The 124773-nt window shown below is 45.9% G+C and overlaps 3 protein-coding genes and 3 pseudogenes across 10 annotated transcripts; 3 read left to right on the forward strand and 3 right to left on the reverse strand.

Moving 5' to 3' along the window:
* Positions 1–1299: 1299 nt before the first annotated feature.
* ANAPC5 (anaphase promoting complex subunit 5) lies at positions 1300–34743 on the forward strand. Of its 2 annotated transcripts, XM_055405059.2 has the most exons (17): positions 1300–1601; positions 5364–5443; positions 5841–5950; positions 6808–7000; positions 16451–16517; positions 19026–19127; positions 20108–20298; positions 23564–23645; positions 24365–24454; positions 25606–25787; positions 27338–27473; positions 29722–29796; positions 31575–31696; positions 32160–32267; positions 32349–32496; positions 33797–33959; positions 34308–34743. In XM_055405059.2, exons 1-17 carry the CDS (start codon positions 1395–1397, stop codon positions 34517–34519), a joined length of 2268 nt encoding a protein of 755 aa, XP_055261034.1. In that variant the 5' UTR covers positions 1300–1394; the 3' UTR covers positions 34520–34743. The 2 variants fall into 2 exon arrangements, with proteins under 2 accessions (XP_055261034.1, XP_088684289.1); XM_088828163.1 differs by lacking the exon at positions 33797–33959.
* Positions 11207–13612, reverse strand: LOC148774879 (tetraspanin-33 pseudogene; annotated as a pseudogene).
* On the forward strand, positions 29183–29260 carry LOC148774880 (small nucleolar RNA SNORD36; annotated as a pseudogene).
* Positions 34744–42567: 7824 nt separating the features above from the next.
* Positions 42568–96016, forward strand: CAMKK2 (calcium/calmodulin dependent protein kinase kinase 2). 4 transcript variants are annotated; one of them, XM_055404437.2, is made up of 17 exons: positions 42572–42790; positions 60077–60594; positions 64549–64596; positions 65257–65310; positions 66022–66073; positions 68273–68406; positions 70233–70269; positions 77140–77161; positions 77290–77378; positions 78462–78661; positions 79325–79378; positions 81967–82040; positions 82127–82214; positions 83302–83430; positions 88033–88133; positions 88648–88690; positions 91462–96015. In XM_055404437.2, exons 2-17 carry the CDS (start codon positions 60142–60144, stop codon positions 91624–91626), a joined length of 1743 nt encoding a protein of 580 aa, XP_055260412.2. In that variant the 5' UTR covers positions 42572–42790; positions 60077–60141; the 3' UTR covers positions 91627–96015. The 4 variants fall into 4 exon arrangements, with proteins under 4 accessions (XP_055260413.2, XP_055260415.1, XP_055260412.2 ...); XM_055404438.2 differs by lacking the exon at positions 83302–83430 and having other exon boundaries at positions 42568–42790; positions 91462–96016; XM_055404439.2 differs by lacking the exon at positions 88648–88690 and having other exon boundaries at positions 42575–42790.
* LOC148774881 (large ribosomal subunit protein eL30 pseudogene) lies at positions 57069–57442 on the reverse strand (annotated as a pseudogene).
* A 71-nt stretch (positions 96017–96087) lies between the features above and the next one.
* On the reverse strand, positions 96088–112979 carry P2RX4 (purinergic receptor P2X 4). 4 transcript variants are annotated; one of them, XR_008683024.2, is made up of 13 exons: positions 112715–112976; positions 109870–110017; positions 106459–106530; positions 106270–106342; positions 105724–105820; positions 102484–102564; positions 102238–102379; positions 101614–101750; positions 98736–98829; positions 98548–98613; positions 98089–98184; positions 97258–97398; positions 96088–96461 (listed from the first exon to the last, which is right to left on the reverse strand). XR_008683024.2 is itself a non-coding variant. In XM_055404441.2 (12 exons), exons 1-12 carry the CDS (start codon positions 112846–112848, stop codon positions 97372–97374), a joined length of 1167 nt encoding a protein of 388 aa, XP_055260416.2. In that variant the 5' UTR covers positions 112849–112974; the 3' UTR covers positions 96812–97371. The 4 variants fall into 4 exon arrangements, 3 of the variants coding, with proteins under 3 accessions (XP_055260416.2, XP_088684291.1, XP_088684292.1); XM_055404441.2 differs by lacking the exon at positions 96088–96461 and having other exon boundaries at positions 96812–97398; positions 112715–112974; XM_088828165.1 differs by lacking the exons at positions 96088–96461; positions 112715–112976 and adding an exon at positions 112579–112711 and having other exon boundaries at positions 96812–97398.
* Positions 112980–124773: the final 11794 nt, after the last annotated feature.

Genomic DNA, 124773 nt, shown 5'->3' on the forward strand with positions numbered 1-124773 from the left:
AAGAGCCTCTTGATGAAAGTGAAAGAGTAGAGTGAAAAAGTTGGCTTAAAGCTCAACATTCAGAAAACTAAGATCATGGCATCTGGTCCCATCACTTCATGGGAAATAGATGGGGAAACAGTGTCAGACTTTATTTTTCTGGGCTCCAAAATCACTGCAGATGCTGATTGCAGCGATGAAATTAAAAGACGCTAACTCCTTGGAAGGAATGTTATGACCAACCTAGATAGCATATTAAAAAGTAGAGACATTACTTTGTCAACCAAGGTCCGTCTAGTCAAGGCTATGGTTTTTCCAGTGGTCATGTATGGATGTGAGAGTTGGACTGTGAAGAAAGCTGATCGCCGAAGAATTGATGCTTTTGAACTGTGGTGTTGGAGAAGACTCTTGAGAGTCCCTTGGACTGCAAGGAGATCCAACCAGTCCATTCTAAAGGAGATCAATCCTGGGTGTTCATTGGAAGGACTGATGCTAAAACTGAAACTCCAATACTTTGGCCACCTCTTGCGAAGAGTTGACTCACTGGAAAAGACTCTGATGCTGGGAGGGATTGGGGGCAGGAAGAGAATGGGACGACAGAGAATGAGATGGCTGGATGGCATCACTGACTCGATGGACATGAGTTTGAGTGAACTCCGGGAGTTGGTGATGGACAGGGAGGCCTGGCGTGCTGTGGTTCATGGGGTCGCAGAGAGTCGGACACGACTGAGCGACTGAACCGAACTGAACTGAACTGAAGGGGGGAAAAAGTTTTTTCACGCATTAAAACAGAGCTAAATGAAACTTCCGAACTTTGAATTTAAAAATTAACCTGATCAGTTAAATACAAATTTTAAGGGTGCACGTTTAATTTCGTTGCTTTTTCTTGGTTTTTTGGGTTTTTGTTCGCAGCCCGCCACATGAGGGATCTTAGCTCCCGGACGCGGGCCCCCTGCAGTGGAAGCTTCCACTCTTAACCAGTGGACCGCCGGGAAGTCCCTAACTTCGTTGCCTTAATCTCAATCACATTAAAATTTAATTTTAATTATTTTCAAATTAAATGAACAAATGGTCAGCCTCCTGGCCGTTCAGACCTTGACCGAAACCGTCGCCTCTTTCACTCAGTGCCTGTCCATGCCGATCCGGAACCTGCCCTCCTGCAAAAGTTTCTGTAGGGACTCAGTCTTTAGGTGCGCCGCCTTTGCCCCACCCATCACAGTATTGTTGGGCATTTTTATTGGCTATAGAGCTCTGGTTTCGTTGCTCTGATTGGTCATCGGCTTGCTGTCGCGAAGACGCCAGTTTCCTGGGATACGCCTCGAGCCAGCGGAGGCCTAGGGGAGGTTGTGAGGTACCCTGAGCAGGAACCCGGCCGGGGCGCGCACCGGGGCTCCTGGGCTTAGTTCGTGGACGCCATGGCCAGCGTCCACGAGAGCCTCTACTTCAACCCCATGATGACCAATGGGGTGGTGCACGCCAACGTATTTGGTATCAAGGACTGGGTGACGCCGTATAAAATCGCGGTGCTAGTGTTGCTGAACGAGATGGGCCGCACGGGCGAGGGCGCCGTTAGCCTCATGGAGCGGAGAAGGCTCAACCAGCTGCTCCTGCCGCTGCTGCAGGTGAGGGTCTCCGGTTCATCCAGCAAACCCTTACTGTGCACCTGCTCTGTGACGGGACAGCTCCCTGGGGGCACGGGGGTTTATCGATACTCTGTCTGCCCTTTTGGACCGCGAGAAATATAGATATTACCAGCTAACAGTACTTACGATGGACCAGGCACTTTACATGCATTTTTTTGGGGCAGGTTTACATATGACTCCAGCATTTATTATCTGAGTGACTGGGGAAAGAGTTATTTTCGCAGATTCTCCGTCTTATGTAGAATGAGGCTACATGTAGGCTTGAGCGTTGGAGACACAGGTACAGTCGCTGTACCCTCAGTTCAGTTCAGTTCAGTCGCTCAGTCGTGTCCGACTCTCCGCGACCCCATGAATCACAGCACGCCAGGCCTCCCTGTCTATCACCAACTCCCGGAGTACACTCAAACTCATGTCCAAGGAGTCGGTGATGCCATCCAGCCATCTCATTCTCTGTCGTCCCCTTCTCCTTCCGCCCCCAACCTTTCCCAGCATCAGAGTCTTTTCCAGTGAGTCAACTCGCCGCATGAGGTGGCCAAAGTATTGCAGTTTCAGCTTTAGCATCAGTCCCTCCAATGAACATCCAGGATTGATCTCCTTTAGAATGGACTGGTTGGATCTCCTTGCAGTATAAGGGACTCTCAAGAGTCTTCTCCAACACCACAGTTCAAAAGCATCGATTCTTCGGCGATCAGCTTTCTTCACAGAGGACCGTAATAAGTGGTAACAGTGACATAAAAGTAACAGCCAACATTCATCACTTACTGTGTACTAAGCACTTGATGGGCTTCCCTGGTGGCTCAGACTGTAAATTAATCTGCCCACAATGCGGGAGACCCGGGTTCAATCTCTGAGTTAGGAAGATCCCCCCTGTGAAGGGAATGGCAAGAACCCACTCCAGTATATTTGCCTGGAGAATTCCAAGGACAGAGGAACCTGGTGGCCTACAGTCCATGGGTTTGCAAAGAGTCGGACACGACTGAGCAACTAACACAAACAAGCACTTTACATGTTTTATTTCCCTTTGCAGACTCAGATTGTAACTCTACTGCTTACCTGCTGTGCAACTTGGGCAAGTTCCATAACAAGTTTGGGTCTTTGCTTTTTCTCTGTAAAATGGAAAACAATGATAGAAACTGTCATGTGTTGACTGTGTTAAGTTAGAAAATCCATGAGAACATTTTACAGTGTTTGGCACATAATAAATGCTCAATCACTTTTAGCTATTTTCATTTTAATCTCATGCACTTTCCCTTAGATCAGTTGTGGTTTTTCCATGTATTCAGGTGATTATATGAGTGACGTCTCTCTCCCCTACTAGACTGTAACATCCATGAGGGCATTACTTTGTCCTGTTCTTGCTCACCTTGTATCCCCAAAGACTAGTACACTATAGTTTATAACAGGCTTTTTTTTATATTAAGAATTTTTTTTTAAATGTGGACTGTTTTTTAGAGTCTTTATTGAATTCATTAAAATACTGCTTCTGTTTTATGTTTTGATTTTTTTGGCTGCAAGGCATATGGGACTGACCAGGGATCAAACCCACACCCCCTGCTTTGGAAGGCAGTCTTAACCACTGGCCCACCAGGGAAGTCCTTATAAAGGGCTTTTTTTTTAATCCATCACCTTCTTTGGGGCAGGGGGAGGAGTACTGAGGACACTGATTAAGTGACTTGCCCAATTAGTTAAATAAAAGTAGTAGGGTCTCTAGAACTTGCAGCTCCCAGTCCTGTCTCCATTACTGTTGTAAGTGTAGAGCCCCCCCAAATAAAGTCTGTCACTGTTTCCATTGTTTCCCCATCTATTTGCCATGAAGTGATGGGACCGGATGCCATGATCTTAGTTTTCTGAATGTTGAGTTTTAAGCCAACTTTTTCACTCTCCTCTTTCACTTTCATCAAGAGGCTCTTTAGTTCTTCTTCATTTTCTGCCATATTGGTGGTGTCATCTGTGTATCTGAGGTTATTGATATTTCTCCCAGCAGTCTTGATTCCAGCTTGTGCTTCATCCAGCCTGGCATTTTAATTAACATAAATATAGAATTCATCTAGCTAAGTTCCAGCCTTTACTTACTTGCTTATTGTTTGACTTTAAAAATTAGCTGATTTTTAACTACTCAACTAATACACAAAGAGTCATTGTAAAACTTTAAATGATACTAAAGTTGATAGAGTGGAAGTTTATGGTTCTTTTGTAGACCCTCTAATCCTGTTTCCTCTCAGAGATTATCAGGGTTCATATTCCTTCATTCATCTATGAATATTTACTGAGTAACAGTTTAGAATGGATCTTTCTAGACCTTTTGCTATGTATATGTGTATATAGATAGGTTGATGCATATGATTATAAATATGAATACTTGTATCCTTTTTGTTTAATTCTGTATTTTGTTTGTTTGTTCATTTTACATAAATTCTACTTCTATTCTATAGCTTGTTCCTTTCACTTAATAAGTCTTGGAGATCATTCCATGTCAGCATATTTGAGTAGATTTACCTCATCCTTTGTAATGGCTGCATTGTATTCCACACTGAGAAAATAAACATAATTTAACTCATACTTTAAAAAAATTAAGCAGTTTTTTTTTTTTTTTTTTGCCATACTTTAAGGCATCTAGGATCTTAGTTCTCACATCAGGGATTGAACCCATGCCCCCTGCAGTGGAAGCCAGAGTCTTAACCATTGGAGTGCCAGGGAAGTCCTTAACTCATACTTTTAATTAATGTTAAAATTTATAGATTATAAATGAGCTCTTTATTGATGGCCTTATAGATTCTTTAGTTTTTCTTCATTTCAAAAGCATGGGGAACATACCTTCCCCGGAAGTGGGCTTTCTGGGTTATCCACATCTAAAAGTGACATATATACTGTCAACTTACTCTCCAAAAGTATTCGGTGTTTAGTTGTAAACCTCAGCTAGGTTGAAATCTTCCTGATAGCTAAGGTCACATACTCTCTGTCTCTAATGGTACCTTTTATGGACTTGGGTAGATAATATGACTCCCTACCATCCAGTGTTTTGGAGGATCAGGTGAGATTATGTTTATGAAAAATAGGACCCCTGTGTTAGTGTATGTTCTCCAGGTTACAAAACAATTTGAATTATTTTACTTAATCGTTGCCACAAACATGGGACAGTATTATTATCTCCATCTTACTGATGAAGGGCCCAGGGAGGCAACACCTTTGCTACAGTTACCAAACTGAGAATGAAAGAACCTCAGACTACAGAGTCTGTGCCTTTTTTTTTTTCCATTTTAAGTCATTCCTCCAACTAAGAGAATGCCGTGCAAATGTGAAATATTGCTGTAGTGTTTTATGCAGATAGTTTTTTTTTTTTTTTCTGCTTCCTGGTTTGAGATTTCATGTTTGGAATAACTTTAAAACAGGTTGGATAGGGGAGGGAGAGGGATAAATTGGGAGATTAAGATTGATGTATACATATTATTGTACATAAAATAGATAATAAGGACCTACTGTATAGCACGGGAAACTACTCAGTACTCAGTACTCTCTATATGGGAAAAGAATCTAAAAGAGTGGATATTTGTACATATGTATATATATACATATGATTCCCATTGCTGTACACCTGAAACTAACACAACATTGTAAATCAGCTACATTCCAGTTTAAAAAAGAAAGCAGAGAGGTTGATAAATGAATTCATGTATGCAGCTGTTTATCAATCTCCAGCTCTTTAAAATTTTTCTGTAACCCTTCAATCTCTCCTTTACCCAGGGCCCAGATATTACACTGTCTAAACTTTACAAATTAATTGAAGAATCTTGTCCTCAGCTGGCAAACTCAGTGCAGATCAGGTAAGCTCCATTTTCTTCTGTATATATGAAAAGTGGCACATGGTGATTATTTCCTTAAAAAAAAGATATCTTTGTTATTCTAGCTTGTTTTCCTAAGTACCTTAATTTGATTTTTTTTTTTAATGGATAACATTAAACATACTGCTTCAAAATTTATTATTCTGTATGGATCTACTTTGTTCCTTTTAGTTGTTGCAGAGAATTTCATTTTTACTGGCTGATATGCTACTTTGAGAAATTTTATAATCAAGAAAACATCAGCAATGATACTTTTCAGAATATGGGGGTGACATTTTGGATTTTCAGATAGATTCATTTTAGGCGATTGTGGAATATGAAATGTGGGAAGATATTCAAAGGGCCTTCCTAAAATCCTTACCTCATTTTTCTTGTTCAGAATCAAACTGATGGCTGAAGGCGAATTGAAGGATATGGAACAGTTTTTTGATGACCTTTCAGATTCTTTTTCTGGAACCGAGCCAGAGGTTCACAAAACGAGTGTAGTAGGTATGAAATTCTTCTAAGGAGAGCAGAGAATATTTTCACTGAAGTGAACGGCTCTCTGAGTCACATCTGTTGTTAACTCTGCTGTAATCTGAGCATAGGCAGTGGGGATGTTGGACATGTTTTAGTTTGTATCCGTTGCCTTGCATTTTGATCTGTGTTTAAGTAACTGTCTTGTGGGAAAGCATCTTCTGTTTTGTCTACTGTCTAACTGTATTAGACTGGTTATGGAGCCTTTCAGGGTTTCTCAGCTCTTTCCCACGGTCCTCTGCTCCCTTGAACACATTGCACAGCTAAGTCAGGGTCACCAGCTAAGGTTTTATGAAGAGAGGTAAGAGTAGATTACTGTTATAGTTTGTAAGTCTTGGGTGTCCATGAAGTTTCCTGATGCTTTTCTGTTAGCTTTGTAGCCATGCTCCATCCACCTGACTTTTCTTTCCTGGTAGTTTTGATGTTATTCACCATAAGTTATTTATTGATCTTCCATGTGCCAGGCTCTGGACTTGAAGAGAGACTGGAACCTTTCTCTTAACGCAGATTACATTCTTGTGGTTGTGGGGAGAAGGGCGGGCAGATAGTAGAAAGGAAACAAATACGATAACTTCTGATAGTTATAACAGTCACGAGAGGATACACTGGCTGGATAAAAAGTGGCGTGTGGGTGGGAGGACTGAGCTTTTAATATAAAGAGAAAATCAGCTTCAAAGGTGATGAAAGAACATTCTCAGTGGAGGAAACAGCAACTGCAAGTGTCTTTTTTTCAATTATTTTGAAGGAAGAATTGCAGCAAATAGTCATTGACTTGGTGTCACCCGGTTTTCGAGTTAATGCCTTCGGCTAGTCTGTGTCTTATTTTGTAGGCTTATTTCTGCGTCACATGATCTTGGCCTACAGTAAGCTGTCTTTCAGTCAAGTGTTTAAACTGTACACTGCCCTTCAGCAGTACTTCCAGAATGGTGAGAAAAAGACCGTGGAAGATGCTGATATGGAACTGGCCAGCAGAGAGGAGGGCGAAAGGAAAATGGAAAAAGAAGAACTTGACGTATCTATAAGGTAACTTGGGTTTCTCCAGTGTGAATCCCTTTCCTGTGAAATAGTGTCATTACAGGGATAGTAAATCCTCATTCATCCAGAGTTTCTGCATTGGCTGTCATCTTTCTGTCCCTCCAGATCCAGGAAGTGGACCTTTACAGGCTGCATCAGTTAGTTCTTCCCCCTCTAACTTCTGATTGGGAGGCACTGGTGGGAAATCCAGAGGATCAAGGAGAGAGTAAGGTCAGGGTGTTGATTCACTGGTTCCCTTCCTTCAAGGTCATGGTGGACTGAGTATAGGGTCACTGCCTCCATCAGGTGGCCTCTTTGCAGACCTCAAGGGTCTGGTTACTGGGAAGGTTTCCCAGGCCTGGTGCGAAAGGTGCCCCACTGTTCCCAGCCCTGGGTACTGTATTACTCACTATGGCTTCTCCATCCCCTGCCACTGTTTCTGAAAGTGGTCCTTTATTAAACTTACCTCATGTTACCCCATTTGAATTTGCCGTTTGTTTTCTGCTGGGACCCTGAGCGGTAGTGTAGTGTTCATTATATCACAGTGAATTAACAGTTGATTAATTCCGTGAAAACTTATTGAATGCCTCCTAAAGTTTAAGCCCTGGGGATGTGGTGGCACTGTTCAGCTAGGTGTTCAAGCTCAAAGCCTAGGTGTGTCCCTGGGTCCTTCCCCTCCTTCATCCCAACAGCCAGTCCTTCTGCAGAGTCAGCCAGAACTTCCTCCACAGTGTGTTTGGAATCAGTTCACCTCTCTCCATCACCACTGCTTCCCCGAAGGTCTCAGTACCTGGTCTCTTTCCTGGATGACTGCTCCAGCCTCCTGGCTGCTTTCCCTGCCTCCTCTCTTGACTCCTTACTCTCAGTTTTTCCTGCAATATCCAAGGGAACCATCACGGATGTAAACCACACCACATGTTCTTATGCCCCAAACCCTCCTTGACTGTCCATGGAATTTAGACCGAAATCGGAGCTACTGTGGCCCTGGTACCTGTCTGATCTGGCCCCTGTCATCTTCCTTACTTCTTTTTCCTGCCTTTCCCTTCACTGTCAGAGTCTATCGGCTCTGGCTTGATTTCAGTTTCTTGAATACGCCCAGCCAAGCTCTGCCTCAGGGTGCCTGGTGTACTCTCCCTGGCTTCTCACCTCCCTCCCTTCCTTTCACCATTCGGCTCCCATGGCCTCACACAGGCCTTCCCTGACTACGTGTGTGAAGTAACCTCCAACCTCAGTACTTCCATCTTCTTTATTTCCTTCATAGCTCTCCTCAGTAAGCAACCTTTTGCATTTATTTACTTACTCATTTATATTTCCCTTTGTACTCCATCAAGAGTTAAGACCCTCCTTCTCTGTTATATGTCACCTCCTTTTCCTCAGTGCTTGGCTTGCAGTGTCTGAATATGTGTTGGACAAATGAGAATCAGAACATGTCGTCCAATGAGACATGTCCAATGAGAGAATCAGAACATGTCATCCAATGCCCAGACTGATAACTGGCCCCATAAAACACTTTGTGTTGACTCCCTTCCCTTTGCTGTTTCATGTCCCCTCTCCCCAGCTGTTACCTGGGATCACCTCCCAAATAGACCACTTGTGTTTGGAGAGGAAACGTGTGTGTGTGTGATCTCAGGGAGCCCACGGTCTGGGGAGGAAGACTGACATGAAAACAGATAACGACACGTAACAGTATGTTCAGAGCTCTGAGAGAAGCAAGTCCTCACCTGCCCTGGATAGGCTGGCCAACCCCCTTGGGGGCTGGCAGGTATAGCCAGGGAATATTTCCCTGCAGTTCCTAGGAGTGGCCTTTATATGGTTATGTGATTTGTTCAGCACATACTGGGAGCAAGAAGATTATAGTACCAGTGAGTACTTGCGAAAACTCAGACTTGCTCACAATGCTTCTCGTGGGGTGGAAAGGCTGTACCTTGTAGAGTTGAGTCTGTCTCTGGAGTCAGACCCCTGGATTTGAATTCTGGCTCTTTCACTCCCTCCCTTGGGCAGATCACCTTCTCTGTACCTCAGATTTCTCACCTGCAAAATGGGGCTTATGTCACCACCTCAGAGGGTTGTTGTGAGAATTAAATGATAAATCTGTATAAAGTGTTTAGAACTGTGCCTGGTATATAGTAAACATTGGACAAATATGTGCTATTCTTCTTGAAATTTCTCTTTTTTTATTATTTTTTAAATTTTTATTTAATAAATGGTACAAAGCACAATGCCATAAACATTAACAATTAAAATTTCACCAAATGAAAAAAATACTATAGAATACACATTTGCAAAAAGCTACATTAAGTTATTTTACAACTGCCTCAAGCTGCAAAAAGAAAAAAAACCCAATGCCATACCTAAGTTATCCCTCTCTCAAAATAATGCCATTTATATTATAAACCACAAGCTCCCCATCAAAAGATGGGAACTGCTTTTGTTAATTCATAAATATATATATATGACTGTATCACTTTGCTAGATACCTGAAACAAACATAACAAACATAACAGTGTTATGTTTGTTTATATAAAATAAAATATAGTACAATATAAAATAAAAATAAGTAACAGATCTTTGGGGCTTTACACTGAGTTAGAGTTCCTATCAGAGGGATAACAGCACCATAGCCGCACTGAATCCTCATGAAGGAGGCACACGAATGACTGGGTTACAAGAGTTACAGGAATGAGAGCTGCTCATTTCCCAGAAACTACAGCTCATAGAAAACCAACAAAGGCACAAGATACAGACCATTCACTTATGAATGTGTAAAACTCAAGAAAGTCCACATCACTCCTACAGCATGTCGAAAGTGCCTCAGAATTCACACAGTACCAACTTTCTCATGGTTCTGGTTAAATTACATATACCAATTTATAACAAACGGCAAAATCTGTAACTCTGTTCAAAGTTTTAAAAGATTACTTAAGAATAGTTTCTTGTATTGGCCACCTTTATAATTCTGGTTTCTGAAATTTCTCTTTTAAGAAGCTTCCAGGAAACAAGGTGTTCTCTGTCCTAGCTACTTTATATGCTTTTAAAGTAGGAGAATGTCAGTTCTTCAGAAATGTTAGAATTCAGACTTTTCTTAATTAGGTTTGACTTTCTTCCAAATTAATCTGATTTACTTAGGTCTAATTATATTGTTTTGATCCTGTTCTAAGAATTCATTTGTGTGTAATGTAACAGTATGTCTAATGTTAAGGTGTATGGTTTCAGAAAATAGTATGCATTCAGTAAACTGAATTTCATCACTGAAATAGAAGAAATGTATTTAAATGTTATTCTAGGGAGTTCCCTGGTGGTCCAGTTGTTAGTACTTGGCAGAGTCACTGGTTGGGAAACTAAAGATCCCACAAGCTGCACAGTGTGGCCAAAAAATAAAATCCCATTACAGAAGAACATGCAGACTGACATTTAGCTTCAGCTTTTCATTTGCTTCTTGTTGCTACGGGGCAGCATTTGTTTCCTGCAATGAGAGAGGAGGCTTGTAGGGTTACACCATGTGGGTTTGCAGCGGAGACTATTAGTAGCTGGAACTGCATCTTCTCTGTGCTCCAAAAAGGACCTAACAAAAGTCCTTTTTAAAAAAAAAAAAAAATTTATTTATTTTTGGCTGTGCTGGGTCTTCCGTGCTACATGGACTTTCTCTAGTTGCAGAGAGTAGGGTGGGGGGTGGGCAGGGAGGGCTACTCTCTAGTTGCTTTGCATGGGCTTCTCATAGCAGTGGCTTCTTTTGTTGCAGAGCACAGGCTTCAAGGCCCAAAGGCTTGGGTAGTTATGGCTCCCGGGCTCTAGAGCACAGGCTCAGCAGTTGTGATGCACGGGCTTAATTGCTCTGTGGTATGTGGGGTCTTCCTGGACCAGGGATCAAACCCATGTCTCCAGCACTGGCAGGTGGATTTTTTTTTTTTTTCCCAACTGCTGTTGCTCAAGCATCTCTGCTCAGACAAAACAAAAACATAAACCCAAATGATTGAAGTTAGAGAGAATACAAAATAACAATGCTGAGAGCTGGGATGGGAAGAGGAGGCACATCCTTCTCAGATTAGAGCCACCTGTGCACCCTGCCTTCTGCTGTCTGTGGAGTTTGCTTCCTCCCAGTGGGCAGTGGCTTGTGGGTCTGAAATCCATTCTCCACTGGGCGCCGGCAGCTGTAACCACTGCTGTCAGTTGCTGAGGCTCGCCTGTTGCCCTACCTAGGCGGTACAGGATGGATCTTCAGTACCATGGGTCTGCCCGGTGCTGCTGGTTGTAGAATTGTAGTTTGATCTGATCTTTGATCTGACTCACAAGGTTCATGGACAGCAGGATTCCCACCAGCTGCACGATGGCCAGGCCTAGTGCCACAACACCAGGTACGAAGAGATTGCTGTGTTGACCAATCTGTCAGTACGGCCATGGATGTAGATGACTTGACTAGCTTCCAAGTAGTCAAAGGCCCACATACCTTGGCCACACATGGTGTTGATCACTGCCTGGTTGGGGGAAGGCAAGCAACAGGAGTAAGGCACAGAACAGCGCTCAAGGCTGGGGTTGTCTTCTGAACAGTTGAAGTACATGTTCAGGGACCAGTCCTTGTAGGAAATCCCTCCACAGTAGCTGAGCGCCTTCTGGCCAAAGATCTATGAGGTTCTGAAGGTCCAAGTCATTTTGGTAGTGCACAGTGGCATTATTGATAATCTCACTCACTTTGCCCCGCACCTTGTCTGAGAAGATGAAGCCCAGGGCCCCAGCTGGTAGCTATAGCAGGAACATGATGTGAGGACAAAGGGAGAACGTCTGCAGGAGCAGACGTTTTCACAGAGAGATCCTCTGATGCAGCCGCAGAAGGTGAGCAGGAACATGAGGATGCCCATCGTGATTAGCAGGATAGCTGGGTCCACGGTCAGGCAGGCCAGCGCTGCCTCTGGGGGAGCGGCTGTCTCTCTGTCTGCTCTGGTGCCAACTGAATGGGGTACCCGGGGTGGGGGGCACTCCCAGAACTGTCCTCCTCCCCTGGTGGGGGACTCACCAGTGTGGCTAGGTAAAGGTTACAGGGAGCAGTACTGCCCTCCCACGGGGAGAACACCAAGGTCCCAGAAGGGTCTGTGGCCTTTAATTTGAGGAGCTAACAACTTTCCCAGGTTTGAGAGAGGAGGAACCATCTTCACTCCAGAAAAGAATTAGAATGGCATTAGGCTCACTGGCTTCCGCCAGTTCTGTTTCCTGGAGACTTCATGTAGAGGAATAGGAATGGAGGTTAAGTTTCTTCAGAACAGAGTGAAGGGAGGGCTGAAGCCTCTGGCTAGTCTTTGCACCCAGAAGCCTACCTTCTTCCCTGCTGCTGCTGCTGCTGCTGCTAAGTCGCTTCAGTCGTGTCCGACTCTGTGTGACCCATAGATGGCAGCCGACCAGGCTCCGCTGTCCCTGGGATTCTCCAGGCAAGAACACTGGAGTGGGTTGCCATTTCCTTCTCCAATGTGTGAAAGTGAAAAGTGAAAGTGAAGTCGCTCAGTTGTGTCCTACTAGTAGCGACCCCATGGACTGCAGCCCACCAGGCTCTTCTGTCCATGCGATTTTCTAGGCAAGAGTACTGGAGTGGCTTGCCATTGCCTTCTCCGTCCTTCTTCCTTAGACACACCCTAAGCCTAAAATGCAGGCGGATCTCAGAAGATTCATGGGAGCTTGGGGAAATCCAGGTGAACTGGCTTGGGTGGCCAGGCAGAGTAAACCTCCAGGATTTGGCTAGAGGATGGCTGCCGCCTTAGCTCCATAACTTCTGTGGGGAGGAGGGCTGAAGGGCCAGGGGTGAAAGAGGCAGAGGAGAAAAGGGCTGGCAGGCTGATTCTTTACCATTGAGCCACCAGGGAAGCCCCAAAAGTCCCTTTTAACAAAAATTTCTAACAAAAGTAGAAAGTGGTGTTTCTTCACTTGTCAATGATTTAATAAAAATCTCCCAGCTTCATTAATTTATTCAACAAATGCTTATTCAGTGCTTCTGGTGCACCTGGTACTATGTTAGGTGCTGCGCTGTCTTCATGGAGGAAAGTCCCCGCCCTCGTGGAGTTTACATGGGGAGGGTGAGGTGGGAGTTGAGAGGTAACTACATTAACAGGTAATGTAACTTCAGAGTATGCCAGGCCGGAAAGGAATACCTAGGGCTCAAGGATACAGATAGTTGTGGAGTGCTGTCAGGAAAGGGCCCTTTAAGACTGGGAGCTTGCTAACAGAGGAACCAGCCCTGAGAAGAATTGTCAGAGCACATGCAGACTCAGAGCTCCCAAGACAGGACAGGCTGACATACCGGAGGGACAGAAGGAGGACAGTGTGGCCTGAGCATGTGAGATCAGGAGGAGGGGCTTGGTTCAGGTCCTCATGGCTTCCTTGGGTGTTTTGAAACTGTTCCCTGTCTCAGTTCTTCCCCTCCCCTGCTTTTTTCTTGTCGCTACCCTGCTCAGGAATCTCCAGAGACAGAGTCTCCCAGCCTGGTGTCTGAGGTGTTCCCCAGTTGACCTTTCTGACCTCAACTTCTGTTCCTCAACTTGGGTCCTTTACCCCAGCCGTCCAACTCTGCTCGTATCCCTCCAACAGGCCCAGCATTTTCCCATTCTGCGAGGTGTACTTTCCTAGAATGCCTTCTTCCATCCTCATCATTTCTCCACTCCTTCCCCACTTGTAAAGTCCTCACCACTCCAAGTGGAATGGTTTCTCCCGTTTCTAATGCAGAGATGATATTCATTCATTCATATTGTTTACTGCCATCACGTCACATTGGCTGGACTTAGCCTTCACCGAGACCGTGAGCCCATAAAGACACTGTGTTTTCAGGGACCTTAGACTTGTGTTTTATGTGTGCCCTTGGCCCCATTTGTTGATTGTTTAATCCTGTTGTATTTTTAAAATTTCAGTTATAGTGGGTGATTTAAGCACTTTAGAGGAGTTTCCAGAGTCCTTTTGAAAATCAGATGAATGCCATGTACTATCTTTACATTAAAAATGTGTATTTTGCATGCAGTTTTACAAGGTTCATGGGCTCCTAAAGCCCTTCATAGGCCCAGGTTAAATGCCTTTGATATACAGCCACTTGTAAGTCTTAAATTCTGTCTCAGCTGGATTCATAAACAAATTTATTTGAGTCCTTTTCCTAAATGAATAACACCCTTCCTAAACTGAATACCTTTGTGGCCTGTTAAGAGTTACTTTCTCTGGCATGTATTTGAGGCCCTGAGGAAGCACAGGAGGAGTCAGTAGAAGGGTGGTTTGGGCAGTGGTATTCTCACTTGCTTTTCCCAACCTTGTTCACGTTGGCCACTGTTACCACCATGGAAAAAAGTGAAAAGTGAAAGTGAAGTCGCTCAGTCATGTCCAAGGCCAAACTTGATCTTTATTTATAGTAAATCTGTTTGCCTTTATTTGTAGCTTTTTGCTTTGTGTGATTTTGGTTCTATTTTATTAACGTTTATTGTTCTTGTGTCCTTTATTATAAGCTACCTCAAATCTGTTTTTGGGGAAAGGGTTAAGTAAATAAAGCACCTGGTGATGGTGAGTATCATGGACCTTAGCGGAGGGTGGGCCGGGAGCAGTGTATCCCATTTCATCCAGATCCTCATTGGCCTCTAGCCTTTTTGTGTACTGCCATATTTATTTCAAGACTTGGGCTTGCTTTTTTTGAGGGATATGTTAAGAGAAAAGGGCATCTTATTGCCCAGACACTTCACTCTTTTCTGTTTGAGATCTTGGCCTGTGAATTTTCTTTCCACTTCCCTCTAGGTCACTGTTGTTTCAGTGATCTTTGTTGTACCGGGTCGGGGCTGTTCCTGGGCATCTGATACCTGCAGAATCTGATATACTTGCTGCCTTGTGAAACCAAGCGAATATTAGAGCAGCTTTTCCCAGAGTATTTTCTATGGGACGCTAGCCCTTCTTGATAGATGTCAGGAAAGAATTCCTCGTTTAGATGAGTTTGGTAAACGGTGCATTAAATAAAAGTGAATAAAGTGTCTCTCTGTTGGATTTATTTAATGTGTGACTTGAATCTCCAAGGAGGAAAGGGTATACAGCTGTTCCCAAGTGATTTAAGCTCAGCAGCATTTTTTTTCTTTTAGAATACCTATTTCCATATTGTTTGCATGAAACAGTTTGAGAACTGCTGTATTAGAGTGCTTATAGGAATATTGATGAGTAAACATTAATTTTTATATCTATTATAATCCTGTATAGAGAAGGCATTTCTTCAGAGTCATGTGGCAAAAGGTCAAAAAGTCATACCCTATTCTCAAAAATAAGACTGTGCATGCATAGATTTCTCAAGTTTAGATTTTTATCAGTATAAATCTTGTTTATTCTGTGTAATCTCAGCTTCTAGGCGAATGGTTGTTTCTTAGATGAATCCTCTTTTTCTTGTTCTTGAGTACAGCACCATCTTATATCTGTAGTGAGGTGTGAGAAACTATTCATTTATCTCCCAAACTCTGAGTGCCCGTTGTGCGCCTGGGCACCGACTGGGTGTTCGTATACGAATATAAGAACAACCAGTGTGACGGTGCTAGAGGCTGTGACCCTTGTTTCTGGGAGACATTGGGAGCTCAAATGAGAGATGTCTGGAGAGATTCTTGGAGGATATGGCACTTCAGGTATTCTTGAATGATGGATGGTGCAACAGTCCAACAGTAGATAGAAAAATAGGCCTTGCAGGTCAAAGAAATGGCGGGTGTGCATCTTGGCATGATAGGAAATTGTAAGGAGTTCATCAGGGCTGGGGTGTAGATGAGAAGGCAGAAGAGAGAGGTAGGACCACTCAGGAAGCATTGCACATGCCCTGCTAAGCAATGTGGGCTTTATTCTGGAAGGTAACGGGATTCCCCAGAGGGGCTTTAAGCGAGGGATGATATACTTGTGGCATGTGGGATCCTAGTTCCCTGACCAGGCATCCAACTAGCATCCCTTGTATTGGAAGCAGAGTCTTAACCACTGGACTAGTCTTAACCACTAGGGAAGTCCCTGCTGCTAAGTCGCTTCAGTCGTGTCCGACTCTGTGCCACCCCATAGACGGAAGCCCACCAGGCTCCCCCGTCCCTGGGATTCTCCAGGCAAGAACACTGGAGTGGGTTGCCATTTCCTTCTCCAATGTGTGAAAGTGAGAAGTGAAAGTGCAGTCGCTCAGTCGTGTCTGACCCTTAGCGACCCCACGGACTGCAGCCCACCAGGCTCCTCCATCCATGGGATTTTCTAGGCAAGAGAACTGGAGTGGCTTGCCATCCTAGACTTGCATTTTAGAAAGATCATGCTGGAGGCTGTATAGAGTTGAGATCTGCTTATTAAATTGTGTAAACTTTATCAGGACATTCAGCATCATTCCTAAGAAGAGAGAATTAATTTTAAAAGTTTTTATGCTTTTCTGAAGAAGAATCTATTTGACTTTGTAAGCATTACCATTTTCACTATTGTGTAATTCTTTATTGTTTTTACTTAATTTTTTTCCAGAGAAGAAGAGGTATCTTGCAGTGGGCCTCTGTCCCAAAAACAAGCGGAATTTTTTCTTTCTCAACAGGTAAGTTGGTTCTGTGATTTGTCATAATTTTTTTTTTTAATTTTGTGACATTATTTGTTGTTGCTGTTCCATTGTTCAGTCATGTCCGATTCTTTGTGACCCCATGGACTGCAGCACACCAGGCTTCCCTGTCCTTCACCATCTCCTGTCATGACATATGTTTGTTATGTGAGTAGGTTTATTAGTAAAGTGGCATTATTCTTACTTTTGGTCCTTTTTTCTTCACTAACAATGCAACTGTAGCTATAAGTCCCTCCCTATTTTGTATGTGATTTTATTTCTCTATTAGAGTCATAATGCGTGTTCATTTAGTAATTGTGTGTGACTAACACAGCCCCAAAATGTGATTTGGAAGACTTACTACCCTTTTCCCAACTTTTCATCAAGGACATTTTCAAACAGAAATAAAATTGAAAAGCATTGTACAGCGAATACCCACATACCCATCATCTGGGTCCTATGATTAATATTTCGCTCTGTTTATCATATATCCACCCATCTAGTCACCATTTCATCTTAGTTTTTGGATACATTTCGAGTTGCAAACACCAGTACACTTTCACCCAGACATTTCTTACTGGTGTTTTCGAACCTACTTTAGAATTTTTTCTTTTTTTGGTAATACAAGCTGAACGTTTTTCTTCCATGTTGTTTCAGCAAAGAATTTTGATTTTTGCTCTATTTTTAAGTTTCTTCTAATTTTATTATTAATTTTCTTTCTGCTGAAAGATGTAATGTTTTAGATCTAGATGCAGATAATAGAGTCACCCCTGCAAATGAACTTTAGACAGATTGGAAAAGCCCATCTAGACAATTGGTTACCTGTAGAGGAGAAAATAAAGCTGGACCCTCACCTCATCTTTGCATCTCAGTACTTTACAGGTGGATTAAAGGCTTCACTGTAAACATTTAAAGTTATAATTAGACTAGAAGGAACTCCATATTAACTTTTAACTGATCTCTGGGTGGGGAACTTTCTAAACATAAAAACTGTGGAAGAAAACATGTAGGAGATCATTTGAATTTTTTCAGCATAAAAATGAAAAATGTCTGCATGTTAGTACATGTTCTGACAAAATTAAAAGTCAAACAACAAAATGGGAAAAGGATTTGCAATACAAGTGACAAAGGATTGATACTTTTGCTTTAAAAATGGTATTTTCAAAGACCAGTTGATGATGAGACAAATGGTATAATGTATGATTAAATGAAAAGGGCAGATAGTAAAATGATATATTCTAACTTTGTTTAAAAAGTGTGCATGCTGCTGCTGCTGCTAAGTCACTTCAGTCGTGTCCGACTCTGCGACCCCATAGACGGCAGCCCACCAGTGTATATTTATAAGCGCGCGCACACACACACACATACACACACATACACACACATAGAAAAAAGACTGAAATAAGATACACTGACATAAAAATGGTGTGATTTCTGGATGGAGGAGTAACAGATGATTTTCTGTGTGCTTTTCTGTTTTCTTCTGTATGCTTTTTCATATTTTTGGAATCTTCTATAATGCTACAATGAATTAAAATGGAGTTAGAAAGTATTGTTACTCAAAGAAAAATTTGTCTAGGTAAAATTGAAGCATCTATAACCCAGTTAAGTACTAATCATTAATTTAGAAGTAGTTTTCTACGTATTTTATATAATCGTTGCTGGTAACATCCATATGAAATAGATAACCAAGAGAAGGGCAAGTATGTGCCATAAGGCTCTTTGCCAAACTATGAATACATACTGCCTTGAAGGCACTTACAGTATGGGGGTGGGGTCAGCTAGCACTTTTAATATAATTTAATAAGTACTGCAGGAAGGGTTGGTGCGGGGGGCTTAAAGGAGAATGTAGGTGCTTATGGGAGAAGCAGGTGCCTGAAATCTAAACTGGATCCTGAAGGCTGAGCAGGCGTTTGCAAGGAAGAGTATGTGGGTGGGGTTAGTGGTTGTGAGACATAATTCCAGGAAGAGGAAACAGTGTTCTGCAAGGTCAAAAGGAGAGTGTAGGAGCTTTCTTGGTGGCTCAGTGGTAAAGAATCCGCCTGCCAATGCAGGAGACACAGGTTTGATCCCTAGTCCAGGAAGATCCCACATGGTGGGGAGCAACTCGGCCCATGTGCCATAACCATTAAGCCTGTGCTTTAGAGACTGGGAGCCATAACTACGGAGCTCATGTGCTGCAACAACTGAAGCCCAAGTGCTCTAGAACCTGTGCTCTGTGACAAGAGAGGCCATTGGAATGAGAAGCCTGCGGACCGCAACTAGGGAGTAGCTCCCACTTGCTGCAACTTGAGAAAAGCCCGCACAGAAATGAAGACCCAGCACAGCCAAAAATAAATAAATGAATAAAATTGAATAAATGAATGAATAAAATAAATGAATAAATGAAAAACAAGAGGAAGGTGTAGGTGCAGAAAAGAAAGTAATCAGATGATGCTATTCAGTATATGTGTCCATATGTTTATTGGCCATTTCTTTTTACTGAGAGTTGTCATTTTTAACTTTCAGGCTTCTTTGTTGAAGAATGATGAGACCAAAGCCCTCACTCCAGCTTCTTTGCAGAAAGAGTTGAACAACTTGTTGAAATTTAATCCAGATTTTGCTGAAGCGGTGAGCCTCTTCCAGAATCTGTTCCTAAATTAGAAAGCAGGGACAAGACTGTTGAATAGTCAAGTAAATGTGGATTGGCCCGCTGACCTGGGTTCTTGAAAAGAAATCCTGTGGTTGGCACGTAATTGACTTAGCCTAGGCTCCTCCGGGGCCCAGGAGGGATTTCTTCAGTCTATTGAAGTTCTCTTTCATTCATCATCTGTCTGATGTTGTGAATTATGGACAGGAGATGAAGGAGATGACAGACTGACTGACTTAAGTTTGAGGCCCAAAAATTCTTTTCTCCTCTTTTGTAAATGTTTTTGTTGTTGTTGTATATATATATATATATATTTAAGTTAAAATAATTCTGTTCCTTATTGAATTGTTATCCTGAGAACTTTTTAATAGCACCTGGGTTTTGCCATCTGACTTTATCCACATATAGAAATACATCTGCTTTGCTCCTTAGTAACTGGGATCTGCCTGCTGGAGGGAGTTTTAATTCAGTGAACCAAACAAAATGAAAATTGTGTCAAAATAGAAGATAATTAACTTCTAAAACTAATAAACTAATAAAAATCTCACTGGGTTTTAACTTGGACATTTAGAAAAATTGGTTTTATATTTGTATGAATTCGGGTTTTAAGACCTTTTTTTTTTTATACTGACACAATTCCTTAATACCCAAGCTAGGTGATGCCCCCTCCATCCTCATTTATAATCCATAGATCCTAATATAACCGGTGGATGAATATTTAGGACAAAACTCTGACACCCATGCTGATGGAATTCCCTTTTTTTTTGTCTGGGGACACATTCTGGGGGAGAAACCAGCTAATGTACCTTAAGTCTATTTTATTCTGCCTGTGGGAAAAAGATTAAGCTAAACTGTGACTTAGGAGGGTAGGGTTTACGTGGATATCCACTGGACCTCTCTGAATTAATCTAACACAAGAGGAACAGAACATTTAAAATATGTTGAATGTTCCTCCTTTTAGCACTACCTCAGCTACTTAAACAACCTCCGAGTTCAAGACGTTTTCAGTTCAACACACAGCCTCCTTCATTATTTTGATCGCCTGATTCTTACTGGAGCCGAAAGCAAAAGTAATGGGGAAGAGGGCTATGGCCGGAGCTTGAGATACGCGGCTCTAAACCTGGCTGCCCTGCACTGCCGCTTTGGTCACTAGTAAGTGTATAAACTTTTGTCCATGTAGAAATTGAAGAAATTATCTCTCATATGTTAATTGAGATGTGTTTTTTAAAATAGGCTGTATTTGACTTAGAGAATGAAATTAATGATTACCAGAGGGGAAGGGTGGTGGGTGGGGATAGTTAGGGGGTCTGGGATTGACATGCACATACCGTTTTTATATTTAAAATAGATAACCAGCAAGGACCTATTGTGTAGCAAAGGAACTCTGCTCAATATTACATAATAATCTAAATGGGAAAATAATTTGAAAAAGAATAGATACATGTATTTAATAGATGTATAACCAAATCACTTTGCTGTACACCTAACACAACATTGTTAATCAACTATACTCCAATATAAAATAAAAAGTTTAAAAATATGCTGCATATTTTTAAAAAAGGAGGAGGAGGGGAAAGAAAGGAGAAAAACAGATTGTTCAACCTGACCTTGTCAATAACTTGCAAAGGAAGCTTTTTCCACTGAACAGAAGATAATGAAAGAGTCTGCCCCCTGGAGTCACTATTTAGCATTACCGTCTAAGTGCTTGGCCTCTTGCATTACTTCTAAGAACAATGGGCACTGAATTAAAAGGAAATTAGGTCATTAGGCCAGAGATTCCCAACAGGATTTTTCAGAGGAAATAATGGATATGTAAAAGTAATTTTCAGTATTTCAAAAAGCCAAAAGGAAGCTGTGCCTTTATTTGACAAAAGACTATGTGGCTTGCCGAAAGTCACATGTTTGTGCTTTTGGTTGGAATTCAGGGGGCTCAGTGAGGTGACACTGACTTATGCCATTATTAAGGTATGCCTATGATTTTAATAAATAAAAATAGGAAGTTGATCAGTTATTTTATTAATATTTAGTAAATAGAGTTAACAGGATAAAGTCTTTCAAAATATGGAATCTATTTTGAAAATAATGAAATAACATGAATAATGGTGAAAAGGTAGGAAATTACTAACTGATCGAGTCTCTCTGCCTCCTTGTGGCTTTCTCCCATTTAAGAAAAATTGGTTTCTGTCACAGGCATCTTTGAGTAGAGACTAGAGTGTATTTCTAGAAGTGTAGTGTCCAAAGTTCAAGAACTGAGACTTCTACACCTTGCTCTATGGCCCAGGCAACAATAAGGAAATTCTATTAACTTCTGATTGTCACATTTTCAAAGGGACATAGACAAACTGGAGCTTGCCTGGGGAACAGTCTCACTGGAGGCATTCAAAGCCATGCCATATAAATAGTGTGGGAAGGATGTGAGAATGTTTAGCCTGGAAAAGAAACAGTTTAGCCAAGCGTGTATTTGACATCTTTCTGTAGTGAAGGTCGTGTGAAAAGGACTTAAAATTGATTGAGGGTATGACTACTAGAGGAGCTTGAGAACTGGTAAGTGCCAGTTAAAGGGCAAAACATTTTTGCTATTTATGAGGAGGAGATTTCTTTGTATAGAACCTTCTGAGAAAGGTGTCAGCAGAGTGCTCAGGTGTGCAGCGGGGGTGACATTCAGAGAATTCAAGCCTCAGATTGATACTTGAACCAAAAAATGTTTAAGGCTACTCTGAACTCCATGATTTTGTGAGATTCCATATTCTAAGGGTCAACTTCTTTTTTTCTGCCCAGCTTTAGTAACCTCTTTGATCACAGCCTTTCATGTTTTATGTACTCAAAATAAATAGCAACACCATTTGAATATTTGCCAATAACCAGTTTCTGAGTTACACACAGCTTGCCCTTGCATTGGGAAGTTTGTATGTAGTCTGGTAGATACAAATAATTCGTCTGTTGATGTATAGAATTCCTCTGTGTTTGCAATATTATCAATGGATAGGCAGCTAACTGTATGGAATTAATTACTAGTTAATTTCTGATTTACTCAACTCCAGGCTTCTTTATTTTTAGTCCTGGAGCTATGAGACTGTATAATTGTCCCTGAGCTAATACGATTGTGGTAATTTCTTAAAAATCTATGTAGTAGGCATTGTTCTAGGTGCTAAGGATACAACAGTGAAAAAAAGAGAAAAAAAAATACTCTGTTCTCATGGAGCTTCCAGTGGGAGAAATACATAATAAATAACACTAAACATAATATATCAGGTAGTGATAGATCAGGATAAGGGATTAAAGAGAGATGATGAGTGTTATTGTTTTCATAAGTAACACTTCTTCCAGATAATTACACTTGTCTTAATCTTCAATTTGTAAAATTTCTGTTTAAATATTAAGGCCCTCCCTAACCTTTGTTTTTATTTGAACAGAGATTTAAAGGATTTGAGGGAGTGAGTTATCTGTGTGTGTATCTGGAGAAAGAGTATTCATATCACCTAGGACAGCAAGTACAAAGGCCCTGAGGCAGGATTTACGTGGCATGTTTGAGGAGGAACAAGAGATGTGGTCAGAGTGACATAAGTAAGGGGAGGATAGAGGAGAATGAGGTCATAGAAGTGGCAGGGGTCAGAGCATTTAGGGTCCTGTAGGCCGGTAAGGACATTGGCTTTTATTCTGAATAACATAGGAAGCTGTTGTTAGAGGCTACAGATCTTTCTGCTCTAGCATTTTGCAAACAGTGTGACAGCCAGCATGTTTCAAATATTTCAACCAGTTTGCTTCTTGCTCTTTAATGAAAATTTTTATCAGAGGCTTTTCTGATTAGCAGCAATGGAAAACCATTGGTTCTTCAAGGATTTGCCAGAAACTTTGAAGTTTCTATGTTGGTAATCTACTTTTTCTTCCTGTCTGGGAAAAATAATCTTTCTTAAGTCCTGTTTTAGCATCCTATCAGTACAATTCTCCCAGAAGACTTTTTCTAAACATAACATAATTTATTTGGTCATCAGATGTTCAACAAAGTTAAATTGACTGGTGTTTTCATAGGATCTTCCCAACTCAGGGATTGAACCTGCGTCTCTTCCATCTCCTGCATTGGCAGGATTCTTTTAACGCTAAGCCACCTAGGAAGCCCTCAGCATTAGACAACTTAAAAAAAAAACACAAAAAACTTAGGAGCTGAGATAGGGAAAAACCAGAACTTCAGGTCCCTTTTAGTAGAACTCTACCTTAGCAGGGACATGTTCTGTATCTCTGTTGTTACTGTTTCTTTTGCTGCTGAGATGGGGGTGTCTCTGAGGAGTAAGCCCAGGGTTTCAACTTCCAACCCAGAGGCCTGCAGGCTGGTGAATTACCATACAGATGACTTCCTGTTACCATTGCTTACACATGTTTGCGGTTGTTAATGAGTTATTAATGTTCAGTCTGTCGTTAGTCAACAGGCAGAGCTTGCCCTGCAGGAGGCGATTAGGATTGCCCAGGAGTCCAACGATCACGTGTGTCTCCAGCATTGCTTGGTGAGGCCACCCTCCTGTCTTGGAAGTTCTGCCGGTGGGTTGGGTTGTTGGCCTCTGAAAGGCTCCATATGAATTACGTTGTTTTGCAGTTGGAAGGTCCTCAGGGTGTTGGGAAACTAGTTAGATGGTCAGGGGGATTCAGGAAAGGCAACCCAGCTGTATTTATCTTTCTTAATTCTTGATGTCCATTTCATTTGGGGGCATTTCTTGTCTACAAATTTAAATGCAACTTGCCATGCAAAACTGTTGCACCAAACAGTGGCACAAATTTAAATGCAGCTTGCCATGCAAAACTGTCGCACCAGACAGACACTGGCATGAAGGAAATGTGTTTGCAGCACCTGGTAACTGGATAAGAGCTTGTGCTGTCAAAGCATCATCGCCAAGCACATCATCAAACAAGTAGAACCCAGTTCAGCAACCACCTGAGAATTTCACTTTCTCACTTCCAAGCCTTCCGGGGGCCTCATGTCTTTTTTTTCTGGAATATTTGCCACTCGCGGCTCTCAGAGGTGAAGAAGATAAATGGCTTGTTTATTTCAGTCTGATGGTTTTAATGTGTTAGATGGATTTCATTTCAGTTCATAATTTGTAAAAGTGTGTTTTAGAGGGCTTATTTTGTCCCTTGTTAATATGTTTCTTACAACCATGCTGATGCTTTCAGTAGAACATTAGCCATTATCGTTGTTTTGATACATTTTGATGACTTCTCTTGCCAGAGCTGGCTTTACGTGCTGGGACAGAAGAGATCTGATAGCTATGTTCTGCTGGAACATTCTGTGAAGAAAGCTGTACATTTTGGGTTACCAGTAAGGCTCATCTTTCTATGAGATTGTTTAAACAATTGGGTTGGTTTTATTCTTGGTAGTTTCATGTGACCTTAATTATTAATCAAACCACTAAGTTCTTTGAATAGGTTTCTCTCTCCTCCTCTTATCCTAATGACATCTGTGAAAGTTCTATTTATCAATTTGATGAGATCTTTGTTTAGCATATTGATCAGCACTAAACTTCCACATCTTTATTTAGAAAATTTTTAAGAAAGACTTATTTTTAAACCAGTGACTGGCAAACTCTATAGCCTACGGGCCAAACCTGGCTCACTGCCTGCTTCTGTATGGCCCTCAAGCTAAGAATGGGTTTTACATTTTTAAATAGTTGGGGGAAAAAAACAAAGAAGAATATGTGGCATAGATCAAATGTGGCCTGCAAACCCTAAATTATTTACTCTCTGGCCCTTTATAGAACAAATTTGCTGATCCTTGTTTTAAGTAATAAACAAAACCACAAACCAGTAAACCTGTATTCCCCAATGATAGATACTGAGGGGCATGGCATTGAAAGGGCACAAGTCCTACACATGAAGTAGTAATGACTGTAGAGTCTAGATTACTATTGCTCAAAGAACCTTATTCTGTGTCAAAAAAAAAAAATGATAGACTTTGTAAGCACAATTTTTGTTATGGATTTAAGTGGACTTGTTTTTAGTTGAGCTTTCATCCTTGAAAATTATACCAGAAGTTAATGAAGAGATAGTTATGCTCCTAATAGGCATTTTTCCCTTAATCTCCTACTACATAATGTACCCAGCACTGTTTGACATATACTGTGTCATTTTAATCCTTAAAATAAGTCTGCATGATAGGTTTGATGCCCATTTTACAGATAGGTTTGTCTAAGAAGCTAAGTGACTAGGTCACACAGTCAGCATCTGAGGCAGTGTTTAAGTCCAGATCCAGTTAACTTCAGAGCTGGCCCTTCTCATGTACCATTAACTTCTCTTCCATACTCTAGTGTTTCAGGAACATTTGTCATATGGGTCAGGGTCAGGCTGCAGGTACTTTCTTTATAAATAGTGATGTCATTGTGCACGTGTTGAAATAGCCCAGCTTTCTGAAGAGCAGAACAAATTCTGTCTTGTCATCTCTATCTTGAGTTGTCCATTTGTCTGTCTTCTTAGTACCTCGCCTCCCTAGGAATACAGTCCCTGGTTCAGCAGAGAGCTTTTGCTGGGAAGACGGCAAACAAACTTATGGATGCCCTAAAGGACTCGGACCTCCTACACTGGAAGCACAGCCTGTCAGAGCTCATCGATATCAGCATCGCCCAGAAGACAGCCATCTGGAGACTCTACGGCCGTAGGTGCGTCTTCAAGCCCGCCATCAAGGCTGCAAGGACACAAGTCCTCTTACAGATGAGCGGAAGCCAGCAGACTGGTGCTGTGAGGGCCAAGTGGATGGAAGTTGTTCGTGCAGGGGGTTAAAGAAAGTGCTTTAAAATTTTAAAATATTTTCTACTTTGCACACAGACTTTGCCAAGGTTTTTCCTATGCTCGTTTTTTTTTTTAAATCTACTTCTTTTTAAAATTAATTAACTATTTATTTTTGGCTTCACTGGGTCTTCGTTGCTGTGTGCAGGCTTTCTCTAGTTGCAGCAGGCAGGCCTACTCTCTAGTTGCGGTGCAGAGGTTTCTCATTGCAGTGGCTTCTCTTGTGCAGCACTCATTCTCAGACACGTGGGCTTCAGTAGTTGTGGCTCAAGGGCTCTAGAATTCATGCTCTGTAGTTGTGGTCCACAGGATTAGTTGCCCTGAGGCATGTGAGATCTTCCATGACCAGGGATTGAACCGGTGTCCCCTGCATTTTAAGGCAGACTCCTAACCACTAGATAGATCACCAGGGAAGCTCCTTCTCTGCCTGTTTCTATTTACTTGTCCCAACTGCTCTGGGAGGTAACTGGGGGGTGATCTCTATTCTCAGATGCATAGGACAAGGTTCACACATCTGATCTGCCCCAGATAACAAACGAGTTAACAAGTTAACAAGTATGTACCCCCACACTCAAACTGAGGTCCTCGGGCTCCAAACACCATGCCCCTGTGCTCTGAGATGCCATGGGCCATGGTCACTCAAGTCGAGCACCCTCTTAACCCCAAAGCTGTTATGTAATGAAAGCTGCTTCCCTGTTAACCAGGGTGTGTTATCTGGACCATCTCCGGCCTGGTATGTAATTCTCATTTAGCCTCCTTTGTTGCTCTTCAGTTGCTAAGTCATGTCTGACTCTTTATGACCCTCTGGACTACAGCCCACCAGGCTCCTCTGTCCTCCACTGTCTCCTAGAGTTTGCTCAAATTCAAGTCCAAGCCTGGAATTAAATTCTGAACCAGATTTTTAATCCTGGAGCCTGTCGCTACCTCACCTCTCACCTAGACAATCTGCTGTTTCTAGGAATTCAGTGAGGAAAGGAAGTGCCTCTTGTATCAGTCTTGTTTTTGTACTTGAAATAATTTTTGGCACAGTGTGGTATGAAACAGATGCAGACACTGGCCACTGCTTCCACTGTCAGAGCAGCCGGTGCCAAGATGGCATCAGGTCTGAATTTACCGTGAAAGCTAATTAACATAGTGTGGCCCCAGGGAAGATTAGAGGCGGGGGGTGGGGGGAGGTCTGGAACTTGGATCTCCCAGTTGTGTCATAACCACTGCGTGTTTCCTTTGAGGCCACAGATTGCTTTCTTGCTCTCCTTGTCCTGAGGACAGGAGGCCCAGCATTGGGAGACAGCTGCTGTCATGGAACCAGAACCTGCAGAGAGGTGTCACCTCCTCCCATTTCCTCTCGGAGTAACTGTAGGGTGTAGCTGAGGGGCACCTGGGTCTCTCGACTGACGGGAGTGCCTTTTTATCCCCTCCCCAGCACTATGGCCCTGCAGCAAGCCCAGATGTTGCTGAGCATGAACAGCCTGGAGTCGGTGAACGCGGGTGTGCAGCAGAACAACACGGAGTCATTTGCTGTGGCGCTCTGTCACCTCGCTGAGCTGCACGCGGAGCAGGTAGGCAGGTGACTGGGCTAGCGTGATTCCGGAGCAGTGCAGGCTCTGCCATTTCTTTCCTCTAGTGCTTGAGAAAGCACTGGACAGCTCTGGTTGGATGGAGGTGGCGGAAAGGGTGAAATCCCATGAGTAGAAATGGACTGGGTACAGAGTCTACAGGGTTTGTGGAGCTGAGGACCTCTTCCGGCATCAGGGAAGGGACTAAGAGATCAGCTATTTCTAGGTAACAGATGGAATAAAAAGGAGTCTTTGAAATTTAGGGTGGAAGAGCTGTGTGTTTGTGGGAAAGGGAAGAACATAATAAGAACCCAGCTAAAATGATAACAGCTAAAGTGTGTCGTACATTTGTTCTGTGCTGGGCTCTGTGGTCAGTGATTTCCATGTGTGATCATCCAGATTCCTCACAGTAGCCCCATCAGGTCAGCTTTGGTATCATCCCATTTCACAGAAGAGAAACCGAGTTCCCAGAAGCGAAGTCCCAGACCCACGACCAGTGAATGTCAGTGTCAGATCTTCAACCCAAGGCTTATTGATATCAAAGAAAGACATTGGGGGTAGGGCATAACCTTGACTTGCAGCCCAAGTAATTTTACATAAATCTCTTTATAGGGGATTGATACAGGGTCGCTCATGTTGCTCTCGGCTTTCTTTTCCCTTTGCTCAAAAACATCTTTCATGAGAAAAGGTCCGGGAACGCTCTTATCTAGAGCTAACTCACTAACTGCTACCTCGCTGTAAGTGCATTTCCTTGATCATATTATTTTCTCCACCTCTTTGTGGTATAATAATGATTGCTAGGTTGCATCATAGCACTCAATATTCTTTAATCTGAAGCCTGAAGATCCTTGAGTGGTTTCCGCCCCTTTCAGAAGTCTGTAAATACGTCTCTCTACCGGACGTATTTTAGCATTTTACAATTCTCTAACTAGCTGTGGAAACAGAGGGCGTGAGTGGGCTCTGGCCGATGGCATCTGCCTGTACCTCCGTCAGCTGTTTTCTTCTTGTACCTGGGAAGCATCACCCATGCTTCCTGACATCAAAACAGGCCAGCGGCTCTTGCCATTTGCTCTCCTTCAGGAATGCTGCACGTTAATCACTTTCTCCTTCTTGTAATGGCACTGGAACCTCTTTAACATTGATTCTTTTCCTCTGCTGGTGCCTTGGTTAAGTGGAGCATTTGTAACAAATTGGTATAAGCTTCATGTTGACTTTTTTCCCCCAACAACTTTATTGAGATGTAATTCACATGCCCCACAATCCACCCATTTAAAGTGTCCCCTGGTGACTTTCTCATAGTATTCTCCCGACTGTTTTTGTTATTTAGTCGCTCAGTCGTGTCTGCCTCTTTGAGACCCCATGGACTGTAGCCCGCCAGGCTTCTCTGACCATGGAGTTTTCCAGGCAAGGATACTAGAATGGGTTGCTGTTCTCGTCTCCAGGGAATCTTCCTGACCCAGGGGTTGAACCCAGGTCTCCTGCATTACTGACAGTTTCTTTAATGTCTGAGCTACCAGGGAAGCCCAATTTAGTAATACATGTGTCAAAAAGCGTAAATGTGCCTACCACTTAGCCCAGCAATTCTACTTCTAAGGTATTATCCTAAGGAAATAATTGGACAAGTATGAAAAGATATATGCAGTAAGAGAATCATTCTAGCACTTTTAAAATGGAAGAAATTGGAAGCAATCAGAATATTCCAAGCAAGGAGATTATTTTGATGGACTATAATTTATTCACCTAATAAAATACTATGGTGTATAGATTTGAGCTTGTTCACACTGAAAAGATTCATTCATTGAAAAAATATTTATTGAGTGCCTGCTGTGTGGTAAAAAGTACTATAGGCAACGTATAAAAATGGTACATATACCTATTTTTGGAATACTTACCTGTTTTATATTCATGTGCATATGAGAAGTTCAGAAGGGAATGTGCCAAGAAGTTACTATGATTATCTTCTGTGAGATTAAAAGTAATTTGTGTTTTTTCTCATTGTTCGCGTGTATTTTGTAAGTTTTTTCCCTAGACTGAACATGTGTTACATGTGTAATTAAAAAAAATGATTTTAAGTATACGTGAAATATGCTAGAGCCTAAAAAAAAAGGCCCTTTGATATTTGCCAGCCTCTGCCTAGGGGCATCCAGGTTGCTGCACAAGAACAGGTGAGTCACAGCAACATCCTGTGAGTGGGGCAGCAGGTAGGGCATCAGCACAGGTGTGCTAAACAAACCGTGACTTTCTCTTTCAGGGCTGTTTCGCCGCCGCTTCAGAAGTGTTAAAGCACTTGAAGGAGAGATTCCCACCTAATAGTCAGCATGCCCAGGTAACCTGCCTTTTGTGTGTCATTAATTTATTTTTGAAAAGACCATTTATTTGTACTGTATTATTGTCAAAATAGAATACTGTAGCGTCTCCCCTTGCTTCCTTTCCATGACGTCTGGTCAGCATAGGAGACTCTGTAAGATATGTTCAAGGTTGAGAAATAAACTCTGAAAAGAGATTAAAGTAGGATATTTTTTTCATTCCTGTCTTCATGGTTTTAAATGAATATTCCTTATATCTGTAATCGATTATCCTTTGGTAGATCAAGAATTAGGTCTCCATTTTGTTACTCTGTCTTCTACTTGGCAGCTCCAGGTGCCAGCCTTTTGGGCAGATGTTGTATCCAGAGGGAATGAGCTTTATAAAGCAGTCCTAGGCTCTCTGTTCCTTGTTGCACTGATATCCATCTCTGATGGAGCCAAGAAAATCTATTACAAGGGTCCTCTTTCTATTCCTTCCCTTATCCAGTTTAGCCTTCAGATGATTAGGGAATTTGAAATTATAAGAGACCATGGACTGAGGATCTCCTACTGTTGGTCCCTAGAAGAAGGCTGCCATTCACGTGGGTTGTTGGCCCCACCTCACTAAGTATGGTGTGGATGCCCATCTGCTTATAAGCTGTGCTTAGATGTCATTGCTGCTTTCAGCAGACTGTGAGGTAAATTCAAAGTACCCAGACAGAAAGGCGGTGAGCAAACTAAATAGAAGTTTAGCACCCAAGGGTGCTGTAGGGGAAAAGGAATTAAGCGTGGTTCTGTGGTAGCGCTCATGGTTACTATTCTAGCCACTTTTAAAGAAGGTGCACAGTAAAGAAAAAGACAATTTAACTCACATTCTACAAAATACATCTATATAGGGCTGATAAATAGATGAAAATACTCAACCTGGCTATTGACCAAGGGAAATACAAATGAAAAAACAGTGAGATATTTCATACCCATCAGATTGGCCAGAAGTAAAATATCTGACACCACTGATTGTTGGTGAGTGTGTGAAGCAATAAGATATCATACAGTGCCAGTGGGGAGTGTAAACCGGTGTGACCCATTTAAAGAACAAATGGGCGCTGTGTTAAGGAGAAGGTGCATATATCCTACAGCCCAGCCTTTCTGCTGCTTGCTGTGCACCCAGGATAAGTATCGCGCCCAGGTGATGTAGGAGACTGTCTGCTGCACTGTTCAGAAAAGTAAGACATTGGAACTACCACCGACACAAGAATAGATGAGTTGTCACGTTTCCATACAACTGGAAACTATTCACCAGTGAAAAGAAATCAATTAGAACTACTTGTATTAACATGCATAAGCACCCCCCGAATAATGTTGAGCTCAAAAGCAAGTTGTCAAAGAATGCATACAGTATGATTCTGTTTATTTATACAAAGTTTAAAAAAATGTAAGATCATACTATATATTGTTTCAGGATAAGCAGATATTTTGTAAAAGTATAAAAACATGAATGGGAATGATAACAAATCAAATGTTTCCTTTGAAAAGAGAGAGGAGAATGGAATTTTCAAAGGACCTCAACGTGTAACAGTATCTCAAGCAAATAAAGCAAAATGTTGTGATTTGACAAAGTTGATGGTTCCCACACATGTGTTTATTTAGTGCTTTTCTTTAAATACTTGAAATTAAAAAAAATTTTTTTTAAGTCTAAAAAAAATGTGTGTGAATTGCAAGGATATTTGCTAAGCGAGCCAAAATACTTTTGTTTCTATTGAATAATGAGGTGAACATCTCATTCTGTTTTTAATTGTTGTTTTTTTTTTCTCATTAGTTATGGATGCTGTGTGATCAAAAAATACAGTTTGACAGAGCAATGAATGATGGCAAATATCATTTAGCTGATTCGCTTGTTACGGGAATCACAGCTCTTAATAGCATAGAGGGTGTATATAGGTAAGAAATTTTGAAAACTCCTCAACCCCAGAATGAAATAATTCTCAAATGGCTTTATTCTTATTAGTTTTGTCCATGAATTAATTTATTAACTTTGGCCTAGGAAAAAAAAATTTTTTTCTGTTTATTGCCTATTTATTGCAGGCCATTAGAAAATCCAAATAAGCAAAATGGAGAAAGTTAAGTTATTCAGAGATAATCACTAACATGCTATCTCTAATTCCAGATTTTTTTCTTGTGTGCGTGTATATATGTGTGTGTGTGTTCACATATGTGCTCACAGAGACACACATACAATTTTTTGTTTCTCTTTTAACACAAATTATATCAGTTGCAATTATTCCCCTTGAGAGGTTTACATTCTAACTGAGGAAACAGCAATTCTAACCCTGAAGCTGACTCTACTTACAACCCTCACAAAACAGTGACATAACCGTTCACGTCCATTTTCTTTCTGTGTCAGAAAAGCAGTTGTCCTGCAGGCTCAGAACCAAATGTCAGAGGCACACAAGCTTCTACAGAAATTGTTGATTCATTGTCAGAGAACCAGGAATACGGAAATGGTGATCAGGTAAGGGAGGGCTTTGGTTCGTGTCCCCCAGGAGGTACTTGTGCTGGTTATCCTCACACGTGCCTTCCTCTTTGTGGGCAGTGTCCTGCTGTCTGTGGCGGAGCTGTACTGGCGATCTTCCTCCCCGACCATCGCACTGCCCGTGCTCCTGCAGGCCCTGGCTCTCTCCAAGGAGTACCGGTTGCAGCATTTGGCCTCCGAAACGGTGCTGAACTTGGCTTTTGCCCAGGTAAACCGATTGCTGTTCGTATAGCACATGTTAGTACTCGAGAACTGGTGAGTCTGTTACTACTCTTTGGTTTTGAAAAGGATTCTGGTGAGCTTTTTTGCTTCTCATTATTGAAATCTGGGTATGGAGTCTCACTGTGCAAGCCTTCCATGGAAGTCTGGAGTTGTGAACTTGGTGACAATCTGACGCCTCCCAGTGGCACTGGCTTTACAGAGCTGTGTGTTTACAAAGGAGGATGAGCCTCTTCACTGAGGATATTGCATGGTATTAATGACTTAGCTGGCCCAGAGCTGTGCTCGATTTAACAAGAGAACAGATAAGGAAATAAGGAAGTCATGTGTTCAGTGAAATGGTTTGAAAATTAAATTGCATTTTGCGTTTGTTTTCCGTCTCCCCCTGTAGAATGTAAAGACCATGAGAGAAGGGACTGTTTCTTCCCTGGTATATCAACCTGGTAGCATCCACATATTGTTGTTGCTTAGTCGCTAAGTCGTGTCAGACTCTTTTGTGACCCCATGGACTATAGCGCACCAGGCTTCTCTGTCCATAGAATTTCCCAGGCAAGAATACTAGAGTAGGTTGCCGTTTCCTTCTGTAGGGGATCTTCCCGACCCAGGGATTAAACCTGCATCTCCTGCATTGGCAAGTGGATTCTTACCCACTCCGCCACCAGGGAAAGTGAAAGTGAAAGCTGCTCAATCGTGTCCGACTCTTTGCAACCGCATGGACTATATAGTCCATGGAATCCTCCAGGCCAGAATACTGGAGTGAGTAGCCTTCCCCTTCTCCAGGGAAATCTTCCCAGCCCAGGGATTGAACCCAGGTCTCCCACACTGCAGGTGGATTCTTTACCAGCTGAGCCACAAGGGAAGCCCAAGAACACTGGAGTAGGTAGCCTTTCCCTTCTCCAGAGGATCTTCCCAACCCAGGAATTGAACCACGGTCTCTTGCATTGCAGGAAGATTCTTTCCCAACTGAGCTATGAGGGAATCCCGGCCACCGGGGAAGTCCTCCCTTATACAGCTACTTCAGCCTTTTTGAATCATCAATTAAAAGATTTTTGTAAAGACAGAAACCTTTCTATAGTATAAATAACTACTCCCGCCTTTATCTATTGTAGTCTTAAATCAGATGGTCATGCATTCTGTTCTCTAAGAGTGTGGTACACATTAAAGATAGTACATGTTAGGGAGAAAGTAAGCCAGACATTGCAGTTCAGGAGAGAAGAGCCAGAAATGAAGCCCTTCCTGTAGTGGGTGTGGGTGTGGGTGTGTATAGCACCATGATGTTTCTTTTTCAGCTCATCCTTGGAATCCCAGAACAGGCCTTAAGTCTTCTCCATATGGCCATCGAGCCCATCTTGGCTGATGGGGCTGTTCTGGACAAAGGCCGGGCCTTGTTCTTGGTGGCCAAGTGCCAGGTGGCTTCAGCAGCTTCTTGTGAGCCACTGAAGAAAGCAGAAGGTAGGAAACCATACAAAGATTTTTAGGCAATACTGTTATAGAAAACTTGTAAAGTTTTGAGTGTTCACAAATACACGTGAAAATTTCATGCAGCATTTAAAGTCCCTTCCCTTGCGTGCTTGCATGAAGGTTGAAGGCAAGTGAATTGCTATTCTAACCCTGCAGAACTAGATGCCAGGCTGGAAAGCAGGACTAAAGACCTAGTTTTGTTTTTTTTTTTTTCCTTAAAGAGTAGAATGTAAAAGTTTCCGGTACATGTTAAATCAATAAAAATAGATATGAAGTTCTGAAAACTACATGTGAAGCATTGAGTTAAAAATGTGTGGTATTCTCCCCATTTTCCAACAGCTCTGGAGGCCGCCATTGAGAACCTCAACGAAGCCAAGAACTATTTTGCAAAGGTCGACTGCAAAGAGCAAATCAGAGACGTCGTCTACTTCCAGGCCAGACTCTACCACACCCTGGGGAAGACTCAGGAGAGGAACCGCTGTGCGATGCTCTTCCGGCAGCTGCATCAGGACCTGCCCTTTCACGGGGTGCCCTTGATAAATCTTCTCTAGTGAGAACACCCCCGCTGGATGCCTGTGCAGAGTATAAGATTTTGGACTCATTCATACTCCCTCCCTCCACATAAATGATGTCTGTCTTACCAGTAAACTGCATTCTGATTAGTCTTGTCTTATTTTGTTGCTAAAATAAACACATTTGTTTTCCCTCTTCTTTATTTTGAAAAGATAGAAAGGATACTGACTTTTTCTTAATAAATGCCTGGTTTATTGCTAAATTAGTGCCAAGTGTTAAAGATTATATTCTCTCCGGGCAAAACTGCCAATATCTTATTAGAAATCATGCACACTCTCCACCACTGTGTAAAATTCATCTCGCATCTGTGCTCAGACAAGAGCTCTTGTGGGTATTGGTAGACCTCTCAAGGGGGTTGAGGCCGGCTTTTCAGAGACTTGAGTTTTCCTTCGAAGCTGCCCTGCTTTGTTCTGCTGGACTGCTGCTCGTGGTGGGCCTGTGTGTGGTGGGCAAGCACACGTCAGTCCCTGACTGGAGATTAGGACAGAAGAGGTCTTTTTATGGGTGTTTGGACCCATGGCAAGAAGCATATTTCAGTCACTTTCTGGGTGTTGACTGTCTCATCTCTTCTGCATGAGTATGTTTTTTCTTTTACTTAACTAAGTAAATGAGGGGTGAGATAAGGAATTCATCATGAATAAGGTGATTATAAGTTGAGAAAGGATCTGAAGCTCAGAGGTGTGTGGGTGCTATCACTCAAATATGCACTGTATCTTATTTACATATCTCAACCCTGCAATTAAGCAGAAGCCGGTTGTCCTGTTTGAATTTGTCCTCAGCAATTCACAGAAAAATCCCTGTGTTTCAAATCCAAAACAGCAACAGGAACCAACCGAATCCTGCAACTTCTATCATTGGCTCTTTCTCTGTTAAATTTAAACCTTCCGATGGGAAACAATTTACCCCCGGAGCTCTTTGAAACAGTGTAAAACAACTCCCACTCATGAGGGTGCGATTGTTCACCAGCCAAAGACAGCTGCTGTGAAAATAAAAGACTCAGTGTGGATAGACACACTAATTGGTATGTTTATGTTTAAAAATATTAAAATTATTTGAAAGGTTATATATGTAGACAGTAAAACTTAAATATTGTTGGAGGCTGTGTAGTAAAATGTAATTCTTCCTCCCAGGAAGTAACCACTATTATCAGTTTCTATTCTTCCCATGTATTCTCTCATCCAATATCATTTTTGGTCATTGTACTTAAGCTCCTTCCAATCTAAGAAGGGATCTTTCTGCCCTTAGTGTACGAAAGTCCAAGAGGTGGGGTGACAAAAACCAGACATCATTACACCTGACCAGGACCAGCTACGTAAACTGTGAGGCCCAGAATAAAAAATATCAGGCCTATATTTTAAGCAGAGCATTAAACCAGTTACGGGCCCTTCTAAACACAGAGCCCTGTTTGACTGCACAGTTGGCACCCCTGTGAAGTCTCCTGCCTGACCCTGTTCTCAGCTTGCTGCATGTTCACCCTGCCAGGCCTGCATCCAAAGCTAATAAAAAGAGTCTGCGGCTCCCGGCCGTCTATGACAGATTGGCTGACTGGAGCCAGGCTTCTTCAGGAAGGAATAGTAGGTTAAATGGAAATTTGGAAACATCAGAGTGACCCCCAAACTCATAACTGTCTGGGTTACAGCTAATTAGTTTTTTTTTTTTTTCACGGTGAAGCATTTGGGAATGAAGAATCAGAACAGTATAATTGCAGGAGGTTTAATGTAGAGGTATAAGACTCAGTGATTTGCATGGATGGACCTGGAGATTGTCATGCTGAATGAAGTAAATCAGAGAAGAAATATTGTATGACATCCCTTATATGCCAATCTAAAAAGAAATGATGCAAATGAAATTTACAAAACAGAAACAGACTCACAGTCTTAAAGAATGAACTTCTGGTTGTCCAGGGGAAGAATGGGGAAAAGGGATAGTGAGTATGGGATTGATGTGTACACACTGCTATTTTTAAAATGGATAACAAACAAGGACCTACTGTATAGGGCAGGGAACCCTGCTTAATGTTATGTGGGAGCCTGGATCGGAGGGGAGTTTGGGGGAGAATGGATACATATATATGTATGACTGAGTCCCTGCGTTGCCCACCTGAAACTATCACAATGTTGTTAATCAGCTATAGTCCAATATAAAAGAAAAAGAATCAATGATTTGGTTAAAGGAAGAAGATGTTGAAGAGGAGAAAACTAAAAGTAAATAGCCAATGGGCATTTGGGTTTCTACCAGAGACCTGAGGATAGATCCTCAAAGGGAAAGAGAGGAGTGGGGTCATGACCCATGCCAGGGGCTTGGCACGGTGTGAACTCTCCCTGGCAGGTTTGCTATTGTGTTTTCAGTCCTGGGGCAGGTGAGAACAAACAGTTTGACACTTACAGAGTGTTGTTATTTTCATTGACTAAGAATACAGTCTTCACAACTGTCTTAAGAGGTAGGCAATAATAATAACCCCATTTAACAGATGTAGAAACTGAGGCATGAAGAGGTTAAGTCACTCACCACCCAAACCCATAACAGCTAGTAGGTTGCAGGGCTGGGAACCTTGCTATTGTGTTACCCTACAGCTGTCTGCCCCAGACTTTTGAAAAGTACTTTACTGTTTGGGATAACATTCTGTCTGTTGAATACATAATTGATCAAATCAGTTGTAATTTATCTAGTACCCAGTATAGGCCAGATGCTGAGCTAAGTACTTTCACACATACCATTTCTAATGCCTGTGAGCCAAAAACCATTTTACAGGTGAGGAAACTGAGGCCCAGAGACTTGACCTGACTCAGCCCCCTCACTAGGGAAGGCCAGTAAGGATTCAGTGCCGGTGTGATAAGGTTCTCATTCCTTCTCTTCTCATCAGGATGCCTTTGTGCTCATCTGTGTGTGTGCATGCTAAGTCGCCTCAGTTGTGTCTGACTCTTTGCAATCTACTCGACTGCAGCTGGCCAGGCTCCTTTGTCCACGGGATTTTCCAGGCAAGAATACTGGAGTGAGTTGCCGTGCCCTCCTCCAGGGGATCTTCCCGATCCAGGGATCAAACCTGCATCTCTTGTCTCCTGCGTTGGCAGTTAGGTTCTTTACCGCTAGCGCCACCTGGGGGGCCCTGTGCTCATCTGGGTACCTTGAATACTACTAGTTCAGAGTGTTTCATATTTTGTCATTTTTGGATGGTCAGGCTAATTATCTTCTTTCTCAAAATACATAGAAGGCAAATGAACTTCATCTATGCTCCTACTGATGACTTCCCCTTTTATACTGTTGTTTATGTTTGGGACTAACATTAATTAATCTCACTGCCTGTTGAAGAAAACCAAGAAACTTCTCAGGGTCCTCTTCCTTCCTTCCTTTCTCTCTCTTTTTCTGTCATGCATGTGGGATGTAGGATCTTAATTCCCCCACCAGGATCGAACCTATGCTTTCTGCATTGGAAGCCTGGCGTTTTAACCACTGGACCACCAGGGAAGGCCCCCCACCCCTCACCAGTGTCTTTTCTTGTTGTTGTTAGTCCCAGGATTTTTCTACTGTCTTATTGAATGGGAGAGAATTCAACAAATAAGGTACATTGGTGCGGTTAATTCTGCTGTCTCTATCTGGATGTTCAAGGTTTCGGAGGTGGAACATTCCAGTGGACAACGTGAGTAGAACACAGAACAGTTCAGAAAGGAAAAGACAAAGTCTTGGCTGGAGTTTGATGCCTTCCTAGTGGGCGAGATAATTTTAAAGTCTTGCTTTTCATCCCCTCCCTTGTACTGTCCAAGTTTTCTTAAAAATAAGATTCAGATGCTTTGTTTACTTATTTTCTTGGCAATCTGTGTTGTCAAGACAACAAGAGCTGTTTGCCTAGAAGAGGTTTCTCTGGTGTTCTTGGAGAAGAAAACTCAAAAAGCAAAGCCAATTCTTAATTTCATATCTTTTAAGAAGAAAACGGTTCCCTTGAGTGGGATGACTCCTATCATAAGAGCGGCTGAATGTTAGTGAAAGGCAATTGTGTTTGCTCAGCTCTGTTCTAATTCACTTTAATAAGCATAGCACCTAACTGATGGGGTTTTTAGTTCTGTGCTAAATATACTAATAGTACCTTTGAGCACTTTAGTGCCAGGCACTGAGTTATTATCTTTTATTTTGGAGAAAAAATAGTTATGTAACATTATGTTTCAGGTGTACAACATTATGATTTGACGTCTGTGTGCATTCCACAGTAATCACCACCAAAAGTATAGTCATCAGCATACATGTGATTCCTTTTACTCAGTTCGCCCACCCCCAACCCTCTCCCCCTTGGGTAACCACCAGTGTGTTCTCTGTATCTATGAGTTTTGCTTTGTTTTATTTGTTTTCCTGTTTTTTAGATTTCATATATGAGTGAAATCATATAGTGTCGAAACTTTCACCTTCTGACTTATTTCGCTTAACATAATACCCTCCTAGTATCTTCCAGCTATGTTGTTGAAAATGGCAAGATTTCATTCATTTTATATAAGTAGTATTCTATTGTGTTTAAATATTACATATCTTCTTTATCCATTTATCCATCAATGGACCCTACACACAACATCGTATCTAAACCTCAAGCCAAGCCTCTTGAGTTAGATTTAATATCCCCATTTGACAGCTGATGAACCCAAAGTCACTCATCCAAGGCTCAGTTCAGTTCAGTCACTCAGTCGTGTCTGACTCTTTGTGACCCCATGGACTGCAGCACACCAGACCTCCCTGTCCATCACCAACTCCTGGAGTTTACCCAAACTCATGTCCATTGAGTCGGTGATACCATCCAACCATCTCATCTTCTGTTGTCCCTTTCTCCTCCAGCCTTCAATCTTTCCCAGCATCAGGGTCTTTTCAAATGAGTCAGTTCTTCGCATCAGAAAGCTGATAACTAGTGAAGCTGCGATTTCAGTTAGGTCTGACTGACTCCACAGTCACTGCTTTCAACCACAATATTCACAGTAAGCAAATGTTTCATTGTGGTATCTACCTGTACTCTGGGAATGTATAGGTCTACTGGCAAGTCAGAAGGCAGGAGTGAAAAGTAAAGACTAAAGAAGACACAGTGGGAACTTCCCTGGTGGTTCAGTGGCTAAGACCCTGTGCTCCCAAGGCAGGGGGCCGGAGTTCAATGCCTGGTCAGGGAACTAGATCTCACATGCCACAACTAAATATCCCAAGTGCTGCAAATCAGACCTGGTGCAGCCAAATAACTAAATAAATATATAAAAAAAAAAGAAGACACAGTTGCTGAGCATCAAGTAAGTGGGCCAGTCCTTGCTGTAGGAGCTAAGAAAGGGGAGAAGTCAAGGAGGGCCTGGGTCACAGCATTTCAGGAAATTATTCCAGACAGAAGTGGGTCTTTGGTTTGAATTTAGATTTGAATGGACATACGTTTCTCATATAACTAGCTTCTTACTTTACATAGCTGTCCCTGATGGCTCAGCAGTAAAGAATCCGCCGGCAATGTGGGAGAACTGGGTTCGATGCCTGGGTTGGGAAGATCCCTGGAGGAGGGCATGGCAACCCACTCCAGAATTCTTGCCTGGAGAATTTCCATGGACAGAGGAGCCTGATGGGCTACAGTTCATGGGGTTGCATTGAGTTGAGTTGCAACCTTGGGGTTGCAGAGTCAGACATGACTGAGCGACTACCACACACAGAGATATATCTGTGTTTGCCTGTATTAGCTCCAGTGTTCTACTAAAATACAGACACTTGAGTAACACAATGTAAACACAGAATTGCATATTTTAACAAGCAACAGGGAAAGATCAATATTTATTTTGGTTTCTTCAAAGCAGGAGTTGCTAGACTATTGCCCAGGGGCTGAATCTGCCATGCCACCTATTTTTATATGTTCCTCTAGCTAACAATGGTTTATACATTTTTAAATAGTTGAAGAAAAATCAAAACAATTATATTTTGTGACATTGAGAATTAAATGAGATTCAATTTTCAGTGTTCGTAAATAAAGTTTTATTCAAACACAGCCATGTCCGTTCGCTTACTTTTGTCTATGGCTGCCAGAATGTTAGAGTTGGGTAGTAACAAAAGAGACCATAGAGTCTGCAAAGCCTAAAATATTTACTACATGGTCCTTTACAGAAAAAGTTTGCTGACCCCTGCCATTGAGTCAGACATGTTCAAAATGCTCCCCATCAAACCCCAAAATATATATATTTTTCAGACAATAGAAAAATATAGAAAAATACAGAACCATGCATCTGCCATTCAGAATTGACTGTTAATTAATTTTGCCATATGCTTCAAATTCATTTATAAGTAAAAGGCATGACACCTTACAAGGGCTCTCCTGGTGACTCAGCTGGTAAAGAATATACCTGCAATGCAGGAGACCTGGGTTTGATCCCTGGGTTGGGAGAATCCCCTGGAGAAGTGATAGGCTACCCACTCCAGTATTCTTGGGCTTCCCTGGTGACTCAGCTGGTAAAGAATTCGCCTGCAATGCAGAAGACCTGTGTTGGAACCCTGGGTTGGAAAGATCCCCTGGAAAAGGGAACAGCTACCCACTCCAGTATTCTGGCCTGGGTCGCAAAGTCAGACAGGACTGAGTGACTTTCACTTTCACATGACACTTTACAACATTTCTTATGCTTCCCATGTCTATTCTCTATCCTTGCTTCTTTATCTTAGTGGCAAACTGTCATTTGCACGCATCCCCTCCTTTTTTTTTTTTTTTGCTTTTATTCATTTATTTAATTTATTTTAATTGGAGGATAATTACTTTACAAAAGTGTGAGGGTTTTTGCCATATATCAACATGAATCGGCCATGGGTATACATATGTTCCCTCCCCTTTGCCTTTTAAAACACTTGTATGAAAAAATAAAACAAGGAAAAAACCACTTGTATGTAGGGAACAACAGACTGTGTTCTGCAACCTGCTCTTTTACTCAGCATTTTGTTTTGAGCTCTCCCCCTTCTGTACAAATAGATATGAGGCAGTCAGTCGAACTATTGCATCATATCCCATCAAGTGACTATAACACGTTTCATTGATCCATTCTCCCGATAAACATTTAGGACAGTTGTTCCCAGGTTTTTGTTCTTACCAACGAACGCTGGCATGTTGAATAACACCAGAACGGGCGGTCATCTTAGTAGAACGCTCTGAATTGCTTGTGAGCGCTTCTGCTGCGTGAAAATGCCTAAGGCACTAAACTGAAAGGGACATCGAACCTTTAATTTGGACCTTAACTCAGGACTGAGTTTTGCAACCATCCAAGGACAGGCGGCGTCACCCCCTTGTGAGGTCTTAAGCCCCTCCCCGGAGTGCTGTCACCCAGCGGGGAGACTAAACACTCTCCAAGGGTTCCAGCGAAGTCAGGCGCCAAAGGGGTAAAATGTTTGGGAAGAATAGGATGTATGTCACAAAACGCATCTCAAGTAGTCTTTGGGAAAGCCAGAACTTCATTGGGTTTCCTGTAGTTCGGTACATCCAGGTGGAGTGGCGGTGGGAAAGGAACACACTCCCCAGCCTTTAGGGCGGGCCCCGAGCAGCGGTCTCTGGGGACGCGGGGGCGGAAGGGGGTGCCCCGAACGAGTGGTGACCCGAAATCCAGGCCACATCCACCGCCGGGCGCCTGGGGCAGGGGTAGCAGCCGGGGACGTGAGCCGAGCCTCGAGGCGGGGCCGCGGGTGACTCGCAGGCTCGGGGAAGTTTCCGTGGCTCAGCCGCCGCCCCGCAGTAACCGCGTTTGACTCAATGAAGCGAGCGCAGCCGGCACGTCCGGCCTGCGCGAAGTGCCGCGGTCGCGGCGGGGAGAAGCCGGGCAGGTGACGCCGCAGGCGGAGGCAAAGTTGCAGCGCCGTCTCCCGCGCTCCGGCAGGTCTCTGCCCTCCTCGCGGGTCCGCAACCTTTCCCGACCCCGCTCCAGGCCCTGCCTCACTTCCCTCTCCCCCGCCTCCTCCCCTATCTTCTCCCTGCCCTCAGCCTCGCCGCTACTTTCATCTCAGGCTCCCGCCTCCCTCCCCTCCTCGGCGCGCGGCCGAGCCCTCGGGGGCGCGCGGCGGGCGCGGGTGGCTCAGCGCCGGGGTTTCCAGAGGCCGCAGCCAATCTCCGCGCAGCCCGCGGCCGCGTCGCGCCTGAGCCGGGACCCGCCGGCTCCTCCCTCCCCGCCCCCCGAGCGCCCGTCAGGGCCGCGGAGAGCAGCGCGCGGCCGCGCCGAGCCGAGCGGAGCCGAGCGGGGGACGCAGAGCGCGGGAGGCGGCGGCGGCGGCAGCGTGGAGCCCAGGTGAGCCGGCTGGAGCTGGGCCGCGGGCGGGGGACGCGGCCGCCGCAGCCCCGGCGGGCGCCCTCGCCCTCTCAGGGTGCGGGACCACGGCCCGGATTGCAGACAAAGCCCTGAGGCCGACCCCGGGTTCCCGACGCCGAGGGGACCCCACGTGCGCCGCCCCACGCCCCGCCACGTGGGGACGCGGCCCCCGGCGCCCCTTCCCCCGCGTCTTCGGGGCGCAGGGGGCCTGGGGGTGGCCGCCTCGGCTGGGCCGCGCCCGCCCCGGGGTGGCAGGGGCGGTCCCGGAGTTTGCAACCGTTGTCACCGGAGGTCGGGGCAGTTAAGGATCTCGGAGGCGGCCTAGGCCCACCCCCTCGCGTTTGACAGGTGGCGAAAGCCGGGGCGCGCAGGCGAGGAGAGGGCTGACAGACTTTGAGCGGCCCATCCCCGCGCCCCTCTTGTCTCGGGAGGGTGCACACCGGCGCCGCGGTGGGTTGGACACCTGGCGGCGGGACCCTGGACGGCTGCTGTGGGACCGGGGGCCCCTCAGCCTCCTCTGTGGGCCCTCTCTGCCCCCGCCCCCTTCTCTCAGCCGGAACCTCACGGGCTTGGTCTTTTTTTGACCTAAATTCACCTCGGGGCCGCTGCATTCTGTGAACGCGGGGAGGTGCCTTCGCCGGTACCCTCCACCTGACTCTCGGGGACGCGGGGATGCTGGGCCCGGTCCCCGCTCAGCTTTGGTCTCGGTGCCTGGGCTGCCCGCCGCCCGCCCCCCCGCACCCGGCGCCGGGTTCCAGCCTTGCGCTTTTCCTGGCTTCCCCACCCCCTGTGCTGCCCAGTTTGGGAAGCGGGGTGTTTTCACAGCTCTGCCAGCGGCCCTGCTGCTCTCACTCGGCGCTGAGGAGGTGGCGCCGAAGCCCCTCCTATCTCCTTGCTAAGGTTGGGGCAGAGGGATGATGCTTGCGGGGCTGGGGATCTCGGTGCCCGCAGTTAAGAGGGGCACGCTGGCCCGGGGTGGGTCGTGCAGTGCCCTCCTCCTTAGGGGCAACTTTTACCTTCCTCAGTCTGGAAGTTCCCACAGCCCTAGAGATAGAAACTTTTGTGCGTTAGAGCTTTGCTGTCATTTACCACCCCCCTCAGGTGGCTCTGCCCCCAGGGGAGAGAGAAGTAGATAGCTGTGTCCCCATAGAGTCCCTTGTTCCTAGGGGGAGGCAGCGGCAGCAACACGGGGAGGGTTTTTCGGGAATTACCGCCCCCCCCCCGCTCCCCCCCACCAGAGCGCCTCACAAAAGCATTCAACTTAAGAACAAACTGTGCATGCTATACAAAGTGCAGCTTCCTGGTGGGTCCTAGAACTTCTTTCCGGACCGCGGGTCCTAACCCTTCCTGTATAGAGAGCAGCAGCCTTTTGTAGGGAGAGCGCACAGCCTGTTTGTGTGATAAAAAGTAATGCCCATCATTTGATGGGCCCCTAACTTGGATAATAATAATAGTGTTCATAACCAGCATTTATGGAGTTCTTACTATGTGTTAGATGGGCTTTCCAGTTGGCTCAGTAGTAAAGAATCTGCCTGCCAAAGCAGGTTCGATCCCTGGGTTGGGAGGATCCCCTGGAGGAGGAAATGGCAACCTGCTCCAGTATTCTTGCCTGGAAAATTCCATGGGCTACGGTCCATGGGGTCACAAAGGGTCAGACATGACTGACTGAGAGCATGTGTTACATACTCTACTGTGTGTTGTAGGCATTATCCCCTATTGCCTACCAAAATCTTGTAGGGTGGGGATTTTTATCTCCATTGTAGTAGAGATGAGGAAACTGAGGCTAAAAACAATCCTGCAGTTTTCTAGGAGTTAGCCCGTTTTATAGAAAGGCTCAGGGAGGCTAAGTAACTTGCCCAGGGTCACACAGCCAACCCAGGTTGTGGTCCTAAAGCCTGTGCACTTTACCACCTGTTCCAGAACAGAGGCCTTTGCAAGGCTGCCCTGGGCTTCTTGAGGAGCCCAGAAATGTTTGCTAAAACAGCCTGAGGTGCCACGGTGGTGATGTTGATCGACTTGGGCTTGTGTTTGTTTCTAGGTTGTTAGTGGGCTGGTAGACAAGTATATTCACTAATAACTATGCAGTGAAGTGAAAATGAAAGTTGCTCAGTCGTGTCCGACTCTTTGCGACCCCATGGACTGTACAGTCCATGGAATTCTCCAGGCCAGAATACTGGAGTGGGTAGCCTTTCCCTTCTCCAGGGGATCTTCCCAACTCAAGGATCGAACTCAGGTCTCCTGCATTGCAGGTGGATTCTTTACCAGCTGAGCTACAAGGGAAGTAGTTCTCATCAAAGGTGTTTCCACCTTCCTGGTGAGCATCTGGAGAAGTGTGGGGGTGACTTTTGGTTGTCAAAATGAAGCTGAGCACTCCTGACTTCTGGTAGGCAGAAGCTGGGGATGCCAAATATCCTGCAGGCTGGCCAGATTCACAGCAGGCATGAAGAATTGCCCTGCCCTAAATGGCTAAGAGTGCTCCTGCTGAGAAATACCAGGAGGAATAAGTGCTGTGGGAATGAGGAAGCAGAGGGCAGTGGGGGTTCTGGAGAAATCCCTTCTGGCAGGTGTGAATACAGGAGGCTTCCTGAAGGAGGTGTCATTCATGCTGAACTTTGAAGGATGGGCTGAAAAGTGGAGATTGGATAGGAGGAATGGAGGGGAGTAGGATGGAATGACCTAGCAGAGGGAACTTTCTGGAGTAACCTGGAATCCCCTTCTTGAGAACTGCATCCCAGATGGGCTGGTTGGTGGGGAAGTGCCTCTCTCAGGAGGAAGGGATGGGCGGGTGGGGCAGGCCAAGCCTGTTTTCAAGGCTTTTTGGCTGAGATTTTAACGTGGGCCACAGAGTCACCCTGATAGCATCATGGACCCATTTCATGGATGGGCTTGGAGACGCTGAGTAGCTCGTTCAGGATCATGGTGGTTGTGGGAAGCATATGGTTCTCGTTTCCTGATGCCGGGGATTTCGGGCAAATGCTATTTCAGATTTTCCTTTGGGTCAGAGGGCCTTGTTTTGCTATTTTGCACAGATGTTTTGCTTTTCCCGGTAGCTCCTCCCCTTTGGACTGGGCCAGATAACCCAGATGTGGGCTTCACTGGCTCCATGGTGCTGCAGCGGCCTTCAGCCTCACTTCTGTGCCTTCTTAACTGGAAAGTTGAGGAAATCGCCATTTCCCTTTTGGAACTGAGTTTTCTCCCTTCAGGCTGTGCTTGTTGTATACTGACCTGTTAGGAATATAGGACCTATTGTGTCTGGCTTTCATTGAACATAATATTTTCAAGGTTGACCCTTGTTATAGAATATATCAGTGCTTCCTTTCTATGACTGAATAATCTGTATGGATACACCATATTTTGTTTATCCATTCATCTGTTGACTAACACTTGTATTGTTTCTGCCATAAGAGCTTCTTCTTTTCTTTTTAAAATTTTAATTAATTTACTTATTTTTGGCTGCGCTGGGTCCTCATTGCTGCACTTGGGCTTTCTCTTGTTGTGGTGAGCAGGGGCTACTCTCTAGTTGGGGTGTGTGGGCTTCTCACTGCTGTGGCTTCTCTTATTGTGGAGCTTGGGCTCAAGAGCTCCAGCTCAGTAGTTGTGGCTTAGTTGCCCTGTGGCATGTAGAGTCTTCCTGGATCATTGGTAGGTGGATTCCCATCCACTGGACCACCAGGGAAGCCCCATAAGAGCTTCTTAAAGCCTTTGTACTTTCTTAAGCTTCTTAAACTTCTTTGTACCTTCCTTTGCCTCCACAGCCCCCAACTAATAAACTTCTGGGTACAAGACATTACTTCGTCACTCTATTTGCAGGGAGAAATTGATGGAAGAAAGTTTCTCCAAAATCAACTGGAGATCAGCTTCCTGGAACAAGGAAACTCCCTTACTTTTCAAAACTCTCTCACTTCACCTTCTTATCTCCAGTCTAAGTCCATCACTTCCCAGGTCAGCTCATAGTGTGATTTTCAGGGAGAGCCTGGATTTTATTCAGTTTCATTCATTTCAGTCATGATTTGTTAAATGCAGGTTCCTGTGTGATTTTATTGGTATATATATTGTGAGATCCTTTTCCAGGTAAGGAAATCCACAGAGTAGAGAAAGCCTCACCAGACAGATGGTGCTGGCACCCTGTGGCCAGGCATGGAGTCAGCTCAGGTCCTGATAGCTTTTCCAGGAAAGCCCACCAAGAACATTGAAATGGAGTGGTGTGATCAATGAGGTGGGAGGAAGCCCAGAGAATTCCAGCCCCTCAACCCCTCCTATATGATGGCTGGAAAAAGTGGAGTGCAGAGAAGGGAGAACGCAGTCTTTTTAGAGAGAGCATTGCTTATGGGCCATGTTGTATGCTGGGCACTGTTCTAGAAGATTGACTCTACAGCTACCCTCTAGGTAGGTTGCTGCAGCTCCATTTTACAGATGAGAAAATCAAGGCCCAAGTCCCTGAGATCTGTATAGTTTCCTGACATACCTTCTCATCCTGAGCGCGCGTGTCTCCCTTGGCCTCCTTATGCTGCCAAATGATGCCCATGTTCTCATGGAGTGGATTCCACCTTCCCCAGGAGATTATGGTGTGGAAATGATTTCCAAATGGTTGTGCTCTCAAAAAAAAAAAAAAAGATTTTGAATGGTTACTTTTTCTTCTTTCTTCCCTGATTGGATCCCTTCCTTGATAAAACCAAAATGAAGAGCAAAAAGGAGCACTGTTTGACTTCACAGGAAAGACCTCTGGCATTCCCTGCTGTGGGATGCTCGTGACCAAAACGGGGAAGGAATTATTTTAGCTGCCAGTGTTTTCAGTTTCAGTCATGTGTGTAGTGTTGCTGCTGAATTTTTCTCCTCAATTATGAAACATTTTAAGGATAGAGAAAAAAGTGGATAGAGGAAAAAAAATTTCGTTGTTGACTGGCTCATGGTTTTGGAAGGCTGGAAGGAGGCCCAGGGTCAGAGACGAGGCAGAGCAGAGTGCTGGTCATCTTTCACTGAACCCACACTTTTGGGAGGGGCTGGTGACAAGCTCCATCCTGGGAACCAAGGAACGCTGGGACTTGATCCTTGTCCCTAAGGAGCGTCTGAGTGAGCGGTCTGGAACTGTTGAGAATCAGTTTGGAAAAAATGAACAATTCTAGCATTTTTCCGTTTTGAAAAGGAAAGAAGAAAGAAAATGGGAAGAGTCTGTTGTGCCCCTACCCTCCTCACCCCCAGAGCGCTGCTGAGCAACTATTTTTATGTTGTCCCTTTTTATCCCTGTTGGCTTCTGTAAATAGTTGAGAGATGGCGGTTGCAGAGATAAAAATGCTAATTCGAACCTGGAGAGGAGACATTGATAGTCCCCCAAGGAAATGGGGAGGGAGGCCAAGGTCTTGCCCCTCTGCCGCTCCTGCTTGGGCATGGGGTGGGAAGTGAGCGGGAGGGGCGGTGGGTAAGGCGTACAGTGGGAGGTGCCTGAGATAAGCTTCTGTTGGAGAAGTTTAAATGGGGAACCAGTGGTTTGGTCGGGGGGCAGGGTGTGGAGGAAAGGACACCTCCCTTGTGATTTTTTAAAACCACTTCGGGATTTTGCCATTAAGGCCTCTGGCAGAGATTTTATTTAAATTTTTTTCCCAGACAATTCTACTGCCCTCTGGGTCCAAGTGTAGGGGACAAGATTGGACCCCCAGAGCCAGCTTCCAGCCCTTCTTTGCCCCTGGATGGGTGGGGCTGCTTTGTGTTGGAAGCTGGGAAGGGAGGAAGCTAGATTTAGCATCACCTCCAAACAGCAGGGAAGAGGAAGGGAGAAGGGCTGTGGGTGGGCGAGGCCCGGATGCCTATAGATTCCCAGTCGGCCCCCTCCCTCTGATTTGTCAAGCTGCAGAATGTTGGAGTCAAGTCTTTTTCTTTTCATTACAAATTGAAATTTCAGTTGTTTCCCACTTCTTCCTTGTTGTTGTCGTCTTTTTGGGACCCCGTGAACTGCTGGACTTCTTCCTTAGGTTCAGTGAAAGGACTGGGAGGGATTCAGTGGGAGAAGAGGAAGTAAGAGGATTCCTACCTCACTTTTCTAAATACCCCAACATCCACACCCACACTCACCCATTCATTCATGCTCTTCAAGGCAAGAACCATCTGCACACACCTGGCCTTAGGTACCTGGCATGAGATGGGGGATGCTCTCTGTCTCTGCGATTCTTCATTGTTGACCTAACAGTAGCTGTCTAGGAACTCTTAAGACAGTGGAGGTTCTTACTCTGCCAGCATCCAGGGCAGAAGGGGACACTGCAGGGGTCGGGGTGATACCCTGGCCTATCCTGAGACCTGCTGGGATGCCTTGGAGAGGTCATCTCACCTCCCTGGGTCTCAGCCACTACTTTTGGAGCCCTAGTGTGTTGATTATGAAAGCTGTGAGAGTGTGTGTAAAATTCTTGACACAAGGATGCGAAATTACAGGCACACTCTGCTTTTAATTTTGTAAAAAGTGATGCATATGGATAAGAATTAGAAGGGAAGATGGAAAGAGTTAAATTAGCTTGGTGTGATTAGAAAAAAACTTAATATAAATTAAAGGGGCTTGAACTTGATAGCCACTGAAGTGCTTTCTTGGCAACAGCTTCTATTTAGGGAGCATTTGCTGTGTGCAGGGACCTGTGTGATGGTAGGTGATGTAGGCATTGTTATCCTCAAGGTCACCAACTAAGGGGAAGGGCTGTGCCCTTGATCACAATTGCTCCCCCCTCTCTGGGAGCCTTTGATTTCACACCTGTACTTTCCCAAATCACTGTGTGATTTGGTACAAGTTACTCAGATTCTTTGTTTCAGGTTTCCTTATTGGTGAGATAAGCATGATAATAGTACCTAACTCATAAGGTTGTGATGGTTAAATGAGATGATACATGTACTGTGTATCACAGTGTAGTGCCTGCCACTCAGCCAGCACTAAAGACTAGTTATCACTCTTATTGCATCTACAACTACTATGGCTGCTGCTATAGTGATGTCATTAAAAAAATTTTTTTTAATTGGAAGAAAATTGCTTTACAGTGTTGTGTTGGTATCTGCTAACAACCACATGAATCAGCCCTAATTCTGTATATGTCCCCTCCCTCTTGAGTCTCCCTCCCCTCCCCGCTTCCCACCCCTCTAGGCCATCACAGAGTGGCAGGCTGAGCTCCCTCTGTTATATGTCAGTGCTACTTTCTCAACTTGTTGATTCTTGTGTTAAAAATACTAGTCAGTTTCTTCCCTTCATTCCATCCTGTTGATAAGCCCTTTCCTTCCCTGTTAAAATTAAAAAAAACTTAAAAGCAATTTGAAAATGCTGGTGTCTGCCAAACTGTCAATGTGAAGGCTGTCAGGGGTTTCAGCTGCTTGGCAGTTTGGCCTCGTTGGGATCCTTAAAGTGTGTTGGGATCCTTAAAGTGTAGGGAACTGAACATCTGTCAGAGAGCTTAGTGGAGAAGCTTTTCTGTCAGTCAACTCTGTATCATTTGTCTGTTAGGACTTTTGGTTGTAAATGTCAGAAAACCAACTGCAAACTAGCTTATGCAGTAAATGGGAGTTTATTGGCTCATGTAGTTTAAAAACTCCTGGGGATACATGGGCTTCAGGCAGGGCTGGATCCAGGTGCCCACACAATGTCTCCAACTTTAATTCTTTTCTGTCTCTCTCCTCTCTCTCTCAGCTTCGTTCTACTGAAGGGTTCTCTCAAGCGCCTGGTAATTGTAGAAGTACATCTTCATTGCTCTGTATTCCACAGAAAGAGACATTCTTAATACTTCCACAAAATCCTAAAATAAGACTTTAGTAGACTGACTTGGGTCACACATCCACTCTTGGAAACAATCACTTGAATAGAGCAGTCGATGCCCAGTTGACCAGACTTGAGTCATAGTGGAACCGCTAAAGCTGACAGCACGGCCAGCTCCATGGAGTCCCCTTTGACACAGAAGGATCAGTTCCAGACGTGAATCAGGCTGCTGTTATCATACTAAAGGAACTTGGATGGATTCAAGGCCAGCTAAAGAAAGCGTCTGACCTTCTGAGTGGTCTTGGGATGAATAAAATAAACAGTGACCTCTGGCCAGTATTTATTGAGTGTTGGCAGTGTTCTAGAAAGTTCTAGGTCCTGGAGTCCAATAAACAAGAAAGGGAAAGGCAACGCTCTCACAAGTTAAGTCACACTGACAATCTCTGTGCCCATGCACATCTTCCTGAGCACTGTAAGACACCGCACCTTCACATTCTCGCTTCTCACACAGGTTGGAGTGTCAGGGAGCCAGAGGAATGGGCTTAGATATCCCTCTTTGTTAGAGATTTTGGCTCAGCCTAGACTTCCTTCTAGACACAATATGTGGACATTGCAAGGCTGTACCTGTCATTTTTAGCCCCTTTCTGAAAAACTCAACCAGTTTTAGCCCTGCTTGGAACCACTGCATAACTTTGGACAAATCAATAAATCTGTCTGAGCCTTCCTTTTCTCATTGGTGAAATGAAATTGTTGGAATAGGTGATCACTGATGCGTGCCCAGTACATCTCAGAGTAGGGCCTGTAGGGGTGAGATAGGTGATGAGAGGTGGAAAAGGAGGATGTGTAACATGGCACTCAGCCTGTCTTTGGCGTTGGGAAGCCAAGGGGGAGCGGTGAGGACTGTGGCATGCAAGCCAGTGAGTCTCTTGTCCAAAGCTACAGGGAGTTGTTGCCGGGAAAGAATTCAGGCCCAGTGCTATCAGTGTTCAGTTTTTCAAGAGACTGGACATTTTGATTTTTTATCTGAAATCTCCTGGCTCTGAAATGTTGGCATCTCACTCAGATAGTTTTAAACACAGTGTAGGCCAAGCAAAATACATTGGGTGGCCAACCATTACACGAGAGGGACTTTTGGCTCCAGGGACTGTGATGGGGATGGAGTCTGTTCACTCCAAAGCAAGCACTATGGTCCAGTGGTTAGGACTCTGTGCTCACTAGCCAGGGCCCTGGTTCAATCCCTGGTTATGGAACTAAGGTCCTGCAAGCTGCGCAGCGCAGCCAAAAATAAATAAATTATAGATTAAAGAAAGAAAAAAAAAAAGCCAGCACCATCCCTCATGTCCTCTGTCAAGGAAGGACCCTTGTCTCTGGGGGAAACAATCAGTTTCAATGCGTCCAAACTAAAGACTACACAAGGAGAGACAGTTTTAAGACTCTGTGTCACTGAGTCTGATAAAGACTGCTTGGCTGGGCCAAGGTCCAGAATCTGGAATATTCCAGCCGATGTCAAGTCTCAGCATTGCATCAGCTGCTACAGCCGAGCCTCCCAGGTCTCCCACTTAAGTTTTGGTAGACACCCTCTGCATTGTGGCCTCTGGGGCAGCAGGCTTGTGTGGTTGGGTGGGGCGCTGTGTTAGTTTGCTAGGATTGCCATGCCAGTGTACCACAAACTGGGCAGCTTCAACGACAGAAATGCATTATCTCACAGTCCTGGAGGCTGGAAGTCCAAGAGGCCAGAAGTTCCAGAGGCTGAAAGTCTCAGAGGCCGGAAGTCCCAGATGGAGGTGTTGTAGGGCTGGTTCTTCCCAGGGCCGTGAAGGAGAATCTGTTCCTTGTCTCTCTCTGATGTCTGGTGACTGTTGGCAGTCTTGAGCATTCCTTGACTTGTAGGTGCAGGATCAGTCTCTACCTTCACATTCTCATGATGTTCTCCATGTTGAGTGTGTCTGTCCAGATTTCCCCCTTTTCTTAAGGACACCAGTCATATTGCATTAGGATTCTGGCATATCTTTTTTAGGGGATACAATTCCATTACCCATAACAGGTGCCAAGTGGGGCCTCTGTGGCTTTGCCTGGGCCACCCCTCCTGCTCCCATCAGCTTCTGACAAAGTTCTTGTGCTCTGGCCCCTCCAGCTGCCCACTGTCCCCCGACCCCATTCAGTTCCAGGGATCTTCTTTCTGTTCCCTCCCCTCTGCCACCTCTTTCCTGGTGCAGGGCTTTCTCAGAAGCTCTTTCCTCTTCCTGGAACAAGTTGCTGCCCCCTTAGTACCAATTCACCTTGTTGGTCTCAGCCTAACTGCCCCAAGTGAGTTGACCCAGACCCTCCCACTCAGACTGCCCTCCTCTCTGGGTCCCTGTGTTATTCTCTTTGATATTATCCTGGTTTTCTCCTCCAGTTTGTGCTTATAGAGTCACTTGTGTGCCTGTTTTTCAGAAATTACATTTATTCTGTTTATCTGGCACATAGTAGGTCCCTAGTAGTTACTTGTTGAAGGAAGGAATGGATGAATGAATTTCCTTTTGGACTTCCCTAGGCCTCAGTTTCCCCAGGTGAGAGAGGATGTGGCTGGCCAAGCATGTTATCCCAGGGAGGACATCGTCTCTGGCCTTAGCAGCATCTGCACAGCTATTTTGGGCCCTTCTGTTGTCCCGGGGTGTCTGCTGGGACCTCAGGGGAGCCTGCAGAGGACCCTGTGTCATGGGTCAGGGCATATCCCTGGCTCGCTCGCTGGCTACTTGCTGTGTTGAGGCTCCTGCGGTGGTGGCTTGGCACTTGGTAAGCAGGGCAGGTTGGAAACTGCCCCCAGGAAACAGGAGTGTGTTTCCTGGAGGCCCGTGCACTTGGCTTCCTGGCAGATGAAGGAGCATTCCCTTCATCCTGGCCTGGAGCCTGGTCCATCTGCTCCAGGAAGGTTCTGGTCCTCTGTTTGAGCCACCTGTGACAGGGGAGGGAAGGGAGGGAGTGGTTGCCAGCCAAGGGCGGTAGGGAGGCTTCAGGGCCTGGGGAAGGACCCATGGATTGGGCAGGAGGCTCGAGGAGGGGACTTTTGGAATTTTCTCAAACCTCAGCTCCCCCCCACCCTCAAGATCGAATGCTTAGCTGTCCCTCTCTTACAGAGGGCCTGTGAGGATTAAATGATAACCTAGACAGAGCCTTAACCATGATTGGTAAAGAAGTGCTCAGTTGGATGTAGCTGTTACAATGCAAACCATTGTCTTTTGTGTGATTTCTCCCCCACCCCGCCCCGCCAGTGTTGGTAACTTTTATCAGCTCCTTTAAAGGCTGTGACCTCAGAGGATATGTGACCTTAAAGCCAATCAGACTCCGGCTTAGACTCTATGGGGTCAGTGGTGCTGAATGGCCAAGACCTTGCCTGCCAGGCCTCGCTGCAGACCCAGTGAGTGGCCTTCAGGTGGCCTTGAGGCACTGAGGTTGGTGTCTCTTTCTTGAGACCTGGACACACCTGCCCCTCCAGCACAGAGGTCCCCTCTTCCATCCCAACTGCTGCCCCTGCTCCAGCAGGTGCATTTTTTCCCCTTCCTTTCCCCTCCTCAGGCCTCAAGAGCCAAGGCACAGGCCAGACACTAGCTTGTCATGGAGACTGATTAAAAGCAGCTTTGCCAGGAGTGGATGGCTTGGTGTCCTTGGCCTGGAGTGGCAATCGATAAGCAATTGTTTTCCCGTTGGCAAGAAAAAAAAATTCTCCATTAACTTTCTCAGGTGCTGCCAGACTAGTTTTCTTTTCAGGAACTCTGCAGCCCTGTCAGAAGTGGCCCTGGGAAGGAGGACAGGTCTGTGGTGGGGAGGCAGGCCCTCAATGCCAAGGCTACAGAACACACACAGGAGGAAGAACATTCTGGAACACAGCCTGGCAGGTCATGGACATTCAATAGGTTTTTGTTGAAAGAGGAGGTTTTTGAGCACTTTAAGCATGCACCAGACATGAATATTGAGTTATTAGCTCAGTTAATCCTCATGACTCTTGGGTGAGTACCCATTTTATAGATAAGAAAACCGAGGCTGCAACCCCAGGCAGTCAAACTTCAGGGGCTCTGCTTTTCCACTCCTGGGAAATAAGGATGATAAAAAGGATATGTGAAGTAACAGCAGCTGGGACTGTGGAGAACATTGAACTTAGGTTGTGTTCTTTCACTGAAGAGAAAGCCAAGACAGGGGAACCATTTAATGATTTTTTTCTCAGATACAGCCAGAGTGGGACAGAGGGTTAGGAGACAGGGTCAATTGTTCCCTCCTCCAACTGCTCCTGCAGTCAGGCCTGATCATCCTAATTCCTCTTGTGGTCACAGTTAACTTTCTTTTAAAAATTCATTTCTGAATAGTTACTATTTGCATACTTACTTTTATAGGAGTAAATGTAAATATAGTGAAAATTTAGTCCCTCCCACCCTGCCCCCACCCCGACTTCTGCAAACCAATTGTCTTCTTTTGAGGCCATTGTTATCATTTTCTTGTGTATCTTTTCAGAAATATGCTGTGCATACTCAATTATGTACGGATGTATGGTCCTTTCTCCCTGTGCCAACAGCAGCATGCTGGTGCCTTGGTTTTTTCCCATGTAACAGCATGTCTTGGAGCTAATTCATATTAGGATGTACAGAGTCACTTCTTTTAAAATAAATGCATGATTTTCTCCTGGGCTACATTACCTCATTTTATTTACTCAGTCCACCATGGATGGTCATTCCAAACCACACTACCAACATAATCTGGTGGGAATATCATTTTTTTATGTGTGAGATTGCTTGTAGGCTAAATACTCAGGTACAGAATTGCTAAGTCAAAGGTATGTGCATTTGGAATTTTATTAGATAATGGTGAATTTCCCTTCATAAGGATGCTACTGATTCATTTGTTGTTTTCAGTCGCTCAGTCATATCTGACTCTTTGTGACCCCATGGATTGCAGCACGCCAAGCTTCTCCATCCTTTACCATCTCCCGGAGCTTGCTTAAACTCATGTCCATTGAGTCAGTGATGCCATCCAACCATCTCATCCTCTGCTGCTTCTTTCTCCTTTTGCCTTCAGCCTTTTTTAGCATCAGGGTCTTTTCCAAAGAGTCGATTCTTCACATCAGATGGCCAAAGTATTGAAGCTTCAATTTTAGCATCAGTCCTTCCAATGAATATTCAGGGTTGATTGCCTCTAGGATTGATCATCCTCCCTATGAAAATAGTGCTGTTACTATATTTTTTTGTCTTTGCCAATCTGATAGTTGGAAAAAAGGTATTTTATTGTAGCTTTATTATTTTTTTCTTAATTTTGGTAAAACATATTTAACATAAAATTTACCATTTTAACCACTTTCAGGTGTACAATTCAGTGGCCCTGTTTACGTTCAGAATGTTGTGCAGCCATCACTGCTAATCCATTTCCTGAACGTTTTCTTCACCCCAAACAGAAACTCTGTACCTCTTAAGCAATGACTCCCTGTTTCCCTCTCCCCTAGCCTCTGGTAACCTCTATTCTAAACTTCCTGTCTCTGAAGAAATTTGCCTGGTATCTAAGTGAAGTCATATAGTATTTGGCTTTTTAAATGTTTGGTTTGTATCACTTAGCATGTTTCCAAGGCTCATCCATGTTATAGCATGTGTCAGAATGTTATTCCTTTTTGTAGCTGAATGATATTTTATTGTCTAAACAAACCACATTCTGTTTATCCATTCTTCCACTGATAGACCCTTGAGATGTTCCTAGCTTTTGGCTATGTGAATAATGCTGCCGTGAACATGGGTGTAAAAGTTTCTGTTTGAATCCTTGCTTTCAATTTTTTGGGGTGTGTGTGTGTGTATAAGGAATTGCTGAGTCAAATGATAATCCTACATTTAACTTTTTGATGACCCACCAAACCATTTCCTTGTAGTTTGTTTCTCTTGGGCTGGTCTGGGTCTTCATTGCTGCGTGTGAGCTTCTCTAGTTGTGGTGAGAAGGGGCTACTCTCTAGTTGCATTGCTGAGGCTTCTCATTTTGGTGGCTTCTCTTGTTGCAGAGCATGAGCTCCAGGGCACACAGGCTTCAGTAGTTGTGGCTCGTGGGCTCCAGAGCGTAGGCTCAGTAGTTGCGATGCATGGACTTAGTTGCCCCACAGCATGTGGAATCTTCCTGGACCAGGGATCAAACCAGTGTCCCCTGCATTGCAAGGCAGACTCCTGGACTGCCAGGGAAGCTCTCCTTGTAGTTTGAATTTGCACTTCTCTTACTATAACTGAGGCTGAGCATCTTCTCACATGATTGGGTACTTTGTGGGTTCGTAAGTCATGCCATGTCTGGGCTGGGATGCTGTTTTTATTTCCTTAATGCCTTTCCCAGTGGTCTTTCCCTGCTCCACAAGGGACCCCCATCTGTCCAGTCATGGTCCAGATTGCATACATAGACGCTATTCCATAAATACTTCTCACAGGACTGTCCCAAGAGGGCAGGTAGCATTTCTCTGGCCCTCAACCAGGCCCTCCAGGAAGCACTGGCTTTCTGCTCCCATCTGTACTTTTTTTTTTTTTTAAAAAAACAGCTCTGGCCAGTTTTATTAAAGAAAAATTGTACATGATTTACTTTTCACCAGTCTGTTCTGGCATGCTTCTAATAATATCAGAATCACCTGGATCAATGATAGCCAGTGTGCATACTCTGTAATATTTTCCACATGCTGTGCCCAATTCAATATTATTGCCACTGTAGTGATGGACACCAGTTTTGGCCAACATGGCGTAATACTCTGTTTCAGATTTCCTCAAGGCTGGGCAGTTGTTGGCGAGGATGACCAGTTTCGCTTTGCCTTGTCTGATAATTTTCAGAGTCTGTTTGTACCCCAGCACATACTTTCCACTTTTCATAACCAGCTGGAGCCTAGAGTTGATCAACTCCAGTGACTTTTTTGTCTTCTTTGCGGCCACCATCTTCCTGCCTGAGATGCGGGACGCCCCCAACCAAGAGCAGCCTCCAAGATGGCAGGGGAGCGAGAAAGACCCATCTGTACTTTCTTCTCCATGACCCCCCACCACTGTCACCCAGTGTCTTAAAGAGATATCATTATATTCATTCATAAAATATCTCTCATCAGTCCTCACTGTTTTCCTTGCACCTTCGTGATGTGGGTGATCAGTGTGGAACTACCATCTGTGGATGTACTTCCTGAATTCCAGTGGTACCTGTGACATTTGTCCAGCAGAATTTGTCAAACATACGAACAAAAGGTTAATATTCTGTCCCAGAGACAGTCTGAGGGAGTGTCAATCTTTTTTTTTCCCCTAAATTAATTAACATAAAATTAATTTTTAAAAAATGAACAATTCAGGGACTTCCTTGGTGGTCTAGTGGCTAAGACTCTGCTCTCTCCATGCAGGGGGCCCGGGTTTGATCCCTGGTCAGGGAACTAGATCCCACATGCTGCAACAAAGACCTGCTGCAGCCAAATAAATAAATATTAAAATAAAAATAGTGTTAAAAAATGTACAATTCAGTGGCATTTAGTCCATTCACAGTGTTGGGCAACCATCACCTCTGTCTAGGTCCAAAATATTTTCATCACCCCCAAAGGAGACCCCATATCCACTGGCAGTCACTCCCCATTTCCCTCAACACCTCCCCACTCCTAGGCAACCACTATTACTCCCTGTCTGTCTGGATTTGCCTGTTCTAAAAACTTCATATAAATAGGATCATGTACATGTGATCTTTTGTGTCAGGCATCTTTGCCTTAGCATCATGTTTTTGAGGTTCATGGAGGTTGTAGCCTGTGTCGGTTCCTTTTTAGTCATATTCCATTGTGTAGACAGACCACATTTTGCTTATCCATTCATCTGTCAGTGGATGTGTAGGTTGTTTTTTTCCGTTGTGGCTGTTATGAGTAAAGCTATTTGGGTATATACCTAGGAACAGAATTGTTTGGTCATATGGTAATTCTCTGTTTAATCTTTTGAGGAACCACCAAGCTATTTTATATTAACATTTTTTTTTTAATCTCATGTTGCCTTTCATCTTGCAGGTACTAGTTGGGGGCCGAACTAGGGGAACATTAGATCATAGGTATGTGGAGCCTGACTCCTCTCACAACCAAATCACCCAGGCTCACATACTGTCTGAGTGCCTGTTCTTCCTCTGGTATGACCCCTGACCCCTTACTCCTCAGTTGAGAATTGCTGGCCTTAGATCAGGCCAGGCAACTGGACTCCCATGTGCATGGTCTTCACATTAGAAGACCTGGACAAATCCCTCTCCCTCTCTTGAGCCACAGTCTCCCCATTTACAAAATGAGGTTATAATGGCAAACCAACAACATGAAGTGCCTGTGAAATTATCCTGATGTGTGGAAGATATTTTATAAACTGTAAAGTGCTGTCTGAATCATTGCTGTTGTGAAATGATGCAGCCTAGAGGTCACCATGCAAAAGTGTTTCATTTCACCCGCCCAACATTTTAAAATATTTAAAATAACTGCTGATTTAAAAAAAAATTAAAGAGATCTCATTTAACATCCTAGCTTTAGATCTTTTCTTGAAAAACAAATAAAAAGAGAGGTGAGGAGGTAACCAGACAATTCTGGGCTCCAGTCCTTGCTTAACAACAATTGGCTTGAACTAGAAGTAGCTGCCACCTCTGTAAGGGTTGTGGGTGCTCGATTTTGGGGTTTTCTCATACTTGGTTTCTACAGGAATTGAATCTGGGATTCTTGTTTTGTGTGAGGAGGAGCTTTTAAAATAAGGAAATGTGAAATGACAAGGGCCTACTGTATAGCACAGGGAGCTAGATTCAGTGTTCTGTGATAAGTCATAGGGCTTCCCAGGTGGTAAAGAGACCGCCTGTCAATGGAGGAGACACAGGTTTGATCCCTGGGTCAAGAAGATACCCTTGAGGAGGATATGGCAACCCACTTCAGTATTCTTGCTTGGAAAATTCTCTGGATAGAGGAACCTGACGGGCTGTAGAACATAGGGGTCTCAAAGAGTTGGACGCAACCAAAGTGACTTAGCATGCACGATAGATAATAATGGAAAAGAATATAAAAAAGAATGTATACAATATATAACTGAATCACTTTTGCCTACAGCAGTAACTAATGTAACTGCTGTGTAAATCAGCTGCTACTGCTACTGCTGCTAAGTCACTTCAGTCGTGTCCGACTCTGTGTGACCCCATAGACGGAAGCCCACCAGGCTCCCCCGTCCCTGGGATTCTCCAGGCAAGAACACTGGAGTGGGTTGCCATTTCCTTCTCCAATGTGTGAAAGTGAAAAGTTAAAGTGAAGTAGCTCAGTCGTGTCCGACCCCTAGCGACCCCATGGACTGCAGCCCACCAGGCTCCTCCATCCATGGATTACATTAAAAAGAAAGATACAATTAGGAAAAGTGGCCTAAGCTCTTCTATATAGACTTAAAAGATATATGATCACACAGTTTTTTAAGCATTTTTTTTTTTTAAAGGACGTCAACTTAGAGCAGGAATGAGGTATGGGCCTGGGCCAGCAGGAGAGACCCCTCTTGGCAAGCCCTGCCGCCCAGGGTGGGGGCAGCTGACTCTTCCTCTCCCTGCAGGTGGCGCTGCTGCCGGATGGGAGTGCCCGGGCGCGTCTGTGTCGCATGAGGTCTGCACATGCACCATGTCATCATGCGTCTCTAGCCAGCCCAGCAGCGACCGGGTCGCCCCCCAGAATGAGCTGGGGGGCGGGGGCGGCAGCAGCAGCAGCAGCGAAGGCCAGAAGCCCTGTGAGGCCCTGCGGGGCCTCTCCTCCCTGAGCATTCGCCTGGGCATGGAGTCCTTCATCGTGGTCACTGAGTGCGAGCCAGCCTGCGCTGTGGACCACGGCCTGACCCGGGACCGGCCCCTGGAGGCCCATGGTGGAGAGATCACCCTTGACGCCTCGGGGTCTCAGGCCCGGCCCCACCTCTCCAGTCGCAAGCTCTCTCTGCAGGAGCGGTCCCTGCTGGATGCCAATGGGCGCTGCGTCTACCCGGCGCTGCCCCACTCGCCAGTGGGCTCCCCGCAGTCCTCGCCGCGGCTGCCCCGGCGGCCCACGGTGGAGTCGCACCACGTCTCCATCACTGGGATGCAGGTGCGTGAGTGGCCGCCCCTGGTACCCAACCCGGCACCCGGAATGTCTCTACCTTAGGCTGGGGTCCCCCAGAAGGATCCCGGTGCAACCAGTTGATTGGAAAGGCTACCTTAGGAAACCCAGAGAGATGTCAATAAAACATACATGATGGAGCCAGTTACCACTGTGGGCAACTGGGGCCCCACCTCTGGGCAGCCCTGTGGGACAGTGTAGGACATGAGCCCAGACTTATGCACCTGAGGGCAAGGGAGCTGGGCCTTTTACACCAGCTGCTGGCAGTTCCTGGACCCAGAGCATCTCCTGGCCAGAGAAAGCCTCTAGCAAAGAGACCCTCACGATGGCAGTTAGAAGTTGTGCCAGGGACTCTGAAATGGGGCTGATGGATCAGTGAGAGTCCTTGGCACTGTAAGTGTACTTCTCCCATGATTTTTACCATAAACTTCTGGGAGGTAGGTTGAAACTCAGATCCCCAGATGGTTCACAGGGCCTGATCCACCCCTACCCCACCTCCTGCCCCAACTCTTACCTCTGTACTGCCAACTCAGGGCTCCAACCTTACCCACTTCTTTGTCTTCCTCAGATGTCCAAGCTCATTCACTCACTTAGGGCTTTACCTTCGTGTACTCTCTGTTTGAAACCCCTCCCTCCTGCAAATCTCTTCAAGGCCATCTCCATCTGGCTTCCAAATCTCAACTCAGATGTCACCTCCTTGGAAAGGCCTCTCAGACACCCCTTCTAAGCAGCCTTCAGCCCCTCTCTGTCCTGTTGACTGTCCTTCATAGCACTTGTCACCATCTGATTATCTGTATGTCTGTTGTTTATTGCCTGTCCCCCTGCCACCCCCAGCTAGGATGTTAGGAACAGTCCTGTTCACAGGGTCCCTAGCACCTGGCATAGTGCCTGGTGGCTCAAAAATATTTGTTGAAGGAAGGAATAAATTTAACTGGGAGAAGGCTGGAAATCCAGAATGACATTCTAAAGGAGCTGATATTTAACTACCTTCTGAGGGCTAGGTAGAATTTTCTCAGTTGGAGATGAGTACACACTGAGAGTTCACTGCAAGGGAGTGAGCACAGCATGAGCAAAGACCCCAAGGGAGAAGGCCATTTTTAAATTGTTATTGTTTGTTTCATTTCCTAGTTTATTAACTAGTCACAGGCCGCCTAGGTGACAGAGGTAGTCTCATTTCTCTAATATTTTAGTTTTAAAAGTAAAAGTATGATTACCATAATCCAGCTAAGTATCAGCTATGTACACCAATGTATTTCTTTTCCATAGAATTCAGGATAGGTTGGGGATTCAGTTAGCGAGAGTGTGGGGCCCCAAAGGGGAACACTGTGGCAACAAGGCTGGAGGGAGAATTTCAGTTTATATCAGCTTAGAGAAACAAATCTCCCAACAACAGTGGCTTTAACACAATAAGGCTTATTTATCATATAAAATAAATGCATAGGGTTGGGCATTGGGTATTGGTGAGATGGTTCTGTTGTTGCTTTGGTCCTTAAAACCTCATGATGTCAAGATGGCTGCTGTGGCTCAAGCCTTCACAGCTCCATTCCAGGCAAGAAGAATGAACAGGGAAGGAAAGCAAAAGCTGTCTGCCTCCTGAGTCAGTCCTCTTTCCTGGAAACTGTACCCAGCAATTTCTGCCTATCTCACATTAGCCAGAATGTAGTGACATGGCCATCTTAGGTGTAAGAGAGGCTGGAAAATGCAGTTTTCCAGCCTGGAATGTTGCCACCCAGTGTTCCAGCTATAAGGAAGAAAGGAGAGACTGGTATTCGGTGGGCAACTAGTCATCACTGCCAAGGTCAGAGCTTTCAAGGGTCTGAAGGCCAGACCATGAAGTCAGGACTTGACCCTGGAAGCAGCAGAGAGCTGGGCTGATGTGGTCAGAGTGGATTCTTGAAGATGAATTCAGCAGTATGTGGGGGTTGGATTCGAAGGCAGTGAGACCCCCTAAGACAGCTCTGCAGGGCCCCACCTCTGCCTGTCACATCCCTTCAGGACTCGGGGGAATGAAACAGTACTGGAGAGAAACATGAAACAAACTAAAAAGCCCACCAGTGAGGGGAGAGCTCTGTGGGCCTGACCTGGCCAGGTCAAAGATACGGTCTGACGTGGAACTACCTCCAGTCAAAGGAAGTTGAGAACTGATTTAGTGTGACACTGTTTAGGCCTCCCCTAACCCCATCCCAAAATAGGACTCTGTATTTTCTGCAGGTGCATGTATGCGTGCATGTACACAGAAAAGACCTGGAAGTTTATACATCAAACTGACATCAAGGTTTGGGGAGAGGGATAGAATTGGGGCTTGGGAGGGGGAAAGTTGGGCTTCTCTGTAACACTTGATGGTTTGCTTACTAACATCTTTCTCTTCCCAGTTTCCTATATCACTTAACATTTCCCCCCTAACTCTATTGAGGTATAATTGAAGTGAGAGAAACTGCACGTATTTCAGATGTGCAGTATGGTCAGTTCTGATGTATGTATACATCTGTAAAACCATCACCCCTATCAAGATCCCAGACCTTTCCAGCACACCCAGCAATGCCTCCCTCCCCCACTTCCCCTTTCCCAGGTACCCGCTGACTTGCTTTTGATCATTATAGATTAGCTTTCAAGTTCTGGAAGTTTATATATGAGGACTTGTTTAGTATGTACTCTTTTTTTTTGCTTAGCTTCTTTCATGGTGTAGTGACTTTTGTGATTTATCCATGTTTTTGTACATACCAGTAGTTCATTCCTTTTTATTGCTAAATAGTATTGGACTGTACGGATATACCATGGCTTATCCATTTACCTGTTGATGGGCATTTGGATAGTTTTCAGTTTTTGACTACTACAGATAAAGCTGTTGTGAACATTTGTATACCTGTCTCTACATAGACACGGGTTTTCCTTTCGTTTGAGTCAGCACCTGGATGTAGAGTGACTGGGTCATATGGGAAATGCCTGTTGAGAAGTTTTGCCAAACGGTTTTCCAAAGAGGCTGTACCTTTTAAATTCCCACCAGCAGCCTCTGAAAGTTTCATTTGCCCTACATTCTAACAATAATTGGTTTGGTTAGTCTGTTTTACTTTAGCCAGTTTGGTGAATGTGGTTTTAATTTGCATTTCCTCGATGAGTAATGATGCTGAGCATCTTTTCATGCGCTTATTGACCATTTGTGTATCTTCTTTAGAGAAATATCAAATCTTTAGCAAATTTTTTTTTTACTGGTGAGTTATAGGAGTTCTTTATTTATTCTGATTACCAGTCCTTTGAATATGTATTGCAATTCATTTCTCTCAGTCTGTGGCTTGCCTTTTGTTTCCTTAGTAGTGTTTCAAAGAGCAAAAGTCTTAATTTTGAATGAAATCCAGTTTATCTTTTATTTCCTTTTATATTTTGCACTTTTTGTACCAAAGAGACCCTTTCAGACACTGTTAAGAAAACTTTCTCTGCCCTAAGGCCATTCAGATTTTCTCCTCTTGTATCACTTTGCATTTTTTTTATAGAATAGCACAGTTATGGATTATTATTTAATTTTACCTTAACTTTTAAAAAATAAGTAAATAAAATGAACTTTTGGGAAGAACCTTTAAAATGGGTATTAAAAGAATACGTACTATATGATTACACTCTCACAATGTAAAAAAACCGTGCTGGTAGAGACTTCTCTGGAGGTCCAGTGCTTAAGACTCCATACTTTCAGCGGGCACAAGTTCAATCCCTGGTTGGGGAACTAAGCTCCCACGTGCTTTGTGGCATGGTCAAAACAAAAACAACTGTGGTGCTAGAAGTCAGGATAATGGTCACCCTGGACAGGGGCCAGCATATGGGAGATGCTTCTGTGGAGCTAGGAATGTTCCCTTTCTTGACTTGGATTCTGGTTAAGGCGTTTGTTTGTGAAAAATGCATTTTGCTACAAATTTACAATTCACATTCTGTGCGTTTCTACTTACTTTCCAGGATTGTGTACAGCTGAATCAGTACACACTGAAGGATGAGATTGGAAAGGTAAATATCCCAGGAGACAGGCTGGTTTTCCATACCTAACAAGGATGTCTTGGATACTGTGGCTCTACCCCACTAGAGCTGGGAGTGAGCGAGGAATCTTTGGAGAACAGGCTGGGAGGGGGAGGGCTTTGTCATCAATGGTCTGTCTGTTTTGCTTTATTTTGTTTTGTTTTTATATCAGACTGTGTTTCTACAAAAGCTCACAAAGCTTCCAGAGTAATTCTGTATCACCAACATTGGTGTTGGTTTTTTTTTCCTTCTTAAGCTATTCTCATATCTGTTTTAGCTTTTACATCAGTATTAAAAGTATCAAGTGGACAGTATCAAAATTCAAAAACTCAAATGCCAATAGAGAGCAAGTGAGTAATATAAGTGAAAAAAACATGCTAGGTATAATACAATAGGGAGTGGTAAGGACTTGGCAAACTGTTAACACATGGAAATGATTATGACTCCATATCCACATCAGAATCTGGATTTTTATATCTGAACTGTTTTAAATGTTGGCCATTAATTCAAACATTCTGAAAACCAGAGTTCCAACACAATACAGGGCAGATTTTGCCAGTAGGCTACCAGTTTGTCACCTCTGTATTAGGGTCCTTATTTTGTGGATCATAATTTTTAGATACTGTGTCACAGGCATCTCCCTTTCTCCAGGGCTCGTATGGCGTGGTCAAGTTGGCCTACAATGAAAATGACAATACCTACTACGTGAGTATCCACATCCTCCTCCCTACTCTCCTCCTTGTCCAAAGAAAAGGCCTCCTATCCAGAACTTGGTTTCCTGGAAGGTTTTCTTAGCTGTTGTCTCATTTTATTCTTAGGTCATGTTTATTTTGTGCATTAGGAAGGAAGTGGGGAAGTGGGGAGGTGAAGCGATTGGCTCAGGAAGATTGAGTGAATAAATTCAGCAAATATCTCATATCCTTTCTCTGAGCTGCCCTTTCTACATCCTCCATAGCACCAAGAACTAAGTGATCGTTAGATAAATTGCCCTTGTTTCTGAGGCTTTGGAATCGGTCCAGTATGGGTTCATATACTGACTCTTCCATGTGCCAGGTGCGTGTCCTTGGGCAAATGATCTAAATGCTGAACATCAGTTTCTCCACATGTGAAATATCCCTTGCCCATCATGCCAGCTCACTCATGTCTTGATTCAGTGGTAGCCAATCCCAGGGCTTGTGGTCTCCCAGCCGTGAGAGCCAATCAGGAACCTTAGAAGTACCCTCTAGGCTGGAGGGACCCCAAGAGTCCAGCCTCGACATAACCCGTGGAGTTGACCCATTCCAATGGCAAGGGGCTCACTACATGGTCCCAAGGCTGCTGGTGCGCCAAGAGCTTGGGCAGGCTCAGGAGTGGAAGGAACTCTCCCTCCATCCTCCTCTCCATTTTAATCAGGATGCGGGGTCTTTTCTCCCACAGGCAATGAAGGTGCTGTCCAAAAAGAAACTGATCCGACAGGCGGGCTTTCCACGTGAGTTTGTTGGACCTTTGTTTTTAGATGCAGAGGCTGGGGCAAGACAGGGAAGACTCACTGAATGGTGTCCCCTGCAGAGTGTACCCTGGGTGGATTCCCCAAAGATAGTGCTGGGCCTCCAGCTGAGGTTTTTTAAAACTCATTTTCTTGTAAAAATATTTATGAAAGGAATATAGGTATCAAGTAAAAAAAAAAAATCCGTTTCTGGAAAACATTCTGGCAGTTCCTCAGAAAGTTAAACATACTATTACCATATGACCCAACAATTTTAGTCTTGGGCATATATACCCAAGAGAACTGAAAACACACAATTACACAAGCATACATGAAGGCTCATAGCAGCATGATTCAAAATAGCTGAAATGTAGATGCAATCCCAAATGTCTGTCAGCGGATAAATGAGTAAACAAAAGGTGGTCTGTCTAGCCAGTGGAATATTACTCAGCCATAAAAAGGTAAGAAATTCTGGTATATACCTCAACACAGATAACCTTTAAAACATACTAAATGAAAGAAGCCAGACACAAAAGGCCGTATATTGTATGATTCCACTTACATGAAATGTCCAGAATAGGTAAATCCAGAGACAGAAAGCAGATTCGTGATTTCTAGAACCTGGGGTTAAGAGGGAGTTGGGTATGACTAATGATAGATATGGGTTTTGTTTTTTTTTGAAGGGGGGCCATTGAAAATGTTCAGGAATTAGTGGTGATGGTTGCAGAACCTCGTGAATGTACTAAAAAGCATTGCATTACACATTTTAAAATGCTCAATTTACAAAATTTAATTACCATAAGGTATTTCAGTTATATCTACAACATGCAAAAGAACAGAAGGATGTATAATGGAGGTCACAAATTTCTTGCTTTACTGCTCCCTCTCTCTATAGGCATCCTACCCACCACTTTTAGCTCATTTAGGAGCTGGTAATTACTGCATGTGATCAGGTGTAGGTGAGCATCTCAGAGGCGGCTCCAGCATAAGCTCCCTGCCAGTGGAGCTGAGCAAAATGTCCACTTGAGTCAAAAAGAGAAAGTCAGTCAGTCAGTTCAGTCGCTCCCCCAACCCCACCCTATCACTACCAGGATCCTGCTTACCTGAACTCTGAGCCAGATAATATCCTTATGTCATTATTTCTTGATTTATTAATTTCTGACATGTACTTCTGATTTCCTCTGAGGACAGCTTAAACCAGCCCTTTCTTCCCCCCTTCCCCAAGTGGGCAATGAGGTGATACAAGGATGTTCAGCTCCCTTGCTGTCACTATCATTGTCACTTTTCCTCTTGTTCCAGCGGATGCAGCAGGTTTCCTTCCTTTGAACTTGCCTTTCCTTGGTCCACATCCCACTTCTGATACCTGCACCTCGGCTTTTACTTTCCAAGGCTGACACACCCACATTCAGTTCTGTTAGTCACATTTAGATCCTTACTTACATGTAATAGGGCTTCCCTGGTGGCTCAGCTGGTAAAGGATCCACCTGCAATGTTTGAGACCTGGGTTTGATCCCTGGGTTGGGAAGATCCTCTGAAGAAGGGAAAGGTTACCCACTCTAGTATTCTGGCCTGGAGAATTCCATGGACTGTATAGTCCATGGGGTCGCAAAGAGTCGGACAACTGAGCAACTTTCACTTTTCACTTACATGTAATATGCAGTGTAAGTGTTTTCACTGTGGACCTTTCCATCATTGTGACCTTCTGACTGTCAGTCACTACTGGACCAACCAAGTTCTTTTTTTTCTCTCTCACCAGTTCTTCTTTTCCTATCCCTGACTTTTTAATCTCCCCTGTTTCCACATGAGTTGTGGAGGCAAGGGATAATATTTTTGTTCCTCTTATGGAGTGGGAATACTAAGCCCCAGAGAGGCAATGTTGAGATTTCTCCACTAGATCCCAGGTTTCTTTTCCTTGTACCTCAGTGAACTTTTGATGCTCACTGTGACCTGGAGCATGGGACAGGAAGAAGAGAATTAACAGAAGGCTGGGCAAGGGAACTGGGTCTCCAGCCTCATTAGTTTCCAGCATCAGGGAAGACACATGAAAAGAAGGCTGATTAAAGCCCCTGGTGGCATCAGCCACTCCAGTCTTTTTGAGACCGCCCTCCCCACCCCACCCCTGTAAATTGTCCTGCCTACAGTCCCCCTCTGCAGAGGAGAGTCTCTTTGTCCTGACTCTGGGATGGTTCATGTTTCCTCCAGGTCGCCCCCCTCCCCGAGGTACCCGACCAGCCCCTGGGGGCTGCATCCAGCCCAGGGGCCCGATTGAGCAGGTGTACCAGGAAATTGCCATCCTCAAGAAGCTGGACCACCCCAATGTAGTGAAGCTGGTGGAGGTGAGTTGAGGGGGACATGGAGGAGGGAAGGAGGAATGGGGATGGTCCAGCCTTGGCTCTATGATCACCCAAGTGCAACACCACTGGTTCCCGGGGAGAGCCACATCACATCCAGCAGCCTATCACAGGGCTGAGTGGTGGTTACTTCTCTAGGTTCCTTCACCCTGTCATTGCGTATAATCCTCGCCTCTTGCTTAGACTATTTATTACTCCCATTTTACAGATGAAGGAATTGAGGCTCAGAGGAGTACTGAGGCTTGCCCTTTACCCGTTTGTCTTTTTGGAGCTAGTTCTTTTTCTACTACACAAATGTGTATAGTTGTAGCATAAAAGCAGCCATTTGCCTGTAAACAAATGCGCCTGGCTATGTTTTGATAAAACTTTACTTATAAAACTGCTCTAGATCAGCATTTCTCATGCTTTTTGGCCTCCAGACCCTCTTATGCTCTTTTTTTGAAGCATTTTTTTAAAATTTTATTTTTAATTGGAAGATAGTTGCTTTAGTCCATGCGGTCACAAAGAGTCAAAAATGACTGAGTGACTGAACTGAACTGAATTGCTTTACAATGTTGTATTGGCTTCTGCCAGGCAACAATGTGAATCAGCCATGAATATGCATAAAGTTCCCACCCTCTTGAACCTCCCTCCCACCCCATGCTCTTAAAAATAATTGAAGATTGCAAAAACCTTTTGCTTATGGGGGTTATATTTATTAATATCACATTAGGATTTAAAATTGAGAAGCTACAAATTATCTTTTAATTCATTTAAAATCAACAATAATCTTATACATTAATGTGATTTTTTTAAAAAGAAAAATAACAGAACTATAGATAGGCAAGTGCCTGGGTCTGACTTTTCCTGGAAGGGCAGGGCTTAGGGGTTCCAGGATGGCTGTCCTGGGCCTCTGCCTCGGGTGCATCCCTTTCTCAGGGTTCTTATCCTATGACTCTTGGGTGACTGGGGAAGTTGAGTATGATGTGTCAAGAGGTGGGAGGATCAGTCTAGCCCAGGAGCCTGCCTTTGTTTCTTCCCAAAAGGAGAGATGGCAGTTGCAGACCATCTCCACCTGTCACAGCAAATCTCACTATTTCAACCCATGGATGCTTGAGTTGCCGTCCTAGAGAAAACCCAAGGGCACTTGGTTGGTGTGTGTGTCGGGTCCTGGCGGGATCTCCCTTCTCCTTCATGCCTTGTGGTGTGTGGGCTCCCAACAAGACCCTTTGATAGCTTGCCTGTTCGTTCACTCATCAGACATTCCCTGAGCATCTACTAGGTCCCTAGTTGTGTACAGGGCACCATGGAGGCAGCCGAGGTGGATGCAACCTGGTGCCTGCCCTTTGAAGAGAGGAAGATAGAAATTGTGATAAGGTGAAAACAGGAAGGCTGTGAAAGAGAGAAAGAAGGCACTGCAGCAGTTCCAGGCAAGAGGACATCATTTCCTGCTGGGGCAGGGGGATGGGGACAGAATTTGAATTTTGACAATTCTGACAGCCGATCCATTGTCTCCTAGGAGACAAGTGGGATTCTTATTCAAGCTGAGACATTTTCCAGGGGAGGAATCTGCCCCCTCCCTTATGTAACCTCCTTTCTGGGTGCTTTGGACCCTTGAAGATTGGGCTAGAAAGTGCTTATTTTCCAGATGGCCATTTGGATCACACATTCCTGTGCCCTTCATGTTAACTGGGAAAAACAGTGGAAAGCGCAGCCCTCCCGTTGGCAAGGGCAGTCATGTGGATGCTGCTTCCTCCCTGCTCATGTCTTTTCTCTCTCTTCCTCTCCCCTGCTCTTCATCTCCGGCCTGTTCCGTGCGGCTGTGCCAACAGGTCTTGGATGACCCCAATGAGGACCATCTGTACATGGGTAAGAGAGCCCTTGCCTTCTGCCACCCTTGCTCAGGCAGCTATGCCTGCCCAAAGCCCAGGGGTACTCTCCATCCAACCCCTGCACCTGGTATCTCCCACCCTTTCCTGCTCCAACGGGCCCCACACAGAAGGCTGCACCCTAGGTTTAAAGGAGGAGGTGGAAAGGAGTTCTTGCTGGGACTTTATCTGGGTGTCCTGTTCATCCGTCTTCTGAAACCTGTTGAGTGCCTACTGTGTGCTGGGTACCATTCTAGGCACTAAGGATGCAATGATGAGTAAGGAAGATGAAACTGGTGTTCTGATCAGGGAAGACAGCCAGTCAACAACTATAGTTGGCCTTCTGTGTCTGTAGGTTCTGCATCTGCAGATTCAACCGCCTGTGGATCAAAAATAGTACAAAGAAAAAATTCCAGAATGTTCCCCAAAGTAAAACTTGAATTTGGCATGCACTGGCAACTATTTACATAGCTTTTACATTGTATTAGGTGTTATAAAGTACCAGAGATGATTTAAAGTATAGGGGAGGATGCATGTAGGTTATATGCAACTACTACACCCTTTTACATAAGGGACTTGAGCAGCTGTGGACTTTGGTATCCACAGGGTTCCTGGAACCAATTCCCTGTGAATACCGAGGGATAACTGTAAATAAAGCATATGATCAACTTCAGACTGATGCTTTGAAAATTAAACAGGGTGATGTGAGAGAGAGAGATGGAGGGACTACTGCAGATAGGAGGTGAGCATTTAGCACCTGAATGTCGAGGACTCAGCCCTGTTACATCTGGGGAAGAGCATTCCAGGTAGAGCACAGAGCAGGTGCAAAGGCCCCAAGGCTGGTGACAGCTTAGTGTTTAAAAAATTTGACTGCAGAAGAGAAAACCAGGTAGGGAGGGAAGGTGAGGATGGAGGGCCTGGGGTGGGGATGGGTGGCCATGGTGGGGCATTTGGAGCCTTGAGGGGCTATTGAAGTGTCCTGCACACAGACCTGGAAGGACTCAGGCATGTCCTCAGAGACCTTATTTTTAAAAATGATAGGGACACAGGATAGCACTCAGTTCTCAGTATAAGCACTGATGAGGGAGGGAAGAGCAGGACTAATGCAAAGCTGGGCAGCAGACTGTCAGGCCCAGGAAGGCATGATCACCAGGTCACGTGTCCCGGTGATGTGTGGCTGGGGGAGGCATTCAGACAAGCTTGTGTATTTCGAGTGGGTACAGATGACAGCCAGGAGGGGTATCAAGGAGATGAGTGGTGTGGGCAGGGCCAAACCCAGCCCAGAATCCAGATGTCTGCTGCATGAGCACAGCACGATCCTTTGCTGCACTGGGAGTAATGAATCATAAAGTAATGGGTCTGGTTTGGAACTGGAGCTCAGAGCTCAGTTTCCCCTAAAGTAGTTGCTATGGTTTCATTCCAAGGATGCTGTTGTTGCTTAGGACATTTTATTTCTCTTGCCACAACCCAGGTATTTTTTGTTTGTTTTTTTAATTTGGCTATGCTGGGTCTTAGCTGTGGCATGTGGAATCTAGTTCCCTGACCATAGGGTTGCATCTGGGCCCCCTGCATTGGGAGCTCAGAATCTTAGCCATTGGACTACGAGGGATGTTCCCTCACCCAGGTTTTATTATGAAAAATGTTAAAGTTGAAAGAAGAGTACAGGGAATACCTGTTTACCTATCACCCAGATTCAATAGTTAGTAACTTTTTGTCATATTTGCTTTATCAGTCTAGCCACCCACCCATCCATTTCTCTAGTATTTTTTTTTCTGAACCATCCAAAAGTAAAGTAGCAGACATCCTGACACATTAGTTCCTAAAAACTTTAGCCTGCATCTCCTAGTCACTTCAGTCGTGTCTGACCCTTTGCCACCCTATGGGATGTAGGGGCTTCCCTGGTAGTTTAGTTGGTAAAGAATCTGCCTGCAATGCAGGAGACCTGGATTCAATCCCTGGGTTGGGAAGATCCCCTGGAGAAGGAAATGGCAACCCATTCTAGTATTCTTGCCTGGAAAATCTTAGGGACAGAGGAGCCTTGAGGGCTACATCCATGGCGCATTGCAAGAGTTGGACATGACTTAGTGACTAAACCATCACCACCATGGACTAGTCTGCCAGGCTCCTCTGTCCATGGGGTTCTTCAGGCAAGAATACCTGAGTGGATTGTCATGCCTTCCTCCAGGGGATCTTCCCAACCCAGGGGTTGAACCCACGACTCTTATGTCTCCTGCATTGGCAGGTGGGTTCTTTACCTCTCGCGCCACCTGCGTAGCCCTCACAATACCACAATACCATTATTGCACCTGAAAAGTTAATGCCAATTCCTTAAGGAGCATCTAGTGTGTAGGTCGTCTTCAGATTTTAGAACTTTAAAAACCTTCCTTTAGAAACATTTTAGAAGTACAGAATAAATACCATCAGATATGAAAACTTAAAAAAATTGTGAAACATTCATATAAAAATATGAACATCACAGAGTCACAATTTCTCAATGTGGTACCCGCACCACTTTAAATATATGAGACAGGAACTTCCCTGATGGTCCATTGGTAATGAATCTGCCTGTTGGTGCAGGGGACACAGGTTTGATCCCTGGTTCTGGGAATGTCCACATGCTGCAGGACAACTAAGCCCATGTGCCCCAACTACTGAGCTTGTGCTCTAGAGCCCGTGCTTTGTAACAAAGGAAACCAACACAATGGGAAGCCTAGGCACCGCAACGAGGAGTAGCCCCCGCTTGCTGCAACTAGAGAAAGCCTGCATGCAGCAATGAAGACCCAACACAGACAAAAATAAATAAAATTTTAAAAGAAAGATGATTTGAAAAAAATAAATATATGAGATCACTTTAGGTGGTATATGGACAACCATTTAAAACATTTTTTAGACTTATTTTACCATTTGTATAGGAAAAACTATAACCAGCACATGATTTCATGGATTTTATTACCTGAGATAAGACTAAAAGTTTTCATACTAAATCAATTTAAAAGTGTGAAATAAGTGATAGTTTACATAGTATATAGATATAGCTAGATTATAACCATGGTAGGCAAACGAGTGAAGTTTGGGGGAATACAGAAGAAAGCACAAAATATAAAAGGTCAAGGGCTTCCCTGGTGGCTCAGAGGTTAAAGCATCTGCCTCCAATGTGGGAGACCCGGGTTCGATCCCTGGGTCGGGAAGATCCCCTGGAGAAGGAAACAGTAACCCACTCCAGTATTCTTGCCTAGAGAATCCCATGGACAGAGAAGCCTGGTAGGCTACAGTCCACGGGGTCGCAAAGAGTTGGACACGACTGAGCGATGGAACAGAACGTAACGGGGCCCAGAATGGCATCCCTAGCATTGTTCGCTCATCTGAGGCCCGGGACCTGACTCTGAATGGCTTTGAACTGTTTTTGAGGAGGTGAGTTGTCCATTCAACAAACATCACAGTTTGTCAGGCCCTGATCTAGGCTCTTCAGGGAATGAAACTCAAACCCCAGCCCTACACCCTCAGGGCATTTTAGTGCTCTGATGGGGGCAGATGGATACACTTGACCTAAGTATTACTAGGCATAGGCTTCAGAGGTGACAGCTGTGCTGTGTGTTTAGTTATTTAGTCGTGTCCGACTCTTTGTGACCCCATGGACTATACAGTCCGTGGGATTCCCCAGGCCAGAATACAGGAGTGGGTAGCCATTCCCTTCTCTAGGGGATCTTCCCAACCCAGGGATTGAACCCAGGTCTCCCACATTGCAGGCAGATTCTTTACCAGCTGAGCTACCAGGGAAACTCAAGGGTGACAGCACCATGGACAAAAGCTAACCTGAGCAGGGTCAGGGGAGTCAGGAGTTCCAGGTTGGAGGCTTGGGAAACAGTGGCTCCTAGGATGCCTTATGGAGGTGAGACCTGTGCAGGACCCTGGGAACCAGATGGCAGAGGGCATTTCACATCATTGTAAGACTTTGCCTTTTACTCTGAGAGAGAAGGGGAGCCTTGGAGGACTTTTTTTTTCTTTTTAATATTTATTTATTTGGCTGTGTTGGGTCTTAGTTGCGGCATACAGGCTTCTCTAGTTGTGGCACGTGGGTTTAGTTGCTCCACAGCACGTGGGATCTTAGTTCCCTGACCAGGGATTGAATCTGTATCGCCTGCATTGCAGGGCTGATTCTTAACCACTGGACTGCCAAGCATGTCCCCCTTGGAGGGTACTGAGCTGAGGAGTTGAATGAGTATGTAAAGAACATGACTCAAGCTTCAAAGAGGAGTTGCCTAAGCCATTTGGACCAGGCAGCTTCATGGACAGTTTTTCACTTCTTGAGGTGGCAAAGTGGGAAGGAGCCATGTGGTTTTGGTGTGTTGATTTCAGTGATTTTGAAACAATCCGATACTTTATCTTTTAGTTTCCAGCCATAGCTGTGTGTGGCTAGGACAGAGTGCGCAGCGTGTGAAGCCAGTTAGCAGATATCGGCAAGGGTTCTGCACCTGCAGGCCTGACTCTCAAAGGGTAGAGAAAATGATCAGTATTTCTTGGGGTTAAAAACTTCTCACCTGCCACTCAGACCCAGGAGGGGTTAAACTGTGAGCAACTTGAAAATACACCTGTTTCAACAGGCCAGCTTCCCTCATGCCAACCGAGTTTTGGTGCTTGGGAGGAAGCACTGAAATTCATGAAACAGCTCTTGAAAGTTAAGTTTACAAGGTGGGAAAGCAGGAGCTGAGGGGCCCAGCACTCCTCTTGGTGGGAGCCTTACCTTCAGAGCCATTGCTTTTGCTTCTAACCACAACCTGAAGTCACAGCAGATTTTCCCTAACTCGGGTTTGGCCAGTGCTGGTTGATGAACCTGAAAACAGGGTGGGGTCCTGGGGGAGTTAAGTTCCTCTTCCGATCTGAACCTTTAAGCCTTCTTTTTCTCTGAGGAGCTAGTTCTTTCCCCTTGGCCATCTCAGCCCTTGGACAGCTTTGAAACACCCTTCTTCCATAAGAAGCTCCAGTGTGTGCTTCTAGAAAACAGAAAACTCCAAAATCATTCTCCATGGGACTTTGAAATCCACTGTGCTGTTTTTTTCATTTCCTAAAGTACAGCTTCATAATCCCAGTTATATCTGTTCAAGCAGAACAAAATTAAAATAACTACACCCACATGACCTGGCAGTTCTGCTCCTAGGTACCCCCAAAGAATTGAAAACAGCCACACATAAACACTTGTGCAGGAATGCTTGTGCATGAATGTTCTTAGCAGCATTATTCATAATAGCCAAAATGTGGAAATAACCCAAATGTTCATCAGCTGATGAATAGGTAAACAAAATGTACCTTATCCACACTATGGAATGTTATACAGCCATAAAAAGGAAGAAAGTACTGATACATGCTACAATGTGAATGAATTCTGAAAACATGCTGAGTGAAAAAGCATGTTACCAGGGGTCACATATTGTATGAGTCAATGTAAATGACATGTCCAGAATAGGCAAATCTATAGAAACAGAAAGCAGATTAGTGGTTGCCAGGGGCTGTGGAAAGGGATGTGGAGAGTGACTACTAATGGGCACAGGGTTTCTTTTTAGGGGACTGAAAATGTGCTGGAATTAGATAGAGGCGATACTTGCCCTGGAGGCAGTGGACTGCTGCTGCTGCTGCTAAGTCACTTCAGTCGTGTCCGACTCTGTGCGACCCCATAGACGGCAGCCCACCAGGCTCTGCCATCCCTGGGATTCTCCAGGCAAGAACACTGGAGTGGGTTGCCATTTCCTTCTCCAATGCATGAAAGTGAAAAGTGAAAGTGAAGTCGCTCAGTCGTGTCCGACTAGTAGCGACCCCATGGACTGTATCTCACAAGGCTCCTCTGTCCATGGGATTTTCCAGGCAAGAGCACTGGAGTGGGGTGCCATTGCCTTCTCCAAGTGGACTGCTAGATACCAGTAAATCATGCACTTTAGAATAGTTGTATGTTCTGAAATTTCCCCTCAACTTTTAGAAATGCAAAAAATACACCCCTTTCCAACAACAAAAACCCTGTGCATTCCCTGAACGTAGTGTATCTAATACTTGATGGTGGGGCGGGGGATCCCATTTACACAGGGCTGTGAGGAAGCTAGCAGGCAGTGAGTCAAGAAAGGCCCTGTTTAGGAGGAACAGAATCAGCTAGCCTTTGAGGTGGCAGGGAGATCACTATCCCCACCTCTAGCTCCAAGTCTTGATTTGATTTGAAGTCACAGGTTGGAGGGCCAGATGACGCAGAGTGCTAAAGAGCTGGAACAACATTATCCGACAATTCTTGGTTTACGTAGCCTGACATAGCCTAGCAGTTTGGAAATTGTGAGAGGGGTCATTGAAACTTGTTCTTGCTGTTTCTTGAACTGAAACTTTGCTAGGGTTCAGAAGACCCCTAGGGCTGCTGCTTTTGTGTCCACATAAATCCACATTTGGGTTGTTTCCCCTTAGACCTGTTCTTTGGCAGGTCTTTGGCTCAGGACGTGGATGAGTGACAGGACATAGTTTAGCATCAGTTGTATCCCTGGGACTCCCCTCCCACCCCTAGGTATGAGAAGACAGTGAAAGAGGCTGTCCCCACCTGTTTCCAGTCTCCCTGCTTTGTCTCCTCTGGCAGAGGGTCCTCAGCTGTTTTGAGGACCAGACGTATAGCCAGCCTGGGGTCCCAGGGACACCAGAAATCTCTGACCCCTAGCCTCCTGATGGGAACTTAGAAAAGCAGAACCTTCCATGGTTTTGGTTCAGTGGACTGTTCCCCTCCCCAGCCCCCATATTTGTTTCAGTGCTTCTCAGTGTTTCTAGGGGTGGTTGGGAGCGGGGGAGGAGGGGAGGAAGATGGGTGTCCATTTTCCCAGTGTAACCATTCACCCCGTTCTCTATCCTACAGTGTTTGAACTGGTCAACCAAGGGTGAGTGTCCCCATTCCCAGCAGGTATGAGGCCCGAAGCTTCTTGAGCTGCAAAGCTGAATGAGGTGGTGGGAGGGGGCAAAGGCTGGTGTGTCTGGTTTGCTTTTCATGCGTGTGTTGACCTTTCAGGCCTGTGATGGAAGTGCCCACCCTCAAACCACTCTCTGAAGACCAGGCCCGTTTCTACTTCCAGGATCTAATCAAAGGCATCGAGTACTGTAAGCGGGGCCCACAGGAGGACTCTCACCCAGGGGGTGGTTAGCGTTCCCAGATAGTGGATGGAAAGTGGAAGGTTTCTTACTTCCCTCCTGGAGCACAGGGAGGTGGGCAGGGAACAGAACTGCCTGAGCTATGGCGACACCCCCTCCAAGTAGAAACCCTTCTTCTGGCCACACAGGAAAACTGAGAGCAATAGTGTTAGTGACTGTTTATCCAGTTCTTTCTACCAGGCACTGTTAATTTCCTAGCACCGCCCCTTATTCCCAGCAACCCTGGGATCCTGTTACCCTCTGGGAACCTTAGTTCCTCATCTGTAAAATGGGAATAAAATATCTCTCACAAGGTCTGAAATTAGCCAGGACATCAGTGTTCAGATTGGCAGGATGTCCTTTCTGCTACTGGTTGTTAAACATTTTGATTCATACCCTTTGCCTGTTATTATACAGGATTGTTGTGACACTGAAATGGGGTGAATGGGAAGCACATAACACAGGGTGAGGGCCCAGACTGGGCATTCAGTAAAAGCAGCTGCTGCTCCTATTACCAGTATCATCATCATCATCATCACCCTGGAAACACACTTGGGTCTTCCAGATCATAGGATTGTCCTTGCCCATGGGCAGACACCCAGGCAGGAACCGTTAGCCAAGTCCCAATTCTGCTGTGTTTCACACTTCAAATCAGACCTGCTCGAGTCATTGTTGGTTTGGTGAACAGGTTGTGAGGTGGCGTTAATAAATGAAAGCATGCTTGACTGTCACAAGTTTTAAGGCTTCCAGCTGGGAGCCAAGCTCAGCAAAAGCTCTCCATGCACACATGACTTAGACTGTGTCAGGCGGTTACCAATTACTATTGGCAGTCAGTATTTCACTCCTCGCTTTGGAGGATGGGACAGCTTCCTTAGAGACATTCCCCTTAACTTTTAGAGCTGTGGGTGTTTTGCAGGTTTGGGAGGGGAAAGCTGGGAAGGGCCTGGGACCCTGGAAGAACAGAGGGCCTCCTGCCTGTGTCTCTGGGCTGTGTGGGCCACATGGAGCTCCTCGTGTGGATTTTCTGTCCCCTCTCTCCCATCCTGCCCCCAGTACACTACCAGAAGATCATCCACCGGGACATCAAACCTTCCAACCTGCTGGTGGGAGAAGATGGGCACATCAAGATCGCGGACTTTGGTGTGAGCAATGAGTTCAAGGGCAGCGATGCCCTTCTCTCTAACACTGTGGGCACGCCGGCCTTCATGGCTCCTGAGTCGCTCTCAGAAACCCGGAAGATCTTCTCTGGGAAGGTAGGTTTGGACCTGCCTGAGATGTGCAATTCTGTCTGTGTTAGGGTCCTTTCAGTTGTAAGTGGCAAAAATCTAATTCACTGGCTTAAAGAGTGATTTGTGGATGAGGAATGGGGTTCTTTTGGCCTCGGGGTTGGCTAGATACAGAGGTTCAAAGAGGAATCTGTCTCTCCATCTCTCAGCTCTGTTTTCCTGAATTGGTTTCCTCCCCAGGTAAATGTCATTAGCAACTCCAGGCTACTTTCTACCAGTTTACAAGCCTCAGTGGAAAGAACATTTTTCTTTCTGTAGGACTCAAGTGAAAATCCTAGGATTGGCTGTAATTGGCCCAGTGTGGGTCATATGCCCATCCTCGAACCAATCACTGTGCCTGACGAAGTGTTGCTCTGATTGGACAGTTCCGGGTCATGTGCCCATCCTTGAACCAATCACACTGCCTGGGGAAAGTGTTCCTTTTATTGGCCAGGCCTGAATCATGTGCTCAGTTAGATGTGGGGTTTGATGGGCAGGAACAGCCCCATTCAAAAACTCCCATGGACTGAGCAGTCAAAAAGAGGTGCTTCCCCAAAGGAAAGCTGGAGGATTGGATTGTGGATAGATGAAAGAAGATTATGCCCTTTAGTACCCCTTGCCCCCTCACACTGCACTCTCTTTTTCTTTCAGGCACTGGATGTTTGGGCCATGGGTGTGACACTGTACTGCTTTGTGTTTGGCCAGGTAAGGTGGGGTGTCCTGTGTCCTGGGTGTTGTGGGTGGCTCCCTTGGACTAATAGTTACTCTTGCAGGGAGATAGAACTTACTCATTTAAAAGTTATTTCATTTCCACAGTTAGATCTGCATATGAAAAAGTATGCCTTCCCAGATATACATAGCTATACATAACAGTCATATCTGTGAAAAGACAACCTGCTAAAACAGGGTTTTGGCAGAGGCTCTAGAGGTTGTAAATACAGTTGATGAATTTAGGTCAAGGACAGCAAATGTGCACCTCTTTCCACCTCTAAACAGGAGATAGGCATCACTAATCAATAACTGCAGTCTTTCTTTCTGAGCCTGGTACTGCTTTGATGTTCTTCTCAACAGTGTTCCTAGAAGCTGTTGTTGGAAGAATAGAATTGGAATGGAGTTTAAAACATTTGGCATTATTGATTTAGGGAGTGCTGTTTGTCTTCATTTTGTTGTTCTTTTGTTATTTTTATATTACTCATATATAAGGGCTTCTATTTTTAATTCTAAAGTTCAGACTGATTATGTGAGCAGTAAAAGTGAGAATTATTCCTTCTCCTGAGCTTATGCTCTTGTTGAGGAAAGCTTAAGAAACTGATCCCATGAGGAAGTAAAGGAGTTTATTATCTCCTTCCCACAACCCAACATTTGATTAGAAAAGTTTCAATCCTGTAGTCAAGTTGTAAGAATTATACCTTCTTACATATGCTTCAGAGTGCAGTCATTAGCCAGAGCTCACATCTGTGGCTCTCATTTTTTTCTTTTGGGCTAAAATTTCCATATCAGGGTATCTACAGACGTTAAAAGTGTATTATTTGATGAGTTGTCAAATGGATGCACCTGTGCAATCCTGACATCTTAAGTTATTGTTTTTCGTGGAATCATTTTCCTTGGACAGGAGTAGACAAGGTCACTTTCTGTGACCTTTTGCAGCCTTTTGAGCACTCCGCATAAAGGTTTCTTTTTCCCAAACAATCCCTGAGTTCCTCCTGGGTTAGGCCCTTCCCCCTGTGAGAAGATCGCCTTGTCACCCAGGAGGTGGTGTGTGAACAGGCTTCAGGCTACAGTCTAGGCTTAAATCTCAGTTTCATGCTTCCTAGGACATGGCACCTCTCTGAGCTTCTGTTTTTTCTCTTCTGTAAAATGAGAATAATATTTACTATTTTAAAAATTATTTATTTATTTACTTATTTTTGGCTGCACCGGGTCTTCGTTGCTGTGCGCAGGTTTTCTCTAGTTGCGGTGAGTGGGAGCTACTCTAGCTGTGTCACGTGGGCTCAGTAGTTGCAGTATGCCTTTTCTAGAGTGCAGGCTCAGTAGTTGTGACTCACAGGTTTAGTTCCCCTGTGGCATGTGGGATCTTCTTGGACCAGGTATGGAACCCGGATCTGCTGCATTAACAGGCAGATTCTTAACCACTGGACCATCACAAAAGTCCAGTATTTACTATTTTTTATGGCTTCTGAGAGGATCAGCAGAATAATTCAAGCATTCATTAATTCAACAGGTATTTATTGAGCCCCTACTTTGTGCCAGGGATGTTCTTGGGCACTGGGTGTCAGCAGTGAGCAAGACAGACAAAAATCCATGCCCTCTTGGAGCTGACATTCCTGTGCAGGAATTAAACAGTGAATAAATCCATATGGTTTTATGTTTTGGCCACACTATGTGGCATGTGGGATCTTAGTTCCCCAATCAAGGATTGAACCTGTGTCCCTAGCAGTGGGAACGCAGAGTCCTAACCACTGACCACCAGGAAAATCTCCCAAATACATATGGAATATAATGTCAGGAGGGGAGATGCGATGGTGAAATCACATGGAGGTGGAGTGGGTGTCTGTTTTGGAGAGGAACTCTGCAAGATCTCCCTGAGAGGTTGAGCTTTGATCAGACACCTAAATGATGGGAGAAAACAAGCCATGCAGATACTGGTGTGAAGAACATTCCAGGCAGAGGTAACAGCCAAATGGGATGTTGGTCCTGAGAAACCTCAATACAATGCCTGGCCCAGGCTGAGCCCTCACCAATCACAGCTACTGCTGCTTTGTCTTTTGTATTGTTCTTTGTATTATTAATGTTCACAGGGCAGGTGGGTGAAGTGAGTGTTTGCTTTTGGTCTTTGCTTTATGGTCTTCCCTGATGGCTCCGATGGTAATAAAGAATCTGCCTGCGATGGGAGAGCCCCAGGTGCAATTCCTAGGTCAGGAAGATCCCCTAAAGAAGGGAATGGCTACCCTCTACAGTATTCTTGCCTGGAGAATTCCATGGACAGAGGAGCCTGGCGGGCTATGGTCCTTGGGGTCACAAAGAGTCAGACATGACTGAGTGACTAACATTTTATGTTGGTAAATTAAAGCACAGCTACAGAGGAAAGCCATTGTAGTTAGGAAGGCTCTAACCCTTCTGGAAAGATACTCGTGGTCCTTTTAGATCTCTGGGGAATAGGAACTGCCTCCTCCCTGGACTGGGCTGCTGGGCTGTTTCTTTCTCTGCTGTGACCCATGTGGAGTGCCGCCTGCCCTTGCAGGACAGCTGTGCCAGCCCTTGATGGCCGCTCTGTCCCTGACCTCTCTTCGCAGTGCCCGTTCATGGACGAGCGGATCATGTGTTTACACAGTAAGATCAAGAGTCAGGCCCTGGAATTTCCAGATCAGTGAGTATCCTTCATGTACCGCAAGTCGCTACCTTTTCCGAGCCCTTGGTGATGTCTCCCACCCTTGATGTATCTCCTCCCCCCAGGCCTGACATAGCCGAGGACTTGAAGGACCTGATCACGCGCATGTTGGACAAGAACCCCGAGTCGAGGATCGTGGTGCCAGAGATCAAGGTACCTGCTGCCCCTTGGGGCGTGTGCCAGGGGCTCAGCCTATCTCCTCTGCTTGGGATTTTTTGGCTCAACCCTGCCTGGGTCAGGCCCCACATTCCTCTGTTTACAGTGCCACACCCTCTTTTGCACCACTGCCCTCCCATGCCCTGTGGCTCTGGGGTGCTGGGAGCTGGTGGGGGAGGAAATGGGACTTGTGTTCACTGTGATTGTAGAAGTGGGATCTGCTACCAGCCAGGCAGCTAGCACTCGCTCCACTTGGCTTGGATTGATGGCCTCCACCTCCCCAGACCAGACCAGAGTCTCTGTATGCTCCACTGTGGCTGCCGAAATCTTGGGGTCTTTTCCTTGATGCGTCCTTTCCCTTTGAGGAAATACAGTGGGTGTGAGAGGAAGTTAGTGAGCAATTTGACCATCTACCTCTGACCCTGGCCTGCTGAATTCCGCTATGTTGCAAGAGCAGCATTAGATAAGATCCCTACTGATCCCTTGCAGCCACGTGCACACACATGGACCTTTCAGAAATCTAGAGATTTGCTTCCGGAACCAGGCACCTCAGCTAACTAGCAGTTGAAGAGGGGGAAGCCCAAAAGGTTACAGATAAAGGCTTGGATCCAAGGGGGAGGTAGTTGGGGGGGGGCAGACCTCTGCTGAAGTCCCCTCCCGATTGTGTTCTTCTCAGTGGTCTCCCTGTGCCACCCCGAGCCTCAGTTTTCCTTTCTGTAAAATGGGAAGGATGCTACCTGCTCTGAATTGAGCCTTCCAGGCATCACAGAGAGTTGCACAGGAGTGATGGGTGCTCCTCAGACAACCATGCAAGGCAGATGGCAAATTCTAGGCCCTTCTGCCAAGACACGGGCGAGATGGAGAATCCGGTCCAGCTCACATTCTGACCTCGCGGCTCCATCTATCTCATGTTTCCTCCCACCTGGCTCACCCCTACCTTCTGCCTGGCTTGCCTGCTCTCTTGCATCCCTGACCTCAGGCCACTGGCTCTCCCCTCCCGTGTCCCCTCCCTGGCTCTGCTCACAGGCAGGGTCTCTGGGAGCCAGTGGCAACGGCCCCTCACCCCTCCTGTCCTTCGTTGAAGCTGCACCCCTGGGTCACGAGGCATGGGGCGGAGCCGCTGCCATCTGAGGACGAGAACTGCACGCTGGTCGAGGTGACCGAAGAGGAGGTCGAGAATTCGGTCAAACACATTCCCAGCCTGGCAACCGTGGTAAGGCAGGATGAACCGCTGCTCAAGAGCAGGGCCAGAGAGCCACAGGCAGCCTGGCAGGGACGAACCAGGACATGCGCGGGCAACTGAGAAGCAGATGTTGGGCCTGAGAGTCAGGAATTGGCCAGGTCTGCCCCTCGCCCACAGCACCCAGCCCCTGGGCCTTGGTCACACAGCAGGCCAGGTGGCCCCTGCATCTTCTAGCTTGAGTTCTCTCTGCAGCTGGGTCCCAGGTTACTTAAACAGGGTAGCCCCTCTCTAAGGATTGTTCTGCCCCTCATGGAGTTTCTGCTTTCAGAGCATGTCCAGGGAAGAAGGAGGAGCTTTAGAAGGACCAGGGCAGGTGCCTGGGGGGAGCTGGAGCCAAGGTCTCTTAAAAGGGGCTACCCCCTGAGTGGGTCTCCTGTCCCCAGAGCAGACGGCTTAGCTCGTCCCATCTCTGCAGTGTGGGCAACTGACAGGGTGACTCTTCCCAGCTCCTAGAAGGGGGTGTTTGCTCAGGGGCTACTGAACCCCCTTTTATGGCCTTAAATTTGGGTCCTCATCCAGGAAGATGGAGCTAGAGAATCACCTTGGAGACTCAGAGAATCACCCACGTGCCAAGGCTGTGCCCAGAGGGTGTCTGACTCCAGGAGAGAGACCCTCAGGGGGCTAGGGGTTGGGCAACAGTCCTAGGGGAGGAATCCAGTGGGCTGCCTCACCATGGCCACCTCGGGAGTCCTGGGTGTGTTTGGTCAGCACCAACCCCAGCAGGCAGGACCCTGGGCTCTGCGGGGGGACCAGATACTGCGTCCAGCCTCGAGTGACCTTAGGAGCCCCAGTGCTGGCTCCTTCGCTCCCAGCTTTGCACCTCGCCCTCTGCTTCCCCACACACTTTCTCTCTCCCTCTAGAACCTGAGCCCTGGGGGATCTCTTCACATCCTCCTCCTCCTCCCCCACCAAGGGCCTCTGCATGGTCTTCACTGTTGAACACTCACCCACACCCACCTGCTCCTTCCCGCCACACCCATGTCCTGAGCCTGCGGTGGGGAAGGCAGCTGACGTTGGGCTCCCAGCACCTGCCATGGGTTATTCTGTTCCTGGTTGTGAATATTCTTGGGAGAAGGCGTCTGATCCTGGAGGTCTGAAATAGGCATTGATTATTCAGGAAATACTTCTTGAACACTGAGTGGTGTCTCAGGCCTGTGGTGGGAGCAGGGAATACAGAGGTGAATACAACCAAGATGGTGCCTGCAGATGTTGGGCAAAGAACCAACAAGTAAATGTGCAAGTAACAGAGGGGCTGCGAGGGGAACTTCCTAGGGGGGATGCAGCCCAGGTGATGGGTTGGAGAAAGCCTCCTGGAAGGCCTGTGGTAAGAGGATGGTGGGGTGTTCAGGCCTAGAGGGTAAAGGGTGGGGTGTTCCTGAAAAGGGAGCAGCAAATGCAGCGACCCTCTGTTGGGAGGCAGCTAGGCCCACAAGGAACCTTAAGAAAGTCAGGGCAGTTGAAACAGGGCAAAGGAGGTGGAGGGAGGGTGGCATGAGGCTGGACAGGAGGTGGGGCCAGAGCACACAAGTCCTGAGGCCACAGCAGAAATTTAAATCTTGGTCCCAGAAGTGTGGGAAGCACCTGCAGGATTTGATTCAGGGGAGTGGCATGATCAGTGTTGGCCTTGGGAAAGTCCCACATGGAGACTGAATTTTGGGGGACAAGGAGGCTGTGGGGCTTTAGCTGTGTGTGCCAGGCACGAGGTTACAGAGATGAGCACAGGACAGTGCTAGCCCTCTTAGGGCTCCTGACCTCTTGAGGAAGATGAACCTGGAAAGAAAGAATCACCCTCTGGTGTCATCACACACTGAGTGTCCACACAGTGACAGGCCAGTGGGGAGAGGAGTGGGACTGGGAGGCTTTGCAGGGTAGGAGCCCCTCCCGCTGGGTCCTGAGGGCTGGCCAGGCTCACTGGGGGAGTGAAACAGGTCCATATGTTAAAGGAACAGAGCTTGGGCCTTGGCAAGGGAGGCACCATGCGTGCTTGTCAAGGGGCATAGCCTTCGTTCTCCTATCTCAGCATTTTTCTTTTCTTTCTTTAAATTGAGGTAAAATTCGTATAATATAAAATTAACCATTTTGAAGTGAACAATACAGTGGCATTTAATACATTTACAGTGTTGTGCAATCATCACGTCTCTAGTTCTGAAACATTTTCATCATCCCCAAGAGAAACCCCATACCTGTTGACAGTCACGCACTCTTCCCTCCCCAACCACCCCAACCCCTGGCATCTACTAGTCGATATTTCCTGTTTCTATAGATTTGCCTATTCTGGACATTTCATATAAATGGAATGGTACAGTAAGTAGCCTTTTGTGTCTGGTTTCTTTCACTCAACATAATGTTTTCAAGATTCATCCACATTGTACCCAGTCATTCCTTTTTAGGGCTGAATAGTGTTCCGTTGTAGGGATAGAGCATATTTTATCTATTCATCAGTTGATGGACATTTGGTGGTTTCCACCTTTTAGTAAATCAGTGGTTTTTAAAAACACTTCCCCCTACTCTTTTAGCATGAACATCTTTTTTAAAAAGTCCAGAGGCTTAGTATATGAAACAGCTTGAAGAGACATCATACTTTGCTTGGAAGAGAGGCCAGAGCCTTACAGGTGTTGAGGCCACTTCTTTGAAAATTCCTTCATGAACTACTGCAGCCAAAAGCATCACCATGAACCTTCAATGGCTCCGTGGCCCGTAACAGGTTAAGTTCCAAACTCATGTGGGTGAGAGATACCAAGTCAGGGCGTGAGAGAATCAGATATAGATTTCAGAAAGGACAGAGCGAGAGACTTCCCTGATGGTCCAGTGGTTAAGAATCTGCCTTGCAGTGCAGGGGACACGGGTTCAGTCCTTGGTCAGGGAACTAAGATCCCACATGCTTCTGCAGCTAAGGCCTTGCACTCCAACTACCGAGCCCACATGCTTTGGAGCCCGTGCACCCCAACTAGAGAGTCAGTGCACGGCCACAAACGATCCCACATGATGCAGTGAAGACCCCCTCGAGCCACAACTAAAGATCTGATGCAGCCAAATTAACTTTAAAAAAAAAAAGGATGGGCTAAGGGGCAGACTGGGAGGCAGAGGAGGGAAGCTGAGCAGTGGCTGAGGGACTTGATGGAGGGATACTGACCCTTTCCCCAAAGATCCCCTCCTCTGGCAGGTGTTTCCCAACCAAGCTGCGGACCCTGTCTGTCTCCCGGTGGGTGGGGGACACCAAAGAGTTCCATCTCATGGCTGTGGACAGGCCGGCTCCTAGCGCCTCTCAGGCTTAGTAGGGCTTTCAGGACCTCTGACCTCATTTACCCTCACATTACCCCAACCTGTGGATGGGCCACCCTCTATCCGGGGATGTCGCCTCAGCTCCTTAGACTGGGACCAAAGCTTCTCATCCTTAACAAAGATGCAGCCCCCGTGTGAGGAACTGGGACCCTTTTGTATTGCTCCTGGGACTGTAGAACAGCGCAGCCACTGTAGAAGACAGTCGGGCAGCTCCTTAAATGTTACAGAGTTACCAGATGATCTAAGAATTCCTCTCCTAGGTGTACACCCGAGAAATGAAAACATTTTGTGTGGAAAGTATGTCCACACAAAGTTTTGTACACAGATGTACATAGTAGCATTAGTCACAATAGCCCCAAAGCATAAACAGTCCAAATATCTACCAGTGGATGAACAAATGAGCAAAATATGGTGTATCCACACAAAGGATTATTCAGTTCAGTTCAGTGACCAGGTCATAAAAAGGAATAAAGCAGTGCAACATGGTAGACTTTGAAAACATCATGCTTGCTGAGTAAAAGAAGCCAGACCCCAAAGGCTACATACTGAATGATTCCATTTATATGAAATGAGAAAAGACAAACCCATAGAAACAGAAAGTGGATTGGTGGTTGCCAGGGACTGGGGAGGAGGAATGGGGGTGGCTGCTAATGGGTACTGGGTTTCTCTTGGCAGTGATGTAAATGTTCTGAAATTAGATAGTGGTGATGTGAATATACTAAAAACCATTGAACTGTACACTTTAAAGTGGTGAATTTTAAGCCGTGTGAATTACATTTAAACTAAAAGTGCAGTGATCCCCCTCCCTCTAGATTATACCTGGGAAGCAATAATTGGTTGCCTGTTGGGGTGGTTGTAGATGGCTTTCACCGACAGTAAAAGCCTCGCCTTGAAGAGGAGACAGGTTGATGGGCCAGGAGGGCCTGTCCAGCGATGGCTCAGGTGAGACAGATGGTACCACAGACACTGGACAAACAGTGCAGGCCAGCTCTCCTGCAATTGGGTAGGCCAAGACTACACTGTGACAGGCTCTGGATGTCAGACTGAGGAGTTTAGACCTTATCTTGTTGACAGCCAGGGAGCCGTGGAAGATTCTGGCTGTGGGCCAGTGAGACTTGGTGACTGGGAACTGGCAGGGGGCAGGGTGTGTGTGTGCGTGGGGGCGGGGGAGGGTAGGAACGAAGGGAGGGGAAGGGAGGAAGATGGGAGACTTGTGCTATGGCACGAGGGAGGCTGTTGCCTGGAGTCCCCCCACCCCCAGGTGGCTGAGCCGCCTCCTCTCCTTTCCAGATCCTGGTGAAGACCATGATACGAAAACGCTCCTTTGGGAACCCGTTTGAGGGCAGCCGGCGGGAGGAGCGTTCCTTGTCAGCACCTGGAAACCTGCTCAGGTGGGTATCCCCGGGGTGGGGAGCTGGAGGCCGCCCTGCCCCACCATCTCTGGGCCCATTCTCTCAGCAGTGATGTCCAGACTCAGATCAGCCCTGCCAGGCTCTCTGGGGGAGTCAGAGCAAAGCTGCTGGCTTTGGCTTTTGCCCCATCCTGGACCCAGCCCGCCTCCTTGACTGACAGCTAATCCACAGGGAACTTTTACCTTTCTCTGGGGGTACATGCATTTTAACAGGGTTGGGAGAATGGTTGATTATCAGGCTGTTAGACCCCAGAGCATGCATGCTTGATGGTGGGATTGTGACCCCATGATGAGTGAGCAAGGCCAGTCTCACTCATGGGACCACCAAAATGTCTCACAGTGACGGGGGGTGTCCTGCTCCTGACCACCGTGGCAACAACTCCGTGAAGCTGGTGTTTGGGGTCTGAGTGTCTCTGGGGGTTGGGGGACAGGCATGCCATGTGTGCCAAGTGTCCCATCTCACTTCCCTTTTCCCTCCCCTCTGGCGATTCCAGCAAAAAACCAACCAGGGAGTGTGAGCCCCTGTCTGAGTCCAAGGTAACACCTGCCTGCCTGTGCCTTCGCCTCTGCCGGGGCCTGGGGGCGGGGGCAGCTGCAGAGCACGGGGCATCTGCACCCAGGCGGACCTTCCTTCCAGCCCGGGGCCTCCAGACCCAGGAGGAAAACGGGGCATCCAGGGGCTTGGACCCGGTGGCGGGTCGTGCATGTGGGCTGGGGCTGCGGGTGCATGGCGCTCCACCCGGAATGCCTGTGAACTCACCCGGGTCTTAGACCTAGTCTGGCTCCCACCTAGGCTCGGTGCACGTCAGCGGCCTTGAAGCTATGTCATGGGCTGAGGCCGCTCCTGATCTGGGCTGGTGGTCAGAGCCTAGAGCAGGCATGCTGTGCTCAGGGGCTCCCCCCTAGGGCTCTCCAGCATCTGCCCCTTCTTCTCTGATGGGTTAAGACCTAGAAAACAAGTCCCCATCCAGCCTGTTGCAAATGAGTGTGAAAGCTCCCCTGGTTCGGAGGAGGATCTGGACCTATTCCCCCGAGTCCGCCATCCTCTTCCAAACACATGCCCAGCTTAGCCGTCCCAGCATCTCCCAGGACAGAGGAGCATTTCTGTCCCCGCAAGCCTGAGAAGACAGGATGATCATTCCCCCTCCCCCATGCCTGTGACAGGATAGCAGTCCTGGGACTCTGCCCACTGAGCCTAGCTCACTACCTCATTCTCAGTTGGGAGCTCCAGGCAATCATTTCTAAGTCTTACAAGCTGCTGTGTTGAGCTATAAGTCACATACCATATACTTCACCCATTTAAAGTATATAACTCAATAGAGTTTAATATATTTGCCAAGTTGTGTAACCATCACTACAGTCAGTTTTAGAATATTTTCATTAGCTCAAGAAGAAACTCTGTACCCTCGTCTCTCACCACCCAACTCCCCAGTTCCCCAGCCAGCACGAGGCTACTTGCATTTTCTATAGATTTACATATTCTGGACGTTTCACATAAATGGAATCATACAGTATGTGGCCTTTGTGTCTGGCTTCTTTCACTCAGCTTAATGTTTCTGAGGTTCATCTGTGGTGCAGCATGTGTCAACTTCATTCCTTTTTATGGCTCGATCATGTTCCGTTGTATGGATATACCCACACTTTGGTCCTCCATTCATTTGGTGATGAATACATTTTCCACTTTGGGGACTGTCACGCGTGAATAATGCTGCCCTGAATGATGCCTGTGCAAGCGGCATTTGTTTGTTAGGAGTTGGCTTATGAGATGAAATTTCTTGGCCACCATAGGAGCCAGGTGCTCATACAGTAACGTAGGAAGACCATTTGTGGATCATTTATGCTCTTCCAGAGCAGGGAAAATGGCAGTTAGTCCTCAGAACCAATCATGGACAGCATGTGAAGGCTGCCTCCATCCCTGCCACAGTGTTCTCAGGCATCTCTATAGCCGCGTGATTAGGTGGCCCCACTTACAGTGTGAGCCTTAACAAGGTCGCAGGTTGAAGCCTAGTGGGCTGGCCTGTACTTGTCCCTTCTCTTCTCAACCTGTTTTACCGTTTGCCTCCCTTTTTGTGCAAGTCTGTTTATTTCATCTTCTGTTTTTAATGAGATCAAAGTTGCAGGACACCAAAGACTGAGATTGGCCCCAAAGACCTTACTGCCTCTCTCTTCCCTCATCTCCGTCCCAGAAGCACCTGGGGATTAACTGCCCTTGCCCTTAGCCCACGGGTGGATGCTTTTGCTTGTCCCAGTGGTCCATCACTCTGGAGCTCTTAAGCGCTTAGGCAGTCTTTGGAGGCCTTGGGCCCATGGCCCGTCAGCAGTGAGACCAGCCGGTATGAGTAGACAGCTGTTGGGCCTCACTGGATATCCAGTTATATCTCTCCTCCCCAGAGACTTGACCCTCTCTTCTTTGGCAGAAACATAATAGCCAATGTGTGTGATTTTTAAACAAAGAGGAGTTTCTTCCTGGGAATGTACGGACATCATGCCCTTGCCTCATGCACAGGGCAGTTCCCCTTCTGGCCAAAGGCACGCAATAGATACCAGTCCTGTGTGGCAAGCCCAGTGGCTCTCCTTAGGACGGGCATTCTTTGCTTCCTGTTGTTAAAGGGTTTGGGCCTCTCCTTAGGGACTTTCCCTCACATTTCCCATCACATGGCCCGCGTCCATCACCCCAGGCAGATCTAGCTGGGGGCACTTCAGGGTATGGCCTCTTGGGGACATGGGGACATTTCCACCAACCTAGTCTCTTCTGCTCTGGTCACACATTGCCAAGATGAGGGCCCTTCTCTCTGTCGGAGGCATCCCTTGGGCCTGTGTGCTCAGCACATTTCTGTTGATAACCATTTCCTGAAGGCTGGCTTTGTGCCAGGCCAAGTCGGGTGGTCCTGCTCGTGTCCCCCACGAAACACACCTGGAGACTGAAGAAAGTCACGGTTCCTGCCCTGCAAGAGCTTCGAGCCTAAAGCAGGGGAAGCGAAGATGCCTAAATTCTCTGTGAACAGCCCCCAGTGTGGAGCCCATACGACCTATGTTCTGTGCCATGATTTTAGGTGTCAGCCCATAGGTTCCCATCTATGTTTATAGTTTATATTCCTTGCTATTTTTGGCACATGATGCTGGTTTTCCATTTACCAAAGGGATGGAAAGTTTCCTCTGAAACTTTCACATAAGCAAGAAAAAAGGGGGAGAGACTCTAAAAACAGAAGCAAATAACGGTCCAGGCAGTGCAGGACCGCCAGAGACGGTTCAGGGCCCTGCTTGCATCGCCCCAGGACTTAATGTGGGTTTTTTTGTTTGGTGAGCAGGAAGCAAGGCAGCGAAGACAGCCTCCAGGGCCCCGACCCGGCCCCCGTAGGGGAGGAGGAAGTGCTCTCATGAAAGGCTGCCCTGGCATGGAGAGTTGGGGGGTCCCAGGCCCCAGCTCCCTAGAGCGCACTCATCCTGCGCGGCCGGACGCGGTGATGGAGTAGCCACCGGACCGCGACTGCGCATGCACGTCTCTCCTCCGCTGGCGGTGCCCTGTGTTTCCATAGCAGCATGTCCTACGGGAAACCGAGCACGTGTGTAGAGCCTTGACCGTCATCTCTGGTGGTTTTGTTTTTAGTTTGTTTGATTTCTTTCTTGTTTTAAAGGGGACAAAAAAAAAAAAAGACGACTCCATGACATCAACTTTGGCCGCTGGCTGGCTGAATGGGCGGGTGTGAGGAGTTGCAGACCCAAAGCCACATGCATTGGGGACAATTGCTTTTTAAGACGTTTTTATGCCAAAAATCCTTCCTTGTGAACTCAGAATGGTGTCAAGAGATACCAAGTGAATGTGTGTGAGGTTTGAACGTCGGGAATAACTGGCAGGAAACTCTGGTGGTGTGGTTGGAGGCCACACTTGGCTGCATTTCAAAGGGAGAGGAAAAGGAGGTGTGACGTCATGCAAAACCCCAAACCGTGGCACCTTCTAGAATGTGGATTCATGGAGTCAGGACAGGGCTAGCCCTCAGTAGCTGCAGCCTGATTCGATGCAACTTATTCCTAAGAAGGACTATAAATTTTTTTAATGAGTAGAGCTGTAATCAGGAAAATGGAAAGGGCTTGATACATAAGAGCTTGGCAGGGGGAGGGGGAGGGGGGGTGCGGATTTTCCATTCCCAGAAGGGCATTCAGTGGTTATGGTGGGACATCTCCCCTCAAGGACTGAATGAGTGTGTTTATGACAGCTGCTCAGAGCTGAAACTTTTCTTAAATAGTTGAAGGAACTCTAGTCAATCTCTTGTTAAATTACAGAAACTTCAGGGTGACATTAAATCCTACACTTCCATGTACATTACATGGCTTAAGAGTAAACAAAAACAACAAATACTTTCAATTTTCTAACTAGTCTGAACTCTTGAGCAGTTCAGAAATCATTTCGAGCTTCCAGGAGCTATCCCATGGCTTCAGGTGTGTGATCAGAGTTAGCGCCAATGACATCTATCCTGTATATTAGCAGCTCAGCTTGCTTATAACCTGTGTATTCTAGAGGCTGCTAAGATTCTGTTTTCTTCTTCAGCACTAGCTGATTGTTGTAGTCAGTGAAACAAACAGTTATCCAGTTTGTGGAGGGCTAGTTAGGAAATAATTTCATTCAACTGAGACATAAATGATCATCCTTATTAGCAAAGCTCTGTTAGGATCTAAACAGTAACTGTAGGATACCCTTTTAGAGAAGATTCTTGAAACCTGCAGCAGTCCTTGGGTCCAAGGCAACCAGGGCTTGGCGAAGGAAGTCCCCTTTTGTAGCCAGCAGTCCAGAAAGAAAAAAGTTTATGTTTTTGACTTCCAACTAACATTGGGAAGTTTGGATGCAGTTCAAGTGTGACTTATTCCAGAGTCTTGTGTGGGTAACTGTGAAGTTCAGGAGGAGGAAAATTGGAAGGACTTTGCCTGGGGGATTCCCAGTGCTTTGTGGAATCTGCCTTGGGGAAAATAGTGTCGGTAATCGGGATCAGAAGCATGAGCTCTCCTGTAGTTTCAGGCTGATTTGTGTTGAAAGGGGCACTTTCTGCAGAGACAGAGCAGCAGGTCTTGTGTCTGCTGCCAAGTGCATTCACAGAGCTTCCGCAGATCTTCATAAACTCTTGATTGTCATTTAGCCAGACTCTTCTTTCTACCTTATAAGCAGTACAGAGTTAGAGAAGTTTGGTTTCCAAGAGCCAAGGACACCCATCTGATGGAGGGTCCTCTGGCCTGCTTGCTTTCTTTCTGTAATCTAGTACTTCTTCTTCCTCCTGTGCTTGCTTAAATCTACAGGCTCCACCCTTCCTGGGAACAAATGGGTCTGGTTAGTTTGCAGTAAGCACCTTGCAGTTGTTCAAGTAAGCTGGCTCTTTGTCTTAGTCCATGTGGACGCTGACCTGGTAGTGGGGGGCTCGCCTGGAGGGGTGGGGGCTGGTAGCATGCAGAGCCTCTGCAGAACTCCTGCGTTTACACAGCTGCATCGGGCGATGCCATTTCTCCCACCATGAAACTCTCCATCGACGATTTCACATGTGGAAAGCCAGCGATCAGACAGCACTGAACTGTTCAGGCAGGTGGGTTGGGGGAGGCCCATGCTCATTACTATCGTTTTTCTTTTTTTAACACACTAAGAAACACCAAAGAAAGCTGTGGAAAAGAACCACCCCACTGAGAAAAGGATGAGCAGAGAGGGCTGTAACAGAAAGCATTAGAGCTACTTGGAGCGCAGACTCTTGGGGCTTGTCTCCACTCTTAGAGCACAAACACTGATTTTTTTCCCAAAGCCAACTCTGTCAGGAAAGGGCAGAAGCTGTTATGAGCAGCTTTTCTAGGTAAGCAAAAAGGATGCCTATCCTTCTCTTCCATTCCTGGCTCATCTGTGGGACCAGTTTGTAAGCAAGCGGTGGCCTGCACCTGTGGCCTTGAAGAAGCACATGTTCTCCACCCATCTTTCTTCCACCCTGTTTCACTTCCCCATCTGTTCCACAGCCTGGCCAGTGGCTCCAATAAAGCCTTATCTAGCTCCTTGCTGGCACTTGGGGCCGGAGAGGCCATCTACCTGCTGGTCTGGCCTTTCTCGTAAGCTAGGGCTCTCGTCCTCCAAGCCATTCAGGACGAGGCAAAGAACTGTGCAATTTAGACACATAGGCTCCACCTGTCGCTCTCACCCATCTTCCAAAAGGGCGCTTCATGTCACCAGGGGGAAGAACCAAGACCTCCACTCGCTTCCAAGGTGCTAGGGAAAGTTTCAAGGTCGTTGATTTCAATCTTCTCTCCAGCTTTACAGGCCAAGTTTCATGGGACTACTGATTTTTCTATTCTGTGGTTGATGTCATGCCCGATGCTTCTGTTTTATTTCTGATCCTTTCTACTATGCATTTTCCTTTTATCAGGTGTACAAAGTTAAATACTGTGTATTTATCACTGAAAAGTACATAAACTTAAGAGAAAAATAAGCCTTCAGTGTTTTTCCACAAATGTTTAAGCTTCTCTGTAAACTTGAAATAAAAAGCAAAATGGTGCAAAGTCTGGGCCTCTTTGGGATGTTTTTTGGTTTTTTGATTAGGTCAGTGGTCTTGAGGTCATCTGTCCTCATGTCTGTTTTCCTCCCTTAGGCTGACAGCAAAATTGAATGCCCAAGTCAGGGCTGATGTACTCACCAAATCCCTAATTATGTCCTGGTACCTCCCTGGGTCTTCCTAGGTGGTGCAGTGGTAAAGAATCCACCTGCCAATGCAGAGACACAGGAGATGAGGACTCAATCCCTGGATCCAGAAGATCCCCTGGAGTAGGAAATGGCAACCCGTTCCAATATTCTTGCCTGGAAAATTGCAGGGACAGAGGAGCCTGGTGGGCCACAGTCCATGGGGTCAAAAAGAGTCGGACACGACTGAGCACGAGAGTACCTTCCTACTAAGAGGGTGGTCCCCACATCAGTAGTATCAGCGTCACCTGGGAGTGGCTTAGCAATTCAGATTCCCAGGCCCCATTTAAACAAGACCTCCAGGTGACACACTTGATGCTGAAGTTTGCAACGCACTGCTCTGGGGCAGCTCACTGATTCTTCTGGTGGAGACCAAACAGGTGAACTACTATGGGAGCAGTTTTAATCACACACTGAATACATCCTGTGGGCAGTCATACAACGTGACACTTCACCGCATAAGGTGGGTATTGAGCCCATTTTACGGGTCATCATCTGTAAACAGGCTCAGAAAAGGCTCCGAATTTATCAGCTAATTCAGTGTTCTGCAGAGCCTTGATGGTTGCCAGTTTTCATGACGTCTAGAGACTGTTTTAGAACTGCTGCTTTCTCCAGACTGTGGGCTGAAGGTTCCCTGCACTTCAAATGTGAATCCAGCCCACGGCACTGCATTACTGGTTTTCAACTTCAGTTCTCTGTTATCAGGGGACAGTGGATGAAGTCTGAAAGACTCCTGTTCCGTTATTGCAGAAATAACAGCCCTGAAATACTGGCCTTCAAGTCAAGAGCAGCTGTTGCTATTTAAAGACTCCCCTCCCCGCACAGAGAATCTGATGAAAGCGAGAAGACATGCCCACAGGTGCCTTACTTTGCAGAGTTTTAGGGGTTTCAGAATCTCCTGGAAGGTCATCCATGGATGCAAGGTTGAAAAAGCTCTACTTAAGAGGCAGCGCCAAGGAGTGCCAACAAGTGGGGCTGTTAGCAGAACGCAAGGCAATTCTGGTGAATTCAAGATCAGTGCCACCCCCAGCCCTCACCCCATCTTTAGAAAGAGGGGGGCTATAAGAAGTCTCTCTCACTTCAGCAACTATTATGACTCCTTAGCCTGCAAGAGAATAAACTTTTCCTAAACAGTCCCGCTCCATCTGATCTGTGTGTTCAAGCAGGCATTTTTCAAAACGGTAGCTCAAGGGACTTCCCTGGTGGTTCAGTGGTTAAGAATCTGCCTTTCAATGCAGGGGGCATGGATTTGATCCCTGGTCAGGAAACTAAGATCTACACTGTGTCCTATGGCTGGGGGGAGAAGGTAGCTTGAACCAGAACTTTTTCAAAGGGGTCGGTAAACTTTTTTATTTTTCCCCTCCCAAAGCAAGAAAAGCCCAGGTTGTCATTTACCCCACAGAAGCAGAGCACTTCTAAAATAAATGTTCCCTTTAACAGTTGGAAATGAATTCCTGACAAGGCGGAAGGACGGGCTGCTTCCTTTAGGGAGACGCTGAACACCTGATGCAGAATGAAGTCGGTGTGAAGGCCAGGCCAGAAATAGCTTCATTAACATTTCAAACCGGTGGCAAGGTAGATGGAGCTGGTGCTGCTTTTGGTTTGAGGCTTCTGGAAGGCAAATGGGGAGGGAGGATAAGCCAACTTCGTGTCCCCTAAAACTGTGTTCCCTGTAGTATACACCCACACTTTTATGTAAAATGTAAGCACAGGTAAGACACCACAGGAAAAAAAATCTTGTAAACTCCATAGAAACATAAGCTAATGAAGAATCAGACTTCTTAGGCTTTTAAGAGAAGGTTAAAGTAGGTGGGGGGGGGGGGTGCGGACTAAGCTCCAGCAACAGACTTGTTTCAGGAACCTTTCTGAACACAGTGAGCTGGGGTTACAGGTGGATTTACTGATTGAAATAAAAGGGAAGGAAGGAAAGTTCTAGCCCATGCTGTGAAACCACACAGAGATTAAGAAAGTCATTTGTTTTAATGTTTGGTCCTCAGTCATCTCAGTGTAGCTCTTCACAAAGGAAAAACACTGGCTCCGCCTCACGAGTTTGGGGTTGAAGCCTCGGTTGGGGGAAGAGGAACAGCGGTCCAGAGTGCTAAAGGGCATCGACCATACCCAGGTGTCCTGCCTTCCTCATAAAGTGCTTGAATGGAGCTGCTGGGCCTTGGGGGTCCAGCGTGGTCTCCCAGGGAGCTGGAGATGGAAGATTCTGAGGAAAGCCGGCCCTGGAGAAGGCCCCCATGCAGCCACTGACACGTCACTGGTCTTGGGCTTCAATTTAGCTCACCCCAGTGATGCTAAATTGAAGGAGCAGCAGAGGTGACCCAGCTGCCACTGTGCATAGTGGTTTACTACACAAACCCTACACGGAGAACATGGGAGCAGCTGGGCAACCCTGCAGTACTTGTGCAGACTTGACTTAGAATCTGGAACTTTCTCTGGGGTGATGTGGCAGCCTTTTCTCCTTCCTCGCTGTGCTCTGATGAGGGCCGTGGAGAGCCCAGATGAGGGGTGGGCATCATTGGTCCATCTCATTGCCAAGACCCTGCAAAGAACAAGACGCCTGTCGTCAGTGGATGCGCCTATGGAGACGTGTGCACCCACCAGTTGCTGCCTACAGGTAAGTCTGGGCCATCTGGGACAAGAAGGGTCGGGCACTTTCCCTGAGGACATCTGGATGACCCTCCACAACTGAAAGTACTCAGGTAGATCCTGGAGGTACCCTTCTTGCTCTACAAGTCAAATGTAAGTAGAGTGTGGACACAGATTTCATCAAGCTACATTCTCATAACTAACCTGTGCTCAGTCGACTCTCTGCGACCCCACGGACTACAGCCCACCAGGCTCCCATCCATGGGGATTCTCCAGGTAAGAATACTGGAGTGGGTTGCCATGCCCTCCCCCAGGGGATCTTCCCAACCCAAGGTACAAACCCAGGTCTCCTGTATTGCAGGTGAATTCTTTACCAGCTGAGCCACCAGAGAAGCACTAACTAGCCTGAGACGTCACTGTTTAAAATGAGGCTAGATTTTAAAGGGTGAGTCCATCTGAAGAAAAGTGTGAAGCAAATGTTAGTACAGATGGTCCAGAAATGGAGTGGATGATGAGAGTGGTGTGTGACTGCCTGGATGGACAATACACCTAAATGTACTGGGTTCTCACCACTGGTACAAGAGGCAGGTGAGGTCAGGCGCTTTGGCCTTCCTGCCTGCCGTGAGTTCAGGAGGCGGCCTACCTGCTCATAATCTTCCACATATTTATATTTCTTCTCGCGATAGTAATATCTCTTCTTCATGCAGTAGAGGACTATGACGTCACACAGCACTGTCGCCTGAATGTAGCACAGGGCGAGAAAGAATGAGCCAAGTTGCTGTGGTCTCTGCTCTTCTGTGCATGCCCCTTCCCATGACGCCTGGGATCCTCCAAGGAAAGGAAAGGCTCCCCCATCTCTCAGGGGAAACGATTAGGCCCCAAGGGGCATGGTCTTAGAGAATGGCAGGTAGAGGCAACAGGATGGCGAAAGGGAAACAAGCCTGGAGGGCTGAGTATAGAAACAAGTCGGGTCAAGGGGAAGAACCAGGGTGGCAGTGGAGGGTCTCAACTTGCTGTGCTAGCCACTGCTGGGAGGGCTGCAACCCTGGGGCAGGGTCGGGGGTGGGCATGAGTAACTGCAAAGTCTAAATGAGCCACTCACCACCCCTAAGATTGCCAAGCCGGAGCCAATGTTGATCATGGTGGGGATGATATCAAATTTCCCAGCCTGCGAGTGATAGGAGAAAAAGAAAAAGTTGTGATGGGGGTAGAGAGTGGGCCCTCTGCCCCCCGGCCAAGCCAGAACAAGACTAGAGGGCTCTGAACAAGGGGAGCCAGTGGCCAGGCTACCTTTCCAAACACGATGATGTCAAAGCGGATGCCATAGGCTTTGATGAGCGTGCGGTGTTCAGTGCCGTTTGGGTCACTGTAGTACTTGGCAAACCTGTGGAGAGAAGACCAGGTTACAGTGCAAAGGCACAGGTGGCCTGAGACAGCATCTGGATCCTGGCAAGGGTTGTCAGAGTGAATTGCTGAGGCCCTGGTGGAGTTGGCACTGGCTAAGGATTCACTCATGCCTGCCTGCTGTATAGACCACACTCTAGCTCCTCAGGGCCTTTCCTGGCTAATGTGAGAGAGGGGGAGAAGGACTGGCCTGTTGAGGAGGAGGGCGCCTGGGCCCACAGTGCAGAATGCCTGGAATGCAGGCAGAAGGGCACACAAAGAGATATCCCCTCTGTCATCACTGTCACCTGCTACGACTTAAAACCACAACTTCCTCCTCTGAAAGTCCTTCCTGACACTGCTGAGTCCCCTGCCTCTCTGAGTAAGGAGTTCTTGGCCACTAATAAAAGATGGCCAGCCAGCAGAAATCATGAAGACTGCTTTGTGGGTGGGGGAGACTAAGCATCAGCACTAGACCTTTTTTTTTAAAAAAATTAAAGAACCTTCGACCCATCAGTAGGAAGAGTAGATAAACAAAATGTGGTATGTCCACACAATGGAATATTATTTAGCCATAAAAAGAGAGGTATGGATAAAGCTACAACGTGGATGAACCTGGAAAAAAATGATGCTAAGTGAAAGAAGCCAGGCACAGAAGGTCACACATTATATGAGTCCATTCCTATGAAATTCAAGAATCAGTAAATTAGGTAGATTACTAGTTGCCAGGGGCTGAGGTAGATGGAAGGATAGAGAGGTAAGAGCTTAAGAGGCTGGGGTTTCTTTCTGAGGCGATGAAAGTAGTCTAAAATTGCAATAATCATTGCACAACTCTGAATATGAATATGCTAAAAAAAACCCCTCTGCATTCTACTTTAAATGGGTGAACTGTGTAGAATATTAATTATATCTCAATAAAGCCATTTTTAAAAAAGAACAAGAGAGGGAACGTTGTGGGGAGAACCACTGAGACTTTTACCATTTGCTGCCCATGTTACACAGGGGATTCCCCAGGAGCCTAAGCTGTGGCCTGAGATCTATCTGGGCCCCAACTTCCGTGCCGTGGTCCAGGCCTGGGGAACTCAGGTGGGATTAATGCTGATGGATGTCCTTGTGAAGACTTCTCTCGGTTCTGGGGTTCCAGCCCAAGCTGGAGGTTTTTCCACAGTGGTTTCTATAAGAACTGTGTAACCACAGGGATAGAGCAGTGCAAATCAGACTCCCTTACTAGGAAAAAATGTAAGTATCTTCCCTTCTAATCAGTGAACCAGATGGCTCAAGAGGACAGCAGATCCTGCGTGCATTTGACTCCACACATCGTCACTAGGCTTCTCTGATAGCTCGGTTGGTAAAGAATCCACCTGCAATGCAGGAGACCCCGGTTAGATTCCTGAGTCGGGAAGATCCGCTGGAGAAGGGATAGGCTACCCACTCCAGTATTCTTGGCCTTCCCTTGTGGCTCAGCTGGTAAAGAATCTGCCTGCAATCGGGAGACCTGGGTTCTATCACTGGGTTGAGAAGATCCTCTGGAGACGGGAAAGGCTACCCACTCCAGTATTCTCGCCTGGAGAAGTCCATGGACTTTCTAGTCCATGGGTCGCACAGAGTAGGACAGGACTGAGCAACTTTCACATCACTTCACTTCATCACCACTAGAGGGCGATAAGTGCAGCACAAGAGCACCATTCTTCATTTTTGATTGGAGAATTCCAGAGGAGCCCAGCGGGCTATAGAGTCCATAGGGTCACAAAGAGTCGGACATGACTGAAGTGACTTAGCACACAACAGCACAGCCTTCTCAGGTGGTCCTGGTGCTTGGTTTTGGTATGGAAAACGCAACAAAGACCGCATGAAAATGTACATGGTGCAGATTTCATTGGTTCAAGGAAGTGACAATTGTCAGCCAAAAAGTGACTGGTCCCTCAGCCCTCTCCTCAGATTACCAGCTGCACTGGTTTGAATACTGTCGCCCAAGTTCATGTCTACTCAGAACCTGTGAGTGTGACCTTACTTACAAATAGGCTCTTTGCAGATGTAATCACAGTTGAGGTCATACCGGATTGGGGTGGACCCCAAACACTATACAACTGGTGTCCTTATAAAAGACGAAGGACACACAGGGACACAGACACAGAAGGGAGGAGGCCATGGGATGACAGAGGCAGAGACTGGAGTGATGCATCTGTAAGCCAGGGACCACCAAGGGTTGTCAAGAGCCATCAGAAGCAGGAAGAGGGAGGGAGCCTGGCCTGTGGATACACTGACTTGGGGCTTCTGTTCTCCAGAACTGTGAGAAGATAGAGTCCTGCCATTTGGAGCCACCCAGTTTGTGGTGATTTGTTAGGGCAGTCCTGGGGAACAAATGCACAGCACTTCCCCAAGGATGTACCAGCAAAGGCCCTTCCTGAGACTAAAACCTGTATCCCTGCTCCTTGGAGATTCTAGAGGCTGGATCACCTAAGAAGCCAATTCATGAGTCAGGCCCCAGGAGCCTTTGGACTGGAGGACCACAGCCTCAGCCACTCCTCAGAATTAGTGGCACGGTCCTGGCGGAGGCTGGTCTGGAAAAGCTAAAGCAGGCAGACCCTCCTGGAGGCAGGAAAAGGCAGGGAGAGCTCTCACGGGTTGGAATGCCACAGGGGCGAGGCCCTGCTGGACCACTCTCGCTGGCACATGCCTCCCCTCCTTCCCTTGGTCTTGGGCGGGCGTGGAGGCCCCCACTGGGGAGTGATCCAGTTGCCATCGCCCCCAACACATGAGGCATGGGGCCCAAGCTCGCACCCACCTGAAATTGTAGCCTGGGGATACATTGTGGTCCACGTCCCGGGTGTCCAGGCGGCGGAATGAATACCTGGGCAGGCAGAGGGAGGCGGCCCTGTCCAGGTTGCAGTCCCACTTGATCTGGATGCCCATGATGCCTCCCTGTGGGGTGCGAGCAGAGCCCGTTCTAGAAGGTGATGTGTCAAAGGTTGTGCTAGAACAGCCAGGACTGGGACTTCCCTTGTGGTTCAGTGGCTAAGATTCCACACTCCCAAAGCCAGGGGCCTGGGTTCAATCCCTGATCAGAGAACTAGATCCCAGATGCCGCAACTAAACACCTGCATGAGGCAGCGAAGGACCCCGCATGCCACAGTGTAGATCCCAGCACTGCAACTAAGACTGCGTGTGCATGCTAAGCCGCTTCAGTCGTGTCCGACTCTTTGCAGAGATTCTCCAGGCAAGAATGCTGGAGTGGGGCTGTTATGCCCTCCTCCAGGGGATCTTCCCCACTCAGGGATCAAACCCGGGTCTCCCGCATTGCACGCATATTCTTTACAGCTGAGCCACCAGGGAAGCCACAACTAAGACCTGGTACAGTCAAATAAATAAATACATGTTTTTTTAAAGAAAAGCCAAGACCTGCACCCACCTCAACGGCTATATCCTGGAAGCTGTGCCCTGCGCTCTCCACAATTTTCCCAAGTCGGAATATGGGGCAGAAGGGATCTGTTTTCGCATCATAAATGCACGTTTTGAGGTAGGCGCTGGTAATGTTGGGAAGGATATTCCTCCTAAAGTCAGGAGGAAGGAGAAAATAGGAGCCAGGAAAACCTCAAAGAAGAGCCAGAAGTTTCTCCAAGACATTGGTGAACTCACACGGCTGGTCGCCACTTACTTGCTGAAGTTAAATTTGGGATACCAGATGTTGTTCTTAACCAGAAGAGTGAAGTTTTCTGCAGCCTTTAAAAAAGCAGGGCTGAAAAAAAATTATAACATATTGTCAATAAAAGAACAAACATATGTACACGCCTAATATACCTAGGTAATATTTTTAAGTAGCAGACACACGTGTGACTTACAATATCCCTTTGCCAAGAAAAAAGTAAAATGTTTCTCATGGGTTTTTTTTGCTACTCTCTGCATAAACACTAGGACAAGAGAGGAGACAGTAAACCAAGGTTTCTGGTTTCTTCCAAGCACAGAAGGGCAGGGCCTTTTCCTTGAGGCCATGGGAATTTAAGAACCTGAGGAATAGCTACCGACGTGGGTGGGAGGGGCAGGGCCTCCTGGCCTCCCTAGCAGTCACTCGGTCCGGCAGGTGCTGGGTTTCAGGGCTTACCTCAGTTGTTCGCAACAGATCTGGTTTAACAAGTGAAAGCAAAGGTGACTTCACCTAGAGGCTGGAAATGGCATGTGGCAGGCATGTGACTGCTGCTGCACCACCTCTTCTCGGAAGTGCCACGTTAGCTCCTGCTGACTGTAGGAGCAGAATCTGTCCCGGGGGGGCGTGGGTACACTGTCTTAGAGCATTTCTACAGGGGGATGTGGCACTGTGAACAGACCCCTCAGTGGAGGAGGCCCCCCGACCCAGGTAGAATTTTTTTTTTGGCTGCATCACCTGGCATGCAGGATCTCTGTTCCCAACCAGGGACTGAACCCATGCCCCCTGCAGTGTAAGTGCAGAGTATTAACCACTGGACCACCAGAGAAGTCCCTCAACTCACCTTTTTTTTTTTAATTGACATTCATTTAGAAATAAAACTTTCCATCATGACTATAAAAAATATCATTTGCCACAAGTCAGAGGTCATCATTCAAATAAATATAACTAAGTCAGAACAATGTCATTTCATTACAAACTGTGGTTCCCATTTTTGTCGTGTACTGAGCCTGGGGCTTGTTCTTGGTGAGAAATGGAAATCGGTAAGGGATACAGACTCCAGACCAGCACCTCCTCCTTGACATCGGCTCAGGACTGAATAAGAGTAAAGACGGGAATGCCTTTCTCTCCATGTGACTCAGTGTTATTTCATGTTATCAGTAAACACTTAAAAACCAGCCTACACTGATGCGATCTATAACAGCACCGTACAGTGAAAATATACTGAGACACAAAGTGTTAGTCGCTCAGCTGTGTCTGACTCTTTGCAACCCCATGGACTATAGTCTGCCAGGCTCCTCTGTCCATGGAATTCTCCAGGCAAGAATACTGGAGTGGGATGCCATTCCCTTCTCCAGGGGATCTTCCCAACCCAGGTATCAAGACATAAACTGTGTTGTAATTTTAAGTTTCCTGATAGTCACATTAAAAAGTAACAAGTGAAATGAACTTTTCTATAATAACTCAATATGTCTAAAATAATATTCCAACATGTAAACAACAAAGAATATTATTAATGAGATACTATGATTTAGTCACTAAGTTGTGTCTGACTCTTGTGACCCCATGGACTGTACCCCACCAGGCTCCTCTGTCCACTGTATTTCCCAGGCAAAAATACTGGAATGGGTTGCCATTTCCTTTTCTAGGGGATCTTCCTGACCCAAGGATGTAACCAACATCTCCTGCATTGCAGGTGGATTCTTTACTGCTGAGCTATCACGGAAGCCCTAATCAGATATTACATATCCTTTTCTTAAATAATTTAAGTCTGCAGAACCTGGAGTGTATTTTACCCTGAGAGCTCATTTTGGACCCAGCTGCATCTCCTCCTTCCTTTCTTTCTTTCCCAGGCATGCAGCATGTTAATTTCCTGGCCGTGGATGGAACACATGCCCCCTGCATTGATAGCATGGAGTCTCAACCACTGACTCACCAGTTAAGTCCTCCAGGCTGCATTCTAAGTGCTCAGTAGCCACACGTGGCCACCAGCTCCATAAGGTCCTTTTTGGCCCCAGAAGGCTAGGATTCCTTGTCTTGTGGAATTCCCTTCCCTAGCCAGAGCTGCTGCCCTCAGCAACCTGCAGACCTCAACACTGTCTTGTGCTGTGACACACCCAGGATGAGGTTCACCTGGTTACCTGCTTCCCTGGGCTTATCTAGGCCTCAGTCTGAATTCTGAGTAGGGAAGGCCTCCAGGTTGCTAGTGATTCCAGATTCCAAAAGCGTTACCTCTAGCTCCAACCACTCACAGCACAGACGATCACAGTTAGGCTGTGTTACTCAATGTCACTCAAGGCAACCTTGAACCTGCTCTAGTTTATCAAACACACGTCCATGAACATTAATAATCTTCCTGCCCAGCATCTGCTCCCCTTTTTTCTGGTAACAGAACTCCATGCTTCCTTTAGAATCCACTTAGCCTGTGTCATCAGGGTGGATCTGACTCCACCTCTAGCCAGGAAGGCCTGTGACCCAGGCCCAAGTCATAAGCAAAATCCATCCCCCAACCACAGGAATGGGCTGGATGGGTTGACAGATGTGGCTGAAGATGAAAAGATGGACAGGTCTAGAATCGCTATGGGTTTCCTAGGTGGCATAGTGGTAAAGAATCTGCCTGCCAATGCAGGAGACTTAGGAGATACAGGTTTAATCCCTGAGTTGGGAAGATCTCTGGGAGGAAGGCATGGCAACCCACTCCAGTACTCTTGCCTAGAGAATCCTCATGGACAGAGTAGCCTGGCGGGCTACAGTCCAAGGACAGGTTGCAAAGCGTCGGACATGACTGAGCACACACAGAATCTCTACAGACAGCTGGGCAGGGGAACGTCATGGGTCCTGGGAATGAAGCCAACATGGAAGAAAGCAGAGCCAAGAGGTGGAGACTCAGATGCTGCCCCTGAGGCCCAGATCTATCCATGCTGGGATCTCTGTGGTTAGTTGAACAATAAACTGCCCCCACTGTGAATGCACGTGTGTAAGTATGCGTGTGTATGTGTGTGTGCACATACCCGCTTAAGGCCCTGAGAACTGTTTCCTGTCAGTTACTTGCAACTGACATATTTCTAACATAGAACTAAGTCATCTGCACTCTTATCAAGGGTGATAAACACCGTGGCCCATCCGCCACTGACGGTTGAGAACCGTCAGCCCAGGGAAGCCTGCCAGCACAGGCTGACACCGAGAGCACCGGTTGCCTCCCCCAAGCCCGAGACCCAGCTTTCAGGACACTTGCGTTCCTTGAGTAGGACTCACTTTGGCACTTCTGTGTCATCCTCCACCGGGCACCAGGCTGCCACCTCACATGTCTTCAAGGTCCCATTAAATGACACGCACCTCCCTGTCGCGACTCCTACAGGGGAGAGGGGCACCCAGGTCTGTGGGGGTCTTCTACTTTCTACTTTGTGAGTCAGAGTGGAAGCGCTGCCATGCATCCTATGCAGTCAGTTTCAAGCTATTCCGATCCTGGGATTTACACTGTCCCGAGATTCAAACTGGAGAAAAAGATCTGCCTGAGACCTAGCCACATCTCTGCTTTGCCGATCGCAGGGTGATGCTGAGCCACAGAACAGGGCAAGATCTGGGATGGTTTCTGGAGTGCAAAGGACAGAGATGAATTTCGAGAGGGTCTTGGGACCCCCGTCTGGGTCATGTGAAGGCACTGGGGGTTGCGGGGGATTCCTCCACTGTGGAGCTCTCCCTCTGAGAAGGCCCCTCCCCCACCCCAGGGAGGCAGTTTGGTTGGGGGCTGCCCTCCCCAGTCTAAGTGTCTCCTGTGGGATCATGATCAGAGATTCATACCACTGCTGTGGGTGCCTGCAGAGCCGGCAGTGCAGTTGGCATTAGTTTCACACACAGTGGTTTTATCCGGGATCTGGAGGAGGAAGAACCAGTGAGAACAGGTTTCACACAGCTTGGCCCCACCCACTGTGGGACAAGCATGGAGAGGGCGGTATGAGGCCCAAGGCTCTTCTCCAAGAAGCTCCCTACCTCAGGACAGAGGCCTTGTGTCTGGTTCATGGTGATGATCATGTTGGTCATGATGAAGACAGAGTTCTCCTCCTGCAGAGCGGGTAGAAAGGAGACAGGGCTGCGTGTGACCTTCAGGCGAGCCAGGGAGAGCCACGAGGAGGGTCAGACATCCCTTTATTACAACAGTACCTTTCACTTCTCCCACATGCCACACCAGAAATAGTTAAACACTGATCTCAGGGTCTCCCATTTTCGCCTATGAGAGTTTATAATCGACTGGAAACAGGGACTCAAACACCTGCACGTGTGTTCACAGAAGCAGCATTTACAATAGGCCAAAGGTGGAAATAACTCTGCATCTATCAAGGGGTGAATGGATAGACAAATTGTCTAATGGGTGAATGGATAAACAAACTGCAGTCCACACCTGTCATCGAATATGACTCAGCCGTACAAAGGAGCAAAGCACTGACATGGCTACAAGGTGGATGAACTTCAAAATATGACGCTGAGTCCAAGAAGTCAGATACAAAAGGCCACACAGTGTGTGAGCCCATCGGTATGAAAAGTACAGAAGAGGCAAATCCAGAGACAGAAAGCAGATTAGTGGTTGTGAGGGGGTCAGGGTGGGGGGAGGTGGACGAGAAGGTGACAGTTTAATGAGTGTGGGGTTTTCTTTCAGACTGATAAAAATGTTCTGGAGTTAGATTGAGGTGATGTTGCACATCCCTGTGAATGTGCTAAATGCCACTGAATTTGTCATTCTGAACTGGTTAATAATGCAATACATGAATTTCCCCTCCATTAAAAAAAAAAAAAAACATGTCTACACTCTGAAATGGTTCCTTAATAAAGCTTGACTTGTTGAGGGGAAAGAGCCAAGAAGTGCCTGGAATATCTTCTGCCAACTGGACTACCTCAGAGGCCCAGAAACATGAGAGCTCAAAGGTCTCAAGTTTGGCTGGTTCTCTTTCCTAAGAGGAACTAAAGTAAATACATCAAACATACTATACAGAAGATGCAATCAGGGTTAGCCACTGACACTTCGCCCTTAGAGAAGGTTCTGTTTTCTCCTCCCAAGTATGAAAGCGCCCAATGGTTGATTTGAAGTTTCTGGCCAATAGTTCGCTTGGGGATGAGATTGGAGAACTGCTAACAGTGACCTTCTAGTATATGGAATAAAAGACAAACGTCCTGCAAATTCAAGTTGGACCTTCCACAATGGCCACTGGTACTCTAAAATGAAATGCTCTGAGCAGTTCACACTTCCAGGGAGAGCAGTCAGTGTGGGGAGCCATCAAAGAAACTCAGGGACCAAAGAGTTTCCAGATGTCTCCACAACCAGGTCTGACAAGGTGATGGAAGCTCTGGGAACAGTTGGCATCTTTCAAGGACACGTGAGGGCTTCCCTGGTGGCTCAGAGGTTAAAGCGTCTGCCTCCAATGAGGGAGACCCGGGTTCGATCTCTGGGTCGGGAAGATCCCCTGGAGAAGGAAACGGTAACCCACTCCAGTATTCTTGCCTGGAGAATCCCATGGACGGAGAAGCCTGGTAGGCTACAGTCCACGGGGTCGCAAAGAGTCGGACACGACTGAGCGACGGAACGGACGAAGGACACGTGAATGTGAAGTCGCTCAGTTGTGTCCACCTCTTTGCGACCCCATGGACTGTAGCCTACCAGGCTCCTCAGTCCATGGAATTTTCCAGGCAAGAGTACTGGAGTGGGTTGCCATTTTCTTCTCCAGGGGATCTTCCCGACCCAGGGATCGAACCCAGGTCTCCCGCACTGTAGGCAGACGCTTTACCGTCTGAGCCACTAGGGAAGCCCCTTTCAAGGACAGGCCTGGAGCAAAGCATGTTAGGAGCGGAGGAAATGGCCGGAGGGGGAGGCATGATGATGGGGCAGGAGGCTGGGGTCAGGTGCCCTGTCAGGCTCCCATGTTCCATACATAGACACATTGCTCGCTTGGTGTTTACAGAAGGCTGCTCCCACATCGCTCCTGAGTTAGACCTGAACAAAGTCAGTGAGATTTACTTTTTTTTCTTATTTCTTATCTCCTTTAAGTTTAGAGAAATTTCAGTCTGGAAGTGAACTGAGTAGATGTGGTGCAAACAGATATTTATGTTCTGTCTTTGGAGAAGCAGAAGGGTATCGTGAGAGCTCGTGAGGACAGCCCTGCAAAACTCATGTGGCCCCCCGCCCTGATCCGAGATAGAAGGCGAAGTTGCTGTGTGTTCCCTTTCACTGAGGGTCACAAGCAGGATGCCGTACCCTTCTGTGTGTCCAGTAAACAGGCTGAGCGTGATAGTCCTAGAAACTGCCACGATGAGGCTGTGGCTTCACAGGAAGCAGAGGTCTCTCTGTTCGGACAGTCACATGCCTACAGGACCAGCTTCCTCCAGCAAACTATAAATCCTTTGTTCCATTTGACCTTTATGGCTCCATTAGCTCTGACTTCTCTCTGGGCATCCCGCTAGACCCTTTCCTTGAGAAGGCAGAAGGAAAATGAACACACTTGAAGAAAGAAAGAGTTTCTAAAGTCCTTGCTCTGAGCCAAGAGTTGGCAGCTTATCTGTACCTGGCCAGCCTAGTCACCTGAGCATGGGGGCCATCTGGAAAGATATGTGGGGACTGGCTATGGATCACAATCATATCATGGTTAAAGAGAGTCAATATTTAACTTGGAGCTTGTGGATTAACAGACAGAAGACTATGATGCTGTGTCAGCTTCTTCCCTTCCCTTTGTTCCTGATGGAATCCCATGTGGTAGGTCTGTTTCCTTCTTGTTTGAATTTGGGTCTCTAATGGCTAGGGCGTTCCAGGTGGCTCAGTGGTAAAGAATCTGCCTGCAATGCAAGAGATGCAGGTTCGATCCCTGGGTAGGGAAGATCCCTTGGAAAAGGAAATGGCAACCCACTCTAGAATTCTTGCCTGGGAAATCACATGGACAGAGGAGCCTGGTGGGCTACAGTCCATGGGGTCGCAAAAGAGTTGGACACAACTCCACAACTCAACAACAACTCTAATGACTGAAAAGATTTACCTCGCAGGTTTACAACAATAAAGTTAAATCATAAAATGTGGAAAGGTTAAAGTTTCACCTGCACTTTTCCCAGGATTTAAAACATATGCTTTTTCACCTTTCAGGGCCTGAGACAGACTGAGATGTCCATATGGAAAGCTTCCTTTGTTTAAGCCAGCCATGTTTTAGGGCTGAAGAAACACAGCTGACTGAATATTGCCTATTAGACGCTAAGCCAAAAAGAGGCCTGTCTATACTGCTTTCTTGGACTAGAACAATCGGTGTGGGCCCTGGTATTGTTAGCACTCTGGGCATGCTGATCACCAGTCAGGTGGGCAAAGTCAAAGGGAAAGCAGTGAACTAGAGGCCTGAGCTTTAAAAAACAGAGTCACAGTGGGAGGCTTACCTGCGCTGGAATCACGTAATCAGCTACATCCCAGATCCGGAATCCAAGTTTAGAGGTGTTGGTCATGGTGACACCCTTGACTTTTGCAGTAACTGAGCTGACCACAGAGTCTGTTTCCTGGTAACCCTTTTCCCACACAAACACCCACCTATAAAATAAAACAGGTCTCTTAAATTGCAGATATGGAGAGCCTACTGGACAGTGAGTTGCTAAGTAAGAAACAGATGGTTTCACAGCAGTCACTATGTAAATAAATATTACCTCATCCTGTGACTGATAACACAATTAGGTAACTGAGAAGTGTTCACTCTCTTTTTGAAGGAAGAATTACCTTTGATCACATTTGGAAAAGAGATCACAATTTCACCAAGAGGAACTGAATCAGGAAGTTAAGAGATGGTGTTTTTCTTTTTTTTCTTTCCCAAATCCCCCTAAATTCAGATCCTGAGTCAGATTTGATCACAGCAAGACGTATAAAAGCAAAGCATTTACTGCTTAAAAAATCCTCATAACAGAGGCAGACGACCCTCCACAGGAACCCTATAAAGCTACACTGCCCAGGAACTTTCTTGGTGGCCCAGTGGTTAAGAATCCACCTGTTAACACAAGGGACATGGGTACAATCCCTGGTCAGGGTAGATTCCACATGCCTCGGGGCAGATTCTACATGCCTTGGGGCAACTAAGCCCGTGTAACACAACTACTGAGCCAGTGCTCTAGAGCCCATGCTCCGCAATAAGAGAAGCCACCACAATGAGAAGCCCGAGCTCGGCAGCGCAGAGCAGCCCCCATTTGCCGCAACTAGACAAAGCCCGTGTTGCAGCAGTGAAGACCCAGTGCGGCCCAAAATAAATTGATTTTAAAAAAAAAGCTGCACTGCCCAACAGAAATACAACACAAGTCATATACGTAATTTAAACATTTCTAGTAGCGATGCTAAAAAAAAAAAGGTAAAATCAATTTTAATGATATATATTATGTAACTCAATATGTCCAATATAGCTTAACGTTATCAATATAAGATGTGTTAATATGATATTTAACTTTTTTTTCGCACTATGTCCTTGAAACCTGGCATGCATTTTACAGTGACAGCATATTTTGATTCGGAGCAGGAATACTTCATATGCTCAACAGCCTCATGGGACTTCTGGCTACCATACAGTACAAGTGCCGATGTACTGTATGTAGTCTAGAACTTTAGGATACCTCAAAGTAGGTGTAAACTGATCCTCCTACAAGCAGCAAAAGCCAAAAGAAAAAAGCTGCATGACAATTCCTGATTCCAAAGGTCAAACCTAGCACTGTAAGTTTAGTTAACCCATTAGTGGTGGTGGTTTAGTCACTACGTCGTGTCCAACTCTTGTGACCCCAAGGACTGTAGCCTGCCAAGCTCCTCTGTCCATGGGATTTTCCAGGCAAGAATACTGAAGTGGATCGCCATTTCCTTCTCCAAGGGATCTTCCTGACCCAGGAATCGAACCCAGGTCTCTTGCATTGCAGGCAGATTCTTTACCAACTGAGCTACGAGAGAAGCCCAACCCATTAGTAATGGGTTTCAAAATTGAAGGGTCCATTCCAATCACTGGGTTGGTTGTGATGATACTTAATGTGACTTAATGAGTCCAAACCTGGGGGGTGGCCAGGTGGTTGTGATGTAGACTCCATACCTGGAAAGCCATTTTACTGAACACTGTCAGTACCTACTGCTGCTGGGCCGATGGATGGTAGAAGCCAAACTTGCCAGATCGTGTGGATTCTTTCAGGCAGTGTTAACAGATTCCAAGCCCCACCCCAGTGGAGGGGGGTGGATTCCTGTTACCTTTAAACAATTCCTCAGATGAGTCTCTCATGATCAGATAGGTTTGGGAAACACTAAGACACTGGTTCCTAAACTTTGCTGCACATCAGAATCACCTGGGGAGGTGGTCATACTCTACAGCACTTCAATCAGAAGACCTGGGTCTGAGAGCCAGCAATCAGTATATTTTAAAGATTCCCAAATGTCTCTATGTGCAGTTTGGGGAACACTGTAATAGGCCTTTTAACAAAACAAACAAAAAATGACGCAGCAGATAACATCTGTCAGCTCAGCACCTGTAGACACGCCAGGTGTACCCTGAAGGCAGGCCCAGTTGGTAAATTAATTTCCACCTTCTGGCTAGAGTTTTAGTGTAATGGGTACATCAATTAAAGTTAAGCACTCAGTAAGGACTTATGGTGGCAGGACAGGTAAGCAGAGAGGGCAGCTTGGCTAATGATGAGGTTAGGGCTGGTGCCTATACCAAAGACTCCAACAACCCCACAATACGAAGGAACTGAACTTAAGTGATTTTTCAAAGTGTGACCTGTTATCTTGGGTTACCACATGATGCTCAAAGGAAAGGACAGGAAGCCACAGACCCCAAAAGAACCAAGTGGAAATCTCAAAACTTGGTTTCTGTCAGCAGACCTTCAGAATGGGAAGTGAAGAGCAAAGAGAGAGGTTTAGGGCGAAGCCCTCCCAGCCCCCGTCAAAGGCCACTGGGGAGCAAGTCAGAAGGACAAGAAGCAGGAACGGCGAGGGTGAAGGTCTAGCTAGGTTTTGCCTTCTAGACACAACATTAAAGCAGCCGCCAGAGCCAGAGCCGGGACAGAGCCGGTCCCCCTCGAGGCTGGGGGTGGAGTGGAGTAGATGGAGGCTTCGGGTCGTTGTCCCCAGGACCCCACCTGGAGGGCGCTCGCGGGGCTCAGCCGAGGACCTAGGCCAGGATGAGCAGGTGCGCGGCCGGGACCCAGAAGGAGGAGCTCCCGGCCTTCGGGCCACGCCCTGACCCCAGGACCCCCGCGGGGCGGCCGCGCTCACCCGATGACGTAGGCCAGGATGAGCAGCTGCACCGTGCGGTTCATGAGCCCCACTTTACGGCTGCGGATGAGCACGATGCGCGGCGTGTCGTACTCGAACAGGAAGGACCCCAGCACCGCGCAGCAACCCGCCATGGCGCCGCCGCCGCCGCCGCGCTGCCCGGCTCTGCGCTGTAGGCCCGGTGGCCGGCCCCGCCGCCGCGTCCGTGCCCGGGAGCCCCGCCTGGAACCGCCGTTCGCGGAGGGGAGGGCCCGGAAGGAGGCGGCGCTGGCCCTGAGGGGACGGGGCCGGGCGGAAGGCGTGACCTCCCCCTCGGGTACGAGTGCCCTGCCGCCTCAGGGGGGCCGGAGGACGGGCGACCGTCTCAGGGGGAATGAGCCCGCGGGCTGAGGTGACCTCCTCCTCGGGAACGAATGAGCCCTGAGGAGAGGGGCGAGGAATAATGGAGCGAGCGAGCCCCTTCAAGGGGGAGGACTCTACGAGGACGAATGACCCCAAGAGGAGGTCCAGGGAGGACCAGTGAAGCTCAGGGGAGACAGCCCTCAAAGAGAGAGTGACCTTCCCCTTGGGAACAAGATACCCTGCCCTCCCTCCACCCACCTTAGACGGACAATGCGCGAACCCCGTGGGATGTCTAGAAGCGACTGCAGGCGGAGGGGAGGGAGGCTAAGTTTGGGGGCAGCTTAGGAGAAAGAGTAGTCCGACTGGAAGTCCAGACTCATGCAGGCTCCAATGGGGGGCAGCGGCCGCCTTCTCTGTTGCGGGGGAAAGTTAGTTACTCAGTCGTGTAGGACTCTATGCGACCGCATGGACGGCAGCCAGCCAGGCTTCTCTGTTTATGGAATTTTGGAGTGGGTAGTCATTCCCTTCTCTATCTTCCCCACCCAGGGACCCAGAGATCGAACCCCAGTCTTCTGCATTGTAGGGGGACTCTTTACCATCTGAGCCACCAGGGGGAAAAGCCTAAAGAGTTGGTACCCCAGGAGCTCTTGGCTGGTGGAGAAGGAAATGGCAACCCACTCCAGTATTCTTGCCTGGAGAATCCCAGGGAAGGAGGAGCCTGTGAACTGCCATCTATGGGGTCGCACAGAGTCGGACACGACTGAAACGATTTAGCAGCAGCAGTATTTCTTGGCTGGAGCCACAAAGGCTGTAAAATACCCCTCTCCAAACTGAAGGCAGGCACATCCCTACTCCAATCCAGATGCTTCCTTAGTTGCAGGACAGAGGAGGAAGCAGCCTAAGCCAGGTGAGGGGTTTCTATGATCATCCTTTGAACTGAGAAAGTTTTATCACAACTTTAGGGAGAATTGGAAAATAGAGGGAAAGTGGAGGGAACACCCACAGTTGCACCACTTGAACATAATTTTCCACATGTGTTCATTCCCTTTAAGTATGTTTTCATAAGTATGTTTTATATTTAGTTTCATTGATTGGTTCAACAAGTGTTAATAAACACCTTCCATATACCAGGCACTGTCTAGTGAACAGAACAAACCCAAACCTCCTACCCTTATGGAGTATATATTCTAGCAGATAATTGTATATAATTTGTACACATAGTCAGTGATAGTGCTTTCCAGTTCCTGATTCACACTTCATTTTCCATGTTACCGCAGACTTGTCATTGTAAATCTATGGCTTGTTTCCTCAGTTAGGGATGATTTCCCTATCTGCTCTCATCTGATTGCTTCTAATCTGTGGATCCTGTGCATAATCTTTGACACACCATTTTAGTTCTTTTCCTGGAAGTGAGATTCCTAAGCCACATCGCCTTGTTTTTCCAAATATAAGAAGGTGAATAATAAAATTTGAGGAAGACGGTATGTGCCTCTGGAAATGGACTTGTCATGTTAGAGGGAGGAATAGACCTGCCATCTCCCTCAGTCCAAAATGGCCCCAGGAAAAGGTGGTAACAGTTTAAATGGGGTTTTATTCATTCTTTGACAGATATTTACTGAGTGCCTGTTGTATGTTGGACAGTGTTCTAGGCATAGGAGGGGAACATACAGATGAAATCTCTGCTGAAATGGAACTTTGTGCCGCTGGGGTGGAGGTGGGGCTTAAATTTTATGCAGAAAAGGAAAACTGAGTCACTCAGTTCTCATTGGATAGAGACTTCAAAATACTTTTCCTTAAAAGTCAAACACATTTCCAGCTCTTATTAATACTTGTCTCATAGTAATGATGGTCCCCGCCTTACAGATCTGAAATTTAAATGTTTGTGTTCTGAAACAATACTCAGTTAAGAGAAATGTAGAAATAAAAAGTTTTTGTGAGTGCCTAGTTGATAGGCAGGTCCAACCAGAGAAGCTGATCCTGAATTAGGAAAAGAAAATTATTTCATTTATGCACTTGCCCTTAGTTCATCTCTTTTAAAAAACAGCTTTCTTAAGGCATAATTGACATACAATAAACTGCACATATTTAAAGTATACAATTTTATAAGTTTGACGTATGTATACACCCATGAAACCATCACCACCATTAAGATAGTGAATATCCAATGTGCTTGCCAGAGTAGTTTTAGTGTATAAAGTGAAAGTGACTGCAGATGACAGTTGGGGCTTTTCGCATTTGTCTTAATCACATTGAGTTCCGTATTGTGTGCCTGAGCGTGGTCAGTTATTGAGCAACTTTGGGAATTTCTTTCCAACAAATGGTGCTGGAACAACTGTATATCTACATACAAATGATGAGTTTGTACCCCTACCTCTTACCATCTATGAGAATTAACTCAAAATGGATCAAACACCTAAATATAAAAGTTAAAACTATGAGTCATATGAAAACATAGTTGTAAATCTTTGTAACTTTGGATTAGACAGTTGCTTTTTATGACACCTGCAGTACAGCTGACAGAAAAAATAAATTGACTTCATCAAACTTTAAAACTTTTGTGCATCAAAGGACACTACTGAAAAAAGAAGACAACCCACATAATAGGGAAAACCATATATCTGATAAGGGTCTAGAATCTTAAATAAGAGTTCTTTAACTCATAACTCATCTGTAAAATGACGACAGAAAATGGGCGAAAGGTTTGAACAGCCATTTCTACAAAGACGATACAGAAATGGCAGTAAGGATATGAAAAGATGTTCAGTATCACTGGTCACTAGGGAAGTAGAAATTAAAATTACAGTGAGGTGCCACTTCATCCCACTAGCACAGCTGTAATCAAACCAACTGACAATCAAAAAGATGAGGCTGGAGAAAATTGGGATATTCACATCCTGCTGGTGGGAAAGTAAAATGGTGCAGCTGCTTTAGAAAAACTGGCAATTTCTCAATACGTTGAACAGTTACCATATGACCTAACATTTCTGCTGCTACTGCTGCTGCTAAGTCACTTCAGTCATGTCCGACTCTGTGTGACCCCATAGACGGCAGCCCACCAGGCTGCCCCGTCCCTGGGATTCTCCAGGCAAAAACACTGGAGTGGGTTGCCATTTCCTCCTCCAATGTGTGAAAATGAAGAGTGAAAGTGAAGTCGCTCAGTCGTGTCTGACTAGTAGCGACCCCATGGACTGCAGCCTACCAGGCTGCTCCATCCATGGGATTTTCTAGGCAAGAGTACTGGAGTGGCTTGCTATTGCCTTCTAGGTATATACCCAAGAAAATGAAAAAGATATGTTCATGTAAAAACTCATGCATAAATGTTCAGAGTAGCATTATTTGTAAGCTCCAAAAAGGGGAATTAACCTAAATGTCCATCAAATGATGAATGGATAAATAAAATGTGGTCCATCCATATAATGAAATCTTCAGCCATAAAAAGAAATGAAACACTGATATATACTACCATGTGCATGAACCTTGAAAACTATGCTAAGTGAAAGAAGCCAAGTACAAAAGACCACAAGTTGTATGGTTCTGTTTTTATGAAATGTCCAGAATAGGCAAATCCATAGAGACAGAAAGTTGATCTGTAGTTGCCTGAACTAGGAAAAGAAAATAGTCAGAAGTGACTGCTGCTGAGTTTGAGGTTCCCATTTGGGATCATAAAAATGGTCTGAAAAGTAGATAATGGGGATAGTTGCAGAACTTGTGAATCTATTAAAAGTCACTGAATTACACATTTTTGAAAAGGTGGCTTTTATGATATGTGTGTGTGTGTGCTCAGTTGTGTCCAACTCTGCGACCCCGTGGACTATAGCCAGCCAGGCTCCTCTGTCCATGCGAGATGGGCAAGACTATTAAAGTGGGTTGCCATTTCCTACTCCAGGGGATCTCCCAGACCTAGGGATCGAACCTGCGTCTACCGCATCAGCAGGTGGATTCTTTACTGCTGAGCCACCAGGGAAGCTCTTTATGGTATGTGAAGTATATCAAGTTAAAAAAAAGAAGAAAGAAAGACACAGGGAGTAGACAAAGACCTAAAAAAAAAAGTACCTACCACATAATGGGGCCAAACCTCATGTTCTTTCCTAATAGGGGAGCACCTCAGGCCCTTATATGAAGCTAATTCTTATTTTAGAATCTTAAGTTCCAGCAGTCTGGATTATCCGATTCCTTTGTTGCACATTAAGCCAGTTTATCACAACATTCGTCCTCTAAACACTGCCCTTCCTCACCAAGGTGGCCCCAGGAGCCATTTTTATACTACACGACCTTATCAACTGGACCACAGGGCAACTTAACTCAAAAGGGCCAGTCTGGCTTCTCTCCTCTAGATTGGCACTGGGAGAGAGGTAGCTCTTGGTTCTCTGCAAGTGAGTTGCTGTAACTTCAGGGTTTGTAGAGCCGGAAGCCAAGAAAGGGAGTTTACAAAATCAAAAGAAAGAAACAGGCAGGCAAAGGGAGCAGAGGTGAGGATACGAAGAAAATGGCCTCTTTGGTTTCTGCTGAGTTTCCACTTCCTGGTTCTGTCTCCTTGGTTCACTTTTGCCCTCACGGTACCCCCATAAGCTTGTAATAACTGTTCGTTTTTTTTTTTCTTAAGCTAGTAAACTTTTAAAAGTTGTGGTTGGAAAGGCTTTGGCTATGGCCCTAGGTTCCAAGAGATGAAAAATATACTGTCACTGGTAATGTGGGTGTTAAAGCAAATGTTTGTGTGAATGCAGCATCTTAGAGGTGGGAGGCACTGCTTGAGGCCACCAGTGTGAAGAGCAGCAATAAATTAATTAATAGCCCATAAAAAGAAAGAAGTTCCTATAAAGAGCAGAGCCAGTAACTCCAAAAACCTCATCTGTCTGGGCTCATTTAGTTGAGAGGCCAGCAGTAGCTGACCCTGTTGCATGTTAGGGCGTTTAATTGCATGGTCATTACAGTGGCCTTGAACTGCAAACGGTCAGCCAGATGAAGCTGTATCTTTTGTTCAGGAGTATCTTCAACGAAAAAAAAAAAAGTTTAAATTACCGTTCAGGCATTTATAGATGCCAGATTCACTTATCTGGCACTGTAGACATTGTAAAATATGTCATTGTATAACATAATGACAGATGCATGAGCTCCACATGTATAATTATATATCTCCAGAAACAGCACATTCCCTAAATAAAGAACAAGTTGGTAGCACAAGTGAGGAATAAGTTACTTTATAATTTTACTGTTGCTTTTCCCATGGAGTCCTTAAGGCTGAAGCCTTTGTGGAACAGAGCAGAGGAAAAAACCCTGGCTCTTATCTAACAGACCATGTGTTGATCATATCTGCTAGATCACTGGATCGCAACCCTATCAGACCCTATCAACCCTATCAATGTCCCTTTAAGAAGAAATATTTTCTAATGCCCATTAGGAGACTTGAAAGAAATTAATATGAAATATGATTGGCCTGGCGGAGAAGGCAATGGCAAGCCACTCCAGTACTATTGCCTAGAAAATCCCATGGATGGAGGAGCCTGGTAGGCTGCAGTCCATGGGGTCGCTAAGAGTCGGACACGACTGAGCGACTTCACTTTCACTTTTCACTTTCATGCATTGGAGAAGGAAATGTCAACCCACTCCAGTGTTCTTGCCTGGAGAATCCCAGGGACAGAGGAGCCTGGTGGGCTTCTGTCTATGGGGTCGCACAGAGTTGGACACGACTGAAGCGACTTAGCAGCAGCAGCATGATTGGCCTACACTCATATATATATGTGAATATACATTTTGCATGTATATACATAAACATTTAGTTTACGTCTTCATAATGATTAATGTTGAGCTTTTCATGTGCTTATTGGCCATTTGTACATCTTTGGAGAAATGTCTGTTCAGATCCTTTGCCCATTTTGTATTTGGGTTATGTGTCTATTTTAAGTTGTAAGTGTTTTTTATATATTGTAGTTTCAGTTCCTTATCAGATGTATGATCAGTGGGTGGGAGGAGTTATAGCTTATCGAAATGGAAAAAGTGGAAAGTATATTCTTGCAGATGAGCTGGACCTGTTTTTGAAACTGTGTCTTGAAATCTCAGCACATTTGGTTTCTTGGAAACAAAATGATATCAGAGACCACATCCTTTAAATAGAAGATGGATAGGGGAAAAAGAGGAGCCTGGTAGGCTGCAGTCCATGGGGTAGCTAAGGGTCGGACACGACTGAGCGACTTCACTTTCACTTTTCACTTTCATGCATTGGAGAAGGGAATGGCAACCCACTCCAGTGTTCTTGCCTGGAGAATCCCAGGAAGGGGGGGCCTGGTGGGCTGTCGTCTATGGGGTCACACAGAGTTGGACACGACTGAAGTGACTTAGCAGCAGCAGCAGCAGGGGAAAAAGCTGTGAATACTAGAGGTGATGGAACAGTTGTGAGGTCAACCTGTGGGGAATTGTATTGACATTGCTGAAAACAAAAGTATTCAGGAGTGGATACAATGTGTGCCAGGCACAGGGATATGTATAAGATTATTTACTAGTTATACATCCTTTAGATGAGCTGGTTATATTGGGGGAGTTGGTTTCTTTATATGTAAAATGGGGATCGATGTTACTATGTCAAATATATTGCTTTTATGACAGTGATAACAACAGCTAATATGCTGCTAAAGACTTTATAGGCTTCCTTTCGTTCAGTCTCACGTGAACTGTGAGGTAGACACTGAGAAGTGAAACTGAGACTTGATTATGCAAGGGGTTAAGTCGAGATTTGAGTCCATGTCTGTTTTATTTCAAGATTTTTGCTCTGAAAGATTTCATTATGTAGTTTTAAAATGCTGTGAAATTTTGTCCACTCTAAATAATTGTGTAATATTACATGGGACTCTTTTTGTGGTTCCATTGCTTGGTATGTAATGTTAGTTTAAGCAATAATGAGGATTATGGGGGTCACCTTGAAATGGGAGAAGTTGTGCTTGTGGAGATGATCATTATTGGAACCCCCATACATTTCATCCTGTTCCATGACCGTTAGCCTGCGATGTAATATCTTTTAAGATTTACTTAGGAACTATTAGATACCTAAATGTTCGGAAGGATTACCTAACAGATTCAAGAAAATAGGACCTCAAGATACAATCCAATTAATGTCAAATCTGATAACTTCCCAAGATGGCGTCTTAATTACAGTGGGAGGCAGAACAGTGACCGCCTTGAGGGTATCCAGCTTCTCCTCCCCTCGACCTGTGAATGTGTTACCTCATATGGCATAAGGGACTTTGCTAATGTAATTAAGTTAAAGATTTTGAGAGAGTGTCTTGAATTATCCAGTTGATTTTAATCACAGGGGTTCTTTAAAAAATGGAAGAGAGGGACTGAAGAATCAGAGTCAGACAAGGCCTATGACAACAGAAGCACAGGTGAGCGTGATGAGACTGCTAATTGGAGGCCATAAACCAAGCAGTGAAGCTTTTTTCAAAAAAGATGAGAAATGGATTTCCCCCAGTGCCTCCCTAAAGGAACAGAGCCCTGTCGACACCTTGATTTTTGCCCATTAGACCCATTTTGGACTTCTGATCCCCAGAACTGTAAAATAACATCTGCATTTTCTTAAGCCACTGTAGTTTGTTATAGCAACAGTAGGAAGCTAAAACAGTTACAAACTCTATAGAAACACTATAAGCATAAGATTCTTAATTCAGATTAAGCCACAGAGAATTTAATTTACTATCTTTTAGTCTTTAATCTTGGGACAGCTTGATTTATTGTCTTTGGGGAGGATTTTGGTGTTGTTTTTCTATGTATATTCGAATACATGGCAAGGGACCAGAGCTTGATGGAGATGTACAAAGATAACTCAACTAGGTAAATCATTATTCCTCCAGGTAAATCATTATTTCTTCCCACAACATATTTTTTATAAACACAGAAAATAAATCTCTCAGCCAAACAGGTTTAAAGTTTTTTAAAAAATTCAAAACTATTTGCATGAATTTAGACTTTTTTCTTTAAAACAAGGTGGAAGTAAAGATCTTTAACAGAGTAAAAATGTTGCGCCATTTAGTGTTCTTTATGACTTTTTTGTGGTAACTAGATGGGCCTCCTGTTCAGTGGTAGAAAAAGGCTGATGATGAGATTGGTAATGCACAGAAACAAAGGCTGCAAAATACAGAGATTTAACTTGAAACGTTTGTAGTACTTTGAATCCTGCTGTCGGTGTCTTGTTTGCACGAGGTATGGCTTCTGCAAGGGAGGTAAATCCTCAGATAATTGATAAACATCCTGGTTTGCCTGGGACTAAGACATTTCCTGGGATGTGCTTGTGTGCATGGTAAGTAGCTTCAGTCATGTCTGACTCTTTGTGACCCTATGGACTGTAACCAGCCAGGCTCCTAGGCAAGAATACTGGTGTGGGTGGCCGTGCCCTCCTCCAGGGGATCTTCCCAACCCAGGGATCAAACCCACGTCTCGTATGTCTCCCACATTGGCAGGCGGGTTCTTTACCACTAGTGCCACCCAGGAAGCCCAGGGATGTGGGACTTTGCTAAAACTGGGAAAAGAAAGAAAGAAAGAAAGTGAAGTCGCTTAGTTGTGTCCAACTCTTTGTGACCCCATGGACTGTAGCCTACCAGGCTCCTCGGTCCATGGGATTTTCCAGACAAGAATACTGGAGTGGGTTGCCATTTCCTTTTCCAGGGGATCTTTCCAACCCAGGCATCGAACCCGGATCTCCCGCATTGTAGGCAGATACTTTACCGTCTGAGCTACCAGGAAAGCCCAAAACTGGGAAAGTCCATGGCAAACAGCTTGAGTTGGCGACCGCCAGAATGACTAAGTCAGCTAGCTTTGGGAAGGCTCATGATAGCGTGGATTCTGACCCAGGGCCCCACAGGCTGTTAACACCACCCCCCTCATTCCGCTCATCCACTATAAGCTTCACTCTCTGGGGACTGATACAGGTTAAACTGGAACTAGGTCTGTTTAAAATAAAAAGACTTTTGCAAGAAGCAGGGAGGCTTTGTAAGAAATGTAGCCTCTAACCCATACTTCTCCTGATCTTGTATCAGATAACCTCATGCTTTCTTGGAAGCCTGAGTGAAAATGAAACACAGCAACAAAAACCATCAAAGGTGTACCTTTTATCTGACTTGTCTCAAATGAAAACCCATCAGCTTTCTTCTCTAGTAAAGACAAAAGAGTTTTCTGGAATGTATAGACTATCTCTCCCCATCCTCCATCCCTGCCCCACCCCTGCAATTTTTGGATTATTAGCCAAATAAACAGTCTGTAGCAAATCTAAATCCAGCACAGTGGGAATTCAGGTTTCTTTGGCTCTTCACAGCAGTTTCTATTTTGCAAACCACTTTCAAGTGAGCGATACTTTACAGTCAAGTGAAAGCTCAGCCTCATGGTGTGTGTGTGCATTCAGTCTTTTCGACCCTATGGATTTTAGCCCACCAGGCTCCTCTGTCCATGGGAGTTCTCAAGCAGGAATACTGGGGTGGGTTGCTATTTTCTTCTCCAGGGGATCTTCCTGACCCAGGGAACGAACACACGTCTCCCGCATTGCAGGTAAATTCTTTACCTCTGAGCCACCAAAGAACCCCAAGCCTCATAAATGTTTTATAAGACATCCTGGAGGTCTTGCTTTCTTCTAGTTATTAGGCCTCTCTCTGTCAGTAAGAGATTTCTCTTCGTAATTGGTGGCTGGGAGAGAATGAAAGCACAGAGGAAAGCAAGGATTCATTAAACTCTAAATCCATCCACCTGATAATAATGACTGACTTTCTGCTGTCTGGATGCAGACAAAGATAACCTCTAAGTTCACGTCAGCAAATCACAAATAATTCTCTTGGGATTTTCTCAATTCTTTTCTAACCTTAAGTGTAGGCCCAGAAAACTTAGTGAACACTGTGCACCTGAGTGGTTTTAGAACTCTCAGTGTTAGGTGTGTGTGACGTGAGCTGTGCTGTAGTGTGTGCTGACGTGAGCTGTGTAAGTTTTAGTACAAACAACAGGAAGTGTTTGTGGAGGGTAGCATCCTATCTCTTAGGTTGCTTTCCTTTTTCTGTTTCCTTATCAGTAGGAAATTCCATGGAAAATGGGGTGACAAACTGCAGTCACTTTCTTTGGGTCAGTGAGGGCAAAAACTGCCTCTTTTCTACCTTGAGAATTATCCAGTTTGCTCAGCTCCTCTGGCTCCCTGTTCTCGCCTCTTTACTAGGGGTGAAACACCATCAGCCTCAGCCTTCTGTTTTGCCCAAGTCTGTCATTTGCCTTGGGTTTTAGTCTCAGCCTTTGGAAGGCCAGGTAGTCGAATGACTACTTCAGCACTGTGTGTGGCCTCTCTGAACTTGTCCGTGAATGTGGGATCCCATGCTGTGTGTGCTGTGCTGTGCTGTACTTAGCCGCTAAGTTGTGTTTTGACTCTTTGTGACCCCATGGACTCTAGCCCTCCAGGCTCCTCTGTCCATGGTGATTCTTCAGGCAAGAATACTGGAGTGGATTGCCATGCCCTCCTCCAGGGCATCTTCCCAACCCAGGGATGAATCCAGGTCTCCCACATTGCAGGTGGATTCTTTACCAGCTGAGCCACCAGGGAAGCCCTTGAGTAACCATCATCTCTGATCAAAGCATCAAAATGTGATATGAATGAGGCCTGGGATGTGTTGTTAATATGTGAACATTCAGTGTCAAATGTAGATGAGCATTCTAGTTATAAGTGAAGTAGAAGATCTCCTTACATGTTGAGGTTCTATCAATAGTTAATACGTTTAACAGAATAAATTGATGGATAGACTATTAGGAGAGAGTTTTGTTGGCTAGATAATAATTCAGTTCAGTTCAGTCGATCAGTCGTGTCCGACTCTTTGCGACCCCATGAATCACAGCACGCCAGGCCTCCCTGTCCATCACCAACTCCTGGAGTTCACTCAAACTCATGTCCATCGAGTCAGTGATGCCATCCAGCCATCTCATCCTCTGTCGTCCCCTTCTCCTCCCACCCCCAATCCCTCCCAGCATCAGAGTCTTTTCCAGTGAGTCAACTCGTCGCATGAGGTGGCCAAAGTATTGGCGTTTCAACTTTAGCATCAGATAATAATTAGGATAATAATAAAGGCCTCAAGATGTTAGGAATTTAAAATGTGAGTGAAGGAATAATCTTTCACTTGCTCTGGAAAATATTCAGAAAGTATCTTCAAGCAGTGCACAAAGCTTCATTTGTGGGATTGCTCCAACATCATCACCCAGTTTTCAAGTTACGGAAGTTGAAGAGGACATAAGTTGATCATGGTCATGTGCTGGCAACATAACAAGCCACTGTGTCCTGTTCTGACAGAGCAGCCAAAAATATCTTACTTAGCTCCACCTGCCAACTGTTGAAAGCAAATATCTAAGCAATATCCAGATGTACAGTGGAGCAATCATAAGAGCAATCCTGAGGAATGAATGCTTGTATAGTATTAAAACCAAACTGTAAAATTTGATTATCAAGGTATAAGAATAAAATATAAATAATAAACATCAGGAAAATTTTCAGATTTATTTTTGTCCCATGGACAGAGGAGCTGTCCATGGAGTCACTAAAGAGTCAGACACAACTGAGCAATTAAACAACAGTAACAGTATTCTCTCGGAGAAGGCAATGGCAAGCCACTCCAGTACCCTTGCCTAGAAAATCCCATGGATGGAGAGGCCTGGTAGGCTGCAGTCCATGGGGTCACTCAGTCGGACACGACTGAGCGACCTCACTTTCACTT

The sequence above is a fragment of the Moschus berezovskii genome, chromosome 19 (assembly GCF_049115385.1).
Source record: "Moschus berezovskii isolate FMDL1 chromosome 19, NW_MosBer_1.0, whole genome shotgun sequence".
Taxonomy (NCBI): Eukaryota; Metazoa; Chordata; class Mammalia; order Artiodactyla; family Moschidae; genus Moschus; species Moschus berezovskii.

Excerpts from the sequence above, each read along its gene's own strand:
- ANAPC5 (XM_055405059.2), top strand. The coding sequence starts at position 1,395 with ATGGCCAGCGTCCACGAGAGCCTCTACTTCAACCCCATGATGACCAAT. Across the intron at positions 24,455-25,605 it reads CTGTACATTTTGGGTTACCA|TACCTCGCCTCCCTAGGAAT; the intron begins GTAAGGCTCATC and ends CTGTCTTCTTAG. Across the intron at positions 29,797-31,574 it reads CTAATAGTCAGCATGCCCAG|TTATGGATGCTGTGTGATCA; the intron begins GTAACCTGCCTT and ends TTTTCTCATTAG.
- CAMKK2 (XM_055404437.2), top strand. The coding sequence starts at position 60,142 with ATGTCATCATGCGTCTCTAGCCAGCCCAGCAGCGACCGGGTCGCCCCC. Across the intron at positions 64,597-65,256 it reads TGAAGGATGAGATTGGAAAG|GGCTCGTATGGCGTGGTCAA; the intron begins GTAAATATCCCA and ends CCCTTTCTCCAG. Across the intron at positions 82,041-82,126 it reads GCCCTGGAATTTCCAGATCA|GCCTGACATAGCCGAGGACT; the intron begins GTGAGTATCCTT and ends TCCTCCCCCCAG.
- P2RX4 (XM_055404441.2), bottom strand. The coding sequence starts at position 112,848 with ATGGCGGGTTGCTGCGCGGTGCTGGGGTCCTTCCTGTTCGAGTACGAC. Across the intron at positions 106,343-106,458 it reads CACAAGGCCTCTGTCCTGAG|ATCCCGGATAAAACCACTGT; the intron begins GTAGGGAGCTTC and ends TTCCTCCTCCAG. Across the intron at positions 102,380-102,483 it reads CCCAAATTTAACTTCAGCAA|GAGGAATATCCTTCCCAACA; the intron begins GTAAGTGGCGAC and ends TCCTGACTTTAG.